Source organism: Megalobrama amblycephala, linkage group LG19, assembly GCF_018812025.1.
Source record: "Megalobrama amblycephala isolate DHTTF-2021 linkage group LG19, ASM1881202v1, whole genome shotgun sequence".
Lineage (NCBI taxonomy): Eukaryota > Metazoa > Chordata > Actinopteri > Cypriniformes > Xenocyprididae > Megalobrama > Megalobrama amblycephala.
Genome location: NC_063062.1, coordinates 17,265,067 through 17,386,962, shown reverse-complemented (window position 1 = coordinate 17,386,962; position 121,896 = coordinate 17,265,067). Strand labels below are relative to the sequence as shown.

At 37.3% G+C, this 121,896-nt stretch overlaps 3 protein-coding genes across 5 annotated transcripts in view; all 3 read left to right on the top strand.

Moving 5' to 3' along the window:
• Positions 1 to 2,120: 2,120 nt before the first annotated feature.
• On the top strand, positions 2,121 to 82,844 carry fam168a (family with sequence similarity 168 member A). 3 transcript variants are annotated; one of them, XM_048169662.1, is made up of 9 exons: positions 2,121 to 2,331; positions 38,130 to 38,252; positions 48,581 to 48,672; positions 65,607 to 65,687; positions 70,115 to 70,240; positions 74,167 to 74,309; positions 77,170 to 77,344; positions 78,112 to 78,242; positions 78,343 to 82,844. In XM_048169662.1, the coding sequence occupies exons 2-8, from the start codon at positions 38,182 to 38,184 to the stop codon at positions 78,222 to 78,224; spliced, it is 801 nt and encodes a 266-aa protein (XP_048025619.1). In that variant the 5' UTR covers positions 2,121 to 2,331; positions 38,130 to 38,181; the 3' UTR covers positions 78,225 to 78,242; positions 78,343 to 82,844. The 3 variants fall into 3 exon arrangements, with proteins under 3 accessions (XP_048025619.1, XP_048025621.1, XP_048025620.1); XM_048169664.1 differs by lacking the exon at positions 70,115 to 70,240; XM_048169663.1 differs by lacking the exon at positions 38,130 to 38,252 and having other exon boundaries at positions 2,123 to 2,331.
• An 18,506-nt stretch (positions 82,845 to 101,350) lies between these two features.
• On the top strand, positions 101,351 to 115,853 carry LOC125254652 (P2Y purinoceptor 3). Its single transcript, XM_048169365.1, has 2 exons — positions 101,351 to 101,499; positions 114,360 to 115,853. The coding sequence occupies exon 2, from the start codon at positions 114,381 to 114,383 to the stop codon at positions 115,356 to 115,358; it is 978 nt and encodes a 325-aa protein (XP_048025322.1). The 5' UTR covers positions 101,351 to 101,499; positions 114,360 to 114,380; the 3' UTR covers positions 115,359 to 115,853.
• Positions 115,854 to 121,197: 5,344 nt separating this feature from the next.
• Positions 121,198 to 121,896, top strand: part of LOC125254865 (rho guanine nucleotide exchange factor 17) — a 119,789-nt gene continuing 119,090 nt past the window's right edge. Inside the window, 1 exon segment of the mRNA XM_048169706.1 lies at positions 121,198 to 121,896. This exon segment is cut by the window's right edge and continues 364 nt beyond it. Within this exon segment, the coding sequence (XP_048025663.1) occupies positions 121,732 to 121,896 (165 nt within the window). The 5' untranslated portion in view covers positions 121,198 to 121,731.

Genomic DNA, 121,896 nt, shown 5'->3' with positions numbered 1-121,896 from the left:
GCCTCATTTCCCTCTTGTGGTGATTCAGTGTCATAGCAGGGAGGATTTTCTGTCATTGTGAGGTTTACAGAGGAGTCAAGTCATAAAGTTGATCTAATAAGATAAAGAATAAATAATTTAGAGTAATAGGCAGTAAGCCTACAAAAAGTGCCAACAATAGAACATTTATAGGCCTAAGTGTTGAGATTATGGGTTCCACTTAAAGATGATAAATAATGGATGGATTAAGTACATTTCAGAAACAAACAACTGTCTAAAAGATTAGAGACACTTTATATAATAGGAAAGACTTTATATAATAGAACATAAGATATATAAAGCTTACTTATATAAAACATACAAGTAAGTATCATTTGCAGAATTGTCATACACTTGTATTTCAGAAACAATCCACCTGAAATATCCTTAACCTTGAAAGATGCTAGTTTGTGTTCTTTAGTTTGAACCTTGCAGGTTTGATACACTGTTTTTGGTTACCTGTCCAGAGCTTTAACTACTTTGCCTATCCTGTATTATGGTATATAAATGTACCATGGTATTATGGACATGTTTTTTCTTTCTATTTTTTTTTTTTTTTTTCTTTCAATAGTAGTACCATGGTATTTTGGATGTATGCCTTGGAGTATCATATAAATAAGTAATTTATTAGACTGATTTATGTGCCATAGTATTTACACTACTTTCAAGAATAGCTTGGGAATTACCATGATATTTTAGGAAGTGTTATTTGTAGCCTGCCTCGATATGCTGAGAAAACGTTGTAAGTGGGAGACTCTAATCCAAATGTTCTGTATTTGTAATGTTCTCTTTCACTGTAAATTCATAAGACTGTCGGCCAGTCTGTTAATTATCAGAAGAGGGCGCTGTTGAGTTTCTCATCTCATAAGAACTGGAGCTCTGTTGACACTATTTGCTCTGACTATTCCGCTTAAAGCAACTGTCAAAAAATGTTAAACATAAAAACATATATATAAAAAATATATATAATGGAATTACATGCTGATATCATGAATATACCAAGATGGAAAATCCATTGTGCTCTTTGAAATACTGTGTAATAACGTGTAGCTGAATAATTAGCCTATCACGCCATACACAAACACAATGTCATATAAGTATACTATTATTCAAAATTTAAGTTCCTTTTTGTAAGGGCATTTGTGTAATGTGCATTGTATATGCCTATACATTTCAAATAATCTCTCAAGAACACAAAAGGAAAAGCGATACAGATTAAATGTAATCTTATATCATGTTCGAAACACAAGGTGGCATTGTTGTTCTTTCTCGAGCTGCCTTCTCTTTATCAGGTTCACAAGGAAATTGGCCATTCAGAATGATACTAAGATTTATTCATTGCCCCACTTGTTGAAATATGAGACTAGTTTACATATTTTTTGTTTCAATTGCTTTCAACCCGCTTTCATGTCTTTCCCTACCTCATGTATAGGTTCATTACAGACACTAGAGGGCGCGCAAACTAAAAAAATGCTGTTAGCCTATATTATATTATTTTTGTTTATTATTTATATATAGGCAAATTTAATAGTTATGTCTGATTTAAGGCAAAAAAATTATCGAATTGGTATTTATTCATTATTAATTTTGTAGGCTGCCTAAGAAAAAATAAATTTTCGTCACTATATCAACTTTTTTTTTTTTTTTTTTTTTTTTTTTTTTTTAGAAAATGATCACTAAAAGTATTATTATTGTTGTTGTTAGTTATAATATAAATATTTAAATAATATGGATGGTTGTGCAATAAAAGCCTTACATGTCCTGCTTAAAATACACCAACACTAAAAAAAAAAAGTGCGTACATGAAAAAAAGTGCGTACATGAACTGCCGCATTTTTCTGACTATCGCTTAGGCTGTTTTCACATAGACTACACATACATTGATGCTTATGCATATGGATTATTAGAGCAGAATTTGGTATGGTTTATTTTCGTGCACACGCATGCATTCCTATTTGGCCATATTGGATGATTTTTGCTCGTGCATATGGCGAATGGATGGTGCACTGAGTGACTGGTGCGTTCAGTCGTGCGTCAGACACAGAGGTCCTCCCCTTGTGTTTCCATGTTGCTGCCCCCCCACCCCCCACCCCCCTCTCTCGCTCTCTTTCTATCCCCCTCCCTTCCTCTCTTCTCTTCTGGCATCCCCCATCCCCCATCGCTTTATGTGCTTCCATACAGCCTGAAAAATCAACCGGAGGAGGAAACCTTCACACTCACGGAGAATAGACTGACCCTCAGCAACCCAGAAGATCGCTCTAAACCGGGATCACAGACTGGATCAGGGTGACCTATCTAAACCATCGCACACTGGTAAGTAACATTTTATGTAGTTTGATTTTCAAAGTAGTGTAGTGATTTGCAAAGTCCAGAAACACCATCCAACCACCATTAGAGCTTCACCACCATCAAACAGCAGCAATGCTTTTCTCCTGCCAGTGTGTGTTAGTGATGGTGAGGCTCTTTCTAATGCTGTCTAATGGTGATTTAAAAAAAAACTGATGCACTCGCTTCAGCTATTCGAGTTCAGAATATCGGTTAACGCCGTTTTCGGGACGGATACATGAATGAGATGGATTTTTCATGCTGACTTTGTTCATTCCCTTGTCATGCATTTGGACATTCCATAGAGCTGAGACACAGAGACACTCAAAATGGTGTCTGAGGAGTTTGAGGCCTTTAAACACACAAGAGATCAAATCATAAACGCTGTTATGAGGAAATACTAAGCGCGATCAAAAAATCGGACGCATCCATGTGTAACAATGTAACAGCGATTATGACGCAATAAAAGATCTTTTGTTGATCAGCGTTACGGTGTAACGCGCATTTGAGCGCCTGTGCTACTTTCTCTCTTTTTTTTTTTTTTTTTTTCTCGCATTGATTCACGATGCTTTCGGTTTTATGCCATTATAATTTTTAATTTACCATAATTTTTATCATTGCATCTTGATTTATACAAAGGAAAACAGCACATTAGTCGGTATGGAAGAGCAGTCAGTGTGTTTTTGACCATTTCTGTGCATGTAATTTCATTTTTACAGCCATTCATACCTTGTATGTGGGTACTTTGTGTTTTAGCAAGGGAATGCGAAACAAAATGATTTAACAATGGGTGACATTTTACATTGCATTGTCCATGTTACATATCGATAATTAATGTACATTTTATATATGTATGTATGTGTGTGTTGTGTTTTTAATGTGGTTGTCTAATAATCTATATATTATTGCGTCAAAATCCAGAAATAAAACATTATTGGACACTTAAATGAAGATAATCAGTATTGGCTGGTGTAATTATAATTGATTGGTTACACTAAAAATAATGGTACTGTTCTAGCTCTAACCAAAATCATGTAATGTGAAGTTACCCAACAAATAAAAAAGGCCAGAAAGCTGATGTTTATTAAAATCTGTGACGATGCTCTGAATCAGTGATGCTTGGATCCTTGCAGACGGCTTCCTCATCATGTGCTGTCCAATCTACCATTCCTGCAATAAAAGCGTCAATAGCTTTTCTGATAGATGGTCTTAACGTTACAGTGGCTGAACAGGCGCAGAAAACGCTTCGTTTGTTTTCATTGATAGTTTCATTATTAGCTTGAAATTCAATTTGTACAGAAAAGCTTGCCATCGCAGTATGACTGCAAGTTATTAAAGGTTTATGGATTGTGCTGCAAGTATGCTGAAGCATTTGGGGTTTTGTCATAATTAAAGGATTTCTTTTAGTCGTTTGTAGGAGTGACAGGTGCTGGAATGGAAGAGTGGGGGGAGGGGGTAATCATAAAGGTAATTTAATCATACAGTTACTATTGTTTTGCAGTAAGTGCAGTTACAAATAATGTTACATGCTTATTTCTTGAAAATGCACATTTGACAGTAAAGCATCGAGCTTGAGTTGAGATGCAGATAAAACTGAACTGTTATTAACAATAGTAACATGCAAAAGTGCTAATATTTTTAGGGGGGAAAATGTAAATATTCTTCTCTTATTAAATGTAGGCTACCATTGTTCTTCTATGGTATCGTGCTAAACTGACTGATAGCTTTAGTGATTATAAAAGGAGCACTCTTTAATTTCTGTGTAATTCATTCGCAATTTGAAGAAGTTTTTGTTTTTCATGACACTTTGTGTTTAAAATTTCATAATGTCTAAATATAAATTCAAAGGTATGCGAAAAACGTGTAAAAATATATATATTAGGGAGTGGAAAGTGCTCCTCTGCTGCCATCAACTGGTTATAGTAGTAATTTCATCTTTTTTATTTTTAAATAAAATTGTTTGTTTGCCACCAAGTGTTAGTTTTCCTGCATCTTGAAACTTTTAGTTTTACAATCTTTCCATCTTTAAAGGATGAACAAATAATGTTTTGGGTCATCACATTAAAAATAACATTTAAATTGGATAATATTTAGAGCTTTTAAGTGCTGGAAAAAAGTTGTATGAAGCACTTGAAAGTCCTTGAAAAGTGCTTAAATTTGACTCTCAAAAGGTTGAACAAAACCTGAAATGAATAATGTAAAAAACATTATTTCTGCCACAATACCATGGTTACAGTTATCATTACTATATGATATGTGGACTGAAAAGCCTTCTATAACTTGTTCGTTCATGGCGAAATCCTAACAGAGAATTCCGTGCTGAATTTGAATGCTTCTCACTAGATCTCGCCGCGATGTTATCATCCTGCAACGAATTTAAACGCTTTCTCACTGGCATCTCCCAGCTCTGTGTAGTAACGTTGTCGCGTGATCAAGATCGGCCCGCGAGTAAAGGCTGCATTCAAAAATTGAAAAATGTTGCAGTCGGAGGATACATTCTAAGGTAGGAAGGCATCAAGGCACGTCAGAATCCAATGTTAGCCTCACTTCCCACCTCCCGATAGCATAGAAGGCAGCATAGATGTATCTTTCACTGCCTTTGGTATCCCACAATCCTGTGCTTTCCATTCTGTGACAGTTGAGCTAAAAAAAATAAAAAATAAAGATGGCATCTGAAAGTTGAGGTTGGTAATCAGTTTGTGTGTAAATGTTTGTTTTTGACCAAAGTTTTCCACTTCTGATGTCATGTCTAGTGATGAATTTCTATTGTAGTAATTAAATTTTTGCTTAGTTATCACCAAAGCTTGATATATTTTGCTGTAATGTAGATCATTAAACCGTTACGCTGCCTCAGAAGTCTGTCTGAAATGAGTTTTGTGAGGTAACTTTGTGTGCAAATGCTGCCTTCAAAGTTTTATTTACAAAAAAGTTTTCAGACACAGCCAAAGCCTGGTTTATACTCGACGCGCCGGCACGAGCACGGCATAATTGACATCACCGCGGTATGGGTAGTTGTGCAAGTTGAGTGTAACTTTTCACGCAGCTTTGCTGCTGAAGATACACGGCTTTGAGGCGATTCAGGCCAAGTAGGAACGTCTGTACTGGCATCTCTTATCAGCACCCAGTTTGCGCTTGTCTAAATGAATTGCTTACATTTACAAAATAACCCTACAATAGCAGAAATAAGCCTTTTTAATAAAAATAAAGGGCCATGTTTAATGAAATTACAAAATATTTAAGAGATTGTTGTTTAATTTAGTTTTATGCGTATGTTCTCATATCCATATATTTGTTTTTAATGTCACATGTAATAATCTCCCAGGATTAGTGGGTTTTACACGATTCTTTGGTTCTTTTGTAGCATGGGTTTGGTGAAGTGTAATAAAAACAAACATTGTCATGTGTGTACCTTCTCACCACTGTTTCTTGATGGTTTAGAAGCTAATTACTCCAAGTCGCCTGCTGTCATTTCAAAGAATAGTACAACGGTGAGCATGTCAAGTAATGTATAAACGCGCGCAGCAAGCGAAGGCTCACGGTGCGGAGCCAGGCAAAAATATAAACAAGGCTTAAACCTGTGCTGCGCTGTCTATTATTCGTCTGAGCTGATAAATGGTCCACGCTGTGCAGCTCAAACGAGTGGTGATGTTTCATTCCACTTTCGTTTCATATGCAACAGAAATGGCAGCTCTTATCAGTTGGGCAACGTGGTGGTGGCACCAGTGCAACCTCAAACAAAATGCAGTCGCATTGGCCGGAAAAAAGGTTGCAAAATGCGACCATTTTGGTTGCAGTCTGGAGCCCTGTACTTTTTATAGGGATTTGGATTGAAACTAAATTGTATATGTAAGTAAAAACATTAACTGTCACGTGATTTATGTATAAGAAGTTGTTCCCTACATTATTGCAGCAAAACATCATGTGATTACTGTGCCAGTGCAGTGGAGAAGCTCTGAATATGCACTTTCCTATTAAATGAAAGATAAAATATGAAAATATTTTATTTATGTTCATATTTTATATTATAATGAACAATGAAAGTTACAGAAGCTTACATTTTAACAGGCATAATTAAGCTGAAATTAAGCCAACTAATAGGATTGATGTTCTTTTGGTTTCTCTACCCAATATTTTGAAAAATACTGAAAATACAGATATCGGCGAGTATTAAAAATGAAATTATCGGTATTGGACTGTATTGGATGTGCAATGTCAAGTATAGGGATCGTAGTTGATCCGTGATCCATACGGACCAGGCTTTACAGTTCGAAGCGCACATGATTCTCGGATTAATTGCAAAGTGTAACCATAGAGTGAATGTTTATCATTTGCATGTGTTTTAGGTCCTGTCAGTTGTTTTAAACATTTAAGCAATTTTTTAAACCATTCAAGCACAAGAAGATGTGAAAGAGAACTCAATTCAGATCTCACACTCTTTTTACTGTGCACACAGAACTGCACACCGAATTCCAGTCTTTTTCGCATCTATTCATGCTTGAACGTACACATGCATGAAAAATTGTTAAATTGGGCATCTTGGTTATGGCTTACGTTAACATAAACATTTGAGAAAGAAAACAGATGAGTATCATTATATTGGATCCGTGCATTAGGTCTATGCAGATTCACTCCCCTAAAAATCACACCAGTTATTCTAGAATGATTAATTCTTTCCAAATAGAGCTATTCAAGTCATCTTTTTTTCATATCGCAATATAAATTGAGGAAAAACAAAATATCTTGCTACGATTTTGACAAAACTCACAGCTACGTTTTCCTTGAACAACTTTCAGACTTTGCAAGAACCTCTTATTCATCTGTCAGTGCAGAGTAATTGGGCTGCTGATATTTCTCACGAGTGTTGAAAGCCTGCAGTTTGCCACAAACATGTTACAATGCGAGTCTGTGGCAGCGTGTTAATTGTGTCACAGATCGTGTCTGCGCACTTCTGCGTCAGTGCATCTTTTGTGAGAACTCTTTTTTTTTAATTGGAGGTGGTTTTATTTTTGAGTTGAAAAATTGATGGATGTTTTTTGATGAATTGTCTGTGTGTGAGCCAAATCCACAGTGAAATGCACCTCTCAGCTGTGTGTTAGCTTATACGTTCACTTTAATAGTGCTTATAGACCGCAGATTAACCATACACATGCACACCCTGAGGGGATGTTGGTTTCCCCTGATAAACAGGAGCAGAAAATGTTCAGAGATTCTGCCTTGTGGCTACAGGGAAATCCCATTAGATTTGCGATTCCGTTTCAAGGTATCAGTGTCTCCTCATGAGATCATCTAACAATAACATGTAAAATGTAACATCATATGTAATATACTTTTTGATGTACCATAATGATTTAAAAATACAAAGAGAAATTAAAAATATCCCATTCTTTGTTATCAACAACATAAAGTGCATTAAATATTACAAAATTGATGAAAATTGATTGATTTGATGAAAAGCTAATCATTAATTAAATGATAAAATGTAAAATTTAAAATACATATATATGTATATATACATATATATAAACAAATAAAAATTAAACACAAGTTTGGGAAATCCTGCATTACATTGAAATGCATTGCATTTTTATATGTTTCAAATACGTAGCAATATATGGTTAATTGACTTACTGGGTGATCATTCAAATAATAATTAACATGTTTGTCTGGAGTTGATTAGATATGCAGCGGAGAGAAAACATTCCTTGAAAGTGAAATGATTTCTGTGAATACAGAAAGGAAATGTCTATAAAGAAAATTTTAAAAGAATAAAAAAGAAGAGTTAGAATCAATAAATTATGAATGTACTGGTAGTTGTGTGAATATGTAATCATCATCATCAGTCAATGATAAAGGAACTTTAGTCTGAATATGAGTATTTTAAAATGTGATTTAATCCAATTACAAGTACCCAATTTGGAAGCTGATTACATAATCCAGATTTCATATAATCAGTTACCCACCAATGAATTATGATATGTAGAAATTAAAGTTTAAAAAAACTATTATGCTACATTTTTAAAAAGATTATGATTATTAATGACGTTATCTTTATTTTAGATCTTCTAAAAGCATAACATACACCAGAACACAAAATGTACTGTGGCAGTACCATGGTAAATCTTATGATTTGTATTTTTGGGACATATACCATGGTTTCTTGATTATTGAATGATTAAAATATTCATGTAGTGTTCATACAGTGTTTACATGATAAAAAAAGAGTAAATGTCCACACACTATTTTAATTGCACTTAATTATTTATTTTAATTTAAATTGCCTTATTTATTTCTTTAAATGTTGTATTTGTAGAATAAAATTTGTAGCAATAATAACAGGTTATTTATTTATTTATTTGCATTGTGTGCTACACTCAACATGGTTTTGATGTGCATATTTTTTCTATAATTAGAATTAGGGTTTACCATGGCATTCGGTCATTTAGTCATTCATAAAAGATTGGCTATTCATACAGTTTTTGGATTCATAATTAGTGTGTAAATTTTAGCGGCATCTAGCAGTGAGGTTGCGAACTGAAACCAATGGTACTCACCGCTCCCTTTCAAAGCAAAATAGAGAAGCTATGGTGGCCGTCTGGCCGACACAAGTCAAAGATGTCATCGTCGTCTGAGACAGAAGAGAGTAGCCAGTCAAGCAATGAGGTTTCTTCTTACTTCTAACAAAGAACGGTCTCTGCTTCTAATAAACCAGACGACTACTACTACTACTTCTTCTTCATGCGTATTCAATGTAGTGACGATGCAAGCTGCCTCTAAAACACGAATGATTTAGAAGAACAATAACATAGTGATGAAACGCGCTTTGTAGAGTGTTTGTCCGTTTAGGGCTGCTGTAGAAACATGCCGGCGCAAAATGACGACTTGACGTGGAGGGGGGACCCACGGTGCATGTAGATATAAATGGCTCATTCTTAGTTAATAAAAACATAACTATGTTTTTAGAGGACCTTACATAATGAACCTTTATGTATATTATATTGCATTTCTGTCAATAGATCCTCCCAAATTTTACACATTACATATACTCAAACACATTTAATGCACCTTTATCATTCATTTATGTTGTTTTTCTTACAGGAAAGATTTTGAAAAGTCTCTTCATGGAGAACCATATAGTGAACAATCAGAGATTCAGAGCAGAAGGTGTTTAAGAGGATAATAACCAGCTTGTGAAAGCAGGACTTTACTAGAGTTAGTGAGATTATCCTTACAAAGTCCAGATAATTCTACTTTGATGCTAATTTTTCATAATGAAACTCAAATGCTCTTTGGTTAAAGACTTAGAAGAGGTGGCTGAATATATCTTTGACTTTTAGAGATTTCAAAGCCTAATTAGTGTTCCTTTTTAGGAATTAGTGAGAAATTAGACCAAATTTTGATAACAAAATGGCATTAACAAATGCTGATGTTAGTGAGTGTGTGTTTGGAGTGATGCTGACGCTAATTGTTAGCAATGTGAAGAACAAACGTCTACTAAACATCATCCGAGCGGCGTGTAGGCTGAGACGGTTCTGGATGGGCGTATTTTTGGACTTTCTGTGGGCAGACACTGAAATCACAGCCTTGCTGAATTTCTCTGAGGGAAAAATGAAACTCCTACTGGTTTTGTCACACCAAGCATATTAAAATAAAAAAAGATTAGTCTCCTTTTCAAGGGAGTAAACAAAGGAGTCTCTCGCTGTGCGAGTGTCTCTGGCTCCTTTGAAAAGCTGCTGTAATTGAGCTACTATAAACTACAGATCATAAACACATCACATGCATACACATATGCTCGCAGCCACCCAAATACTCATTCACGTCTATTTCAAGACATCCCACAGCTGTGACATGTAACACGTGGTTTAGGAGCATTTTAAGTAAGTATAATGAAGGTTCTGTTGTGGTTCTTTGCAGCACCGTAGGTTGAGTAAAGAACCTTCGACTTATCTTTTGTCTATATAGGGTTTTTGAGCTGTTTTAATGTTCTTTTTTGGTAAAAAGGTTCTTAATGTTTCATAGTATTTCTTTATTGATACTTTAAAGGTGCTAAAGAGGATGTTTTGTTTTATACATTTTTGCAATATTACTTGAAACTGTCTTTACTTACTGATAAAAGACTATTTATTAGGTGCGCTGAAAGGAATAATATTAATATACATCATCTGTGCACGAGGTAGGACCTTAAAAACATCAGCCAATCGTTTACGCGATTGTGGCGAGGGGGGCGTGGTTTAGCGGGGTCTGCAACAGGAGGGAGCGTCTGGGGAAGCGCGGTGATTGAACGGGTTGAATGCAAATCACGAACACCTGTTTCTCGTTCCAGTAATTGGCGTCTTCTTGAATGAACTTACGAATCATGGATTTAAGCGTGCGATTAAAACGTTCGACCAAGCCGTCCGTTTGTGGGTGAAAGACGCTGGTTCGAATCGATTTAATGCCCAACAATTCGTACAGTTCGCGTAGCGTACGTGACATAAACGCCGTGCCTTGATCAGTGAGGATTTCTTTCGGAATCCCCACTCGGGAGATTAAACTGAAGAGGGCGTCCGCAACACTCTTAGCGGAAATGTTGCGGAGAGCCACTGCTTCTGGATATCGTGTTGCATAATCCACAATGACTAATGCAAAACGATGCCCTCTCGCTGATCGCTCTAATGGCCCGATGAGGTCCATGCCAATTCGTTCGAAGGGGACCTGCATTAATGGAAGGGGGCGCAAAGGCGCTTTTGGAGTGGCCGGAGGATTTACCAGCTGACATTCACGACAAGACGCGCACCACCTGCGCACGTTCTCGTGAATGCCCGGCCAAAAGAATCGGGTCATGAGGCGATTTAGTGTCGCTGTTTGTCCTAAGTGTCCAGCCATTGGGTTAGAGTGAGCCGCATGGAAAAGCATTTCCCTGCGGCTCTTTGGTACTAACAACTGGGTTGTATCTTCTTTTGATTGAGTGTCTTGGGTCACTCGATACAACCTATCTTTAATAATCGCAAAATAGGGATAAGTCAGTGGTCGTCCAGGCTGGAGAGGCTGACCGTCGATCGTGCTGACCCTCTCAAACGCATTTTTCAGCGTGTCATCGTGAGACTGCTCCAGGGGGAAATCATCACGGTCCGAGAGAATCAGTCTCCCGATTCCGCTCTGTTCCCCTGAGGCAGTCACCACTGGTCCCCGATCAGTCTCCCCCGCCTGCACTCGCACTTCCTTTCCTCGCGAACATCTACTCCAAGAGGCACCCGAACATAAATGTCCCAATAATTTATTAAATGCGGGCCAATTCGTCCCCAAAATTATCGGGTGCCGGAGGTGCGGATTAACTGCCACCTCCACACTATGCTTTTGTCCCCTAAATAGAATCCTGACTGACACCAACGGATAACTCGCGATATCCCCGTGCACACACCGTACCCTAACCATGCGCCTGTATCCAATGCCCCGGATGAAATCGGGCTTTGATGCACGGAGGTTTGGTTACAACCTGAGTCCACCAAAGCCTGATATGTACCCCCCTTGATACTCACTGTTATCTGGTACTGACCAGCTTGACCGGGGGCAACCTGCAGGTCGTCCGGGACCCGGATCAATGTCCCCACCTCCATCACTGGACACCGGTCTATGAAGTGATCCGGGTCCCCGCAACGCCAACAGGCCGGCCCAGACCTGCCCGCCAGTCCAGTAGCGGAGAACGGGCCGGATGATTGGCGTGGAGAGAGGGGAGAAGCAGGCGCGGGGTCCAGCCCGGCGGTGGCGAGTCCCGCCCCCCTGGGCGGGGCTCTCGGCGCCACGAACGGCCGATAATCCATTCCACCCCGCCCCCGGGGCGGAACACGAGGCAGGCCGGGCGGACGGGACCTAGGTAAAGGGATAGGTCTGGAGAGAGAGAGAGGGGGAAGAGAGGGAGAGAGAGAGACGGATGGCAGGGGTTCGCCGACCCCTGGGCACGCCACCAAGTGGTCCTCCGCCAATTGGATGGCCGAATCCAGCGACGTGGGCCGGTGGCACTGGACCCACTCGGCGGTCTTCTTCGGGAGCCGAGTGGTGAACTGTTCCAGCACCACGCGATCGATCATCTGCTCCACGTCGCCTCCGTCGGCCATCAGCCATTTGCGGCACGAGTCCCGGAGCTGTTGGGCCAACACGAAGGGCCGGCCCGCCTCCCCCAGCTCCAATGACCGGAACCGCTGACGATGCTGCTCGGGGGAGCGGCCGACCCGCTGTAGGATGGCCCTCTTGAGGTCGTTGAAGACCAGGAGGTTCTGGATGGGCAGCTGCTGTGCTGCCACCTGCGACTCGCCCGAAAGCAGCGGGACGAGCCGCATGGGCCACTGGTCCCGGGGCCAACCTGACACCTCAGCCGACTTCTTAAACAGGTCCAGGAAGGCCTCCGGGTCATCTTGCGGGCCCATCTTCTGCAGTGGCAGCTGGAAGGGGCCAGCAGCTGCCGCGCTGGTCTCCGCGGGAACCTCCCGGTCTATCCAGCTCCGGAACCTCTCGCGGTCCTCCTGCTGGCCCTGGATGATCGCCTCGAAGCGGCGCTCCTGGTCATTTCGGAGATCCAGCAGGGCCTGATGTTGTTCTTGATGAAGGACCGCGAGGGATGCGATGATGTCCGCAAACGGCTTTCCAGCGGCGGGGGATGCCTGCATGGCGGCGGCTTCCGTCTTCCCTCCCGGGTTTCGGCACCAGTGTGGTAAGGTTCTTGTGTAGTGGGAAGGAAGAGGACAGGGATCGGCTTTGGCTGCTGACAGTCTTTTTATTCTCACCAGAGAAAATATCAAACAAAACAAACAAAAGGACGGTGCAACGCACACTCAATAACTCCACATCCGAGGACGGGCTTCACTCCAAGCAACGAGCACGGCTCACACATCGACTGTCAGCAGACTCTCTCTCTCTCCCCCGCTCCTGCTTCTCCTGGCGTTTTATCCTGTCTCCACGCCAATTACTGGAACGAGAAACAGGTGTTCGTGATTTGCATTCAACCCGTTCAATCACCGCGCTTCCCCAGACGCTCCCTCCTGTTGCAGACCCAGCTAAACCACGCCCCCCTCGCCACAGCGATCATCGCATAAACGATTGGCCCTCTGGCTTGTCAATCACTGCCATGACGATCCATGTGAGAGGCTGCGCGCTCCAGTAACTTTCCACACTCCACAGGCGCCACATGCAATGTTTTTGTCAGGAGACAGGAGTAACAACTGCAGATTATGAGTTACCTGCGGTGAGTCCGACATAATGAATCCACTAAGTGTGTGCGCGGCTTTAAGTCGCACACACACTTAACAATTGTAAGGCCGATTATGAATGTAAATTGATACTTATGACTGATCGCGCTTATACGCGTCCAGTCAGAGCCAGTTGCTTTCAGTCGGCGATTACAGTCGGTGTTCAAATTCCATGTGAAAGTATATAAATCTGCTTCAGGAGCAGGAAACAATCGCTGTATGTTGAGCTAAGTCAGAATGTTTTAGCTAGTCGTTAAATGTGTGCCCAGCTTAATAACACAGCGAATGCCGGTGGTAAACACTCTCATGCACGAGTTTTGGGAGGCGTTCCCTCTAAATGAGCTGTGAAGGAGGGGGGTTGTTCTTACCCATGCGCTCATTTCAAAAACTCAGTCAACAAAAAGAACCTCTTTAGCACCTTTAAAGCGGCGGATGGTTTTCTTGAGACCCAGTGTAATTTTAATATTATTTACTATTTTCGTATGTATTCCTATTTTTAATTAGCTTTTATTTGTATATTTTCAGTAAACAATGACTTTCAAGTGATTCGTAACAAAAGTGCACATCAAATATGCTAAACAAGGATGCAAACTTGTGTGTGATGCACTAAAACAAACGTCATTGGTTCTTGTGCGTCATACACATTTGAACTTCATTTGAAGGTGCATATCGCCACCTACTGCATGACACCTGCATTGACAGCTGACGTAAAGTAAAGCCCAAAGTATACTTCACTTTTTACAAGCAAGGATCAGCGAATTTTGTAACCGCGTGTACTTTCTATGTACAGGTCGCACATGCTCATTTAATTTTTTTTGCAATTATTAGTTCATCCACAAGGTGGCAAACGTGCCCTGGGGGTATCGATTCACAGAAAAACTGCATTAAACAGAACAGACCGGAGCTCATGCAAGCTACAGCGACAATGGAGGCTAGGGCTGGACGATACGACCTAAAATCAAAATCTCGATTAATTGAACATTTTACCTCGATTACGATTAATTAACAATTCCCCCCCCCCCCCCATAGTTCTGTACTGTAAATATGCTTGACTATTAAAGGTGGGATCATTTTTCCTAATGAAAGAGTGCTCCGACATAACAGCTGACTTTCAGCAGTTATTTTATCTGTGGTTCATAACATTTCTTATAGATTTCTGCTTGTTGTAAATCAGATTTCATTTTCACCCAAAAATGAAAATAATGTAATTTATTACTCACCCTCATGCCGTTCCACACCCTTAAGACCTTCGTTAATCTTCGGAAAGCAAATTAAGATATTTTTGTTGAAATCCGATGGCTCTGTGAGGCCTGCATAGCCATTTCCTCTCTCAAGATCCATTAATGTACTAAACAAATTTAAATCAGTTCATGTGAGAGTACAGTGGTTAAATATTAATATTATAAAGCGACGAGAATATTTTTGGTGCGCCAAAAAAACAAAATAACACTTATATAGTGATGGCCGATTTCAAAACACTGCTTCATGAAGCTTCGGACCGTTATGCATCAGTGTATCGAATCTGCTGTTCGGAGCGTTAAAGTCACGTGATTTCAGCCGTTGGCAGTTTGACACGCGATCTGAATCATGATTCGATACACTGATTCATAACGCTCCGAATCTTCCTGAAGCAGTGTTTTGAAATCGGCCATCACTAAATAAGTCTTTATTTTGGGGGGTTTTTGCCACTCCAAAAATATTCTCGTCGCTTTATAATATTAATATTGAACCACTGTACTTGCATGAACCGATTTAAATACGTTTTTAGTAGGGATGTGCAACGATTAATCGCGATTAATCGTTTGCAAAATAAATGTCTGTGTTTACGTATTATATGTGTGTGTTCTGTGTATAATAATTATGTATATATATAAATACAGACACATACATGTATAAATTTACGAAATATATGCATGCTTAAATAAACATATATATTTATATATATTTTATATATAAATCTAACATTTTTTCTTAAATATATACATGTATGTGTCTGTATTTATATATACATAATTATTATACACAGAACACACACATATATTACGTAAACACCGACTTTTATTTTGCAAACGATTAATCGCAATTAATCGTTGCACATCCCTAGTTTTTAGTACCTTTATGGATCTTGAGAGAGGAAGTGTCATTGCTCCCTATGGAGGCCTCACGGAGCCATCGGATTTCAACTAAAATATCTTAATTTGTGTTCCGAAGATTAACAAAGGTCTTACGGGTGTGGAACGGCATGAGGGTGAGTAATAAATGACAGAATTTTCATTTTTGGGTGAACTAACCCTTTAATGAATGGCAGAAGGCAACATTTGTAAAAAATGTTTAGTGTTAGTTTAGTCAGTGTGTGATAGACAGTCCTGCAATAGTTAATGCGTAAATGCATGTATGATGCTGTGCGGCATTATAAATCTGTTTGCACACCACAATATTGCACCGAAATATTAATATTTAATTATAATATTATTAATAAAAATGTTACTAATTTACAAATAAAAGTATTTTATATCAAATAAAATTAAAATATTATAATATTAATAAATAAAAGTATTTTCTTTTGAAATAAATAGGTATTTTTAGTATTATAAATTTTGAGTTGTATCATGTACCACCTGCGAGTGGATGCTTGAGAACTATGTCAAGAAGCCTTTTGGTTGTAATTTGTAGCAGTATTTGGAAGTAATATTGGTTTATGTACAGTAAAACCTACATGCAGACTGTTGCTGTTTATAGATCAGATAATTGTATTCAGGAGAGTGATATATCTCTCATATCTGCTCACCGTCGCCCTCTCAGCATTACTGACCCTTGGGCAGTGCGCACACACACTTGCCTTCAGTTCTGACCAGCTGGCAGACAGAGTTTTCATGTACAATAGCTGCCCGTCAGATCATCTGAATGTGTGATTGTTTCTGATATCCATTGATAAGATGAAGGAAATGTCCTGGTAAACCCAACGTAAATGTCCCCACAAAGATAGTAAACCACTTATAAAACATAATGTTTTTTGAAAATGCAAAAATGCAGAAAGTTTTCTGTGATGGGTAGGTTTAGGTGTAAGGTTAGAGGATAGAATATAGCTTGTACAGTATAAAAATTATGATGTCTATGGACAGTCCCCATAAAATATGGAAATATGGTGTGTGTGTGTGTGTGTGTGTGTGTGTGTGTGTGTGTGTGTGTGTGTGTGTGTGTGTGTGTGTGTTGTATGGTATCTCCACCAGCTGCTGGCTCCTCTCCATTGTCATAATTTGCACAGAAATCCTGCTGAACCAACACATTTAGGTAAATGTGGACTTTGGGTAGAGAGTGACTCGGTTCTTGTGTGTGTGTTTGGATGCTGTACAGGCTGCAAAACATAATTTAATGTCACACAAGTACTGAGCATGTTCAGTGTGAACTCCCTCACACAAAGACTGTACGACAGAGAGGACAGAGAACGTGAATGAATGCATACGTTGGCAGAATATTAGCATACTATTCAGTATATACTGGGTTCTGTTTGTTGTATTTATAAACAATAATAGTGTGAAACAATATGCATTATGCAATGGTAAAAGTTTCAAACTAATATGACTATCTAATTCAGTGAGTGCCGTTAAAATATTTTGCATTTTGAATCCATTATTTTGTGATCTGAACTAATTGAGGCTGTTTGGAATGGAATACTACTACTAAATTTTGCCTATTATGTTGTAGAAAAATAGTATGTAAATCAATATGAACTATATTCAATGATAGTCAACAGTGGTATTGCACAAATTTTTTTCCTGAATCCTGAAAAGTAGTTGTTTATGTAAAAATGTATTAAAGCAGAACTAAGTAACTTTTTTACTTTCATAAATAGTTTTCTAAGTCCTTACGATGGTTGACTTGTAGTGGTGTGTTTGAGGCGAGCACTAACCCCCTCTGGCACATCTACGCCAAAAAACAGCACTTGCAAGTTGAGCTTCGCCGACCCGACACAATCTCGCCTCATGTTCACGTTCACGCAAGAGAGACACTAAAAATATCATGTTATCATGGATCATGTCAGTTATTATTGCTCCATCTGCCATTTTTCGCTGTTGTTCTTGCTTGCTTACCTAGTCTGATGATTCAGCTGTGCACATCCAGACGTTCTGCCCTTGTCTAATGGCTTGATCATGGGCTGGCATATGCAAATATTGGGGGCGTACACCCTGACTGTTACGTAACAGTCAGTGTTATGTTGAGATTCGCCTGTTCTTCGGAGGTCTTTTAAACAAATGAGATTTATATAAGAAGGAGGAAACAATGGAGTTTGAAACTCAGTGTATGTCTTTTCCATGTACTGAACTCTTGTTATTCAACTATGCCAATATAAATTCAATATTTAATTCTAGGGCACCTTTAAAATTTAGCAGTCCAGTTTGAATAATTTAGAACATCTCTATATTGTATGTAAATATGATTCTATTTCAAAGCCAATGAGTTGATACATTGCATTGTGGGAAGCAGCAAATGTAGTAGTAGTAGTAGTAGTAAAATATTCGATTTCAAATAAATGCCGTTCTTTTGAACTTTCTATTAATCAAAGAATCCTAAAAAAACATATCACGGTTTCCACAAAAATATTTTCATTGATAATGATAAGAAATGTTTCTTGATCAGCAAATTAGCATATTAAAATGATTTCCGAAGGATCATGTGACACTGAAGACTGGAGTAATGATGCTGAAAATTCAGCTTTGCATCACAGGAATAAATTATATTGTATAATATACTATAAAAACAGTATGATGTGAGAAGTAGTTCCAGTCAAGCCCTTTGATAAGAAAACCATTCCCTCCTTTTTTTCCATGGAGGAAGAAGGTGTCAAGGTGAAGAAAGGAAAGAAGCTGAAAAATGCACCTCTTGTGGTGCCGTCGTTTGTGGCACCGTGTGTGTATCTCGGGGGGGTAAATGGATGTAGAAAGAATCAACAGAAGAACCTGGGGTTTGAATACTGACGGGGCATCTCAGCACACCATGTTGGTTTTGAGGCAATTGTTTGTTGGATAATGTCCTATACAAAATGGAGGTTTTGCCTCAGTGAAAGGCAGGATTTGAGGCAGAATAGACCTTTTTAGAATCAGAGAGGACAAGCTCTTGCAGGGCAGTTAAAACAATGGCGTTTTTTGGGAGAGAGGCACTCCCCTCCATGCCCTGTTCTCATTCAGGTCCCGTTAGGGAGCCGCTGGGTGGGGAAGGGCCTATTGTGTGACTGTTGTTTTTGAATAGCTAATTAAGCTTCTTATAAGTGTTTTTATGAAGTCACTGTGAGATTAAGGCTCGAATAGCTTCCCTTGGGTTTCTGGATGGCTCAGGTGTAATCTTTCCTCAGCTCCTGCACCTGTAAGTCTGTAACAAATTACTAGCATTAACTGCAGCTGTGTTAGAAGTTTTCTCTTGTGCAAATCAAAAGTTAGTGCTTGACCCAGTTAGAGGAACATTCAGGGTTCAGTACCACTTAAAGGAATAGTTCACACCAGTTACTCCCCCTCATATTCCAAACTTGTATGGCTTATTTTGTACTCTGGAAAACAAAAGTACACTGAATTTTGGGGGTGATTAGGTTTATATATATATATATATGCTAAATAATGCATTAATTTGTTCGAAAGTGACAGTAAAGACCTTTATAATGTTACAAAAGATTTCCATTTCAAATTATATATATTGACACACACACAAATAATCGTGATTCTTCCTGGAGAAAATAACATATGACGGTTACAACAGAAATATTAGCAAATCAGCATATTAGAATGATTTCTGAGGGATCATGTGACATTGAAGACTGGAGTAGTGATGCTGAAAATTCAACTTTGCATCACAGGAATAAATTACATTTTACGATATATGCAAATAGTAATGAAATTGGTTAATTACTAATGCTATTAATAATTATATGTAAATAATACATTAGCATGTAGCTGTCAAATTTTGTAAACACTGATCAAAAATAAATAGATAGATCAACTGAAAAGTTAGTTAGTTATAAAATTAACCTGGTAAAATTTGATCCAGTATGCTCGGTACTACCAGTACTGCTGGTATTGTTACGTTTGGAGTTTAAGTAGGCCTATCCAACTTGGTACCAAAATACAGATACTTTTAACAAAACTGTTTTAAATTATAGTGTATTTTTGGATGAACGATCCCTTTTTACATACTTACATTAATTATCCAGGATAAAAAAAAATGAATTATGTTGTCTAAATCTTGCTTTTTGACTGTTTTCCGAAGTGAATGAACTTCTGGTTATACTTTACTGCTATGTATAGTATCTATGTATGCATTATGTGAAACTCGCCATGCTTTTGCTGGATTTAATTTCTGTGGTAATCTTAAAAAACGTATATATATAGCTTAAGTTGTATTTATAACCTAAATATTCTTTTTAATAGGGATACACTGAAATATCTACCGCACTGACTGTGTTCAGCATCTATTTTGTGCACACAACCTGGATAACCTACAACAGTTAAACATGTCAGCAAACAATATTAATTTCTCGAATTGATTTCTTAAATCTAAAATCTTTTAGTCCGTGCTGTTTTCTGTTGACGCGCAGCATGAATTGCCCATATAATCTTTAAGCTATTATGGTTAAACATATTTGGCTTGCTGTCCGCAGTAAAGGGGCAGCAAGATGCCTAAATGATGTTGGGAAGGTGGAGGGATGCCAAAACAGCTGGTGCCAGAGCAAGGTGAGCGGCTGCTTATATGCTCTGGCAGTTAATTGAAAGATTAGATGGGTTGACTCCTCCTGAAATTACGCTTAGGAACTTCACCTTGTAGCGTGCCTTCCATCCAATAATTGCAAAAGGCTTTGTGCTTTGTTTCTTTTAATTTGAAGTCTTAACTTTAAAATTCTGTCAATTTTATTATAAAAATCAAACAATAAATGTAGTTGTGGCGCTCTTTAATAAGGCACTCTTTAATATCTTAAAGGATTAGTCCACTTTTAAATAAAATTTTCCTGATAATTTACTCACCCCCATGTCATCCAAGATGTCTTTCTTTCGTCAGTCGAAAAGAAATTAAGGTTTTTGATGAAAACATTCCAGGATTATTCTCCTTATAGTGGACTTCAATGGCCTCCAAACGGTTGAATGTCAAAATTACAGTTTCAGTGCAGCTTCAAAGGGCTTTAAACGATACCAGACGAGGAATAAGGGTCTTATCTAGCAAAACGATTGGTCATTTTCGAAAGAAATACAACTATATATGCTTTATATAAACAGATTATCACCTTGCACATGCTTCCGCTTTGCGTATTCTTCAAAAAGCTTACACTGTATGTCCTACGCCTTCCCTATTCTACTTACGGAAAGAACGCGGCGCCAGTATCATTTTTTATCCGTAAGTAGAATAGGGAAGGCATAGGACATACAGCGTCTGGAGGCCATTGAAGTCCACTATAAGGAGAATAATCCTGGAATGTTTTCATCAAAAACGTAATTTCTTTTCGACTGACTAAAGAAAGACATGAACATCTTGGATGACATGGGGGTGAGTAAATTATCAGGAAAATTTTATTTGAAAGTGAACTAATCCTTTAACCTTAGTGATGTCTTCATTATTTAATGTATGTTTGAATAAATCTGTCATGAAAACAAGTTAATACAGTTTATTGTCTTTTAAATATGTCTTTTTATATTTCACCAACAAATTGGATTAGAAGCAATTAGCTATTTGGGAGGTGATTATAACTTTTGAAAAATTAATTTATTATTAATTTATTATTTATTTTTAGCTTCAGTTTTTGGCCAAGTGCATCCTAAAGTTTTGTTTTCGGCCCAAAATTTTCATCTCGGTACATCCCTGCCTTTTAATTATGCAACAAGGTGTTTTTGGAATAACAACACCAAAATTATATGAGTACAAAATCACTGAAATTGATATTGATACTGTTAAGTGACATACAGCATGTTCATACATTGAGTTAGTGGTCTGCTATACGAGAAACAGAAAAAAATCCGGTAACACTTTACAGTAAGGTTCATTAGTTAACATTACTTAACTACATTAGTTAACATGAGCTAATAATGAACTGCACTTATGCAGCATTTATTAAAGGTGCCTTAGAACGTCTTTTTAAAAGATGTAATATAAGTCTAAGGTGTCCCCTAAATGTGTCTGTGAAGTTTCAGCTCAAAATATCCCATAGATTTTTTTTTTATTCATTTTTTTTAACTGCCTATTTTGGGGCATCAATAAATATGCACCGATTCAGGCTGCGGCCCCTTTAAATTCTCCTGCTCTCCGCCCCCGAGCTCTCGACTGCCTTAAACAGCATAAACAAAGTTCACACAGCTAATATAACCCTCAAAATGGATCTTTACAAAGTGTTCGTCATGCAGCATGTCTAATCGCGTAAGTACAGTGTTTATTTGGATGTTTACATTTGATTCTGAATGAGTTTGATAGTGCTCCGTGGCTAAAGCTAACATTACACACTGTTGGAGAGATTTATAAAGAATGAAGTTGTGTTTATGAATTATATAGACTGCAAGTGTTTAAAAAACGAAAATAACGACAGTCTTGTCTCCGTGAATACAGTAGAAACGATGGTAACTTTAACTACATTTAACAGTACATTAGCAACATGCTAACAAAATATTTAGAAATACAATTTACAAATATCACTAAAAATATCATGATATCATGGATCATGTCAGTTATTATCGCTCCATCTGCCATTTTTCGCTATTGTCCTTGCTTGCTTACCTAGTCTGATGATTCAGCTGTGCACAGATCCAGACGTTAATACTGGCTGCCCTTGTCTAATGCCTTGAACATGGGCTGGCATATGCAAATATTGGGGGCGTGCATATTAATGTTCCCGACTGTTACGTAACAGTCGGTGTTATGTTGAGATTCGCCTGTTCTTCGGAGGTCTTTTAAACAAATCAAATTTACATAAGAAGGAGGAAACAATGGTGTTTGAGACTCACTGTATGTCATTTCCATGTACTGAACTCTTGTTATTCAACTATGCCAAGGTAAATTAAATTTTTAATTCTAGGGCACCTTTAATCTTTGTTTGTTCATTTCAACATTTATTAATACATTATTAAAATCTTGTTAACATTACTTAATGCACTGTGAACTAGCATGAACAAACAATGAACAACCGTATTTTCATGAATTAACGTTAACAAAGATTAGTAAATGTATTGCTCATGGTTAGTTCATGTAAGTTAATATATTAACTAATGTTTAACTAATGAACCTTATTGTAAAGTGTTACCAAAAATCCCACTCATAGTCTGTATCGGAGCTGACGTTTAGATGAATCGTAGTAAATCTTCTGAAAACAGAAAGCAGGTGTAGGAATGCAGTATTTATAGATTGTGTGTATGTGGATACGCATGTCTATGTATGAACGTTTTTGTGTGTGATCTCAGCTGTTGAAGTGCTTCTTCTACTACCAAATTATATGACAGAAGCTCACACGTGGTTTGTCACCAGCAGATGACTAGCTTTCTCTTTGTCTGTCCTACTGTTTCTCTCGTTATTACTGTTGGGAATTGAGAACCTGTTTTTTGTTCGAAACTTGGAATTGGAATCGGAATTATTAACGATTCCTGTCCCTCTTTGTCTATTTCTCACCATCCTGTCGTTTGAATCAGTAATGTTACTGTAAATCACCGTTATTCCTCTCACGTTGATATTATAGACCTTGGCAAGTGCAACAAAAAAAAAAAGGAAGAAAGGGTGAGCGAGATGACGTGAGGGGGATGGGGAGGAGAGATGGTCTGGGTTACTGCTGTGAATTTACGGTGGTTCAGCAGGCAGCTCGGGAAATGAGACGGGCTTTGTTAAACACAAGACTGTCTGGGAGGATTTTCATTCATTCAGGTCCTCGTTGAATGTCAGGTAGTTCATTCATTCATTCAATGCTGCATTCGACGAGAGTCCTTTAAAACAGTACATTTGTACCACAATTAAATGGTTTTCATTGATTAACGGCTGTAAACCCAGTCTAGGTATCTAGAGGGAATTATTTTGTTCACCCGAAAACATTTGAAAACATAATTTGTGATCTCTGTTATTTGACCAAGCAGTCAATTAGTGATAGACTCATACATTGGCCAGATTAATCAGGGCTGTTTTGAGATTATCTGACATATCCTGCCATATTATGCATGGTTATCACTAACAATGTCATGATATATAGAATTCAATACATTACAATATATAATTGGTTCATTTTTGAAATTTTAGAGAGAAGCCCAGTGTGAATCTATGGTTTCAATCTCTCATGACTGGTATCAGTCTGACTTTATATAAATAAATAATTATTAATTATAAATACAAGAATCTTAAGGACAGAAAGTATATGAGGACATAGTAGATATATGATGGTATTGGCACAGCCCTAATGCATGTCGGTTCCCAAATCTATTAAAGGATTAGTTGACTTCAGAATTAAAATTTCCTGACAATTTACTCACCCCCATGCCATCCAAGATGTTTATGTCTGTCTTTCTTCAGTCGAAAAGAAATTAAGGTTTTTGAGGAAAACATTCCAGGATTTTTCTCCATATAGTGGACTTCAATGGGTCCAAATTGCAGTTTCAATGCAGCTTCAAAGATCTCTACACGATCCCAGCCGAGGAATAAGGTATATACATAAAAATTTACTTTTTAACCACAAATGCTCATCTTGCACTAGTTCTGTGATTCGTAATCATGTCGGAAAGGCCACACTTGACGTAGGCGGAAGTACCACGGTAGGGCAAAAACCTCCATCTCATTTTCTCCTCCAAATTCAAAATCATCCTACGTTGTTTTACCTTTTTTTTGCAAAGGCCATTTGATTTAGTCTTTGCACATTCACTTTGTAGACACTGGATAGGTACTTCCGCCGATGTCACGCGTGACCTTTCCAACATGATTATGTGATTTGTGGTGCATCGCAGAGTTGAAAAATTAATTTGCAATGCAAAACAAGCATTTGTGGTTAAAAAGTATATAATTTATTTTTTTTTTCTTTAAAAATGACATGATTTCGCTAGATAAGACCCTTATTCTTCGGCTGGGATCGTGTAGAGCCCTTTGAAGCTGCATTGCAACTACAGTTTGGACCTTCAACCCATTGTACCCCACTGAAGTCCACTATATGGAGAAAAATTCTGGAATGTTTTCCTCAAAAACCGTAATTTCTTTTCGACTGAAGGACGAAAGACATAAACATCTGGGATGACATGGCATGGGGGTGAGTAAATTATCAGGAAATTTTAATTCTGAAATGAACTTGTTAGTGGATTTTGAACAATTTCTGTTTTTGTAATCATTTTGGAACAGATATGAGTACACTGGGCACAGTTAAAGGCTGATAAAAGGTCGAATATATCAGCCGATATGTTGTAAGCTGCATGATAACTCTGTTTGAGATGGCCCATGTCTTTGTGTGAATGTGTCTGTCTTTGACAGTAGCCCATGACACCAGGGTATGCATGTGTGTGTGCACTGCGGTACAGGTTAGCTTGTCTTTCTCCAACTGTTTGCACAGCTCACACAGCTGGACCTCACAGCAGAGACTGTTTTGTCCCCACAGCATGCCTACTGGCACACACACTCACACACAGAAACACAGCAGCTCTTTGAGCATTTATTATCTAAATAATTCAGACGCCCCTGTGCTTCATGGGTCCCTCTCACACCCTGTGTGTGTATGTGTTTATGTGTCTTTGTGCGCAGTGCCTGTCAGATCAGAGTGACGGAGACAGAAAACCTCTTTTCCGTCACCCTTCTCTCATCCCACACTGCAGGAATGAGGGACGGATTTTCTCTTTATTTCACTTTGTTTGTTTTGTTGGTCTACTTGCGCTCATGCCATCCATCAGATCATTTACATGGTGTCTGAACAGAGAATTATAGGAATTGAATAGATTTTGACATTTCATTTTTTTGAAGAAAATCTGAGGTCTGTTTGCACATACATCCATTGTGCGTGGTTGCTAGGGTGTTGTTAGGTGGTCACTAGGATGTTGTTGCTAGGTGGATATACAGACATTAGATACAGCCTACACATTAATATTGCAGGCTCTTATACTTAAAATTTATGACTGTATTTCTGAGTATTTGTGTGTCTTTTACTCTTGTATGGTGCTCCACACACACCACGCCACTTGATAAAAGTAAAACCGGTCAAAATCATTGTGTTATGTTCAGGAATCAATCAGGAATATTCCATCCCTCTGGTCGAGCCCTTGGGCTGTTCTGTGCTGCTTGCAGCGGCCATCATTAATTCAGTGTGTTTGTGCTGTTGAGCAGAAGAGAAGAGAGATGTGTTTGCCTCAGGACCAATCCACATAAATGGGAAAAAACGTTTTATCTTGACAGTAACTCAAAGGTTCAGACACTCGAGTTAGATATAAAATCTGTGTTAGTTTGACTAGTTCTGCATGCAGAGATCGGCTCATGTGTGTATGCAGTAGGAATGCAGCAATGTTGTCATTTTGGCAAGTGAAGATGAAAAAAATTGGCTCATGTTTTTATGATGGCCATTGTGTTATTCGGTATTTTTGAGAAGGATTTATCATGGAATTAAAGAAGCTCACTACAGGTATTGGATGTGTTCATATGTGCCTTGAGCAGTTTTGATCACCAAAAGACCAAAGAACCATGTGTTACTGTAATCCTTCTGCTGACTTAAATAATGGTGTTCAGTCTGAAATATCATTAATATTATTGGTAACACTTTACAATAAGGTTTCACTTGTTAACATTAGTTTACTACATTAGTTAACATAAACTAATAATAAACAAAACGCCTACAGCATTTATAAATCTTAAAGGTGCCATCAAACATTTTTTTACAAGATGTAATATAAGTCTAAGGTGTCCCCTGAATGTGTCTGTGAAGTTGCAGCTCAAAATACCCCATAGGTTTTTTTTTAATTAATTTTTTTAACTGCCAATTTTGAAATAATTAGAAATGCGCCGATTCAGGCTGCGGCCCCTTTAATTGCTCGCGCTCTCCGCCCCCTCCCGAGCTCTCGACTCTATCATTGCATAAACAAAGTTCAAACAGCTAATATAACCCTCAAAATGGATCTTTACAAAGTGTAGTATGGTATTTATTTGGATGTTTACATTTGATTCTGAATGAGTTTGATAGTGCTCTGTGGCTAATGGTAGCATCAAAGTGTCCGGGACCGACTTGGTCCACCGCTCAACCCCTCCCTTTCAAAGCACATAGAGAAGCTACGATGGCCGGCACAGGACAAAGATGTCGTCGTCTGAGACAGCAGAGAGTAGCCAGTCAAGCAAAAGCGCTCTGTAGAGCAGTTTGTCCGTTTAGGGCTACTGTAGAAACATGGCGGCGCAAAATGGCGACTTCCATGTAAGGAGACTATGTAGGGCTATGTAGATAGAAAATGGCTCATTCTAAGGTAATAAAAACATAATGGTTCATTATGTAAGGTCTTTATACACCACTGAAAACATAGTTATGTGTATTATAGAGCCCGACCGATATATCGGCCGGCCGATATTATCGGCCGATATGAGCTAATTGCATTTAAATCGGCATCGGCGTTTATAACGGCCGATGAAACATGAGAAACAGAGTCTCATGCTTCACTCATGTTATGAGTGTTGCATAGTTTGCCCACCAGAGGGAGCTCTGCAACTCCCCAGTTGACAACAGTGCCAGAAATCCACTACAGAAGAAAGTATTGTTGTACTCTTTTGACGGTGAGTCTGTCGTTCGTCATGTGAAATGATTGTAGATTTAGTTCATACACTGTATATAAAAACAGTGTGGTAGTTCTAGCTAACGGTCCTATCATTATCACTTCTAAATATTCTGTAACATCACTTACAGCCGCTAATGCATTGCTATATTAGATTACCCACAAAGCTAATACCATGTTTATCAGTGGAAGAGCGCGAACGTTAATAAGAGGTCAAACTATAACGTTAGCGTTTAACTTATTCTAAATATATCTGCAGTGTTTCCCATTTAACTTATTTTAATTTTATTTTCAATTCATTGACATGGTTTTGTGGAATATTGAATTTGTTTGGTATAGCTCTTTTATTTTAACTTTAGTATTATAATTTATTTACAGTACACACACAGACTGTTAAAACCAGCTTCAACTGGAAGTAAGTAAAACTGTTAAATGTTTAAAACCAGACTGTTTTTTGATCATTAAAAAATATATACTTTTGATGTGCAATTGTTTAGTCATTGAAACTGTAATCTAAGGCTTTTTTTTAACATAATCCCTTCTGGAAAATGGTTTATACAGCCCACATACATAGAACAGGCAGATATTTTGCTATTGAATGTTGTGTAAGTGTAGTTTATAGGAAATGGGTCTAATATCCAGTTTATTTTCAAAATCAAAATATCGGCTTATAAATCGGCTCTTTTCGAGTTAATATCGGCATCGGCATCGGCCCCCAAAAATCCATATCGGTCGGGCTCTAGTGTATTATATTGCATTTCTGTCAATAGATCCACCTAAATATCTTTTTCTAAATAAATTTTTTTTTAAATCTTACCGACCCCAAATTTAACATTAACTGACAAATTATGTGAACTTTTTTTTAGTGTATGAAAAACTAGGTTGTGGAAATTAGACGTGATGTAGGACCTTAATATAGTACAATCTATTGAATGGACAAATGAAATAGGGCATCTATTCTGAGGATTTTTGAATGAATGAAAGTCATGACTAAGCAGCAGAATACGGTCAGATTGCTTTTGTTTGAGCTTTGATCAGCAAAATTTTTGCTTCTTTGTTGTTGCAGTCGTACCGTTCAGTACAAAGAATTACAGATTGGATTGTGAATGAAGCAGCATTACTGAGACACAGTCACAGGAAATCACGTCCTGTGCTGCAGGAAGCTGGTTAGTGGTGTGTCCCAATGTCACTATGACATCATCGACATCGTAGGGTCACTGCAGGGTCAAAATGCTGAGTGTGTGAAGTATGCATGTGTCCTTAGATTTACCCCGACTGCCCAGTCAGCAGGGAAAACCTCCACCTGACTGAACTGCTGTCTAATGCGTTTTGAAAGACACAAGCACCCGAGTGAATCTCACAAATGTTCAGGTCGCATTTTACCCCAAAATCAAAAAGGGAATAATATAATAATTACATTTTGCATAAAGAAAATTAAGCCTAGTTTTAAGAGCGTTACAATTTATAAATTGTGACTTTATTTTCATGACTGTGACGTGCATTGAAGTTTTTCTTTCGAATTTGTTTATAATTCTCATTTCTTTTCATTATCTCAATGATTTTGTGATTTTATCGCAGTTATAAAACGCATACGTTTTATTTTTTACTAATTTAATTATTTTTATTTACTGATTTATTTGCATTACTAACTTTTTTTGCTTTACAAAAAAAGAAAATTTGATAGAATTTGATAGTAAAGATGTTCATGATCCTAAAAATAGACCTCATTTAAAATAGAAAAAATAGACCTATGAAAAATATAATATTCTATTATTATTATTATTATTATTATTGTTGTTGTTGTTGTTGTTTTTGTTATTAACAATTTGTAGTTAAAGGGTTATTTCACCCAAAAATGAAAATTCTGTCATTTATTACTCACCCTCATGCCGTTCCACACCTTTAAGACCTTCGTTCATCTTCGGAACACAAATTAAGATATTTTAGTTGAAATCCGATGGCTCCGTGAGGCCTGCAAAGGGAGCAATGACATTTCCTCTCTCAGGATCCATAAAGGTACTAAAAACACACCTAAATCAGTTCATGTGAGTACAGTGATTCAATATTAATATTATAAAGCGACGAGAATATTTTTGGTGCGCCAAAAAAACAAAATAACGACTTATTTAGTGATGGCCGATTTCAAAACAATGCTTCATGAAGCATCAGAGCACAAATGAATCAGCGTGTCGAATCATGATTCGGATCGCGTGTCAAACCATAGACATAAACTTCCAAAATGCTGAAATCACATGACTTTGGCACTCCGAACCGCTGATTCGACACGCTGATTCGACACGCTGATTCATTATGCTCCAATGCTTCCTGAAGCATTGTTTTGAAATCGGTCATCACTAAATAAGTTGTTATTTGTTTTGTTTTTTTGATGCACCAAAAATATTCTTGTTGCTTTATAATATTATTACTAAACCACCGTACTCACATGAACCGATTTATATATGTTTTTAGTACCTTTATGGATTTTGAGAGAGGAAATGTCATTGCGCCCTATGCAGACCTCACGGAGCCATCGGATTTCAATTAAAATATCTTAATTTGTGTTCCAAAGATTAACAAAGGTCTTACGGGTGTGGAACGGCATGAGGGTAAGTAATAATTGACAGAATTTTCATTTTTGGATGAACTAACCCTTTAAATATGATATGACCCAGACATTCTTCACAGGATTTGTTCAATTAAAAAAAATATATATAATAAATAAATAATAAATCACTCACCATTTGGAAAGATTTAGCAGCCATAAATATTTCTTACTGACCGTTAAACTGTATTCTGCATAATTGTTAATTTTTTGTTCTGAAATTATTTCCTAATGAATTACTTAGCTATTATTTAGCTTTATTGGGCCCTGCAATATACGATATAATGTATTTTAAAGATATGATTCACTTTCTATAAAATTAAGCTGTGCTCACAGTTTGTTTATGCGGAATTATCCAATCATATCCAGATTCACATCATCCTAAATATTGTATCAATAGCCAAATGAGGTGAATGTAATAGCGCTGAGCTTGATTTTGCATCTGGATTTCCCCTCATTTTGTTTCCCGTCTCCTGATGCTGCAGGGCAAATATAATGAGCACTATGCAATGCACCTTTCAACAACGTGTTATAAAGAGCAGCGTGTTACATAACTGCAACATAACTGCCAAACTCTGTGTTCTGCCTGAGAGAGAAGGAGAGGAGTGAGAGCTCAAGGGCACTGCAGTGTGTTCAGATTCACCCTGATAAAAAAAGGAGGGAGAAAAAAAGAGAGTTATTCATAGAGATTGAGGAAAGGGGGGGAGGGGAAGGAAAGGAGGAGGAAAGACGCTGGAATGGAGGAGGTATTGATTTGGTTAGAGAGAGGACGGAGGAGATCATGAAAATCAGTCGAAAGGAGAAAGCAAGCAAGGAGAGATGGCAATCATAAGGATTCTGATTTTGGGTCCACGTAACAATTCCGCTTTCTTAAAGGAACAGATCACGCAAAATATTATTATTTTTCTATGGAACAGAAAACATTCTGAAGATTCTTTGCACATCTTTCTATATAACAGTTCATAACATACATATGTCAGTGACCATGCCTGTCAAGCTCTGAAAAGGACAAAAAAATATATATATAAACTGTACAAAACTGTATTTTACATTATTTTTCATTATTTAAAACAATGAATTATTTTCCTACTATTTAGCTTTTTAGGACTCTGCAATATACCAATTTAGAGGTGAAATGTATTTTAAAAATACGATTACTTTCTATGGATTCAAGCTGAAAATTTTGTGAACTTGAATGTGTGTGTGTGTGCATTTTTGTGATTTGAGGACACAAATTTGTATAATGACATGGGTATTACACTGGTATTACGATGTAAACATGAAATATGAGGACATTTCATGAGTCCTCATATTTAAAATAGCTTTAAAAACATAATGTTTTATTAAAAATGTAAAAATGCAGAATGTTTTCTGTGATGGGTAGGTTTAGGAGTAGAATGTACAGTTTGTACAGTATAAAAACCATTACGCCTATGGAATGTCCTCACTTTGATAGCGAAACAAACCTCTGTCTGTGTGTGTGTGTGTGTGTGTGTGTGTGTGTGTGTGTGTGTGTGTGTGTACTTGTTTTGGCTATACTTGTGAGGACCAAATATCCTCCTTTATATTGTGAAATACTTTGACAACCCACTAGTGAGGACATTTGACTAATCGCGATTAATCGTTTGCAAAATAAAAGTCTGTGTTATGTAATATATGTGTGTGTTCTGTGTATAATAATTATGTATATATAAATACATGCACATACATGTATAGATTTAAGAAATATATACATGTATAAATAAATATAAATATTTATATATATTTTATATTACATATAAATATTTTATATATAAATATAATTTTTTTCTTAAATATATACATGTATGTGCATTTATTTATATATACATAATTATTATACACAGAACACCCACATATATTACGTAACAGACTTTTATTTTGCAAACGATTAATCGCGATTAATCGTTGTGCAGCCCTAGTCCTCACTAGTTAAAAAGGCATATAAAGCAGCCAAAAGATGTTTGTATTTAAATCTAGTGTTTTGCACGTTTCTGTGATGGGTAGGTTTAGGATTAGGGGTTGGGTTAGGTGACAGAAAATATCATTGACCTGATATAAAATCACTGGAAGTCTATACAATGTCCTCACTAAGATAGCAAAACTAACGTGTGTGTATAAATGAAAAAAATAAAAAATAGTAATTTTGAGGAAGAATGTTTATATAGGCTTTGTATTGTATTCCATTTGCATTACAAAACGAATTCAGACATTGTAGAACTGTTTTTCTCTCTCTCTCTCAATATTTATAACTAGTTGTCGATTCCTGACCCTAGAAGTAGCCTAAAGGTTGTGACACACCAAGCTGACATCAATGAACTAAAGCCGGCTGTGTTTTGCCTCACACCGGCTGCGTCTAGGCCAAAAAGCTTTACTTGAACACCCCACAAAGACTACAGCTGTCTGACAACTAACATGTGCGTTCTATGCCTGCATGTAAGGAGATAACTGTCTATATCAGCAGGTATCATTAGTCTATATTCGTCATTCAAAACAGAAAAAACAAAACTACAAGATCTACAAGCCGTAAACAAATCAGCGCTAGCTTACCATTTTGAATCATGCTGATCACTTTGTCCAATCCAGGAAGCTCGTCATGTTATTATGGCTATTGGAATGCTCTGGTAAGATGAGGTAAAATTAGAAAAGCCTTCTGTCTGTGCCGTCTTGACCTCCTAGCTCGCTTTCATCACTCTCGCTTTTATTCTCATGCACTGACTTGTTCGCTAAACTGAACAGCCAATCAGTGTGATGTCTCTCACTGACGGCCCAGACTCCGATTCAAAATGCTGAATCGGGCGAAACTCCCGCCATCATGAGGCTGACTAGAGGTGACGTGTGGAACACAAAAACTAGCACGACAGGCACTCACCAACGGCCTGACGTTAGCTAATGGCCGAACATCGCCTTGGTGTGTCACAGACCTCAGGAAGGAGAGGAAAGGAAAACCTTTACTAAGGCAAGGAGATAGTCTTGTGATAGTCCCTGTGTATTCTCCCTCTCTCTCTCTCTCTCTCTCTCTCTCTCATGTGCATTCATTAATATCAGTTAATGCAGTTTTTTTTTTATTGCCATCTCTGAGCTCTGGTATGCATTAAACCAGCCGTGTATTAGAAGTCTGCCATTTTCCTGCACATATCTTCCCTCATGAACGACTCTTCGGGGACGTAGGAAAGGCAGTCTGGTGCGTCTAATGCTGGTTAGTTACCCGAGTGCGCGTTCGGAACCCCATTCTCCACCCTTGATGAGCCACTGTGCGTGTTTGGCTTGTAGAAGAGCACATAAAGAAGTGAATAATACCTGCTCAGGATAACGAGTGCTCTTCACTGTGTTCTGCCTCGTATTTTGCTCTGCAGTTTGGTCATTGAACCATAAAAAGGTTCTTTTGTGTCTCCTGTGTTTTGCAGTTAATTATTTCAAATAGCATTGCTGCCATTGAAGGTTGTTTGTTGTGTATATATGTGGTCTATGAATATGATATATGGTTTTTCATGTTAGGGTGAAATATTAATATCATAAAAATAGAAAAACAAACATCCTTGAATATTTTTATATAATCATTTTATTTGGTTAAAAAGCATATCTGTATTTTATGAACGCATGCAAATGTTTATTGGCGTTAAAGAGCTGGAAATATCAGGAAATCTGAAAGTTTGTAATTTCAGTGTCATTATAGTATTTATTAATATTTTAAATTAGTTTTTATTTTATGTTGTCTATTGTCATTGTGATTTTAGTTTAAATTTTAGTAATTTAGTGTTTTTATTATAGTTTTTATTAGTTTTGTGTTCATTTTTATTTGTTTTTCTGTTCAGTTAACATTTATTTAAATTTAATTACTGTTATTTTTTAAATGTTGGAGATTTAGTTAAAGGGTTAGTTCACCCAAAAATGAAAATTCTGTCATTTATTACTCACCCTCATGCCGTTCTACACCCGTAAGACCTTCGTTAATCTTCGGAACGCAAATTGAGATATTTTTGTTGAAATCCGATGGCTCCGTGAGTCCTGCATAGCCAGCAATGACATTTCCTCTCTCAAGATCCATTAATGTACTAAAAACATATTTAAATCGGTTCATGTGAGTACAGTGATTCAATATTAATATTATAAAGGGACGAGAAAATTTTTGGTGCACCAAAAAAACAAAATAACAACTTATATAGTGTTGGCCGATTCCAAAACACTGCTTCAGGAAGCTTCGGAGCATAATGAATCAGCGTGTTGAATCATGATTCGGATCGCGTGCCAAACTGCTGAAATCACGTGACTTTGGCGGTCCGAACCGCTGATTCGACACGCTAATTCATTATGCTCCGAAGCTTCCTGAAGCAGTTTGACTTGATACAAATGGAAGTCTGCCGCAGAAATCTACATAAAATTATTTGTGAAAATCCTTATGTAAATCACAAGTGAAAAGATCATGCAAATTCATTGGTGAAAAATTGTAGCATTACTGATTTGTGCCTCTATGGCACAAGAATCATGGAAGATATGTTATCTGGTCTTTAATTTTCCATCAGTGTGATGATATTTGATAAGAATAAGAATCCCGAGGCAGCCAATTACGTCACATCTGACATGTTCTGAATACACATATACAATTTCAGTAGATTTCCCCGTTACATCTGTGTGCCAGTTTGATATCCTTCATTATGCCATCAATCATACCGTCCTACTGAGGAAGACATTAGTGCAGAGAGAGAGAGAGAGAGAAAGAGAGAGGTTCTGGTGTGAGGGTCACCTTCATCCACGAACAGCTCAAGGTGATCCTGTCATGGCCTGATTAATGACTCACGGTCTGCAGAACACAAGCAGCTCAGAGCCGCCTCTGCACATAAAAAAGAACATGCACATGTACAAAGAACAGCCAAACCTGCTTTACATCACTTTCAATTGTCTATTAAAGAGCAGTGATATTAACCTGAGGTGACTGCAAGCATGGATGCATAATACCTTCACTAGAGGGCACTATTGGATTGCTTAATGAAGACACAACATGGCGTTAAGAAAATGTGCATACATGATTGATGCACTTCATACTTACAGAAATTACAAGCATCTAAAATCTAGCGTATGTGAACGTGCATCAAATGTGCTATTTTAGCTGTTTATTGATATTTTATAGCTCTTTACACATCTCTTACTGATAAACACTCTAGGATGTGTGTGTTTACGTGGCAGGACTTCATGCATTAAAATTGGCAATCTGGCAGTTAATTAGGAAGCAAATAATGCATTTACTTTGCATGCATATGACAATGGGATGGGAGGTGATACTGTGTGCCTTCAGGTGCATTCAAGAAAAGTGTAGTTAGATTCTTTTTTGGTGTATTTTTTTATTGTATTTTATTTATTTATTTTTGTTTTCATGCAACCCACCAAATACAATTGTATTTGGGTGAGAAAATGCAAAGTGCTGCTACAATATGTGAAATGATAAAAAAAGTGAAAATTCTGTGCATTAATGGCAGCAGTTTGCTTTTCATAATGGTTTGTAAGCAATTTTTTATGCTCTTTTTTTTCCCCCCAAAGAAATCTACATTGTTCAGTTATCATTAAAATACTCATTGTTATTAACCTATTTTATCTTTTTTTTTTTCTGATCAATATCATTGTTTTTTTTTTCACATTGGAGTAAAATTATTTTTAAAAATCGTTACCCTGTAATTACATGAGAAAAGGTCATGCAAATTAATTGATGAAAAACTGTAGCATCCTCTGGCTTCCATTTCACATGAATCCTGGGTAATATTTTAACACATGTCTTTAATTTTCCATCAGTATGATGATATATTATACTTAAAGGGTTAGTTCACCCAAAAATGAAAATTCTGTCATAAATTACTCACCCTCATGTCGTTCCACACCCGTAAGACCTTCATTCATCTTCAGAATGGTCCAGAAAGGTACTAAAGATATTGTTAAAACAGTCGACGTGACTGCAGCGGTTCAACCTTAATTTTATGAAGCGACGAGAATACTTTTTGTGCACAAATACAAAACAAAAATAACAACTTTATTCAACAATCTCTTCTTTTCCCTGTCATTTTACTTACACAGGTGATGTAGTAAACACAGTGAAGGCTTCTGTATTTATGTCCGAATGCCGCCTCAGTATTGGCCAAAGCTGCACATGTGAGCAGCACGACGCATGCATGTGCTGTTGACGCAGGAGCCGGCCAATAACAAGTCGGCGTTCTGACGAAGAACCTGGAAGCGCTGAACGTAAACAACTTATGAGAATGACACATAAAAGAAGATAGTGTTGAATATAGTCATTATTTTAGTTTTTTTGCGCACAAAAATTATTCTCATCGCTTCATAAAATTAAGGTTGAACCACTGCAGTCACGTCGACTGTTTAAACGATGTCTTTCTGGACCTTGAAAATGTTGATTATATTGCTGTCTATGGAGGAGTCATATACCTCTTGGATTTCATCAAAATTATCTTAATTTGTGTTTCGAAGATGAACGAAGGTCTTACGGTTCAGAATTTTCATATTTGGGTGAAGTAACCCTTTAAGTACAAAATTACTCTAAATGCTCATCAGTACTTATTACATTTAAAGGGATAGTGGACCCCAAAATTAAAATGTAGAACATAAAAGAAGATATTTTGAGAAATGTTATTTTGTGTCCATAAAAAAATTCAATGGACTCCTATGTTTTTTAAAGGTGCCCTAGAACTTTTTTTTAAAAGATGTAATATAAGTCTAAGGTGTCTCCTGAATGTGTCTGTGAAGTTTCAGCTCAAAATACCCCATAGATTTTTTTTTATTCATTTTTTTAACTGCCTATTTTGGGGCATCATTATAAATGAGCCTATTCAGGGTGTGTGGCCCTTTAAATCTCGTGCTTCACGCCCCAAGAGCTCGCGCTTGCCTTAAACAACATAAAAAAAGTTCAAACAGCTAATATAACCCTCAAAATGGATCTTTACAAAGTGTTCGTCATGCAGCATGTCTAATCGCGTAAGTACAGTGTTTATTTGGATGTTTACATTTGATTCTGAATGAGTTTGAGGCTGTGCTCCGTGGCTAACGGCTAATGCTACATTGTTGGAGAGATTTATAAAGAATGAAGTTGTTTATGCGTTATCCAGACTGCAAAGGTTTAAAAATGAAAATGCGATGACTCTTGTCTCCGTGAATACAGTAATAAACGATGGTAACTTTAACCACATTTAACAGTACATTAGCAACATGCTAACGAAACATTTAGAAAGACAATTTACAAATATCACTAAAAATATAATGATATCATGGATCATGTCAGTTATTATTTCTCCATCTGCCATTTTTCGCTATTGTTCGTGCTTGTTTACCTAGTCTGTTGATTCACCTGTGCAGATCCAGACGTTACTGGTTACCCTTGTGTAATGCCTTTTATAATGTTGGGAACATGGGCTGGCATATGCAAATATTGGGGGCGTACACCCCGACTGTTACGTAACAGTCGGTATTATGTTGAGATTCGCCTGTTCTTCGGAGGCCTTTTAAACAAATGAGATTTATATAAGAAGGAGGAAACAATGGAGTTTGAGACTCACTGTATGTCTTTTCCATGTACTGAACTCTTGTTATTTAACTATGCCAAGGTAAATTAAATTTTTGAATCTAGGGCACCTTTAAAATATCTAATTTTGTTTTTCCGCAAAAGAAAAACATGCATGCAAGTTTGGAGGGTGAGTAAATGGTGAACTGTCCCTTTAAGCACATTTATTCGAAGCAAACATTCCTACTTAAGCAGTGAAAATGACCAAAGTGCTTGTCCTTAATATAGAATAATGTGAAATGGAGATGACATTCCTTGATTTTCCTGCACACTAACCCTTTTAAAGTGGGTGGGAATGAAAGAAGTGTCTCATTAAAAAAGTGATATTAAGTGGGTTTGACTGCAGTTTAACTCCCATCTACATGCACACAAGAACACAAAGCCAGCACTGTTTGTCCCTGACGCACCGTTATTCACCCCCATACTGATCTGTCCATCAGTGTGTGAAGGTGTGTGAGCTTTGATTTCTGCTGCTTGTCACCTTCTCTCTCTCTCTCTCTCTCTCTCTGTCCCTCTCTCTCTCTCTTTCGCTCAGGCCGCTGCTTTGCTTGCTTTATGTTGCTTTGCTGTGTTTTGCTTTGCTCTGCTGTGCTTGTGCTTGATGGTTTGCCTTTTAATCATATCCTGCTCTCGTTTTTGTTTGTTTCCTTCTTTTTTGTCATTTCCAGATTTGCATATCCATTCTTCCTACCTCCTTCATTTGCCTTTCCTTCACTGAGAATGGCAAGCGGGCATTCCACTGACAAATTCAGTTTTCTGTACCCAACAGACACCAGTCAGAACGTTAAGAGGTCAGTCTAGTGCTCAGCACCTTCCACCGTGTATGTGTGTGTATGTATGTATGTGTTTGGGGTTGGGTCAAAGTTGATGTTCTGTTCACCCTGATGTGTGTACGTTTCCACCTGTTTAGACCTACATATTGGCTAGGCTATATGTCATGTTTCTCTCCTCTAGGGTTTGTTTGACCTTGCTTTGTTTAGTCTCAGAGCAGCATACAGCTTTCACCTGCTCATTTCTATTTTTGTACCTCTGTTCAAGCTTATTGAAGTCAACATGAAATTTCATTCACAGCTCTTTTTACTTTTATAATGATGATGTGGTGGATTTCAGACACATCTTTTTGTTATTTGTTTGATTTAATTGATTAGCTTGTGAAAAATGGCCATTATTTATTCAGTGTCACATGATCCTTTAGAAATGATTCTAATATGCTGATTTGCGGCTCAAGAAACATTTCTTACTATCAATGTTAAAGGATTAGTCCACTTTCAAAAAAAAATTTCCTGATAATTTACTCACCTCCATGTCTTCCAAGATGTTCATGCCTTTCTTTCGTCAGTCAAAAAGAAGTGAAGGTTTTTGATGAAAACATTCCAGGATTCTTCTCCTTATAGTGGACTTCAATGGACTCCAGACGGTTGAAGGTCAAAATTTCAGTTTCAGTGCAGCTTCAAAGGGCTTTAAACTATGCCAGACGAGGAATAAGGGTCTTATCTAGCGAAACGATCTGCCATTTTCGAAAAACTACAACTGTATATGCTCCACATATACATATTTCCACAAAATATCGCCTTGAACGTACTTTCGCTTTCCGCATTCTTCAAAACGCATACGCAGTATGTCCTACGCCTTCCCTATTCTACTTACGGACCGAACGTGGCGCCGGTTTCGTTTTTTTCCATAAGTAGAATAGGACATACGGCTTTTTGAAGAACACGGAAAGCAGAAGCACGTGCAAGATGATAATTTGTAGAAAAGACCCTTATTCATCGTCTGGTATCATTTAAAGCCCTTTGAAGCTGCACTGAAACTGTCATTTTGACCTTCAACTGTTTGGAGGCCATTGAAGTCCTCTATATGGAGAAAAATCCTGGAATGTTTTCATCAAAAACCTTAATTTCTTTTCAACTGAAGAAAGAAAGACATGAACATCTCGGATGACATGGGGGTGAGTAAATTATCAGGAAAAATTTATTTAAGAGTGGACTAATCCTTTAAGAAATGTTTCTTAATGTTTTTGTGGAAACCGTGAAACATTTTTTTCAAGATTCTTTGATGAATAGAAGATTCAGTAGAACAGTGTTTATTTGAAATGCAAATCTTTTGTAACATTAAATGTCTTTACTGTCACTTAATGCATCAATTTAATGCATCTTTGAATCTCTGAATAAAAGTACCAATTTCTTAAAAAAAAAAACAAAAAAAAAAAACTCTCACGGATCCCGTGATAATGTAAATTTGTATGTTTATATCACAATAATAGGGCTGCCCCCTAATAGTCGATTCAGTGATAGTTGACGAGAAGAGGTTTAGTCAACTATATTTTAATTAGTCGCAGAAAACAAAAACTTTTTTTCTGTAAAGTCACACAGTCCATGACAGACAGATCGTTAACATGGCTGGTCCATGTGGTAATTGCAGTGTCTCGGGCAGGAAATCCAAATGTTCACCTGTCATTCACTGACCTCAAATATAGCTTATCATTTACACATAACACATAAGTAGTAGCCTAACGTTAGCAACATGGCCGCTATTATTTGGCTCAAATCCAAGTGTTCATATAGAGGTCACTTGCATTTTTTCCTGAAAACAGTGAAAAGAACTTAAAATACCCTGTCATTTTTGGTCATACAGATAAGAGTAATACATCATAAAGTTATTTTTATTTGTGTACACTCAAAACAACAACAAAAATGGTTCTTCTGAAAATAAAGAAAAAAAAACAGGATGTGCTTTCTGCCGCCTTGGTCTCCTTCTTCTGGAGCGCGTCACAAAAATGAACCAAACTCACTCAAGCATATCCCTCACATATTCTATATGCCTGAAGCTTGAAATGTCTACATTTAAATGAATGAACCAATTCAAATTCAAAAACAAATAATCTCTTGATTATTTAATCCGTATGATACATGAGATGGTGAGTCAGCATTGCCAACACTGACTCATAAAGCTCTTGTTTACCAATAAATGATTAAAATGTTAAGTAAGTCTTCTTGCTGTTTTTTTTTTTCAAACACATTCATAACCATTACTTTTCCTGGTGTGCTGTAGCAAGTGTTATGTATGCGCATGAGTGCTAATCTGCATTTAAAGGCTCAGTATTATAGTTTAATAGGCGCTTTCTCTGTGATGTAGTACAGTGTTAGCAATGTTACAATGTAGAACAATCTTTGCAATGTTACATATAATATTCTTTTCAGCCCTGATTAAATTAATATCATAAAAATCCGATTGGTCGACTAATGGCTTAAATTAACGACTACTAGTCAACTAGAAAAATCTTTAGTTGGGGGCAGCCCTACACAATAAATAGAGGTCTGATATCAGAGATCTTTACATCCTGCCGAGGTAAAACTGGAAACCCAATTCAGATGCTCCCTCCAGTGTACCAGAGTATGTCGCTTTACCCTTATTAGCTGATAATTCTGATTATGTTCAAGATTTACACATTTTTGATGTAAGGAGTAAAGTAATGCATCACAAGTTACATGCATAATGCAATCAGATTACTTTTTGATGCAAAGAGTAAAGTAACGCATTACAAGTAACGTGCATTATGTAATCAGATTACTTTTTTGATGTTACGAGTAAAGTAATGCATTAAAAGTAACGTGCATTACGTAATCAATTACTTTTTGATCTAACGAATAAAGTAACGTATTACAAGTAACATACATAATGAAATCAGATTACTTAACGCATTACATGTAACATGCATAATGCAATCAGATTACTTTTTGATGTAAGGAGTAAAGTAACGCATTACATGTAACATGCATAATGCAATCAGATTACTTTTTGATGTAAAGAGTAAAGTAATGCATTAAAAGTAATGTGCATTACGTAATCAGATTACTTTTTGATCTAACAAATATAGTAACGTATTACAAGTAACATGCATAATGCAATCAAATTACTTTTTGATGTAAGGAGTAAAGTAATGCATCACAAGTTACATGCATAATGCAATCAGATTACTTTTTGATGCAAGGAGTAAAGTAACGCATTACAAGTAACGTGCATTATGTAATCAGATTACTTTTTTGATGTTACGAGTAAAGTAATGCATTAAAAGTAACGTGCATTACGTAATCAATTACTTTTTGATCTAACGAATAAAGTAACGTATTACAAGTAACATACATAATGAAATCAGATTACTTAACGCATTACATGTAACATGCATAATGCAATCAGATTACTTTTTGATGTAAGGAGTAAAGTAACGCATTACATGTAACATGCATAATGCAATCAGATTACTTTTTGATGTAAAGAGTAAAGTAATGCATTAAAAGTAATGTGCATTACGTAATCAGATTACTTTTTGATCTAACAAATATAGTAACGTATTACAAGTAACATGCATAATGCAATCAAATTACTTTTTGATGTAAGGAGTAAAGTAATGCATCACAAGTTACATACATAATGCAATCAGATTACTTTTTGATGCAAGGAGTAAAGTAACGCATTACAAGTAACGTGCATTATGTAATCAGATTACTTTTTTGATGTTACGAGTAAAGTAATGCATTAAAAGTAACGTGCATTACGTAATCAATTACTTTTTGATCTAACGAATAAAGTAATGTATTACAAGTAACATACATAATGCAATCAGATTACTTAATGCATTACATGTAACATGCATAATGCAATCAGATTACTTTTTGATGTAAGGAGTAAAGTAATGCATCACAAGTTACATACATAATGCAATCAGATTACTTTTTGATGCAAGGAGTAAAGTAACGCATTACAAGTAACGTGCATTATGTAATCAGATTACTTTTTTGATGTTACGAGTAAAGTAATGCATTAAAAGTAATGTGCATTACGTAATCAGATTACTTTTTGATCTAACAAATATAGTAACGTATTACAAGTAACATGCATAATGCAATCAAATTACTTTTTGATGTAAGGAGTAAAGTAACGCATTACAAGTAACATGCATAATGCAATCAAATTACTTTTTAATGTAAGGAGTAAAGTAATGCATTACAAGTAACGTGCATTATGTAATCAGATTACTTTTTTGATGTTATGAGTAAAGTAATGCATTAAAAGTAACCTGCATTACGTAATCAGATTACTCTTTGATCTAACGAATAAAGTAATGCATTACAACTAACGTGCATTACGTAATCAAATTTCTTTTTTATCTAACTAGTAAAGTAATGCATTACAAGCAACATGCATTACGTAATCAGATTACTTTTTGATCTAACAAGTAATGCATTACAAGTAATCTGTATTACATAATGAAATTTCTTTTTGATCTAACAAGTAATTTATTACAAGTAACATGCATTACGTAATCAGATTACTTTTTGATGTTACGAGTAAAGTAATACATTACAAGCAACATCCATTACATGATCAAATTACTTTTTGATCTAACAAGTAATTTATTACAAGTAACATGCATTACGTAATCAGTTACTTTTTGATGTTACGAGTAAAGTAATGCATTAAAAGTCGCATACATTACATAATCACATTACTTTTTTGATGTTAATGCAAATTACATTATAACACAAATACATTTATTTACAGTCAAAAAAGTGACTGCAGATTAAGTATTTTCAAAACCAACAGTTCCAGTAATAGTATGAATTGTAGCTGAAATATAGCTATTGATGCATGATGTCGACTATAGTGGACAGATGATTAATCAGAGCTTTCTCCCAATCTAAAATCAATACTTGGAAAATTTAACTGTTATGACTCATTAGATATTGCTTGATGCTACAACATTTTTTGTACCTGCAAGAGTCTCCTAGGATAGAAGGAATGGGTGGATATTCCGGAGCAACTTGGCATTTCTGACTGGCCATCAGCCATCTTGGTTTGGAGGGGAAAAATTTTACATACAACGGCTTGCCTCTTGGTGGGAATGTATAGGATGATGCACTAGGGTCCACTGTAGTGGTTGATGTGCAACTATGCAAGAAAATGCTTTTTAAATAACTGTCCACTGTAGTGACCTCTATGCATTTGATGATTATTCAATCAAAATAACAAAATATGTATTGTGACAATAAAAAAGAAGTGAAATCGGATGCAATTGTTTTGGCGACAAACATACTGCTGTTTTATATTTACATTTTATATCTCCAATGAAGCTTAAAGCAATAAGTCACAAGAGGCCATGTTTTACAATGACTTTACAATAGTTAAGGGATCTTGTTAAGCACAACTGATCCCCATTAAACATGGTACAATCACTGTAATGTGTGACCTCTCATGACTTGTTGCTTTTATAAAAGACTCTTAGACTGTTTTCTGCTGTATGGCAAATTTTACATCTCTAAAGCGTTAAAATTAAATGTTTAGGAGAATTTAAAGGTGTGCATTTTATTCTCTTTTTCAATCTTTAATATGCATTTAATGCTGCATAAAGCTCCTTGTGACTATTTGAATGTCATGACCTTAATTTTTCATACATGTGTTTGTGAGTGTGTCATCCACTCGCTCTGACGGGAACATTACCCTCTGACATATCACCTCTCCCACACACAGCTCCATGCTCACACAGCCTTCTCCCGTTTCCGTCGTGTGTGGCCGGGGTGCAAGGGGAAAGTTCTAACACATAATCCTCCCCTATTCATGTGCTTTTCAAGGGAGATCAGATGCACACACATGCACAATGAGAGAGGGTAACACACTCACACACACCCCGTTTGCCGGATTAGATTAACCTTAGTCCCAGACAATCAATAACTAGTCCTAGACAACCACTAGTTTAGTCTCACAATGGAAACAGCCCTCTAGTGCTGTTTTTTTTTTTTTTCTGATTCTAGTTGAAGCCTTGGTGAATGTCCATCACTTTAGACTTTAAGGATGCAAAAAATTTTCAGACCCTTCAAGGAGCATGAGCAACAGGATATGGTGTCACACTCGAGGGCATCTGTCTTCAATAAATAATACATTGCATGACACATAATAAATAACAAATTTAAATGTACTATCCTGCTTTTCTTTTTAATTGAAGTTTGTTTTATTTTAAATGTGTTTTGAGGCAAAATGAGGGCTGTTGGCTAATTCACTAATAGGTTAACTAAACGTGAACTTTAGTGCACAGTGAAAGACAAAGTGTGGTGGGGGGGGGGGGGTCTTTTGTATCTAGTCTCCTGTATTTGTATGACTAGAAGTAAACAACACAAAGTGTAGTATGACCTCCACTTATTAGGTATTTAAAGGTAATATAATTTTTGGACACCATATAAGTATCCGCCGATAAATGTTCATTTTTTCAATGTGATTGTTATTGTCCTGATAAGAAGATTTGGGCAATTAAAGCAAATAATATATTGTTTCCTTCAGCTGTGACACTTCAGATGTGCACTGTTCACCATGATGGTTTTGAATTGGTTTTCACAACAAAACCCGCCCAGTTGCTACGCAAAACTAGCCCAAATCTATCCCAATCAAGTTTCTGGGGGATCCCCTGGTAAAAATCACATTCTAGGGGGAGTAAAATCCATTTTTGGTGGGGTTCCCCTGGTAAAATTCACATTCCAGGGGATAAATATCATGTTATTTGGGGTCGTTTCAACCCGCGGACATGAAAAACAATCCACAGCAACAGTGTTAAAGTAGCCCAATTCCACAGGAAAAACCGCTGACTTGGCAACACTGGAAATATCATTGGAATCACTTTGAAAAGGAAAATAAAGTTACGTTTAACATGCAGATCCACAACAGGATTTACACATTTTGACAAGAACATAACTTACTTGCATTCATGGTGTTCTGTACAACAGATATAAGTTAATGAGTAATATTATGTTTATTTTGTGTATATATAGGCTATATATCTGATTTATCTCATATAGGATGCGTTTGGTTAACACGTTAGTAAAGTGCTTCTGTTTACTGATGATCATCTTTAGCTTCAGCACACACAGCTCAAACAGCAATACACAATATTGATACTATGATTAGGACTGTCATATACATTACTGGTTGTCATTCAGCTCTTCAGTTTCAGCACATACAATTCAAACAAACATTGATATTATTAATAATAACTAGCACTTTTATTTTTCTCATATTATTTTAATCAACAATATGGTTGAATTAAAATCATTTCATTATTGTCTGTGCAGAGGCTATTCCATTTTATTTATCCATGGCACATGCATTTTGATTCGGTATATGTACGTAATGTTGTCCAATGACTTGTTTGCATTCAGGCATTAATTTATTTAATTGTGTGACAATAGAAGAAAAAAAAGAAAGTTGGCCATGGAGTGTAAAATTAATTTTAAAACTTACACTGGTTCAAACTAGGCTACTAACTGTTTTGGTAATCAGGCTCTCAAAAATTATATAAAAATTTCGATTTAGATTTAGATTCATTGGCCAATATATCGGTTATCTGCATTCAAATAAAAAGAGTTATCGGTATCGGCCAAAATGTTTATATCGATGCATCCCTAATAAACAACAACAGACAGAAAAATTGACATTACCTTTAATACCATTACAAAAATAATCAAATCATGTGAAAAGCCACAGCCGAACATGAGAATATTGTCTTCACTGAGACTTTACAGTATCATCTAAATAAAAAATTGTAGGGATTTTCACACTGCGCTTAACCCCGGGTTATCGTCATTCTAAACACCGCTTTTAACCCCGGGTAAAGGAACATTTCACACTTTATATTTACACAATTTAGAAGCGGGGTTAGCACTGGTAGTACTTTTTACCCAGGGTTATGAAACCCTGCTCCTTATATTCACATGCTTTGGGCAGTCATGGAAACACAATGTGTATATAAACAGTCATTTTTAGCATTTGATAAATGTCAAACAGTGATGGAAAACACGACAATTGGAATGAAGCAGAGACTGTTTCATTCTTGCCTTTATAGTTCAAAAAGTCCGTTCAGGAAAAAAAATACTTGATATTACAGTCTGCAATGTTTAATATGTAAACAGGTCCCATGCTGTGTTTGTCCAGTCAGTGACACTGGCACTACGAATATGTAAATATGTACGTTAAATGTCACCTTATGAATACCCAGGATTAATTGTTAACTCCGGGTAAATTATGAGCAGTGTGAAATGTGAAGCAAGATAACCCAGGATTTCATTTACCCAAGGTTTAGAATGACCCAGGGATAACCATTTCAAGTGTGAAAATCCCTTTTACATAATTCTTCAAAATAAAGTAAAAAAAGACCATTGAAAAATAGTGGTGTAATGATACCCTTAAGTCACGATTCGATACATATCACGATACTGAACTCACAATATGATATTATTGCTATACTCCAAGACATATGGTAAAAGGTTAACAAAAATGTACTGTTGATTCAAATGCTAAATTTGGCATTACATTGGGAGTGAAAATGAATAGGCTTGGTGCTGGTAACCCAATGCACAGGACAATGGTGCCCTAGAATCAAAAAAATTTTACCCCGGCATAGTTGAATAACAAGAGTTCAGTACGTGGAAAAGACATACGTTGAGTTTCAAACTCCATTGCTTCCTCCTTCTTATATAAATCTCATTTGTTTAAAAGACCTCTGAAAAACAGGCGAATCTCAACATAACACCGACTGTTACGTAACAGTCGGGATCATTAATATGTATGACCCCAATATTTGCATATGCCAGCCCATGATCGAGGCATTACACAAGGGCAGCCAGTATTAACGTCTGGATCTGTGCACAGCAGACAATAGCGAAAAATGGCAGATGGAGCAATAATAACTGACATGATCCATGATTACATGATATTTTTAGTGATATTTGTAAATTGTCTTTCTAAATGTTTTGTTAGCATGTTGCTAATGTACTGTTAAATGTGGTTAAAGTTACCATCGTTTATTACTGTATTCACGGAGACAAGAGCCGTCGTTATTTTCATTATTAAACACTTGCAGTCTGTATAATTCATAAACACAACTTCATTCTTTGTAAATCTCTCCAACAGTGTAGCATTAGCCCGTTAGCCACGGAGCACAGCCTCAAACTCATTCAGAATCAAATGTAAACATCCAAATAAATACTATACTCACAGGAATCGATGCATCCATGCAGCATGAATGACGAACAACTTGTAAAGATCCATTTGAGGGTTATATTAGCTGTGTGAACTTTGTTTATGCACTGTATAACTGCACTTATAGTCGAAAGCTTAGGAGGGCAGGGAGCGAGAGATTTAAAGGGGCCGCACAGCTGAATCGGTGCATTGTTAATGATGCCCCAAAATAGGCAGTTAAAAAAATTAATTAAAAAAAAAAATATATGGGGTATTTTGAGCTGAAACTTCACAGACACATTCAGGGGACACCTTAGACTTATATTACATCTTTTGAAACGATGTTCTACAGCACCTTTAAAATAATGTAGGCCACTTTTTACTGGTAACATAAGACATTTGGGTAACGCTTTATTTTACAGTGCTGTAGTTACACGTTACTACATGTACTTACTATAGTAATAACAGTAAATTATGCATAATTACAAGTAACTAATCCTAAAACCCTAACCCTAACTGTAACTCTATATAAGTACATGTAATTAATTAATATTACTCAGTACTTACTTGAGTAATTACAATGTAACTACGGCACTGTAATATAAAATGTAACTGACATTTGGCATTGTCAGGACCCACAAATATCCCCCCATTGCATTATTATACATTATATTCAACATTATATATAGTAGTTTAATGTAGTACTGATGCTAAAACTCTAAACTTGAATTTTTTTTCTCACAGTAATTTTCATTTTGGGTGAATTATACATAATAATACAGTGGATTTGAATAATATAGATTGTCATTATCCACAATATAGGCCTATTGTGATATATTGTAACACAATATATTGTTACACCCCTATTGAAAAATGTCTTGTGAGACTGTTGAGCTTAGGGATTTTAAGTGTGTGTGTGTGTGTGTGTGTGTGTGTGTGTGTGTGTGTGTGTGTGTGTGTGTGTGTGTGTGTGTGTCTCTGTTATATTTTGTCATTTTGGTTTGTTTAGGCAGATGATTGTGTTGCAAAAGTTCATACCTGTCAAAACAACACTGGTGTAACTCATATGGTCTCTCTCTCTCTCTTTCGTTCTGTTCTCTCTGTCTGTCTCTCTCAGTAAGAACAGGCTGTCTTCCACCATGAACCCGGTGTACAGTCCCGTGCAACCGGGAACCCCGTACGGAAACCCCAAGAATATGGCATACACAGGTAATGAGACGCTCACACATATTTAAAAGCAACATAACATGCTTTATTAATAAATGCCTGTGGTCTTACTTTATACAATTCATCAGTGCATGCTAAAAAAGGTTTGTTTACATAATCTTTCGTTAAAATGTAATGAACGGACAGTGAAAGGACTTTTCTGCTGATGCAACCCAGATCACAGATAATATTAGCCAATAATATCATCTACTAATGAGATTTTCCCGTTTCATTCTGAAATATATCAAAAGTTAAAGGTGCAGTAAGTGATTTCTGAGAAACGCTGTTGAATGTGGATTGGACAGAGCACCAAAACACACTTGTAGCCAATCAGCAGCAGGGGGCGTGTCCACTCATGATGGGGGAGGAGGAAAGACTGTAGAAAGAGAAATGGCTGAGAGACATTACAAAAGAGAAAAGGTCAGAGGAATGTCACTGGACCTGCGTCATTATTAGAAAAGCTTCCCAGCACTGGAGAGATGTCAGAAAGCAGGAAGGCCTGAAACCAGACGCTGAGGTTGTCGTTTCTGCTCCATACGTGAATGACGTTGGTTTTGCTAAGTTTCACAGAACCAATATATGCTGTTTGTTGTAATGTTAGCTGTAGTAACACATAGGCCTGGGCAATAAAACGGTATCGATATTTATCAACGGTACATCTTAATTGATAACGATAGAAAATATAGTGAAAATAATAGTTTCACTTAAATGCGTTAAAATGTAAACAGAAATGAAGTTCGGTTGCATGAACCGAACAGATGCGCTACAACGCAAACAAGTTGCTGTGGAGTTCAATTGCGCAATCGCCACGTGAAATCAGAACACACAAACACATGAAAATGAGTGCTGCACCTGCCGGCGACGAGGAGATTGTGAATAAAAAAGGACATATCAGCTAGTCAGTGTGGCAGTTTCATGGTTTCCTTTCATCTTACAGTTGATCTACTTCATAGTTCGTCTTGAGAGAGCTGTGGTCATGTCGGTATTAACAGCTGCACAGTGTTTTCAACCAAACAGTATATGTCTGTCTTACAAATATTCAAATTATCACAGAAGTACTGAGATAAAAGTTCAGATATAAACACTAATGTCTGTTATCTGTCAAAATTGAGCAAATCAGCTGAAAGAAGCTGAAAATGACGCACTTATCGATTATGTTGTTTCACCACCAGGTGGCGACAAGTGACTAAGTTAAAAAAATGTATTTGACGTTGAATCTTCATTCAACAGATTCTTTCAAATACACTGATTCATCCAGTAATGAAACAAGAGTATTTGTCATTGAATCATACATCCAAACTGATTTTTTTTTTAAATAATTCATTCAAATAAATTCAACATTTTAAAATAGACTGCAGCAATTCATATTTTGTCAGAACCTCTAGTAAATTACATGTTATTTCATTTAGTTGTCAGTCAGAATCGTGATCTAGTTTGACAAAACAAAAAAGTTTCTCAATTTATCCAGAATTCTGCAGCTTTAAGTTTTTTTTTAATGCTTATTTATTTAATCTTCATATAAAATACAAGAAAGATTTTTTTTATTATTATTATTATTTGTTGTTTGCCTTAATTAACAATCCATTGGTTAAACTGGTCTTTTTTTGAAAGAAAAGGTTATTAAAATATTTTCAATAATTATCAATACAGTATGAAACATTATATCGTGATTAAATTTTTTAGCTGTATCGCCCAGCCCTAGTAACAGAACAGTTTTACAGGATTAGTTCAGTTTCAAAAAACATTTTTCTGATAATTTACTCTTTAATCTGATAATTGTCTTTCTTTCTTCAGTCAAAAAGAAATTAAGGTTTTTGATGAAAACATTCCAGGATTCTTCTCCTTAAGGCTCCGGTATACTTCAAACGAACTTCTTTTTCGTTCTTCGTTTAGGGGTAAAACGAAGTTCTAAATGTGTGACCAGCGATATACTGTAAACGAACATCTGACGCCGCCCACACTGCTAAGAGCGACTTTTAGATGAATATGTAAATATGTGCCGTGCACTTTCTTCTCAGTAACAAAATAAACACAACAAAAATGAGAAAACAGTAAGCATTTATTATAGAAAGCATAAGAAAAGCGTCTGATCATAACAGCATGGGAATGTTAGCACGAGCTCTGCAAAGTAGCACTCCAGTCACGTCACGTCTTCATATAGCACTTTATTTAATGGATTACTTAAAATCAAGCAGCTTTACAGTATCAAACATGAAAAACAATGTTAGTGCCTCATTTTTTTACAAGCACAACTTCATTTTGTACTATAAAGCAGCTATCTAGTCTGTTCATGTTTTCACCCACGGAGCTCTTACCTCAACAAACTCTACAGATCAAATGAGTCAGAGACGTGGTCCACACGAGTGAAGGCGGAGCCTCGCCGCACACCTCCTGTTACGTTATCGTCACTGACCAATGGTAGTACGAAGGTGTTTTGGTGCTGGAACGAACTTTTCCTGAAAGTTCGCTTTGGCAAGCTGTTTCGAACTTCCAAAAAGAACACAAAACGAACTTAGTTTTGGCCTGATTTTGTTCGAAATGACGTTACATCAGGTCTTTCTTCGATTTCGTTTGAAGTTTACCGGGGCCTTTATAGTGGACTTCAATGGCCTCCAGACGGTTGAAGGTCAAAATGTCAGTTTCAGTGCTGCTTCAAAGGGCTTTAAACGATACCAGACAAGGAATAAGGGTCTTATCTAGCAAAACGATTGGTCATTTTCGAAAAACAAAAATGTAAATGTATATGCTTTATATTAAAAAATTCCGCTTTCTGTATTCTTCAAAAAGCTTACGCTGTATGTCCTACACCTTCTCTATTCTACTTAAGGAATGAACGCAGTGCCACTACTGTTTTTTCCATAAGTAGAATAGGGAAGGCGTAGGACATACAGCGTACGATTTTTGAAGAATACGGAAAGCGGAAGCACGTGCAAGGCGATCATCTGTTTATATAAAGCATATACAGTTGTATTTTTTCAAAAATGACAGATCGTTTCGCTATATAAGACCGTATTCCTCGTCTGGTATCGTTTAAAGCACTTTGAAGCTGCATTGAAACGTCTCGGTTACGTATGTAACCCTCGTTCCCTGAAGGAGGGAACGGAGACGTACGTCAGTAGTGACCGACGAATTGGGATATCGCTTAGAGAGCCCTATCAGCTTCATGTGAACTAAAACAAGCCAATGGAATTGGCGTGCGATATTTGCATAATGCGCACCGCCTCCGACAGGTGTATATAAATAGGAAGCAGATGCAATCGCACTCTGTTTTTCACTGAGGAGACAACTGGTGTCCGCACATCAGCGAGGGTACAGAAACTGTGGCGACGGGATGTACGTCTCCGTTCCCTCCTTCAGGGAACGAGGGTTACATACGTAACCGAGACGTTCCCTTTCAGTCGGTCACGTTCGACGTACGTCAGTAGTGACCGACGAATTGGGATCCCAACTAAAGCGCCACAGTTACGAAACCCCTTCCAGTGCTCAACGCGAGCTCTAGCCGCCCATAGCACCGGAGGAATGGAGAAGGGGCCGAGGAGTTTACTGCTGTTTTACATAATACCCACTAAGTAAACTAGACTACACTGGGGAAGCGAACCCGTAAGGGACGCTGCGGAGGCCACTACCTACCCAATGGGGGAGGAGTTTACGTGGAGAATACACATATGGACTGGCCCGGGGGGCAGTACGCATATGGAGTCCCTGGGATGGCTCCACCTGGGTAGGGGGAGACTCATCTGACAGGTGACAGCAGAGCTGGCTCTACTAAGGGAAAGACACGGACTCGCCGTAGGGAGTTTTAAACCGTGGGCAATTACACATATGGGACCGCTCACGTAGAGGAGTCACGACATATGGACCCCAGCCAACAGACAGCGTCAGCGACGGATGTAGGCCTGGCATCAGACACTCCGCAATGTCCAAGCCGAAGGGGGAGGCGGAGGAACTCGACAGGGTTCGCCAAGCGGGGAACGCGACTGGAGTCAAAATATGCACGCATCCGGCCCAGGGGGCAGGAATGGCATTGCAAGCCGACACTTAGAGCGGGTTCAACGCGTCTACCGGCTAGTGGAAGCGAGTACACGGGAAGATACCGGCTCTACACGAAGGCTATAGAATCTAGCGAACGTGTTAGGTGTTGCCCAGCCCGCAGCTCTACAGATATCTGTCAGCGAGGCGCCATGAGCCAGCGCCCAGGAAGAGGCCACCCCTCTGGTGGAGTGGGCTCTCAACCCGAGCGGGCAAGGCACGCCCTGGGATTCGTACGCCAAGGCGATGGCATCCACTATCCAGTGGGCCATCCTCTGCTTGGAGACAGCCTTTCCCTTCTGCTGGCCTCCGTAACAGACAAAGAGCTGGTCTGAGGTCCTGAAGCTTTGCGTTCTATCCACGTACACACGCAGAGCGCGGACGGGACAGAGCAAAGCTAGGGCTGGGTCTGCCTCCTCCAAAGGCAGCGCTTGCAGGTTCACTACCTGATCTCTGAAGGGAGTGGTAGGAACCTTGGGCACATATCCAGGCCGGGGTCTCAGGATGACGTGAGAATCACCGGGCCCGAATTCTAGGCACGATTCGTCGACCGAAAATGCGTGCAGATCCCCTACCCTCTTAAGGGAAGCCAATGCAACCAGAAGGACAGTTTTAAGAGACATTACTTTCAGGTCGACTGATTGCAAAGGCTCAAAGGGATGACCCCGGAGAGCTGTGAGAACCAGGGTCAGATCCCAAGAGGGTACGGAGGAAGGGCGAGGAGGATTCAGTCTCCTTGCCCCCCTCAGGAACCTGACGATCAGATCGTGTTTCCCCAGGGACTTACCGCCCACTGCATGGTGATGTGCGGCGATAGCTGCAACATACACCTTGAGGGTGGAGGGAGACAGCCTTCGCTCCAGGCCCTCTTGCAGGAAGGAAAGCACAGATCCGACCGAGCATGATCGGGGGTCCTCTCGGCGAGAGGAGCACCATTCAACGAACAGGTTCCACTTCAACGCATAGAGGCCCCTAGTGGAAGGAGCTCTAGCGGAAGTGATGGTGTCTACGACCGCTTGCGGGAGATCACTCAGAACCTCCGCATCCCGTCCAGGGACCACACGTGGAGGTTCCACAGGTCGGGACGCGGGTGCCACAGGGTGCCCCGTCTCTGAGTCAGGAGGTCCTTCCTCAGAGGAACCGGCCAAGGAGGGGCTGTCGCGAGAAGCATCAGGTCCGAAAACCAGGTCCGAGTGGGCCAGTACGGTGCCACTAACAGAACCTGCTCCTCGTCCTCCCTGACCTTGCACAGGAGCTGTGCGAGAAGGCTCACTGGGGGAAACGCATATTTGCGTAGGCCCCGGGGCCAGCTGTGTGCCAGGGCATCCGTGCCGAGCGTGCCGCCGGTCAGGGAATAAAACCACTGGCAGTGGGCAGTCTCTGGGGAGGCAAACAGGTCTACCTGGGCCTCGCCGAAGTGCTGCCAGATCAGCTGGACCGCCTGGGGATGGAGCCGCCACTCGCCCGCAAGTGGAGGCTGCCGTGAGAGCTCGTCGGCTGCACGGTTGAGCACACCTGGGACATGAATGGCACGAAGCGACCTCAGATGCTTCTGACTCCATAGCAAGAGATGGCGGGCGAGTTGCGACATGCGACGGGAGCGTAGACCACCTTGATGGTTGATGTACGCAACGGCCGCAGTGCTGTCCGAGCGGACCAGTACGTGCTTGTCTGACAGCAGCTCCTTGAAGCGGCCCAGTGCAAGACGTACTGCTAGCAACTCCAGGCAATTGATATGCCAATGCAGCTGAGGCCCCGTCCAAAGACCCGACACTGCATGCACGTTGTACGTGACCCGACTTGGACGGCATGGAAGCGGCCCGGAGTGTGGTCAGACTCTGCGAGGCAGCAGTGCGTATGGGAGACGGCGCACGGGACGCGGCCTGCACCATCACACTGCCACCTGCTGGCGAAGTGAGAGGGGGCTGCGAGCGGCAAGGCGGGGCCTCGCACACTGGCAGACGCGCCCTCTTGTGACCTGGAGTTTGAGGAAACTGCTCTCTTTGTGACAAAGTGGGTACCGCTGGACTCCGGAGAGCCAGCGGCGGTAGATGGACAGACAACACAAATTCCCCCCGGCCCTCCTCCGGGGGTGGGAGAGATGATGGAATACTCTCCCGAAGAGCAGGAACCTTCCCCTCCAGGTCGCCCATCTCAGGGCCGTGACTTCCTCGACCGCTTGCCACCTGGCTTGGCAGAGACGGGCTGGGCACCACGTCCGCGACCGGCACCCTGCTGTTTGGCTGGTGTAGGCTGCTGCTTCGCCGACTTAGCAGGGGCGGAGGACGACGCAGGCGGGCGCCCTCAGCGATGAGCAGGCTGAGGCTGAGCCACAGGCGGCTGGGTGGAGGCAGCAGCGGACCGCGGTGGCATGACGTGTTTGATAGCCTCAGCATGCTTCTGTGCAGCGGAGAACTGTTGGGCAAAGCGCTCCACTGCGTCGCCGAAAAGGCCGACCGGAGACACGGGGGAGTCCAGGAACCGATGTTTGTCGGTTTCCCTCATGTCCGCCAAGGTCAGCCAGAGGTGGCGTTGCTGGACTACCAAAGTAGACATCGCATGACCCACAGAGCGCGCTGTCACCTTCGTTGCCCGGAGGGCAAGGTCAGTGGCAGCGCGCAGCTCCCCAAGCAACTGTTGGTCAGGCCCTTCCTGGGGCATTTCCGGTAGCGCCTTTGCCTGGTAAACCTGCAAAAGGGCCATGGCATGCAGGGCGGAGGCAGCCTGCCCACAGGCTCTGTAAGCCTTCTCAGTCAGACCGGCTGAGAACTTACAGGCCCGGGACGGGAGGCGCGGCTCATCACGCCAGCCAGTGGCCATTGGACACAGCTGCATCACAACAGACCGCTCGACTGGTGGGATCCTCGCGTATCCCTTGGCTTCCCCGCTGTCCAGGGAGGTGAAGGCGGACGAGGGACCAGGCCTTGCACGAACACTATACGGTGCTTGCCAAGACCTGGTCACCTCATCGTGCACTTCCGGGAAGAAGGGCATTGGGGCGGGACGCTGGGTTTGACCAGCGCGACCCCCCCCCCAAGTACCAATCATCCAACCGAGATGGGCCGGGGCAGGGTGGAGGATTCCACACGAGCCCGACACACTCGGCGGCCCAGGAAAGCACAGCCGTCAACTCGGGATCTGACTCGGGCAACGCTACCATCCCGGAGGGCGGCAGCGCAGCCGGATCTTCCTCCCCCGAGGACTCTGGCTCACCTTCCGATGCAGAGATCGACATCTGCTCCGCTGCAGGCACACCAAAGGTAACGGCTGGACAGTCCGTAGAGGGCCCAGTGGAAACCAACGGCGGCACGATGGGTTGCGGTGCTGATGAGGCGGCAGGGGCCCGCGGAGCGACGCTCGGCGGGGAAGCCCTAACCGTGATCCTCAAGTCACCCTTCCTATACACCGCCGAACCGTCATTCCGACCGGGGCCGGAAAAAACGGTCAAACGGGGCATAGGGGAGGGGACCCCCGCTTCCTGAGACTTCAGGAAGGAGAGTCTAGACCTCAGCACCGCGATAGTCATATTCCCACAATGGGAACATGAACCATCCACAAAAGCTGCTTCAGCGTGCTGAATGCCCAAACACGAGATGCAGCGATTGTGCTCATCAGCAGGGACCAGGGAACGACCGCACCCAGTAACGCACAGACGAAATGACATACTGTCAGGGTTCGTCTGTGAAGCTCTTTTAGAAGGGGAACAGTCAGCTCACTCGTGCTGAAGCACACAGGGAGTGACGCGATGTGTTCAGGTACACCACTCCCTGAACACACCGGGGAACCGGCCCAAATCGCAACGCACACTATTCTTTTAGGTGGAAGATTTGAGAGTTGCTGTTAAAACAGCAGTTGAGATTCCATTGGCTTGTTTTAGTTCACATGAAGCTGATAGGGCTCTCTAAGCGATATCCCAATTCGTCGGTCACTACTGACGTACGTCGAACGTGACCGGCTGAAAGGGAACTGTCATTTTGACCTTCAACCGTTTGGAGGCCATTGAAGTCCACTATAAGGAGAAGAATCCTGGAATGTTTTCATCAAAAACCTTAATTTCTTTTCGACTGATGAAAGACATAAACATCTTGGATGACATGATGGTGAGTAAATTATCAGGAAAATTTTATTTGAAAGTAGACTAATCTTTTAAGTGTCATTGTTTGTCTGGAGCTGGTGTGAACAATGAATACTTGCTTGTGTACTGTATGTTTATTTTTGTTTTTCCTTGTTGTTTCTTTGTCATCTTCACTTTATTATTTGCAAAGCATTATTTTGCTTCTCTTCAGCTAAGATAAAGAGACATCCCACTGAAGGGAGGTATGTGTTTGTTTGGGTTGGTTTCAAATATCAACAGTGTTCCTCGAAAATCACTTACTACACCTTTAAAGGTGCAAATTCTGTTTCATGTTGTCTGTAAAGGGATAGATCACCCAAAAATTAAATTTCTGTCATCATTTAGCTGTCCTGACAGCAGCATTCATCTGTGATGTGCAGGAATGCGTGTGCATTAATGCAGACGTCACCTCTCACTTCTGTTCTTTGTTGGGGTGTGTGTGTTTATGCATGTAGAGCTGTGTGTGTTGTGTGCGTCTGTGTCTCTCATGGCAGGTGTTTGTCTGCTGCCATGACAACAGTGGGCTCATATTTGATGTGCTCTTATTGAAGGGATTCTCTGGGTCAATAGAGACTGTTTACACACCAACATCTACTCTCTCTCTCTCTCTCTCTCTCTCTCTCTCTCTCTCTCGCCTCGCTTTCAGTCTGTTTCATTATGTCTTTGTCTCTGCAGTTACCCAGAAGAAATGTTATTGCTTAGAGGTTTTCTCACTTTCTATGCAGGTGTCAGTTTTATTTTAGAAAATTCTTCAGGAGGAATTAAAGCAGTTTTTGTCAAGAGTATTGAGCTGTAATATATGAATGTAAAAAGCATATAGCAGATTATTTGATGATAAATGAGTTTGTATTGAGACCTCGGACCTTGGTATCTAGGCAAATTTGAGCAATTTTTTGTTTTGAGCAGATTTGTTGTTTTGGATCGTGGTAGCTGGCTGGTCTGAGCTGGTCATTAGCTGGTCAGGGTTGTCTTCTAGTCAGGAATGTATTTTCTGTAATTCAAACTTGAATTAATGAAGTAGAATCAAAGCATAATGAAATTCAGTATAATTCAAATAACTGCTGTAAGTGAAGTGTTTGCAGTAATACATGTCATTTCTATAACTAAACCTATACATGTATTCACTTAATATATGGGATAGATTCAATTAATAATATATCAGTTATATATCCGTTTTATTTATCTTTTGAATGTTAACATAATAATAATAATTATTATTGGATATATTATATTTATAAAAAATGCTTTAATATATTATTATTTAAATCGTATATTGGTTTATATCGTTAATACTGGCAAGCAGCCTTTTGAATATCATAATTAGCACCTTCCAAGCCACTCCCTAGAAACCAAACAGAGTACCCTAACAACCATTTAGCAAGACCTATATCAAAGACTATAGAATAACACAAGATGCGTCACTTGTATTGTTTTGAATGGGAGAAAGTGTAACGCGCAATATGACGGAATAAGTCCCGCCTACTAAATAAGAGCCAGTCGCCGACTGGTAAAGTCATCGCGTCACTTCAGCGGCCGTTAGAATCACCGGTTTCTATAGAAACAGTCAGACGCGCGCCTCTGAAGAGACGCGCATTTAGGTCTGCGCATGCGCATTAGCTTGATCCAGCCTGAAAAATACAGGGTTTTTTTGTCATGATTCGAGCATTTAGAAACTAAATTTATGAGCCGGTTGTTGTTAGATTTCATTGGTGATTTCAAATATGAAATTTAATCATAAGGTTGGCGAACAGTTTTGGAGAATTTGATGTTTCCCCATTCGAAGAGATTGCATGATGCCCAGGATGCCCGAGAGGCGTTTCAAAGATGGCCGCCGAGTGAAATGACTTGTCTTAAAGGGACTTTGCCTATATACACTATATTTCCAAAAGTTTTGGGACACCTGCCTTTACGTGCACATGAACTTTAATTCTTAATCCGTAAGGTTTAATATGGAGTTGGCCCACCATTGCTGCAATATCAGCTTCAATTCTTCTGGGAAGGCTTTCCACAAGGTTTAGGAGTGTGTTCGTGAGAATTTAGACCATTCTTCTAGAAGCGCATTTGTGAGGTCAGGCAGTGATGTTGGACGAAAAGGCCTGGCTCGCAGTCTCCGCTCTAATTCATTCCAAAGGTGTTCTATCAGGTTGAGGTCAGGACTCTGTGCAGGCCAGTCAAGTCCCTCCACACCAAACTCGCTCACTACTTCCTCTTTATGGACCTTGCTTTGTGCACTGGTGCGCAGTCATGTTGGAACAGAAAGGGGCCATCCCCAAACTGTTCCCACAAAGTTGGGAGCGTGAAATTGTCCAAAATGTCTTGGTAAGCTGAAGCATTAAGAGTTCCTTTCACTGGAACTAGGGGCCAAGCCCATCCCCTGAAAAACAACCCCCCACCATAATCCCCCCTCCACCAAACTTTACACTTGGCACAATGCAGTCAGGCAAGTACCGTTCTCCTGGTAACCGCCAAACCCAGACTCATCCATCGGATTGCCAGACATCGGATTGTACTGAAATCCTACTGATATGTCTCTTGCATAATAATTTGGAACACAGTGTATATATATAATTTCATTCACATTACCAAAAAGTACCAAATAATAAAGCGACTTCCAGTGAGAGAGATTCTCCATATAAGACAAGACACACAGCACACAGTTCATTGGACACATTCTTATAATGATTGTGTGACATTATTAAAGTACAAGCAGTTCTGCATGTCTCTTGTAAATGCAGGAATGAACTGAAGTGAATGAATGATGACATGAAATGTTAATGTCCCGTTTTAAAGAGAGCTGCGGGTCAGTGCAGATGTAAGTGGAGAGAGTGTTGTTTGTATCGGAAGCTGGAAACACTTGTAATCAAATTGTGTCTTTGTGAGCACTGCTTAACGGATGGATGGCTTTTCAGGTCATTTCAGTGGAGAGATGGAGGGAGAAAATGTATAGGACACTCTGTACTTAAAGACAAAGGCCCAGTTTCACATACATGGCTTAGATTAAGCCAGGATTAGTCTTTAGTTAAAGGTGCCCTCGAATCAAAAATTGAATTTTCCTTAGCATAGTTGAATAACAAGAGTTCAGTACATGGAAAAGACATGCACTGAGTTTCAAACCCCATTGTTTCCTCCTTCTTATATAAACCTCATTTGTTTAAAATACATCCGGAGAACAGGCGAATCTCAACATAACACCGACTGTTACGTAACAGTCGGGGACTCCGCCCCCAATATTTGCATATGCTCATGATCCAGGCCAGGCGGAACCGCCCAGCGGAATCATCAGAAGTTCTGCAAGCAGAGTGAAGAAACAAGCCAAGCGAGGATAACAGCGAAAATGTCACATCATGGAAATAAATGTTATGTTCCAGGCTGTGAAGGGGATGTGAAAACTTTTCATAGTCTTCCTCCAGAAAAAAACTGTCAAAAGGCATGGCTGATGTTTATCTATAACCGGATACCGGAACAATTTAACTCAAAGTTGTTAGTTTGCTCTGCCCATTTCACCACGGACAGCTTTTCTAACCTGGGACAATATCAAGCAGGCTTCGCTCAGCGTTTGACACTGAAGAAAGGGGTAATTCCAACTATATTCCCGCAAGCAGTAAGTAGTGCTTTTATCCACATCTTGGCTGTAGAAACTATTTCTGATTAAATGTAAAGTTTCTTAGTGAGCTAACAACATTAACGACCATGTACCCAGTGTTGTCTAGATCTAATGCAAGATGCTAGTACAGTAACAAATAGCAAAGTTTACGTAACTACTATTAACGGTGAGGTTAAAATTTATTACTGTCTTTGTTATATAAATCTATAACATAACCGTAGATACATATGCCAATTCTCTTTTGTCGGATATAATTATAATTTGACCTATATTTAACCAACAACACATTACACCGAAGCTAACTATGTTAGTTTATTTGCTTACAGATAGCTACAGATACTCGATCCTTCTAGCTAACTTTCTACACCGTTCAAACTGAAACGATAGTCATTTGACAAGACATTTAGTCACTTTTTTTCAAATATTTTTATTTTTGAGAACTTGTATGACTTGTATGCGTACACCTGTGGAAAAAGATATTTATAGACGATGTAAGTTTTTGTTACTAATAGCTAAATCGTAATCACACTACGGCAGCTGAGTAGTAAACATGACACTGCTTTTTTGGAATATCTTCTATGCTTTACTTTGGTTGGCTAAATAAATCAAATTTAAAATCATATCGGTAATGTCAATATATTAGAAACAAATTTTCGTTCGTTGTTTAGAGTTGTTATTGCAAAGTGAAGAAGCTATCATTGTAAAACCATACAGCGACACATTATTACAATTATTTTTTTTTACAATGCTAAAAACAAAGTTGCAAATACTGACGTTATGAGTTATAGTGTAAAGTTAACGCTATATGCTAGTTCCATTGACGTAACAGTTACGTTTTGCAGGTGCATACTGAAAATAAAGACTAACTTACCACTCAGAAACGTCTATGGCCAATCGCAACAAAATTGGTTGTTCCTCTACATCTGCATCTTCGTCAGAAACAGGCTCAAACATATAAGGTTGAATACCAAAACTCTCCATCGTTCACGCCTTACAGTACAGATTTGTTCGCTATCAGTGTGAGCTACTGGAAGGAGCCGAACAGTGAAACAGCCAATCAGAGCGGAGCACCATATTACTATTCATGAGCCTTCCAAATAAGGCAAAAACAGACCTTTTCATTCTAGGGGCTATTTGTGGGGTTATAAATGGAGCTGTAAAACCATATCTGGACAATTTTCGGCCATAAAAAAGCCACATACCCTCTATGTAGATATCAGGGAACAATTTAAAATGTTTTTTCAAATCACTCAAGGGCACCTTTAAATTAGGACATTTTGAGACAAAAAAAATGGCACTAACAATCTTTTAAGATATGTCAGTGCAAGTTACTTTCAGTTCAAACATGCATTTTAGTCTGGGACTAGGTGAAACTGGACAAAAGAGTTTGAACTTCTGGTGTCTTTAGATGAATATCACCACCATATCTTAAAGGGCATATTGCAGGTTAGAGCTTTAGTGAGTCAATGTATAAAAAAAATAATGTAGATTTTAAGATAAAATATACCTATAAATATGCTGCTTAGGCTTCTGGAGTCATTTTTGTGAGAATTTTTCTTCCGCATCAGAAAAATGCAAAACCGGAAGTGATGTAACGGGAGGGAGTGCAGTCAGTTTAAACAATAGGAAAACAATGGATCGCAATGACAGTTCAGAAACGCTGTGGAAATTGTAAATGTTTATTCGTACCTGTATGATGGACCACAGCCATACAATTAGCCAAGAGAGCAGGGACAGGCCAGAATTAGAAAGAACAGTGGTCAGAGGAGATGAATTAAGTTGTGGTGTGAGGAGAACCAGTGGAAAACAGGGCAGAAGATCAGTGTTAGCTTGTAGATATATAAATGTTAGCTAACGAAATGTAACACTGTGCTCAGATCACAATAGATTATTATCATGTATCAGATAACAGCAAAGCTAGGATTGGTCATCTAGGAGTAGTGATACTTATCAATAACAGAAAGTAATAAGCTTTGATACTGTTTGATGTTTGGAAGGCTTTAAAAAGTAAATAGTGTTATTTAAAATAATAAGACTTTCAGCTAGCTGAATGAGACCACCATATTTAAGCCATTTTGTACGTTGGTTTCCCTGAAAAGTGTGGCGCTTTCAAAATATTGTTTGGGAAACTTGTCTGAAAACAATCATTCTGTTTCTGTTTGCTGCAGCTAGAGATGCGTAAATTACACATTTCAGCTTTAAAGACAAAATAAAATCAATATTTCAGCATGTTTACTTTCTTAAAACACACTTTATTGTTAATGATTAGTCAGTGCACATTATTCCAAAGAAAATTATTTGGTGGTCTTTGTTTCAGTCATTGTTTTGGGTTAATTCCTTTCTAAAATCTTGATAATAGTCAAGTTAAGTCATATTTATTTATATAGTGCTTTATAAAAGTCTTGATGTCGCAAAATTATGAAACAACTACAACAGTGTCATTATTCATTTCAATTAGTGCAATATTGAGTTCAATTAATATTGTCAATGTTGCAGAGTTCATCAATTTGATACGTTACATTTTTGCTCATGTTTAACACAGTAATTTAATTGCAGCAGTAATAGCAAATAATGATATATGTAAGCAATAAGGTATGAAAGGCTGTGTTGTATCGTGAATAAGTCACGGCTGAAGGGTGTTGTTAGGCACGATACGAAGCAGAGTGCCTGCAACCCCTTTAGCCATGACTTATTCACGATGCAGCACTAGCCTCAAGTACCTTATTGCTTTTATAAAATGGTTACCACACAATACAAATATTAAAGCCAAAAATATGTATCAATGCATCTTTCATGTAGTAAACTTTCTTGAAGTAAGCCTTCCTTCCACCGGAAAAAATAGTCCCTGACCGTGAACAGCAACAGAAGTTACATTTTTACGCCATTAGATGGTGGCAAAGACTGTGCAGACTTGAGGTGTGTCAGTCAGTAGCGAATCATTGAACATGGAACAAGACGCAACTGACAAATGCTTTGACTTGCGCTGTCAGTCACAGAAAATCCCTTAAATGTTAAAAGGACAAGATAATGCATCGGACATTCAAACTGATTTTTTATTATTAACATAGGACTGACCTGACGAAAAATGCTAAAACTGAATGCAGTTAATAAACTCGTGCACTCGATCTCTTTCTCACAACACTCTTCTACTTTGAGCTTCTTGCTTATGTACATGCCAGGTTTGAACAGAGAAAAAAATAGCCTGTGCATTCTTCTAAATATCTCCTTTTATGTACAAATAGACATGTATAAGGGTGAGTAGATGATGGCAGAATTGTCATTTGTGGGTGAACACGATCAAGCAGGTCCTCACAGGCCCACTCTTATGAGTGTAACAAATTGAACGGCAGTATTTCTCCTGCTTCCTCCAGTGTTGATATAATGCATTCCTTGCAGCGAGCTGTTCAGACCTGGATACGCCCGTCCCATGATGCCTTGTACGTCTGACAGCCCGTGTTGTTCAGTATGGAGCGATGCACTGGGTTTCACACTCATCCGACTGTGTCTTATTGAGACAGACGTGTCGTAATGGAGGCCATCTGTGCTCATCCTGTTCAATAAAGAGCTCGCCTGGCTCTCCTTTCCTATGTTTTCACAGGTTACAGAGACTGATTTGAATCAGTATATTTGGAAAAATGAATAGCCTTTTACAGAAATGAATCTGCATTTGCTTTCATTCATTTATGTTCTGGTGACTCTCTGAAAAAAGAAAGTTACTTTTCTAATTTATTGTATTGCTGAGTGAAACAGGATATTCAGCTTGAAAAATGTTGGACAGGACTGGATTTTATCCAATTGGGAATGGATTGATTTGTGAAAAGTGGGCATTCAATGTGAGAATGGAGCCAAATTATGTCCTAAAGCCTATATAGATATTTAGCTATTGATTTATTTTATAATCTTATCCAAAGCTCAACAAGAAGAGGAGTTCGCACACATAATAGTAAAAGATTTCTTACAAACAAATACTTTATTTAGAGGCCAAATGCAAAGACAAAACCTTTTTGATTCACATCATCAGTGTCGTATTGTCTTTGCATCTGGTCTCTAAATAAAGTATTTGTAAGAAATATTTTCTTATTATGTGTGTGTGAACTCCTCTTCTTGTATGTTGATTTGGTGCTCAAGAAACATTTCTTACTATTATCAATGTTAAAAACAGTTCTGCTGTTTAAAGGATTAGTTCACTTTCAAATGAAAATTTCCTGATAATTTACTCACCACCATGTCATCCAAGATGTTCATGTCTTTCTTTCTTCAGTCGAAAAGAAATTAAGGTTTTTGATGAAAACATTCCAGGATTTTTCTCCATATAGTGGACTTCAATGGAGCCCAAACGTTTGAAGGTCAAAATTACAGTTTACAGCAATCCCAGATGAGAAATAAGGGTCTTATCTAGAGAAACCATCGCTCATTTTCTAATTTTTTTTAAAATTGTATACGTTTAACCATAAATGCTCATCATGAACTAGCTATCTTCTTCTTCTCTATTTGAATTCCAGCAGTGTAGACGCTGCTAAGTGTATTACTGCCCTCCACAGGTCAAAGTTTGAACTAAATTCTTATATATAATATGCTAGTACAATTAAATAACATTTAGTTCAAACTATAACCAGTGAAGCGCAGTAATAATGAAACTGTAATTTTGACCTTCAACCATTGAACCATTTCTTTTCGACTGAAGAAAGAAAGACATGAACATCTTGGATGACATGGGGGTGAGTAAATTATCAGGAAATTTTAATTTGAAAGTGAACTAATCCTTTAAGCAGCAGAACTGTTTTTAACATCGATAATAGTAAGAAATGTTTCTTGAGCACCAAATCAACATATTAGAATGATTTCTGAAGGATCATGTGACACTGAAGACTGGAGTGATGATGCTGAAAATTCAGCTTTGCTACTTTAAATTGTAATAATATTTCAGAATATTACTGTTTTTACTGTATTTTTGATCAAATAAATGCAGCTTTGGTGACCAAAAGAGACTAAAAAATGTTTTCTTCTATAATTAAAGTAAAATTGTTTATCTTATTTATTAGAAATTGTTTAAATGTTGGCAATTCTGACACAGATCAGTAATATGTGCTATTGACCAGTGCAGATTCAATTCAATTAATTGCTAATGTTGATTATGAGCATTTTTAGTGTATTTTTTTTTTAAACTCTTGTCTCTTTGCATGTGTACAGGTTATCCCGGAGGTTATCCTACGACTGCCCCGACTTACACAGCCAACCTTTATCAGACAGGTAGCCCAGGATACCCACCAGGTGTGTACACGTACTCACACACACCCTCCATACTTTCCAGTGAATATGCCGTAATACACATTTACATTAGCAAAAATATATGAGACCAAACATTCATTAACACTAATGAAACACATGCAGTATTCACAAACACATACACATCCTAATGCATTATACTGTCTAGCCTCATTTTGATGATGCTGGCCTGGAATTGAACAATTAAACAGCATATTACGGTTATATAGTGCTGGTTCCAACTAGTGACATAATGCTCTGACTCATTATATACAATAAATCTTCATAATGATTAGAAAATTGGCTTTATTTGTATTGATATAACTGTGCTACTTGAAAGTGACTGATGTATGAGGCAACTAATTGTGTTTTGTTCATTAATGAGCAGTTCCCCGAAATGATTTTGGTCAATAAATCTGTTTGCGTCTCGATCCGGCAAGTTATATGCGAATAATGATATTTTAGTAGCTGTTTTCAGTAGTGCATCTGCATAATTTGAGTGTGAAATTCAGTCTCGAGAGAAACCAGATGCAGTGAGGAGGAGTTATGTGAAGAAGGTTGACTTTAAGTGCAGATAATTTCCCACTAGTCTTGTGTTAACAGGCTTGTTTGAGTCAGCTATGTGTGACTCAACTTGAAGCATGGTGTTTAACACTGTTTTGTTAAAAAAAAAAAAAAAAACTGGATTTGTGCTGTAAGCAGACATTTTTGGATCTCATTTTGGATCAGGATGTAAATGGTGCACTAGTGGAGTTGGTTTGTGAGGTCTGTGATATGATCAATATGATCAGTGCCGCCGTGAACAGATTTGATTTTTCTGTATAATTTCCTCTGTAATGTTAGGATATGACATTCCACCTGCCAATCTTACATGCTTATACAGGCTGTTTCTTAGATCAGACATTATTGCTTGGATATTATCTTAGATACCAGTAAATGGTAGTTTTGGTTGACTAGCACTATTTTCACACAATGTTACGCTTTCTCCACAAGTTCCTGTGCTTTTCGCCCAATATCTTCATGAAAAGCATGTTGACCTCAAAAATTTTTCTTTTTATTAAAAATACTATTATAAATACATGCTACAAAAATAGTCTGTGTGATAAGACATGCATTTAGACCATGGGTTATCAAATGTTAAATACAAAGAATAAAAACATAACTAAATGATAATTGAGCATAGTTGAGATAGCAAATTATCTGCTTTTAAACGGGAATTCCTGTCAATTTTGTTGTTGACATCAAATATCCAACTATAATGTCTTGGTGCAAATTCATCATTTGGTAAAAGGTAGTCAAATTAGGCAGATGCTAAATGGGCAGATCAAAAATGAGGACAAGGTTTACGCAGACTACAGTGTGTTTTATGCAATGAATAACTGGCTACCATCAGACTTTGTGTTGATAACAGTTTTGGCCCGGTGTTGGGTCGGCACTTGATGTCCAATCTAAAATCTGGGTCCTGAAGCAAAACCAGTTGAGAACCACTGATTTAGACAACTACAGCTGATGTCTTTCAGTTTAAAATGCTCCAAACAGTGAAAAAATATCTCTTGATTGGAAAAATGTTGGCTGTTGTACTTTGTTTGTAGTTCATACCTTATTATTTACATACGATGATATTTGAAAAATACATTTAAAAAGACATTGATTTTATTTCTGACCCTTTTTTCTCTCTCCATTTCTTAAACTTTATTTTTGATATATTCCATATGATATTAAGGAAAAATAATGTCAGTGTGTCAGTAGTCATGACTAGTTTAGCAATATTTTATGTATTTTAATTTATTTTAATAATTACAAAATATTCTCATGGCCAAGTCGTTAAATATCTAATAAAGGTTAGCACTATTTTACATTAATTGGAAAGTTTTCATTTATATTATTGATTTTAGTTATCATCGATCTTTTACCGGCCATTTTTTCCAGTTTTATTTAACAGTATCGACAAAATTGATCGACCTATAAACAATGGCATTTGAAATTGCATTTAAAAAAACATTCATTTGATTTCTTTCTCAATTTCCTGTACATTATCTATATGTTTCATATAATAAAATTAAAAGAATAATAAAAGTCTTGGTAGTGATAAAGCTTGGCTATATGTCTATTTTAATAGCTATAAGTTTCAAGTCATTGTTAATTTTCTAGTGGAACATTTTCATTCATATTATTGATTTTAAACTATTTACTATCTTACTATTTTAAACGATTTACTATCTGCGACTAATAGGTTTTCAGCCATATTTTCGTTATCAATATCACCTTATTCCATTATCTGTAAACCTCTACATATAGGCTATATTCCATGTATGGATATTGTAGACTACTGTATCATAATTTCATCATTATAAGTATTATAGTTATCATAATAATTATCTGAATCACATAAAGTGCATAAAGCGCAGCACTGAACCGCTGCAGTGATGTCATGTGTGAGGTGTCTATGCGGCACTGATGCCATTGTGTGATTCCAGCAGTCTCTCTTTCTCTTTGTCCCTCTGTGCTCTCTTGTGATTGGTAACATCTCATGAGTTTGCACCATCGCCCCCTTGTGGCTCTGAAAGGATTGCTTCATTAGGAAGACTTGCAATTAAATACTATTAAATCATTTCACTGATCTGTTTATCTGACGTCATTTACGTCTTATTACAGGGACAGTCCTCCTGGAGAAATCCAGGGTTAGGTGGCGTTCTTAAGGGCAGTAGTGCACGTTTAGATATTTAACCTCTATGCCAACACGTACATTAGTCATTATGGATTAGCATCTTGCTATATTACTAATGATATTTTTTTGCATTATATATAGCGTGAACAGTATGCAGTTTTTTGTATGCATTGAATCCACATATGACCTACTACATTCACCAAAATGTGCAGCATAGAGTACGTTTGTAGCACACTGCATTGAGTAGCTGACAATGCAATGCACTTAATCTTCCATTTCTAGTCTAATGAATGACAAGTTACCAACCATGATTTTATTTTAACATGTCCCTCTTCATTCATTTTTAACTGCCAAAATTAAGACATTTTACACAAAACTGGATGAAGTGCAAAATAACCGTTCTGACATAACTGCAATATATGAGAGTTTTCCAGTCTCTTCTATTGTAATCCATAATTCCAATCGCGATATGTCACTTAAAAGGGATAGTTCATCCGAAAATGAAAATTCTGTCATCATTTACTCCCCCTCAAGTTGTTCCAAACCTGTTTAAATTTCTTTGTTCTGCTGTACACAAAGGAAGAATGCTTTTAACCAAGCAGATCTTGCCCCCCATTGACTACCATTGTAGGGGGAAAAATACTATGGTAGTCAATGGGGGGCGAGATCTGCTTGATTACAAACATTCTTTCAAATATCTTTCTTTGTGTTCAGCAGAACAAAGAAATTTAAACAGGTTTGGAACAATTTGAGAGGGAGTAAATGATGACTGAATTTTCATTTTTAGTTGAACTATACCTTTAAGATTTTACTGCCAAATACACAAAATGGAGGTAATTATAGAAAATAATCATTTTAATATCCAAGATGAAAATGACACCACTCATATGTTATGTAACAACACGTCTATCAATGAATAATGCATATTGTTTTATGTACTATTTTCATCAAATATTAGGTAGTATACAGTGCATACTCTGTAGTGTTCAGTATGCAGTAACCTAGTATTTTAATTTTGAACATAGCTATTGAGTGGGATGTATTGATATTCACTGTTGTTCAGTTTAATGGGAATTGAACCATCCAATTGCAAACCCAGAGTTTTTGTTTACAATACATTTACATTTTACATTTATTTTAGGCTTTTATCCAAAATGACTTTCAAATGAGGAACTATGCAAGCAGTTTCACAGCCAACTTTCTCCGTAAAGACATTTTAGTAGCTAATAGTTTTCTAGTTTAATTTTGTTGAATAGAGAAATATATAGAAATTTTTTTTTGTTGTTTCTGTTTTGATTTTTATTCTACTTAGAGGTGCATGTGTTACTGCTTGAACTGCATTTATTACTGTTAGAGAAGCATTTCAATGCCAAATAGAGCGCATTTAGTGTCTTTTATGCAACCATATTAGGTAACTAGATACCTAGGTTGGTAATATTAGCTTCTTTGACCAGAAAAACTGACCACTGTGAAGATTTCCATGATAAATTCAGCAACTTCTTGCTTCATAATTTTGGGAAGTGTAGGCAATTAAATAATTTTGAAATCAATGGTTTCTATGGTAGATCTATCTCTTTTTTTTGTTTTTTTGTTTTTGAGAAGTATTTTTACTTCTGGAAGCCCACTTTTGCGGTCTGTTAATACAAGGATCCAGAGGGACAACGAGAGGAGGAGAGGATAGTCAGGGCACCGTTTTGGAGATTAAGATGTGGCGACAGTCCTGACGCATATGTAACCCTTCTTGTGTTGTGTTTGTTTGGGACAGTGCTGCTGGTGAAGCAGGCCTGGCCCCAGACGGCATCTGCTCCGGGGCCCGGAGAAGGCTCCTATGACCTGGCCGTGGACGCTGGCTCAGAGAGCAGGCAGTACCAGGCCTCATCTACAGCATTCAGTAAATATGATTACTATACTCTACTGTAACTGCTGTGTGTTCCCCTGTTACTCTATAACACACAAACACACACCCTTTTACCGCGTTCAGACAGTCAGTCCAAATCTGTTTTTTGTATATATCCAATTGGAATCTGATTATATTTAGGACGTGTGAAACAGCAACAAATCACATGAAATGCTATTTTTACAAATCCGTTTTCAGCTACAGTCATACGTGGTTTGAAATTCTGTTCAAATCGCATTTCTGGAAATACGTTTCAGTCCGCTCAAATCGGATTTTGTGTGGTTTATGTCACTTTATCACGCCACGAAAAACGTAAACATGTCGGACGTTGTTATATCAAACATGCTGAAAGTCGCTGCTGAAACAAGGTTGTGTTGTTGCAAAGTGCCGGTCGAGTGGAAAATTACTACACAATGGTGACATGTTGAAGACTGGCAGAGATGACAGCACGGAATAAGGCCACGCATGCCAGCCTCCTGTGTTTCTGCACAGCTACACATTGTCAGTTTCATATAAATAAGACAACATCTGTATTGCAAACCCCTCCACATTGCTGTTTTTGGCGTATATCGGGCAACGTAACACCATAGAAACTAATGCAGATATTCTGGAAAACATAAGAGCATCAGACAAATCAGATCTGAATAGTTGAGATGCACAGTGTGGACAGTCAATAATTTAGATCTCATTCCAGCTGGATACACATATAATCGGATTTGGACTGACAGTGTGAACATAGCTATAGAGTCCAGCCCTTATTCTCATTGTTCCGTTTCCCCAGAGCGCGTATATACACACACACACACACACACACACACACAGTTTTGGTCCTGCAGGATTCGATCACATAATGACTTCCACTCATGCTGTGTAAACAAACTTTACAATAAGCTCTGTTCTAAAACCTAGTGAGCTGCACTTCTGCCTACTGCATACATAGGTAGCTACCTTATAAGGCAGCATCCTAAGTGAAAATGGAACCTTTTTATTTTATTTTTAAATATTTTTATTTGATCAAAGATCTGATTTTCCCATATATAGTAAGATCTATGTGAATTCTGTAAATCCAAGGAAACATTGCTGCATTTATTATTTTGAATTTTGATTATTTTGATTATTATTATAATAAAAAAATAATTATTTTAATTTTTTACAGTACAATGGTATTATTGCAATAGTAATATATTTCTTTGACTGAATACATTTTAATAATTTAAATAATAATGAAACAGGTTTTCTTTTTTTTTTGTCCTTAGTTGATCACATGACAATTTTATTTTGATTTAGATTTATAACACTCTACATGGGCAGCAACTGACATAAAGCGCTCTGGAGACTCGATTCATTACTTTTTCTTTTCAGTAAAATTTGACATTAGCACATAAAATGATTTTAATTAGATTTATATTATTTTTATATAAATAGATTGACAGAAATTGACATTTCTCTCGCTTTGTGCAACATCATGCAATATCAGTCCTTCCAGGATTTCACGGGACTTTTTTCTGATTTTTGCAGCCGAAAATGACTGAATTTGCGGTGGCTTTTCTCAAAATTTGTGGCAATATTTACAGAATGTTTTCATGGTTTCACAGAGATCATCGCCGTCAGTGGTGAAACATTGAAATTTCGAAAAGTTTAGAAACACTTATGACGTAACGAAGCCTCATTTACTGAAATCACGTGACTTTGGCAGTTTGATACATGCTCCGAACTACTGATTTGAAACAAAAGATTCGGAAAGCTGCGAAGCTTCATGAAGCAGTGTTTTGGAATCGCTCATCACTAGATATTGTTTAATAAAGTCGTTATTTTGTTTTCACATGAACTGTTTTAAATATGTCTGGGCTTTCTGGGCACTGAAAAGTGTTAATTAACTTGCTGTCAATGGACGCCTCACTGAGCCATCAGTTTTTATCAAAAATATCCTAATTTTTGTTCTGAAGATGAACGAAGGTCTTACAGGTGTTGAACGGCATGAGGGTGAGTAATTAATGACAGAATTTTCAATTTTGGGTGAACTAACCCTTTAAGTTGTAAGGTGGCACCAGCCCCTTATTTGGCAGTGCTGTGAGGACTGACAGAAAAGCACTGAGCTTGAGTTGAGATGCAGATAATACTTAAAAAACTAATTAACTTTTATTTTATTATTAATAAATATTAAAAATATATACTAGGGTGTGGAAATGGCTTATAAACCAATAAGTGCTCCTCTGCAGCATCTAGTACAGTGGTAATTTATTCTTTTTTATTTCTAAATAAGTGTTTGCTTTCCTACATCGTGAAACCTTTAGTTTTACAAATGGGGACAAACTATGAAGTATGAACAAATAATGTTTTGGACATCACATTAAAATAACACTCAAACTGGGCAATATTGAAAGCTTTGAAGTGCTGGGAAAGGTTGTGTGAAGCACTTAAAAGCAGTCGAAAACATTAGACCATTTCTGCCACAAGTTATTTCTGTTAGCGTCTCAATGTTTCTCATGGTTTCCAGATTACAAGTGCGCTGAGAAGAAACCGCTTGAATTCACCGCAGAATTGATAACATCGCTGTGAAATCTTGTGAGAAGCATTTAGGTTAAATTCTTCGCAGAATTCTCTGTTAAACCACAGATATCAGATCAAATATCAGATATCATATCAGATCATATCACCGTTTGATCTGATATCTGTAGTTTAACAGAGAATACTGCGACAAATGCGAACGCTTCTCGCAAGATTTCACAGCGATGAAACTAATTCTATTCATTTCTATAATTCTATAAATTCTAATTAATTCAAGCGGTTGTTGTGTGATCGAGATAGGCCCGCTGCCCTGAACTCCAGTCGTGACGCAGTTGTCTATTATTGGTCCGTGCTGCGAAGCTCAAACGAGTTGACTAAATGCATGTTGCGATGACATCACGGGACGTGTCTAAGCCCAAAATCTGCTGCAATTAAGAAAAAATGCAAGATCCTCAGATTACTGCGGAGTTTACTTGATTTTGCGATAAACTCAGCGATCGCAGAATCGCGAAATCCTGGATGGACTGCACTGCTATATATATATATATATATATATATATATATATATATATATATATATAGCTTATGTCAGTTAGCATTTCAAGTAATGAATGTGTGTTTTTATGGTTTTAACAATAATAACCCTGAAATGCAACATTTTCTTTTGTACGCCTTTGTGTCAGAGTGTGCCTTAAAATACTGTCTAGGTAAGCAGCTCACTAGGGTTTGTGACAGGTAAAATCTCACATTGCTCGAGATCTAAGGTTTCATTCTCACCGTAGACAGCAGAGCTTTTGGAATTGAGATTGCATAAAATTGTGTTGTGGGATTGAATTAGACAGGAGTGGCTAAGCTAGACTAAAGACAGTTGAATCTGGTTTGTTGCATCAGTGGTTTGTCAAATGTGAAGTAATGACTGATAGCATGTCTTTGGTATGTAGGTAATCTATTGGTGTGTTGTGTAACTAATAACGCCTCAAGCAATGTATTCTTGACTTCCGTTTGTGCAGCTGAATTCACTTTCTTGTGCTTTTTGCTACTACTTTGTTGTCAACAGTCCTCCAATAAATTGCTGGCAAATAAAAAGCCTGACAGATGGTGTGTGTGGAAAAAAGAGAAGGTGTCGGTGTGTGTGCTTGGTTGTTTAATGTGTAAAATCTCTGCCTTGAAAGGGTGTGTGAGTGTTTGCACTTCATGTGTGCTTTAGTTTAGTTTGGCGCACTCCCTCCTTACACTTCTTGTGTGCTTTACTGTTGCTCACCAGAAGGTGGCGACATGGGGGTTTTGGAAATCCAGCCAGAGCACATGGACGTGTGTGAAGGAATATCTTATAGAATTAATATGTATTATATTCGATTGTTGTGTGCCAGATGCCTATCAGACCTAACAATCTCTTTCCGTCTCTGTTTCAGGATACACTGCAGGAACGCCTTATAAAGTCCCCCCTACTCAGACCAATGGAGCCCCTCCTCCCTATTCCCCGTCCCCTAACCCCTACCAGACGGCCATGTACCCTATTAGAAGTGCCTATCCCCAGCAGAACCTCTATGCTCAGGTAAGACCTTGTTCTGTACTGTGAATATTGAGAAGTTGCTTTGAAACAATATCTATTGAGCAAGGCACTATAAATATAAAAGTGAGGACTAACACGCAGCAAGCTGGAAAACCACCATCATCCATGATAAGCATAATGTTTTGTGGTGTTTTTAATAATTAGTTTCAAGAGAGAAATCAAACTTGACCCTTCTCATCTTATCTGCAATATTTATCAGGAAAAAAATGGTTTTATAATCTAATACAACTTTGCTTGTCCTGAAATGACTTTTTAGCTTGTCAGCCCATAGCTGTTCAAGTATTGTTATAAATTACTTATGTCAGTAATGCTGCAATTTTAACATTTTTTTCTAAAAGTTAAAGGATTAGTTCACTTTAAAATTAAAATTACCCCAAGCTTTACTCACCCTCAAGCCATCCTAGGTGTATATAACTTTCTTCCTGATGAACACAATCGGAGTTATATTAATAAATATCCTGATGCATCCAAGCTTAATAATGGCAGTGAACGGGTTCACAAGCTCAAGAAAGTGCATCCATCCATCATAAATGTATTCCACATGGCTCAGGGGGGTTAATAAAGGCCTTCTGAAGTGAAGTGATGCATTTGTGTAAGAAAAATATTCATATTTAACAAGTTATAAAGTAGAATATCTAGCTTTTGCCAAACCGTCTTCCGTATTCAACTTATGAAGAAAGTAAGCCAACGTCCTACAGCTTCCATAGTCAACTTAAAGGTGCCCTTGATTCAAAAATTGAATTTGCCTTGGCATAGTTAAATAACAAGAGTTCAGTACATGGAAATGACATACAGTGAGTCTCAAACCCCATTGTTTCCTCCTCCTTATATAAATCTCATTTGTTTAAACGACCTCCGAAGAACAGGCGAATCTCAACATAACACCAACTGTTACGTAACAGTCGGGGTGTACACCCCAATATTTGCATAATGCCAGCCCATGATGTTCCCAACATTATAAAAGGCATTAGACAAGGTCAGCCAGTTAACGTCTGGAGCTGCACACAGCCGAATCATCAGACTAGGCAAGCAAGCAAGAACAATAGCGAAAAATGGCAGATGGAGCAATAATAACTGACATAATCCATGATAGCATTATATTTTTACTGATATTTGTAAATTGTCTTTCTAAAAGTTTCGTTAGCATGTTGCTAATGTACTGTTAAATGAGGTTAAAGTTACCATCGTTTCTTACTGTATTCACGGAGACAAGAGCCGTCGCTATTTTCATTTTTTAAACACTTGCAGTCTGTATAATTCATAAACACAACTTCATTCTTTATAAATCTCTCCAACAGTGTAGCATTAGCCGTTAGCCATGGAGGACAGCCTCAAATTCACTCAGAATAAAACTTTAACATCCAAAAAAATACTTTACTCACATAATTCGAAGCATGCATGCAGCATGCATGACGAACATCTTGTAAAGATCAATTTGAGGGTTATATTAGCTGTGTGAACTTTGTAAATGCGCTGTAATATAGTCGACAGCTGGTGTGGCAGGGAGCACGCGATTTAAGGGGGCGGCGCCTTGTGTAAATCAGTGCATTGTTAATGATGCCCCAAAATAGGCAGTTAAAAAAATTTATTTAAAAAAATATATGGGGTATTTTGAGCTGAAACTTCACAGACACATTCAGGAGACACCTTAGACTTATATTACATCTTGTGAAAGAACGTTCTTGGGCACCTTTAAGAAAAAAGCATAACTGGCTTGTCGTAAAAGTAACTATTCCTTCTGTGTTGTTCAGAGTCTGTAGTGCTCATAAAAGTAATGAAAATATCCTTAGACCTTTTAAATGTTTTTCTGCGTTTCTCCCTCGTTTTTGGGAGTTTGTCATATAGGGTTATATTTTTAAAATGCATCAAGGTGCCCTCAACTTTTTTCTCCATGGTCATATTTTAATATTCATGTGTCTGTATAATGAGTGTTACAGATCTGTGTTTTATTGGTTGTTTTCTCCTCTTTCCCCTCCTTCTACTCTCCCACTTTTCCACAGCTTTACATGCCCATTTCTAGAGACTTTTTCTACTCTGAGGTGTGAACAACCAGGCTAAAACAGGGGGGATTTCATGACACATTAATGTTCATCTAACAACAAAAGACAAAAAGAAAATCACCCACTGCTCTTGACTGAACAACTTTTGTAACTTTGATAAGGATTAATCTATATTTAATTTATACAGTGAAGACTATGCAGTGTTTTATTTTGATTTCTTTATTCAATTTCTGTGCCTGAAAATTGTGATGTTTTACTGTCTGGTATCTAAAAATTGGAACCACTATCACAACCAGGCCAGTAGAAAAAAAATCCTTGGCGTTGAGCCCTGTGAAAGATAAAATATGATAAAGCAATATGATGAACAGTGAAAGTAACAAAAGCTCCTACAATACATTTAACAGGCAAAAGGAACATAACATATCTGTTTGCTGAACAAATTAAGCCAATTAATTTGATTCATATTTTTTTGGTTTCTCTACCCAATATTTTTAAAAAATTGCAAATGCAATGAATATACAGGGATCAGTATCGGGAAGTACCAAAACTGAAAGTATCAGTATCGGAAAAAGTGGTATTGGTGCATCCCTATGGTAAATATTATAGTGATGTGGTATTAGGATCTGATACATCGCTATACCACTGCACCACCACAGTACTTTTTGTTTGTTTGATGTATTTTATCCAGCTTAGAGCTTTTATCCTTTATTTGCAACCAAGACTATTGGGATCCCATAACACCCACTATGCAATACAATGGATCACACCTTACTGGTTTTGAAATACAACCTTTTAGCTACTTGTAACAATTGCATTATAATTTGAGTTTATCTTCTTCTCAGGGTGCTTATTACACACAGCCAGTGTACGCCGCCCAGCCCCATGTAATCCACCACACCACCGTGGTCCAGCCCAACAGCATCCCCTCCGCCATCTACCCCGCTCCTGTACCCGCGCCCCGCTCCAACGGTGTGGCCATGGGCATGGTGGCCGGAACAACGATGGCCATGTCTGCCGGTGAGAAGCTCAAAAGTGATAATATTGTTGAAGCTAAGAAATGATATAAACAATATATATATATATAATAGTAATCTTTTGACAGCCCTAATATAGATTATTTATTCAAAATCCCGATGTATGTTGCTCAGAGACGCACAATAGTTCTGCTCTGGCTTTACAGGCAATATTTTTGTTGGCAAAATTGAAACAATAATAAAATATACAATATTGTGTCTAAAATATAACACAATATTAATTTCTATTTATTGAACTGTTGTATATAATAATTTTTCACATTTGCACTTGTGCTGTATCAAACAACACTGATATTATGCTCATTACTTGTGTGATATTGCATAACTATAGCCTATCATATGATATAAATATGAGACAAAAATCATACAGAGGCATTTTTGCCCTGATATCTTGAATTTTAGGGGCATTCTAACTGATTTCTCTAGGGTACATCACGCATTGAGTTGTTGCCCTGCTTCATGTTCATCACCAATCAACTGTTTGAAATGTAAGATGAACGCATTAAATTGACAGTCCTAAAATATATATATAGAGAGAGAGAGAGTGTGATAGTGAGAAAGAGAGAGAGTATTAATTATTATAATTTAAATAATTATGTATTTTATTTTTTTAAATAAAATTAATTAAATGTATAATAAAAATACATTAAATTAATATTTATTTAATAATTTATTATTTACATTAATTACAGATACAATATATGCACACCCTTTAGTTTATATATATAAATATTATATGTTATATTACAGGAACCTTGCTGACCACCCCTCAGCACACTCCGATCGGAGCACACCCCGTCACCGTGCCAACATACCGACCCCAAGGAACACCTGGGTACAGCTACGTGCCACCTCACTGGTAGAGCCCACCTGCCAATCATGTGAGTTCCTGCCTACCCACACGACACATTGATCCTGGCTCCACCCAGCCAGTGAAGAGCAGTCGCTGACTTCTTCTCATTTTCTCTCCCTCCATTGCAGATCTGGAGTCAAACATTGTATGCAACTACTCAAGTCTTACATCGGCGCTCTGTGCTCAACAAGGAGGTGCCACGTCTGTTTGCAAGAACAAAAGAGAAAAAAGTGCAAGGGTCACTTTATGCATTCTTACGTGTTTTTGTAAAAGCTGCTTTTTTATCTTTTTTATTTAATTTGAATTTTTTTTTCTTCTCATTTTTTTGGGATGATGTTCTTGCATTAGGTTATTTTAATTCTTCATTGTTCCATAGTTAATTCTGTAAGAACTCCAGAATGATTTCGACCAATCACGCCTCTTCAAACGATTTGTCTTTGTGTTCAGTATAAACGCTGGTGTGTAGGAATGTACCGACGCAATATCAGCACCTCTTCGGATCATAATCATCCAATTATGCTGCCAAATTTTATAACCTTTAGATATTAGCACAGGGTTCATGTTTTTTTTGTTTTTTTTTTACTATTATTATTTATTTACAGCGGCGTTTCATTTCAGCTTTCCCCATTCTCCCACAGAACTCTCTGGAATCGTTAATTTTTTTTTAAGGAAATTTGATTTGATCTGATTCAATTCTCCCTCATTTCATTCTATCATCGATAACAAGGGTGTCTTCCAGCTTGTAGCTGTTCATGTAGATTTGTAAGGAATATATCATTAGTAGGGCAGTGCAAACGTGGTTTAACCTTCATTAGGATAAAGAGTACATACAGTAAACTTAGTTATTCACTAAATAGAGAACGTTTGAGTGAGCTGGTTACTTTATTAGCTTATGTGTCAGGATAGCGTAAGCTTCTAAACTATAACGTGTATATTCGATTTATATAAACGTGCGCGCATGGGTGCTCTCGCAAGGAACACGGCGGCACGCGAGCATGCGTTCACGGCGAATCCGCGCGCGGAGAATATTGAGGGGGGAAAAAAAAACTATCAGTGGCACTTAGCTGGAGCCTCTGGCTGCGATGTCATCCCGGTGGCATTGAACCTGATCAAAACATGTGCCAACTTTGAGGCCAGACAGGACGGACGCTACTCTGACGGAACGATTAGGATCGCATCCAGAATTCAAAGGGACTTTATCGCATCGAAAATAGCACTGAAAGCAAAAAAAATGTAAAAAAAAAAATAAATAAATAAAAAAAGGAAGGGAAGGCGTTCCAGCATTAATTTCCAATCAGCTCCGGGTTTAGAGTGGGTCTAACCCCTGGTCCTCTGTGAATTCTTGGGCCTTTAGGCCTGTAGTTGCACAGATTTTAGGCGTAGGAACGGAGTTGTTCAATGCAATAATAAGAACGGCCTGCTTGAATGGCTTTTAATTGTAATTTACAGCATTTTTAGAGAGAGATGAGAGAATTTTGATTTCCTATCCCAAGGCCTCGCCTGTATCCATGAATAGTGTACTCAGAAGTGACATATCAAGTATTCTATGAAATGTTATCATACTGAAGCATTGCACATTGACAAATAGACATAACTTAATAACCAATTATACGGTACACTCTCATATTTAATGATGTAATTAAGAAAATCAAGCATTTACTCTGCAAACCATTAGTCTTGGTAATGTCTCTGGAAGTAATATTATTGTCAGTACATAACAGTATCACTCTCTTTTTGTTATTTGTTTGGCTGATCAACCACTATTTCGATATATAGTACACTCAAAAGTGGGAAGAACTGATTCTCTGATCTTATGTGAAAGTAATAACGTCTAGTAATGCATGTGTCATGCGGGTGAATGCAGTATAGTGTAATCGGATGGAAACTATGCCTTTGCAAAGCATGGTTGCATCATGTTGAATCACAGCTTATGGATTGCTTTGAATAATACATTTACTTTACAGTACATTCCCTTCGACGTTTTAAGTAAAGGGAGAGAGAGTGAGGGCGCAGAGTGTCTGAATCCCACAAAAAAAAAAAAACCATAGGAAAAAAAAAGAAATGTTTCACATGAGTAAAGTGAAGCCTTTTTTTGTTTGTTTTTGCTTTATTTTCAGAACAATTGTCCTGTAGTTTTTATTATTATTATTGTTTAATTCACATTATTCTCAATAGTGATTCTCATTAGAATCTCTGCAATATTGTAATTTTTACTTTTTAAAGATATTTTTCAGTTAAAAATCAACAAAGACAGCAAAATATCATGATTCATAAATAATATAAAGGAAATTGTAATGAAAATAATATAAAAAAATTCATAAAAAATGTAAAAATAGGCTTCATTTTCTTTACGCAAAATACCTAGACATGTACTTGACGGATTACGTGAGAATCATCTGAAAATTACTGTAACTTCGTTGCATTATATACTACAGTATAATAATTTGCCTTTAGTCAGAGCGAATCTCTTGACAAAAGCAAGTAAAGTGAGTCAAGAGGCCTTTGGTATATGTAATATTTGTGTAATGATGCATTTTTTTATCGGCATGATGTCCTCATCAGTAAGTAATGCAAATTAGTCAAACCAGGCTCATTGGTTGATTATTGGATGAATTCACAGCACATTCTGTTTATCTGTAGCTGTTTTGATGACATATGATGTCATTTCCATGCCCTCTCTGCCCTACTCTTTCGTTTTTCCAGCTGGTCTTATACAGTATTATATCAAGCAGTGAACTATATTTTCTTTGTCTTTTCATAAGTTTGCATCACAAGACTTGATTGATGCAACTAATCGCTGTAGTCGACATATTAAACATTGATCCGTCAGACCTCTGAACTCTAGGACTAGAGTGACCTTTTACACTGCAAACGAATAAAGGGTCGATTCAGAATGAGAGGACGTTACCATCCACTCTGACATGTAATTTAGGCGCTTTTTACGTAAGTGTTATTTAAAGTTTTAATTAATGATTGATGTTCATTTTTCTTAAATAGAAGATCTTTATAGTTGATCTGGAGTGGAGTGATGCAGTCCATGTGGTTGAGAGGCATTTCAGAGCACAAGTCTTCAAAGGGTTTCCTCTTCGTCTACATGCATTTCCCCAATCTGGCTTTCTCTTCTTCTTTTTTATGTTGCAATGATAGGAGGGACAGAATTCAGCAATCTGTAGCTACACTCTTAAAATAAAGGATTTTTATAGTTTCACGAAGAACAGCCATGGAATCTTTCCATTGTACAAATGGTTCTTTACAAGTGAAAATCATGGTGACAAATTCTTACTGAACTATTTGTGAAATTGGATAAGAGCAAAGCTGTTGCATTTTCTGGAATGTAACACAGGGTCATGGTGAATTTAAAGGGGTAGATCGTCCATTTTGATCTTTTATGTTCCGCTGAAGAAGAAAAAAAGGTCAAAATGATAACAGAACTTTTATTTTTGGGTGAATTATTCCTTTAATCCTGAACAGTTGTATCAGAAAGTTTTTTTCAGTACACTGTAAAAAAAATATTTTCCTGATTTATCACATTTTTTCTTTTGTCAAATCAACTTAGATAATTAATGTGGTTCAGATAACATAATATTTTGAGTTTCTGTTGATTAAATCAGTCACCTTCATTGTATTAACTCAAATTTTTAATTTCAATGAACTCAATATTTTAAGGCAACCAGGTAACTTACTTTTTTAAGTTAAACCAACAATTCTTTTTTACAGTGTACTCCGATAATTTCCCGCTCACCACACATTATACATTTTGATGTATTTCTCTCATTTTAAAATGGATTGATCCGTTTTCTGTGTGAAATCAGGTGGTTTTTTTGGGAATCATTCGTAAACTGAGTCATTTTCACTCGGCGTGATGTGGACGAGGCTTCGATTTCCTGTTGTTTTTTTTTCTGTTTCTAACGTATTGAGAACATGTGATGTCGATATTGCAAACCCATGCACTGTTCTGTTCTTTTGTTTCAGGGCATCGATCAAAGGATTGTTTACTAGCGCCCGTGATGCATGCAACGGGTTATTAGCTCTAGTGAAGTCAGTGTCACGTCACCAGTATGTAAAGGTATTTCTAAAGTAATTGTGGCACTGGTTTCACACTCTTGCTGAAAACCTGTGATATGTACCATTGGCTTTGACGCAAACATACGAGAGGTTGCTATTTCACGCTACTGTTTAGGAAAACGGCTATTTATGTTTGACCCATATGGTGAATAGGACTTTGTTGTTTGCATTCTAAATGTAAAGCAAAAAGGGGAAAGTCTTCCAGAATTGATCTCCCTTCAGTGAGTGTTAAAGAGTCCTTGCCCCATAGTATGCATTACGCACTACAGCACGGTTCTGGCACCATCGAGATCTCATTCCTTCGAGGTTCCGGCAGGTCCGAACGTGTTTTCGCGAGTGCCGTCCAGACCGTGCTGTACTACCATTTGAGCAAGGAGACCCGCATCAGGCTTGTGAAATGAAGTGTAAAACTGTTTTTATTATTTTGGGTTTTTTTATTGTTTTGTTTTTGTTTTTGAAGATCAGTTAGTGATCTCTGTGACATAATTAAGCCAAGTTTGTAATTGTATAATATTTACTGTAAGATGTAGAACATTCAATAACTATTAAAATCTTTCCAAAAATCTTTCCGTATTTTTTTTTCCGACACACACATAACATCATGATGATGATTGATAGGTTCTTTTTTGGTTCGGTCAATACATTTTATTAAATTGTCAATTGGTTGAATTATTATTAAAAGATGGTTTACCCCTAAATAAATGTTTAGTAGGAGGAAACTTCAAGGTGAGTAACAAGTTTTGATGTGACTAAAAACTGTATATTTGACATTTAAATATAGCAATGATTATTATTATTAAATGTATATAGTAGAAAAAAGATTAAATAGGGTTCTTTATAGAACCCTATGGTTCTTAAAGGGATAATTCACCCAAAAAATAAAAATTCTGTCATCATTTACTCCCCCTCAAGTTCCAAACCTGTCTGAATTTCTTTATTTTGCTGAACACAAAAGAAGATATTTGGAAGAATGTCAGTATCATTAACCAAACAGATCTCGCCCTCCATTGATTACCATAGTAGGAAAAATAAATGCTATAGACATTTTTGGGTGAACTATCCCTTTAACTCAATTTTACGAACCATTTATGCCAAAAGGCTTCTATGCAAGGAAAGTTTCTTAAATGATTACATAATACTTTTTGTGTGTGTGTGCTAGTGATAAAGTATGCCAATGCTGTTTAATTCATAAAATTTCATCAAAATAAAACATTTATTGAAAAAAAAGATACAATTAAATTAAAACTAAATTAAAGAACCTTTAAACACCTAACCAGACGTGATAAGATTCTAGCGACGAGCAATTGGTCTGTCCACACTAGATGGGACGCGACAATTAGAAGCGATAAAATCAATCAAAAACTTTAGCCAATCAGAAGAGAGTGTGGGCGGGCTCTCTCGGGCTCATTAACATTTATTAAAGGGGTCATGAACTGCGTTGGTTTATTGTTTTATAATGTTTTCTGGGGTGCACTTACAGGTGCTGGTCATATAATTAGAATATCATCAAAAAGTTGATTTATTTCACTAATTCCATTCAAAAAGTGAAACTTGTATATTATATTCATTCATTACACACAGACTGATATATTTCAAATGTTTATTTCTTTTAATTTTGATGATTATAACTGACAACTAAGGAAAATCCCAAATTCACTATCTCAGAAAATTAGAATATTGTGAACAGGGTTGGGAAGGTTACTTTTAGAATGTATTTCGTTACATTACTCAAGTTTAGTAACTTAATCTAAATACTTTGAAATACTTAACACAAAGGACCATATTAACTTGATGTTCTGTTTTAAGTTTACAACCTGTAAATAAAAATGACCTCTACCCACCAGGATTTGGTTTTCCACTAAATTGTATTTTTAACATCAGTTACAAAATATATATCTGCAATTTATTAGACATAACCAATGTGTTGGTAAAGAATTTCAATATCTTGATAAATTATGAAAATATTTGTTTCTTTTAACATCACATCCATATATAATTACTACTGATATATCATTCCTAAATTATATTTTTATATTTGTAAAGATGTGCATCAGAGGGATAATAAAATATTAAATAACAACAATAAAATATTGTTAATAATATAGGTTGTTTTATAGGTGTATAGAGTCGAATTGACACAGTGGTTTAAATTGTTTTATTAACAAAGTTTGTTTGTAACATTTAGAATGTATATAAAAAAATGAAATGAAATGAAATGATCTACCCAATAATCTTGAGAGAAGGCCTATATTCAAAGCTGACTCACCTACAGTTTTACAGGTTTGGGAAAAAACATCACTTTGTGTGAACTATCCCTAGCATAAATATGTTTATACTAATATTTAACCTTAGTGCACTGAGAGCTGCATTAATATTAACCATATGAACAACAAACAGCAAAGAAAAAAAAATATTAGATTTTTTAAATAATCCTTTATTTATTTTTTAAATTATTATTAGTGATGCACCTATTTTGATTTTTCATGGCCAATAGAAGCAAACTGGCCGATTCTGATACTGGTTGCAAATTTATTTGTTGTTTATTTGTTCAAAAAATATGTGTAGCTCTTTGATATTAGAGGCAAACACTGGATTGTTATCACAGTTCCAACAAAGATGTTATGAACATGAGCATGATCAGTTGTTTTTCATTTAAGTGATTGTATAATTTCAAGATCAACAGAAAAAACAGCATGGTCTGACTTTAGCTTTGTGAAATTATGCTACATAAGACACCTGCACAAAACAGACAGACTGAATGAAATGTAAATTCACTCTCTGACAGTAGGTGGCGCTTATGGAACAGCAGTGATATAGCGTTTCCATGGTTACAGCTATACACAATGCAGCGCTGCGCTGGAAAAGCCATCAAAACTTGTCTGAAGACAGTTCCCTTCAGAGATACATTCATATCAACCCCAATTTAATATTTATATTATTCTTCCTATGTTTTGCGAGCAGTGAGCTTGTGCATGGTGCAGTATTTTCTCTGCTGGCGCCTCTGTTCTCCTCTTTGTGTCCGTTTCAGCGTGTGCCTGTGTTAACGTCCTGTTGACAGGCTTAAGGTGTGTCTCAATCAGTTCCCTAGCTCCCGAGCTCGTGAATCAGTATATCGTGTACACGAATTCGGGCACTGGTAAGGACAGTAAAAGATGCTGGTTCACTACACATTGGTACACTTATGACTCTATTTCCGGCGACGTGACAACGTCCACATTGTACAACATCACTACTGGTATTTATGAACAACAACAGAGCTGACATTTTCTGACATTACTTGTAATGTTGTTTAAAGTACATTATGATTAATTATTTGCTTGTTACATATAAGTGCAACATTTCAGCCGTGAATAAATTATAAATGTTAGCTAAGATTATGTTCATTACCTGTCTAGCAATGTATGTTTATGCTGAAATGTAATAAAATAACGGTTTGTATTTTTAAAAACATCTATCGCGTATCGTTATGTGTAGTGAGTTGGCTCACGTGATTCAAGTTTCGCGCTTCAGAACTTCCGTTAAGGGAGCATACGGTGCGTTCCAAACGGGATACATCACCCTCCGAAGGGCACTTCGGAGTGAAAATAATCATGGCCGCCATGTTGAAGGGTCGTTCCAAACCGAAGTGCTCAAAACTGGCCACTTCAAAGGGCCCTTCGGAATGAAGGATTTTGAAGGGTACAACTGATGGACACTTTGGGCCCCCATGATCCTTTGCACAGGGAAGTTCTTTGACGTCACAGAATGGGTACAGGAGGTTATAGGAGTTCGATTTTTACCTATAAATGTATATATATTATTTTTCTATACTACTGTAATATTTATACGAGTTAGATTTGGTACATTATTATGGTCAAAACGACATTGTACTTCAACAAAAATACTTTACAGCTCCCTTTATCAGTCCATTCAAATGTTTAAAATACATAGACACAATATAGCCTACATGCCATAAACCTAAAATAAATAAATAAATAAACTAACGCTAAACAAATGGCGCAGCTTGCACAATTTACTCCTCTTTGATCGTCTCGTTAAGATGACGCTGAAGTGCGTTCCAAAAGAAGAGTTTTTTTGACCCCTACAGGCCTTCATCCCTTCGAAGCTCTCACTCCGGAGGGTAAACCCTTTGAAGGGATTAGGGCATAGGGATGAGCCCTTCCGAATGGAACGCAGGGTTAGTGAGCATCAATGCTCCCTGGTTTTCACGGTGCATTGTGGGACTTTTCAGGGAGCGAACGTTTCAGTGCCCTGGAAGGATTCTGCAATTGAGACAGCCCTTAAAATGGCCGACTCCCTGGTTAGACGTCATCAAGCTTAGTTTGAGTCTGCGCGTCAGAAACGGAAGTGCTAAAAATCGCTAAAAATGGGCTTCACTTCTCTCCAATGGGGTCGCTGTGTCCATTTCTTTTACTGTCTATGGTTAGTGCCCTGACTACTGAACTAGGGAGCTGATTGAGACACAGGGTGAGTAAATATTTCCTGAAATTTTGGGAAATTATTACAAAGCAGTTTGTTTGCAAGCCCGGAATAAAGATAGACCAAAATAAAACCCAAAAAAAAACCTTTGGATTTATGACCAGTGGACTACTGCATCTCTATTTTTGATCATGAACTCAAGAATGCGCCATTTAAGTTACCAAACATTTGGAATGAATGATTAAGATTTAGTTTGTCTGTAAAGTACACCAAGAAATTGGCTTTATAAAACATTTAACGCATGTGGATGTTAATTCTATGAGGATTGTGTTATTTTTCAAAGACCTAATAAATTCTTAAATATTAAACGTAGGCTAATGATAACCATATAACGTACGAGTAAATGGGAAAATAAGGAGTAAATAAGGAAAATAACATTTTCAAAGACCAAGGACAGCTTAGGCCTACCTCAAGATGTTTTTTTTTTTTTTTTTTTTTTTTTTCAGATTAGATGGTGAATCCGTTGAATCCTTTGAAGCCGATGGAAGTTTTGTTGCAGGTAGTCATAGCTTGCATTGCACTATGATGTTATGTACATCCTTTTTCACGTTTATAAGTAAAACTGTCTTTCAATTTCCACTAGAGAAATGCATGATGCCCTGTTTTCCCGTCCATTTTTTGTGTACGATCTCATGTCTGCACTCTGCAGGTTGCTGATATCTGAACAGGCCGCGCGCTCGGTTTTTTAAAAGACAGAGTCAGAGAATCATCAACATTGGCTCGTTGGTTAAAAATCCTCAAACAGCAATTACGTTAATAGTCTATTAAATGAAATAAATTACATAAAAATTCAAAGTAATCTCTTTGGTAATCTAAAATACTTTTTGAAAGTAACTGTAATTTGATTACCATCTATTTAAAATGTAACTGTAACGAAATACAGTTACTCAAATTTTGTATTTTAAATGCGTAACGTCGTTACATGTATTTCGTTACTCCCCAACCCTGATTGTGAAAAGGTTCAATATTGAAGACACCTGGTGCAACACTCTAATCAGCTAATTAACTCAAAACACCTGCAAAGGCCTTTAAATGGTCTCTCAGTCTAGTTCTGCAGGTTACACAATCATGGGGAAGACTGCTGACTTGACAGTTGTCCAAAAGACGACCATTGACACCTTGCACAAGGAGGGCAAGACACAAAAGGTAATTGCAAAAGAGGCTGGCTGTTCACAGAGCTCTGTGTCCAAGCACATTAATAGAGAGGCGAAGGGAAGGAAAAGATGTGCTAGAAAAAAAGTGTACAAGCAATAGGGATGCACCCTGGAGAGGTTTGTGAAACAAAACCCATTCAAAAATGTGGGGGATATTCACAAAGAGTGGACTGCAGCTGGAGTCAGTGCTTCAAGAACCACTATGCACAGACGTATGCAAGACATGGGTTTCAGATGTCGCATTCCTTGTGTCAAGCCACTCTTGAACAACAGACAGCGTCAGAAGCGTCTAAAGACTAAAAGGACTGGACTGCTGCTGAGTGGTCCAAAGTTATGTTCTCTGATGAAAGTAAATTTTGCATTTCCTTTGGAAATCAGGGTCCTAGAGTCTGGAGGAAGAGAGGAAAGGCACACAATCCATGTTGCTTGAGGTCCAGTGTAAAGTTTCCACAGTCAGTGATGGTTTGGGGTGCCATGTCATCTGCTGGTGTTGGTCCACTGTGTTTTCTGATGTCCAAGGTCAACGCAGCTGTATACCAGGAAGTTTTAGAGCTCTTCATGCTTCCTGCTGCTGATCAACTTCATGGAGATGCAGATTTCATTTTCCAACAGGACTTGGCACCTACACACAGTGCCAAAGCTACCAGTACCTGGTTTAAGGACCATGGTATCCGTGTTCTTAAATTGGCCAGCAAACTTGCCTGACCTTAACTCCTTAGAAAATCTATGGGGTATTGTGAAGAGGATGATGTGATATGCCAGACCCAACAATGCAGAAAAGCTAAAGGCCACTATCAGAGCAACCTGGGCTCTCATAACACCTGAGTAGTGCCACAGATTGATCGACTCCATGCCACACCGCATTGCTGCAGTAATTCAGGCAAAAGGAGCCCCAACTAAGTATTGAGTGCTGTACATGCTCATACTTCTCATATTCATATTTTTCAGTTGGCCAAGATTTCTAAAAATCCTTTCTTTGTATTGGTCTTAAGTAATATTCTAATTTTCTGAGATACTGAATTTGGGATTTTCCTTAGTTGTCAGTTATAATAATCAAAATTAAAAGAAATAAACATTTGAAATATATCAGTCTGTGTGTAATGAATTAATATAATATACAAGTTTCACTTTTTGAATGGAATTAGTGAAATAAATCAACTTTTTGATGATATTCTAATTATATGACCAGCACCTGTATAATGTTAGTATGCATTTTATATCCAAAATTGTCATAATTCATGAATAAAAGGCATTTTTCCTACCCTGATTTTAGCCTCTGATTTGAATGCTCAGTTTTAAGGGGCATGTCTGCTGTGAGACTTCAGTGTAAACACCCACTGCTGTGATTGGCGAACATCTTTGCATATGAAAATATCCAAGTATTACTCTCTCTTTTAGCGCGTTTTTACTATTACAGCTCTAAGGTAAACTAATTGTGAAAAGTGTTGCATTATATTTAGATTGTGGGATGAAAGATTGCAGAGATGAACATTGTAGCCGATCACAGACGGTGTTGAGCGCATGAAAGCAGTGATCTCGTCATTGCAACTCAATTTCTGTACACTAACAAATGCTTTCATTTTCACTAACAGTGCAAACGCAATATAACTAAAAGATTAGTTGAATAAAACAGGAGTTTTGTACGTCAGTCACTGATAAACTCGCACTGTTTGATTGACAGCTTCAGCGCACGCTGCTCCAACGATTACAAAGGGGGCTTTCTTTGAGCTTTCTTTATATAATTTAAATAACTGATTATTTTCATCCTATTAAGAGAAACAACGCAAGTTGACATTTAGTCACGGGTTTGATTTACTGACACATAGACAAAGATCATCTGACTGTACATGAATCATTAATATCAGATCAGGCATTAGAATGAACACAGTTACTTACATGTTGTTGCATTACTGTCGAGTCCAGGCACTGCACAATACTTTGTAACCCTCAATGGCATGTTTATTGCTTGGTAGCTCGATCTGGTTTAGCACCACATTGGCCTATGTTACTATTGCATGTCATGCGCGAATCGGTGGGTGGGGCTAATCAGGCAGTGATGAAGTAGGCGTTGATCTTCTTCTGCGGAGGCGCTGCTTGCTGCCCTTTGACGTCATAGATCCCTATTTTGTAAATCCTGTCGTTTGCTGGGTCTGGTGTCAATTAAAGCTTTTATTGGACTAAGAAGGAAGTTTTCAGCTCTAAAACTTACAGGATATTCATATAGTATGATGACCCCTTATATGTCAAAAGCTCAAGGAAAATTTGATTTCTCATGTCATGACCCCTTTAAAGCACTCAGTATGAAATTATCATGACTTGGAGAAATAGAAACCGTTTCTAAAACAGAGTCGTCAGGCCTTGTTAGGACAAAAACTCAGATTAACATGGAAAAGATACCTTTTATCGCGTGTTGCGGCATCGCGTCTGGTTAGGACAGGGTGTTAAAAGGTTCTATATTGAACCTTTTTTTCTAAAATTGTCATTAACATTTTATTTATTTTAGTCTGATTTGATTTTCTGTTGGCTGGTTTTAGAGGGGTTTTGAGATCATCCTAAACCAACTAAGACCAGAAAACCCGGTTAGTTGAGTTACTTGATTGGATGGAATTTTTTGTCTAAACAGCTGCTGCCAACAAAAAATTCCTTAAATCTCTCTTAAAATCAACAAATTGTATCTTTTGTAACAAACCCTCTTTAGAAATGTGGATGGCAAGTGTCAGCAGGCTGTTTTTTCTTCTTCTGCATTTGGAGAGAGTGGATGTAGCCTACGCGTTGCAACATGAATGAATCGTTTCCATCCCAAAGACTTTCAGTGGCTGCAGAGAACATGAGCAGATGTAAAATTTTTCATAGGAAGGAAGCATTTATATTGTGCTTTATGTACTATTTCCCAAAGCGCTTTACAATCATATCTGGGGTCTCTCCTCACCCACCACCAGTGTGACGCATCCACCTGAATGATGTGACACAGCCACAGTATAACGGCGCCAGTGTGCTCACCACACACCAGACGAGATGAGAGAGAGTGATAGAGCCAATTCAGTGGAGGAGGATTATTAGAAGGCCATGACTGATAAAGGCTAATGGAGGGAAATTGGCCAGGACACCCCTACTCTTTACGAGAAGTGCCATGTGATTTTTAATGATCACTGAGAGTCAGGACCTCGGTTTAACGTCTCATCTGAAGGATGGGGCCAATTTACTGTATAGTGTCCCCATCACTATATTGGGGCACACAGATCATAGCATGAGCACCCCCTGCTGGCCTCACTAAAACCTCTTCTCACAGCAGCCGGTTTTTGCCAGGAGGTCTCCCATCCAGGTATACTGACCTGGCTTAAAGGTGATAGAGAGGATTTTTTCGTCGACTGAGAATCCAAAGACTGTTACTGAGTTTTTGAAATGAGCGCATGCATAAGAACAGCCCCCCTCCTTCACAGCTCACTTCAAAGGAACGCCTCCCAAAACGCGTGCACGAGTATTTGAACACGAGTGTTTACCACCGGCATTCGCTGTGTCGTGTTTTTTGGATTCATTATGTCGGACTCACCGCAGGTAACTCATAATCTGCAGTTGTTACTCCTGTCTCCTGACAAAAACATTGCATGCGGTGCCTGTAGAGTGTAGAAAGTTACTGGAGCTCGCAGCCGCGCTCGTCTCTCACAAGGAACGTCACGGCAGTGATTGACAAGCCAGAGGGCCAATCGTTTACGCAATGATCGCGTAAACGATTGGCTGATGTTTTTAAGGCCCTACCTCGTGCACAGATGATGTATATTAATATTATTACTTTCAGTGCACCTAATAAATAGTCTTTTATCAGTTAGTAAAGACAGTTTCAAGTAATATTGCAAAAATGTATAAAACAAAACATCCTCTTTAGCACCTTTAAATGGTTAGTTCACCCAAAAATGAAAATTCTGTCATTCATTACTCACCCATAAGACTTTTGTTCATCTTTGGAACACAAATTAAGATATTTTTTATTAAATCGGAGAGGTATATGACTTGTCCATTTAATCAACACTTTCAAGGTCTAGAAAGGTATTAAAGACATTGTTAAAACAGTCGACGTGACTGCAGTGGTTCAACCTTAATTTTATGAAGCGAAGAGAATACTTTTTGTGCACAAAAACAAAACAAAACAATGACTTTATTCAACAATCTCTTTTCTTCCCCGTAATTATCCATATGCAGGTGACACAGTAAGCACAGTGAAGGCTTCTGTGTTTACGTCCGAATGCCGGTTGAGTATTGGTCAAAGCTGATCACGTGATGTATGCGTGTGATGCTGACGCAGGAGCCGGCCAAGAGTCGGCGTTCTGACGTAGAACCTGGAAGCGCTGGACATTAACAACATTTGAGATTGACACAGAAGAGAAGAGATTGTTGAATAAAGTTATATTTGTTTTGTTTTTGCGCACAAAAAGTATTCTCGTTGCTTCATAAAATTAAGGTTGAACCACTGCAGTCACATCGATTTTTTTTTTTTTTTTTAAATGTCTTTAGTAGGCCTACTTTTCTTTCATCAAAAATATCCTAATTTGTGTTATGAAAATGAACGAAGGTCTTACAGGTGTGGAACGACAGGGTGAGTAATTAATGACAGAATATTCATTTTTGGGTTAACTAAGCCTCTTAACTTTTCTCTCATTGTTCACTGTGTTAAAAGTCAGTGATCATCTTCGGAAAACACAAATGAAGATCTAATCCATATGAATTTAACAATTAAGTCCACATTTTCTGAAGAGACATCCCTTTAAATGCATATGATGATGAACAGACTTTTAGGCTTTTAGACATTTAGGCTTTTAGCTACTTACCCATAAACACTAATCAGCGCACATAAACAAAAGCTCAATCGAATCTGAATGACGCACGAGAACAAACCTCTTCAGGGAGCTCAAACATGCTGCGTAACACACGAGAATGAACCTCATTGGTTATACACCACTAGATTGTGCTCGTGCCCGTCTTTCCGCGCTCACGGCTAAATGGGTATCCTTTGAAAGGCTCGCACACAGTTTCTCTGGGCGTTAGTACGGTTTTGTTTGTTTGTTTCACTTTTATAAAAAGGCTAATTTTCAAAAAGAATATTAGGCTACTTGTAGCTGTCAGGAATAGATACTGACTTTACTTTAATGAAAGAATCTCCATTACATATTTTAAGGACTCAAAAACCACACTGGTGTCTCAGTTGATCTCAACTTTACAGCCATGATGAAATAATAGTAGCCTATATTTGTTTAATAGCTACCAGAGATGTGTAACATAACAGCTGTCATTCTTGTTAACTTAAAGGGTTAGTTCACCCAAAAATGAAAATTCTGTTATTTATTACTTACCAGTGATGCGCGGGTCAATGTATAAACAACCCGCACCCGACCGACGTTTTCAACTAACCCGCCCGCAACTCGGATCGCAAAAAAAAAGGAAAATATTGTACCCGACCCGCTTCCTGACCCGCATTTTTTAAAAGTAGTAAATGCTCATTGTAGCGTCATTGGGCCATAGACGTAAGAACTAGGGGTGCGGTGGGTGTGGCCGCCCCCCTCCCATACGCCCCCCATCAGTTAATTCAAAAGGTAGCCTAAATAAGGATTTTTCACATGTATTAGTAGGCTTAGGCTATTTCGCCACGTGAATGCCCAATTGAAGCTCTCACAAGCACAAAATGCAGGGATAGAATATGTTAATAAAGTATTTATTAACGCATTTTAGACGAACAAAAACAGGTAGGCTAAGCCAAAGACTGAGGCTACAATATCCATAAATAAATATTCACAAATAGGCTACCCATGAAAGTAAAACTGAAACCTTTAGTAAGTAAAACTGAAAATTACAAAGGTTTAATTGGCATCTTTATTTCAAACGATCCGACCGGCCGCGACCCGAATATCATTAAAAATATTTTTGGATGACTCGTAACCGCGGGTGCACCGCGGGTGACCGCAGGCACCCGCTCATTTTGGATCAACCCGCGCATCACTGTTACTTACCCTCATGCCGTTCCACACCCGTAAGACCTTCGTTAATCTTCAGAACACAAATTAAGATATTTTAATTGAAATCCGATGGCTCCGTGAGGCCATAGGGAGCAATGGTACTTCCTTCTCTCAAGATCCATAAAGGTACTAAAAACATATTTAAATCAGTTCATGTGAGTACAGTGGTTCAATATTAATATTATAAAGTGACGAGAATATTTTTGGAGCACCAAAAAAACAAAATAATGACTTATTTAGTGATGGCCGATTTCAAAACAATGCTTCATGAAGATTCGGAGCACAAATGAATCAGTGTATCGAATCATGATTCAGATCGCGTGTCAAACCGCCAATGGCTGAAATCACGTGACTTTGGCGCTCCGAACAGCAGATTCGATACGCTGATTCATTATGCTCCGATGCTTCCTGAAGCATTGTTTTGTTGCTATTTTGTCGTTATTTTGTTTTATTGGTGCTCCAAAAATATTCTCATCACTTTATAATATTAATATTGAACCACTGTACTCACATGAACTGATTTAAATATGTTTTTAGTACCTTTATGGATCTTGAGAGAGGAAGTGTCATTGCTCCCTATGCAGGCCTCACGGAGCCATCGGATTTCAACAAAAATATCTTAATATTTGTTACGAAGATTAACGAAGGTCTTACGGGTGTGCGGCATGAGGGTGAGTAATAAATGACAGAATTTTAATTTTTGGGTGAACTAACCCTTTAAAGTTTGACAAGTTTAAAGCATAAGGTAAATATGAGAAGATTTCTTTGGAAATTTCTAGTAAAGATGTTTTGCTCAGGCAGAAAGATAATTTTATTAAGAATACTAAATCGTCACTATAATTTGTTTTTTGTTTCCAAAATAATTGCTCTGTTACAGTTGACCCGTTCTCCCCATATCTAAATCAAGCTATGATTCTAGAGAAGAGTAATTCATTAAAAATTGTTGTTTCTTTTCCAGTTAAGTTTTCGTTGGTTCTATTGAATCTGTCCCAAAAACATCATTAGAGGTCATTTCTGGGTAAATTTAGAAAGGAAGTAATGTTTTATTTGTGTTGTGTGTGTCCATTTCCTGCCCTAATCTTCCCAGTGCTGCCAGCTGCATGTTCCCCCCAATCCAATTTACTACATTAATTAGTATTAGTACATGTGTGCAGAATCCAACAGGAGTTCTGCTGGGGTCTTTGTCATCAGCGGGGGATTATAAAGTCAAACCTGACACCGGACATTAGATACAGATGGGGAGATGAACAAGGATGGTTTCAACATTCATAATTATGTGCAAGCTTCCATTGGCAGTCTCGGGCCATACAGCTTGAGCTTTCAGAGGCTCCTGGCAGTTCAAGACCCAGAGGCACTGGTCCGGTCTGTAATCCAACACTGGATGAAAATGTCTGTTATATTTTAACTGGCACTTACCTGGTCTGATGCCATGAAGAACCTGAACTTCTGCATCCCACTCAACATGAGCCGTTAATGCACATGCTCCAACAAGTTCCGCAGTGAGCATGTAGGCGATGTGATGCATTTCCCAGTTCACATTCATTTCTTGTCCTTTCTCACTTCTAAGACCAAAGTACAGAAAAAAAGAAAAGAAAATGAGCCCAGATGTGGATTCAGCTACACGAAATAAAGGAAATTAATGTCTGTGATGCAAAGCTGACAGCATCATTACTCCAGTTTCAGGGTCAAATGATCCTTCAGAAATCATTCTAATATGCTGATTTGATACTCAGTTATTATCAATGTTGAAAACAGTTGTGTTGCTTAATATTTTTTTGGAACCTGTGATACTTTTTTCAGGATTCATTGATGAATAAAAGGTTAAAAAGAACAGCATTTATTCAAAATATAAATCTTTTCTAACAATATAAATCTTTACTATCACTTTTTATCAAATTAACACATCTGTGCTGAATAAAAGTATTAATTTCTTAAAAAAAAAAAAGAAAGAAACCCAAACTTGACCCCAAACTTTTGAACGGTAGTGTATATTGTTACAAAAGATTTGTATTTTAAATAAATGCTGATAAATTTATATATATATATATATATATATATATATATATATATATATATATATATATATATATATATACACAAAACCGATTCCAAAAAAGTTGGGACACTGTACAAATTGTGAATAAAAAAGGAATGCAATAATTTACAAATCTCATAAACAATAGAATATAGATAACATATCAAAGGTTGAAAGTGAGACATTTTGAAATGTCATGCCAAATATTGTGTCATTTTGGATTTCATGAGAGCTACACATTCCAAAAAAGTTGGGACAGGTAGCAATAAGAGGCCGGAAAAGTTAAATGTACATATAAGGAATAGCTGGAGGACCAATTTGCAACTTATTAGGTCAATTGGCAACATGATTGGGTATAAAAAGAGCCTCTCAGAGTGGCAGTGTCTCTCAGAAGTCAAGATGGGCAGAGGATCACCAATTCCCCCAATGCTGCGGTGAAAAATAGTGGAGCAATATCAGAAAGGAGTTTCTCAGAGAAAAATTGCAAAGAGTTTGAAGTTATCATCATCTACAGTGCATAATATCATCCAAAGATTCAGAGAATCTGGAACAATCTCTGTGCGTAAGGGTCAAGGCCGGAAAACCATACTGGATGCCCGTGATCACATACAGGAATGCTACTGTAATGGAAATCACAACATGGGCTCAGGAATACTTCCAGAAAACATTGTCGGTGAACACAATCCACCGTGCCATTTGTCGTTGCCGGCTAAAACTATATAGATCAAAAAAGAAGCCATATCTAAACATGATCCAGAAGCACAGGCGTTTTCTCTGGGCCAAGGCTCATTTAAAATGGACTGTGGCAAAGTGGAAAACTGTTCTGTGGTCAGACGAATCAAAATTTGAAGCTCTTTTTGGAAAACTGGGACGCCATGTCATCCGGACTAAAGAGGACAAGGACAACCCAAGTTGTCATCAGCGCTCAGTTCAGAAGCCTGCATCTCTGATGGTATGGGGTTGCATGAGTGCGTGTGGCATGGGCAGCTTACACATCTGGAAAGGCACCATCAATGCTGAAAGGTATATCCAAGTTCTAGAACAACATATGCTCCCATCCAGACGTCGTCTCTTTCAGGGAAGACCTTGCATTTTCCAACATGACAATGCCAGACCACATACTGCATAGGGGTGTGACGAGATCTCGTGTCACGAGATCTTGCGAGACTAAAGTGTGACGAGATTTCTCGTCGAGGCGAAAAGTAGTCTCGTGATGTTGCCATGACAGAGTGTTAGGTTGATTAGGAAAGAATATGCCACCGCACATTTACATTACGCCTCCACTGTCCTTTTGCTTTGTGTTTAAATAAAAAACATTTAATTCAGTTGGATAACAGTTGCCGCCGCTCCATATTTACAGAGTTACGCGCGATCGCATTCAAACGCGATCTCAATACCCCGCATTTTGAAAGCGGCTCCCTGATGAATGCAAATATCTCTCAATATGAAAACTATTTTAGGCTGGGCAGTGTAGTTGTAACCATCTCTTAGCTCTGTATCAAAGAAAAAGTTGGTCTTATTTGCACTTTGAATATTGAGAGAGTGCGATTATGGTTTCAACTTGTAAAGTGTTACTATAAAAATGAATAACAGTTTTCTCTTAATCTTATTAAGCACAAACAGTAAGGTTTCATGTGTTAACATTAGTTAATGCACTGTGAACTATCATGAACTAACAATGAATGACTATTTTTATTAACTAACATAAACAAAGATTAATAAATACTGTAGCAAATATATTGCTCATTGTTAGTTGATGTTGGTTAATATGTTAATGTTAATAAATGAGACCTTATTGTAAAGTGTTACCATTTTTATTTATACTGTTTTTATTTCTATGATCAGTTTGTGGAAAGGAGTTCAGTTAGGAGGTCAAAAGTTGTAGAATCTCATAAATCATGTACAGTAAGATCTGAAGAGACTGAAATCATACAGGAGAGAAGTCAGTCAGTTGAGTTAGTGGCAAAACCTTTTACAGTGCTTGAGTATTGTTGTCTTTTACTGCATATGATAATTCATACTCAGAAAGTAGAACTGAATGACATTCATTATAAGATGATTAGTTAAAACATTTCAAATACACCTGCAGAATATTTTTTCTAGTCATGTATTTCGCCATTGAGGATTTCTTAAAAATAGTGTGTAAAAATCTTGTCTCGTCTCGTCTCGTGAACTCAATCTCGAGTCTCGTCTCGTCTCGTCTCGTGAGATACCCGTCTCGTCACACCCCTAATACTGCATCAATTACAACATCATGGCTGCGTAGAAGAAGGATCTGGGTACTGAAATGGCCAGCCTGCAGTCCAGATCTTTCACCCATAGAAAACATTTGGCGCATCATAAAGAGGAAGATGCGACAAAGAAGACCTAAGACAGTTGAGCAACTAGAAGCCTGTATTAGACAAGAATGGGACAACATTCCTTTTCCTAAACTTGAGCAACTTGTCTCCTCAGTCCCCAGACGTTTGCAGACTGTTATAAAAAGAAGAGGGGATGCCACACAGTGATAAACATGGCCTTGTCCCAACTTTTTTGAGATGTGTTGATGCCATGAAATTTAAAATCAACTTATTTTTCCCTTAAAATGATACATTTTCTCAGTTTAAACATTTGATATGTCATCTATGTTGTATTCTGAATAATATATTGAAATTTGAAACTTCCACATCATTGCATTCTGTTTTTATTCACAATTTGTACAGTGTCCCAACTTTTTTGGAATCGGGTTTGTGTATATATATATATATACTTCATATATATATATCATTACTAATTAAACATTTTAATAGGTTCATTTGAATTTGCATGTATCGAAAACATCTTCCAGTTAAACTGAGCATTTGCTTAAAATACATTTGATACTATATGACCCAGCTTCTGTTGAAATATTTGTTCCAGCTTACTGAAAATGATGGGAGAATGTTTTCATAAACAATAGAACCTCTTGCAGTCTAACGTTTGCCAAGTTTTGAGAGATTTGTCTACAGTTGCCAAGTTTTTATTTTCATACTTTTGGAGCAACATCATTTGTGTGAAAGGAAATTATCAGATTGATCAGTTTGTTATGTTTACATGTAATCATTTAGCAGATGCTATTATACAAATCGACTTAAAAATGAGAACAATCGAAGGTATGTAAGAGGGCAACAGTATGTAAGTGTTGTTTCAAGTCCCAGTTATTCTAGCACAGTGCAAGAAGCAAGTTATTTCTTTTTAAAGAATAAGAGAAAAGCAGAATAGAAAAAGAACAAGGAAGTGTTGTTACAGTGTAATTGTTCGCATTTAGTGAATCTAGAGTTGGTTTAACCCTTTGGTGCTGTTCGAGGTCGGTTGACCCCAATGAAGAAATGTTCTCTTCGTACAAATGGCATGAGACTTTGTAAAGTTGTCCACACTTTCTATATCTACAAATAAAAAAAATAAATTGGAATGATATCTGTTTTTATGTTAGGTCTCTGGAGACCCCAGTTAGAAAATTGACAAAATTCAAAATCGAAAACAATGTAGAACACACATAGACAGAAATGAAGTGGCACACTTTAAAATATCCACAATGCAAAATGATCATGCTCTCACACACACACACACACACACACACACACACACACACACACACACACACACACACACACACACACACACACACACACACACACACACACACACACACACACACAGAATCCATGTGCTTTATTTGCTCATTTGTTATTGCTGTTCAGTTCATTGCATTTTGATGTGCATGTTGTGTATTTGTACTCAATATGTAATATAACTGTTTATTTCTGTTCATTTTTGTTCTGTTTATTTAGTAACTGACATGTAGATTAAATATGTAGAATTATATGAAAAACAGATGTTTGAAATAAATGATAAAATCTAAGAAACTTTTCTCTTTGTAACATCTTGTTCAGGGCAGCGTTTCCCAAAAGCATCGTAAGCTTAAGTTGATCAATGGAGCTACGATCAACTTAGGCTTACGATGCTTTTGGGAAACGTTGCCCTGGTTTGATTCTAATCATAATGTAACATTATTGAAAAATGTATTTTTATTTATTTTTTTTCAGTACAAAAATGCTAAACCTTGACAAAAAGTAGTTTTTATTGTTATAATTGTGGTTTCATAATATGTAGATATGAATCCAACTTGAAAAAGTTGTGAAAAGATGTCAGTTAGTCAAACAGCAAATAGTGGAGCTCTGCAGCCATCTACTGGTTAAAATGATAAGTTTTTACTTTTAAAACTGCATTTTCCAAAAGATGGGCAAAAATCTTACACTAAACCATGTCAAATTATCCATGTTATCCCCATGAATGGAAGTTAGAAATGTGGGTCTTTTATAAAGTGAATTTTACATAAAAAGCTGTTTTTGTATAAAAACTTATTTTTTTTAAATATTTTATCATTTCTTTATATAAATTTAAAAATTATAAATCCTCCAAAAACGTCACAAATGTGGAGTAAAAACATTAATAAACTTAATAATTAATAACTTAACTTAATAAACATTTGTTAATATATATAATTAATATAATATAAACATTTGTTAATATATATATATATATATATATATATATATATATATAGTTGCCTGGGGTCTCTGGGGACCCCAAATAGCAGGAGTGTACACCCCAAATGAACAGAGCACAAGGGTTAAGGACATCTCTGAGTTTCTGAGTTTTCATCTAGTGTTGGTTTAAGGACATATCTAAGTATTTTAAGTATTACATTTCACTCAGGTATTCTCATGGGGTTATGCTTTAACTTGTTCTTCGCCTTTCCAAATAAGTAAAAACATCAGCAAGTTTGTATGGATCACATAAAACCAGTTACCTGTACTGCTTTTTAAAATTAGTCAGCTGCAGAACAGCTGTGAAACTTTGGTTAACCCTTCTTTTTTTTCTTTTTTCTTTTTTTTGGTGGTGTAAACAGAAACCACCTGCCTGCGGGGCAAAATCATGTAGGCTGATATCCTACATATCCTTGTTGATATCAATGGCAGATTATGCTAACCAAACGGTGACGAAGCAGTCGTTTTAACTTGGGGGCAATTTGAGTTATTATAACATTTCTATGTTTATCCCCAAGCTTTCTGTGAGATAATCATTATGTGCCATAGGCTCTATATAGTAGCCTATAGATACATTTAACAACAAACATTTTCAGATAGGCTATTCTTCCAAATTCCATTTTCACTTTCCAAAGTGTTTTATTGGCTGTTTACACACAAAATTACCAAAGTAAAAACAATTACCGAAAAGTACATTACCAGGAATTAATGACTCAATTCATTCTTGCCTACGTCTTTCAGCCAATCAGATAAGCCTACTGGGCAGGACGTAACATTACGTAATAAATATAAATGAGACGGGGGCGTGTTACTGCGAGCATGGTGTCGATGACCCGCACGTCTAAAAAGAAGAAGAGAGCAGTGCTGAATTATTCGCTGCTTCTCTTTTCTTGGTCTGTCTGAGGAGATTCACGTTTACTTCGCAGAGTTTTTATTTACCAGTGATCAAGGGGGAAAAAACTAAAGAGTGGATGCAAAGGTAAGTTTAGGAAGCAATTTAAACACTTTTACACTTTGTTTACGATAATCCTGTGGCAATCAAAAATGAGCATTTTGATTACATGCATCAGCCGCTTATTCTGGGCAATTCATGGTGATGTTTAGCTACTTATGAATGCAGATACTAATGAATGCTAATTCCTAATCCAGGTTTTGTTATTAAAGATATATAATCTTTTTTTTTTTTTAATCTTTTTTATTTTGCCTGTCCTAGTGTTACAAAATTAATATAGAACTGCACTATGGCCACAAATAAATATAAAACAGTGAAGCATAAAAGAAACCAGTTTTAATTGCAATAACAAATAAATGCAATAGACCTACCCATAACTAATTATAATTACCAACATCTGTTCAGATTTTATATTGATAATTAGGATTTTATATAGTGTTAAAATGAAAAACTAATATAACGTAAATAATAATAATAATAATAATAATAATGCTCTTAATAAAAATGTTTGGCTTTTTTTATCATATATATATAGGGTGAATTCAGGTTGACTGGTACATTTTTTCCAATTCATCTCATTGGCAAAAAGTGTCCCAATAACCCTGAATTCACCCTAGAAAATCTTTTTACATTCAAAATATAACTATTTGTGGAGAAATCCATTTATTTCTTGATTGATTTAGTAAATAATTGATTTGATTGCATGTTATCATATATTTGGTTCTTCTTTACGTAAAGCACTTTGAATTACGATTGTGTATGAAATGTGCTATACAAATAAAATTGCCTTGCCTTGCCATGTACAGTTTACGCTCCACACCATCTGTCATGTTCATTAATTTTTGTCCAGTTAGTACAGTAATGCAGTGATGGAATCCATGTGAAAAATATCATTCTGACCTGAATGACATTAACATCTGTATAAACAGCTCTTTGGAAGTGATGCAGGATTCCACTGTAAGTCATTGTTTGCAGTGTGGATTCCAGTGGGTTAGTGATGCTTCAGTGAATGGCTTCTGTGTTTCTTTTATGTGCTTGGACAGACACTGATGTCTCATTAGGTTAAATAACATCATGGTGTGGGTAGAAATGTGTGTGTAGAAAAGAAAACATTGCAAGAGATTGTTGATCCAGACCATAATCTTCAATAGCTTCCTTTTTATATATACTTTGACCTTCTTAAATTCATAACAATGGCAGCCAGTGGTGCCAAGGGCAGATTGTATCCTCAACGTAGAGGAAAAACCCAAGCCAATCTCTAAGAAAAGATAAAAGAGAACAATGTCCCACTCAGAAACATGACTTTCTTTATCAAAAATAATCCACTGTTATCTGGTTGTTGCAGTTTTGCTGTGGGGAAATGTCACCACATAATGTTGCTTGGAAGCAAACACTTGCTTTAGTGTGCTATTTTTGCACCTGACTAAGTATGATAAATGCGTGCAAGGTGAACAACCCTCTTACCACCAGTATCTGCTTCCATTTTAATGGCCACAAACTGTCACTTGTTTATTTTGTATAACCTGGGTTCACAGTGTTTGAGATGATTTGTTATTGTCATTGCAAGGATTTGCAAAATTAATGAGTCAAATAAACGTTCAAGACCTGACAGGATATTTTTCCATTTTTCATTTCAACAGTTGTTTTGTTTGTATAGCTAATAAAGACAGCTTCAAGTTTCCCAGAAAAAAAGGTGTGGAAGAGGATGATACATGCCTTCAACATGAAAATAAAACCATACTGCTGTCTTTCTTTAATACTATCAATCAGAAATATGTCTGAAATTTGCGTAAGAGCTTTTAATGTGGAGTAACAGCTAAATTAAGACTCTTGCGGTCTCAGGTTGCTGCTCTCTGGTCCTCAAATGTTCGGTTACCACCCCTGGCGACATTTGCATAAGTGTATATATAGAACATATATTGCATATATGTTCTCACAGTTAAACAGAACCTCATATACAGCGTTCTCAGAACAAATGAGTCCAGATTGGGGTCTCTCACAGGTGGAAAACATGGATCTAGCCACCAGACAGCTGACGGCTATCCGTGTTTGCTTAAATCAACGGACATAACCACCACTCCCTCTTCGTTACGCTCCTTGAAGCTGCATCGTCTCAAGTCAACATTGTAACTTTAATGCAGTTAAGATTCATTTCACAATCTATCATAATTATGACAATCTCCAGCTGCATTCTATTTTTGACCATGACTCTTACTTCATGCAGGGACTCAAATGACCCTGGGAACAGTAGAAGAATGACACTTTTCACTTTATGTAAACACTTATTTTAATTGCTAATGAAAATGCAACCATCACTGTTATCTTTGGCTTAGATATTTGCTAAACTTTGATCTTTGAATCTACAATTTTTGCCTAGAAGACAAAAAAATCCATACAGACTCAGTATAGGTGCTTTTGACTTATGTCACTTTCGTGACTTATCAGTGTGTTGTGTAGTGGACTGACTCAGTCGTTAGGTTTGTGCTCCTCTCTGACTGTCAAAGACTAGAATCTGATTTCCAGTTGATGGAAACAGTCTTTATGTGTGTTGAGTTCAGTGTAAGTCAGAGGGTATGTTTACACAACAACGATGTACTAAAACCTGTATTATGCATGCCAGGCCAATAGTTGGCGATGTCACTTTGTAGAAAAATACTATGCACCTATAGACTGACATCACCATTTTCACAAATTTGCTTTTTGTACACAGAGACGATAATGGTATCTTTAAAACCCGTTTTCAAAAGTTTGAGTTTTCAGGCCCCCAAAACGCTGTTGTCATGTAAATGATCGACCAAACAAAAAAAGTTATCAGTTTTTAGTTGAAAAAGGTGTTAAAAACGACCACTTAGAATGTTTCATCTGGTTATTAACCCTTTCGCACGTAAGTTTTAAATATTCTGGCTGACCCCCCAGCGTGAGTTTTTTGAAGCGACCGTTATTTAGAACGTATCACTTTATGGTTTCCATGGTGACGCGTCATTGCTTGTTATGTGACACACCGCAGCACTGTATGAATGATAATCTGCTTTCATTTAATTTTTCCTTTGTTATTCAAAATATTCACAAATTTGTTGACTATAGCATGAAATATCTAATATTCCGATTGACAAATATGTGCAAGTGGATGTGTTTTGCAGTTTAAACACCTTTATAACGATCATGTTAGTTGAGCCATATGCGCGATGGGCGCCGCCATGTTAGTTTGCGCCGCACAGAGAATCGGATCTGTTGGATTTACAACCCGTGAATTTATCCACTTCTCCCGAAATACATGAAAGTAAGTGAGTCGGTGAACTGGGGAAGAATAGAGTAAGCTTTAAAGTTACTTTCACAATGTGTATCTGATATGAATAAAACGTGTAGTCTAATTATAATGGAAAGGGTTGTTATTTCCGCTTCTATAGACACCATTGTGTATTTTACAAACTCTAAATATATTGTTTTGTTAGTACTCGTGTGTATTTAAATGTCTGAAATCTACAATAAACATTATTTGGTTGAAAACACTGCATATATGTAATATATGAAAAGCGCTGCGCGAGTCCGTCTCTGGTTTAGCGCCAGCCACAGCGCGCACACACATTTGAATTTGGCAGTTGATCACGCGATGCACTGAACGTTCTAATCACACCGGTGTGATCGTACGCTCCTGGGGCCAGACAAGACTGATCACACCGGTGTGATCGTACGTGTTAAAGGGTTAAGGGTGTTCCCAGCTTTAGCTACAATCTGGCAACATCCTGGCAACCACGAACACTCTGGCAACGGCCTGCAACAACCCATAACACCTCTGGCAATCACATAGCAACACCATAGCAACCACCTAGAACACTCTTTAACTGCATAGCAACGCCCTGGAAACTACCCACACCACTCTAGAATCTACATAGAAACACTCTAGCAACACCCACAACACACTGGAAACCATATAGACGCCCTAGCAACCACCTAGAACACTGACAGCCACAAAGCAATGCCCTGGCAACCACCCACAGCACTCTAGCAATTTCATAGCAAAACCATGGCAACACCTTGGCAACTGCATAAAGACACCTAAACAACCACCTAGAACACTCTGGCAGCCGCATAGCAGTGCCCTGGCAACTACTCGCAACATCCTGGCAACCGCATAGCAACACTCTAGCAACCACCTAAAACACTCTGGCAACTGCATAGCAACACCATGGCAACCACCCACTCACATTTTCCAAATTTTTTTCTGATTATTATTGGAATCATTATTGGAGAAACTGCAGTATTTATTAATCTAAAAAAAAATTTAGTGTCCATGGATAAAAGATATAATATATAACAATTATAATATAACGATTATAATAAATATAATACATAATGTGAAACATATATTATAAAAGTAAACTAAAACGTGACAGAAACCAATGTGATTGTATTGAAACATTTCTCTTTTCCAGAACTCAGCGTTTTAGTTCAATCCCACCTGAGGCTGGTTTTCTGCATGGTCAGATGTGTGTTCCTAAACCTGTCTAGACAAATCCAGCATGCTGCTTTCATTCCATCTGTCTATGAGATGAATGAATAAGACCTGGGGCACAAAATCTTCACGCAAATCTTCTTAAGAATGAATTTTAGAAAATTCTTAAGATGAATTCTAAGAAGTTCATATGAATATTTCTAAGCGCATTTAATGAAAAACTTCTTAAGAAGTTCTCAAATGTTTTCTTAAGAACATCTTAATTATCTTTTCTTAAGAAGAACAGGCGTTTCGACTGGTTTGACGGGGGTTAATTACTCATTGTCATGCAAATGCATGTTTAAACCAAGCTATCAGGCTAATCGGGTGTCTGTAGAACATGCTATGCTAGGACATAAGGTAACTAATAATACGGAAATTAATGGTCATTATAATAGTTCAAAAAGCATTGATTATAACATGATTTTGTAGGAATTGTAATCATAGATATCAGTTTTTTTTTAAGTGCTTTGGTGCAGATTTCACAAGCAATTGGTAAATTTTCAAAACTCTCAGTACTAATGTCACAACAGATCATCAAAAGTGCACTTTTTTATTTTTTTAAATGTTTCATTCACAGTAACTGCAGTAATCTCCTTTCATTCAGTTTAAGTCTGTTTAATCCAACTGATCTTAATGGTTAATCAATGAATCATTCGGTACATATATAGATATTTCTATAGATACAGATTCTATACATTGTTTGCAATTAAGCCAAATGTTCTCATTACATATCACAACGATCTCTGTGCCTAAAACAGTGCAAATTAATGATATCAGTAATGTTTCGATTAATTAATATTTTAAGCTTTTTATTTTTATATCACATTAAAACAGAAAAAGAAAAAAAGTATTCACACAAGAAGAATTTACACAAAATTTACTATACACTATAAGAAATAAAACAATCTAAAAATGACTGAAGACTGAAAGACAAAATACATTAAACTGGCAAGTAAAATTGTATCCAAATTTTGTTTGTTTGCTAAATAAATGCTTTTTGAAAAACTAAATCTGTTCATCCCTTAAAAGCAATGCCCTGGTAACCACCCACAGCACTCTAGCAGTTTCATAGCAAAACCATGGCAACACCTTGGCAACTGCATAAAGACACCTGAACAACCACCTAGAACACTCTTGTAACTGCGTAGCAACGCCCTGGCAACTACCCACACCACTCTAGAATCTGCATAGAAACACTCTAGCAACACCCACAACACACTGGAAACCATATAGACGCCCTAGCAACCACCTAGAACACTGACAGCCACAAAGCAATGCCCTGGCAACCACCCACAGCACTAGCAATTTCATAGCAAAACCATGGCAACACCTTGGCGACTGCATAAAGACACCTGAACAACCACCTAGAACACTCTTGTAACTGCGTAGCAACGCCCTGGAAACTACCCACACCACTCTAGAATTTGCATAGAAACACTCTAGCAACACCCACAACACACTAGAAACCATATAGACGCCCTAGCAACCACCTAGAACACTGACAGCCACAAAGCAATGCCCTGGCAACCACCCACAGCACTAGCAATTTCATAGCAAAACCATGGCAACACCTTGGCGACTGCATAAAGACACCTGAACAACCACCTAGAACACTCTTGTAACTGCGTAGCAACGCCCTGGAAACTACCCACACCACTCTAGAATTTGCATAGAAACACTCTAGCAACACCCACAACACACTGGAAACCATATAGACGCCCTAGCAATCACCTAGAACACTGACAGCCACAAAGCAATGCCCTGGCAACCACCCACAGCACTAGCAATTTCATAGCAAAACCATGGCAACACCTTGGCGACTGCATAAAGACACCTGAACAACCACCTAGAACACTCTTGTAACTGCGTAGCAACGCCCTGGCAACTACCCACACCACTCTAGAATCTGCATAGAAACACTCTAGCAACACCCACAACACACTGGAAACCATATAGACGCCCTAGCAACCACCTAGAACACTGACAGCCACAAAGCAATGCCCTGGCAACCACCCACAGCACTCTAGCAATTTCATAGCAAAACCATGGCAACACCTTGGCGACTGCATAAAGACACCTGAACAACCACCTAGAACACTCTGGCAGCTGCATAGCAGTGCCCTGGCAACTACTCACAACATCCTGGCATCCTGAAACATATATATTATAAAAGTAAACTAAAATGTGACAGAAACTAATGTGATTGTATTTGAAACATTTCTCTTTTCCAGAAGAGAAAAGAGAAATGTTTGACTGCTAAATAAATGCTTTTTGAAAAGCTAAATCTGTTCATCCCTTAAAACAAAAATGTCTCTTCAGAAATTTGGACTAAATTTATGCACTTAATTTATGAACTTTTTGAAGCGTCAAAGTGGTAGTTGTGTAACTGTCAATGGAGGGACAGAAAGCGCTCAGATTTCATCTAAAATATCTTAATTTGTGTTCCAAAGATGAACAAAAGCCTAACGGGTTTGAAACAACATTTTTGGGTGAACTAACCCTTTAAGAAGGTATTTACAAAGATTTTTTTACGAACATTCTTTTTGGGAATATGCATACATCTTAAATTTTATCTAAAGAACAATAAAAAAAAAAAAAAAAAAAAGAAGATAAAAACATGTTTTTGGGAATACAAAATATTTTTTATATTTTTTCACAACTTGGAAAATAAGAAGAAACTGGCAAGAATTGAATACTTAGGAATGTTTTGATGTGTATCAGTGAGATGACCTGGGGTGGGCTAGACTAATGATTTAGGAATCAGAGGAATCAGGCACTTTAACAACAGTTACTCAAGACTATCTATGCAATCACACTATTGCAAAGATCTCTGGATTAAAGGCATCTGCTAAATACCTTGCAGGTATTACTACTGTGCAGACGCAAACATACACAGACTTAGACAAAGAGAAGGTCTTGTGAAACAGAATGTCTCATGTCTGTTGCACAACACTTCTTCATAATTACGTCAGACTCAGAGATGAAAGACAAGAACTAACAAAGTAGAGAAAGTCTTGTCCACTGCAGCAAAGCTTTCACTGATCATAGTTTAGATTAGCTTGTAAAAACTAGGTATTTCGCAATAAACCCACAATTACTGATACCATTTCTGCATTTCCTGCAGTAATGTGTATTTTTGGTATAACCGGAAATGAGAGCGTTTACTTGAATGTCAGTGAAGGCAGCAAGATTTTGTGAAAGTTTCTGTTTTGCATGTTTACACAGACCTACTGTTAAAAAATAGTGCAGTTGAATTATAAGAACATGTTCTGTAACCCCTAAAACTATGTTAGATAGGTTGATAAACTTATGTGTGAATGAAAATATAACTTCTTGACTTCTAAAGTCACTTCCCCTTTCATTGCGTTTATCTGACTTAATTTGGGGACTTTTCTCAGGAAACATTGATAATGATTCATTTAAAAATTCATTTAATATTAAATCAACGTAGCATCTAATGCAATTGAAATGTGTAATTGATTGAAGTGTAACATATTCATAATCTCTGTTTATTTTTTATATTTACTTTTTTTTTAATTTAGATTAGAATCTGATGAGAGAACTTTGTTAGGATCAAATTAAATCAAAGTTTTAAAAAACTACATCACAGATTTCAGTAGTTTCAGAAGCTTCTGTGAATGGCTTTTCAGCATTTGTTTAATAGACATGGACAAGTTTCTCTTTAAATTAAAAATAATCATTTGGACATAAAAGCTCACAACACATTGTGAATGGAGACTTTGAGGAGTCTTTGTCGCCACCCTTTATCACCGTTCTAGTAAATTCTTTGCTTTCTTTGATAGGCACTTCATTTGAATATGAATCAACTCATTCAAAATGGGAACTGAAAGGAGTAAAAGAGGAATGTAAACTCTTTCTTTTCCTGTGTCTTTAACAGACATGTCTCACATGATCAGCAGGCCTCTACTATCTAATAGTAAAAACAAACTTTAAAATTAGACATTAAGTTTATGTAATAATACTTATTCTGTTTTTGCCATAATTGACACAAAAACACAATATGCTCTTGTCGTGTCGTGTCGACATCATGTGGTCAACATGTGAACGTGACGTCTGATTGCCTGGAACTCACTGAGGTCTGAAGTGGGACATTTAATTTAGGATATTCCCATGTCCAACCTTGTCTGGAACGCAGCATAAGAACTATGTATAGACAAAATGGCCGCCTACAGCCACTGAATCAACCAATAGTGAGTCTAATAGGGAATGACGTAATAGCGGCATTTGACACCATTCATTTGTTCATGATTTATTACAACACATAAAATGGTATTTTAGTAACAGGTTACTTAAATGTTGAATAATTATTTAATGAATGAAATGAGAAAAGCCAATTTTAATTCCCTGTATTTATTAATATTCTTGACAAATTTTGTCAAAGTGCTACAAAGTAATTGGTTCAGCTCTTTGCAGATGCTTCTCTATATTATTTGAAATGTCTTTTTCTAAAGAACTTTATAAAATGGTTAGTTCCTATCCTTGATTCTGATTGGTCAATAGCTGTTTTATTCACCCAACGGCTCTGTGTATCACTACACAACAACCTTAGCAACCACTCTTAGCAACGTAAACTGTATGTTCTCAATTGATATTGTTCATTGAAGCTTACTGTATTATGTAGAAGAGTATGAGAAAAAGCTTGAGTGCGCGAGTTTATTACCTGCATTCAGATTTAGCATTTTCCTTCAGGTCAGTCCTATGTTCATAATAAAAAATCAGTTTAAATGTCTGATGTATTATCTTGTCCTTTTAACAGTTAAGGGGTTTTCCCATGACTGACAGCACTAGTCAAAGCATTTGTCAGTTGCGTCTTGTTCTGTGTTCAGAACAATTCAATCTTTTCAATGTAAAAGTCTTCACTACTGACTGACACGCTCATAAAGACAGTCTTTGCCGCCATCTAATGGCGTAATAATGTAACTTCTGTTGCTGTTCACGGTCAGGGACCATTTTTTCTGGCGGAAGGAAGGCTTTCAGTAAGAGTTTACTTCATGAAACTTGCATTGTTACATATTCTTGGCTTTAATATTTGTGTTGTGTGGTAACAATTTCATAACCGTTTCATGAAGGCCCTTCAGCCGTGACTTATTCATGATACAGCACAGCCTCTCGTACCTTATTGCTTGTTTATTACAAACCTTTATGAAATGCTTGAATCTGATTGGTTAGTAGCAACATTCCAAGGTCTGTTATTGCCTGCTAATTGCCTGAAGTGCTATTGACACATATTCAACTAATGTGAATGAAATTCTTTGTTATCTTCATCATTGATTTTTATTAATAAGTTGTTGCCACCCTGTGATTAAGTGACGGCCATGTACCATCTGACTTGTGTTATCATGCTATTCCTAACTAGGTTAGCATACCTCTCCAGCACTCTTTAATCATGTAGGAGTTGAGACCTAATCCGAACACTTATGTACTTTTATGAATCACACTTATTCTTAAGTGTAGAAATAAGAGAAAACATCATTCTTAGAATTTTGACACACTTAAGCCAAAAATTTTACTCTGAGAAGTTTTTTGCATACAGCCCCAGAATTTTAAACCCAAATGTTTATACACTCTAAAAAATGCTGGGTTAAAAAAAAACAAGTTGGGTTAAATATGGACAAACCCAGTGTTTGGGTTGTTTTGAACCAATGGTTGGGATAAATGTTTGGCAGTTTTGTTTAACTCAACTGTTGTTTAAAATTTACTATATGGCTGGCTTAAAATGAAGCCAAAATAGGTTAGAAATTGAAAATCAGACACAAATTTACTACAGGCAATAGTAATAATCAAAAGGTTTATTATTTAATTATTATGTATTAAACTTATTAATAAATGTTAATTTCCAACATATTTTGGGATCATTTTAAGCGAGCAATACAGTAATTTTTAAACTATAGTTAAGTTAAAAAAAAAAACTACCAATTGCTGGGTTATTTTTAACCCATCATTTTTTAGGGTGTAGGATGTCCTCCACATCCCAACATTTGTTCTCACATCTGTCTGTTAAACATCTTTACACACAAACACAAAACACACTCCACTGCTGGTCAAGTGATGCTTTCCTGCCCTAAATTTTCTGAACTGCATCTTGCATTTTTATTAGTGACATCAAGTATAAATATCTTCTCGTGTGAAATCACAACTAGGCAAGTCATATGGGGAAATGTTTTCTGTAAATCCAGTCATGTTTGTATATATATACCATCTGACTTGTGTCTTAACATTCAGTGTTATCCAACACCAGAGAATATAGAGTAAAATATAGCAGTATAGATGGCCTGAGTGCTTGTAGTCGGCAGTATGATTAATGAACTTGCCCAGTGGCTCCTGAGAGTCTGACAAACACAGTTAGCTCCCTTACAGCCTGCATGAATCCTGCAACTTTATTGAATGTATTTACTTTAATTGGGTTTGAACGAGCTATATTTTCACTCTAATTTGGTTTTTACTTACTATATTTGGGCTATATAAATGCATTTTGTATGCACACACAGAATGGATGTGTGGTTTGCAACTCAAAACTTCCAGAGTGCTGTAAGAAAAGAAAAATCACAGTTGAGTGATTTTATAATAGTCCTTTATGATTGTTGCTTGTCAGACTGTATGGACATGATCCTCATGTCACACTGTGGGACCTCAGCTGTTATTGATGTCAGACTGTATGACAGTCAAGACGTGTTAAAAATGGACACGCATACACATTCGGGGACTGTGAGCTGCATTACACGCAGGACTGAAATAGTGGCTAACAAAGAAATCTCTAGTGTTCATTTTGATAATGGCTTGTCTTAGAAAAAAAAGTCAATTTGATGGTCGTCGTAGGAGGTCGCACTGCAGGACTGTGCGCCAGATCTTCTTCAGAATTTTTCAGAGGTGAAATCTGATCTCAAAGATCATTAATCGGCTGTCGGTGAACATGTCAAACTAACAACCAAAGGCTACAGATTTTAGCCTAGAATCAGAGGGTATTTTAGGGTTTGTATGTAAATGTTGTCTCAGATGACCAAATCATGGCCAAAATTGTACAGTGTGCACCCGGCTTTAAATATCAGTGTTTCTCCTACACAGCAATGAGATTAATTTAAGAACTTTGCTCAAGTCATCTGTTTTTCTCCTGAGAAAGACTCCAAAAAGTCTCCTAGGAAGAAATCAGTAATACCTCAAACTGTGCCAATGTCAGACATTTTAATATGAAATATGATTTCTACATTTGCGTCTCATTTGTGTCTATTTTAATTAATTCCAACTGAAACTTTAGGAGAAGCATACTGAGACAATTAAAGTTGATACTCAATGATAACTCAGTCTCCAGTGCTGTGATAAAACATCCACTGAGCAATGAAATTTTCTTCTGGAGTAGCATAATTCAGAGTGCTTTTGAGCTGTTATTGAAAGGATAGTGGACAGGTAATGATGGGGAAGGATCAAAGTATGAATTTATTGATTTTTATGTTTGGCTCCATTTTCAACAATTTGGGATAAATTGCAGTATTGTAGGAATAAAGTGTTTGTTTACCATTCTTAGTGAAACATAAAATAAAATAAAATGTAATTTATATACAATGTAATATAATATAATATAAATTATTTATTCATATTTTGAATTAGGGTTTTTTTTATCATTTTTTTTATTTTCATAATTTTAGTTTAAGAATTTTTTTTATGTGATTGTGATTTATTATTATTATTATTATTATTATTTAAATATTTACATATAGCTTTAATGTATATTTATTTTAGTTTCAGTAATTTTAGTACTTCAAATTAAACTTGTTTTATTTCAGTTAGGGCAACATTTCTAATTTTGTTTAAGGTTTTGTAGTTTAGGTTTTTATTTCATCCAATATTTATAATAATAATAATAATAATAATAATATATGTATGTGTATATATATAAATATATATAATATTTATATTAATGAAAATTATACTCCAAAGTATTTTGTTTTCTGAGGTCATATTCACTGAAATTGCTAACTTTTGTTGTTTTTTTGGCTTTTTTTTTTTTTTTTTTTTTTTTTTTTTAGTTATTTTAGTACATCAAGTTAAACCAAATGAAAATGAGAACTATAAAATATAAAATAAGTTTACTTTTTATATATATATATATATATATATATATATATATATATATATATATATATATATATATATATATATATATATATATATATATATATTTTTTTTTATTTCAGTTAACATTTATTTTAACAAAAATGTTTTTTTGTAGTTTTAGTATTAGTTAACTATAATAACCCTGGCATACAGTCAAGCACCACTCACATTTTCTTTATTATTATCTATTATATTATTAATGATAATCCATGCATCTGTTTATGTACAACTCGACTGATGCGTAAACATTTCTATTTTTCAGAATGTGAGAATATCCATTAAGATGGCATCTCTTAACCATTCCAGCTCCATTTTGCCTTCCTGCACCTACAAGGAGGACTTCAAGCGCTACCTCCTCCCGTCCGTCTACAGCCTAGTCTTCATCTTTGGGCTGCCGCTCAATTTCATCATCATCCTGCGGATCTGGGGCTCACGGCGCGCACTGACGCGGACTAAGATCTACATGCTGAATCTAGCTGTGGCGGACTTTCTGTACGTCTGTTCCCTTCCGCTTCTCATATACAACTACGCCAGTAAAGACTACTGGCCGTTCGGCGACTTCACCTGCCGTTTGGTTCGCTTTCAGTTCTACAGCAACCTGCACGGAAGCATCTTCTTCCTCACCTGCATCAGCTTTCAGCGTTACATGGGCATCTGCCATCCGCTGACGCTGTGGCCTAAACAGGGTGGACGCAGGCTGGCCTGGTTGGTCTGCGCTGGCGTTTGGGTGACTGTAGCCCTGCTCTGCGCCCCCACGTTCGAGTTTGCCGCCACCGGCATCCAGCGCAACCGCACGGTGTGCTACGACCTGAGCGTTCCCCGTCGTGCACCACAATACTTCCCGTATGGCATCATCTTGACCTGCCTGGGCTTCATCGTGCCCTTTCTGGTGATCGTGGTGCTGTACTGCAAAATGGCACGGGTTCTCTGCCAGGTCGGCGAAGCTCGAGAAGTCTCGGCCATGGAGAAGAAAACTAAAGCCATTAGGATGATCATCATTGTAACGCTGGTGTTCGTCATCAGCTTTTTGCCATTCCACGTGACGAAGACGCTCTATCTGCTGGTGAGGACCCTTCCTACAGCACCCTGCGAACTGAGGAACCTGCTGTCTGTGGTGTACAAAAGCACGAGACCCTTTGCCAGCATGAACAGTGTTCTAGACCCCATTCTGTTCTACTTCACCCAGCCGCAGTTCAGGCGCAGCACCAGAAGCCTGCTGCTTAAAATCACCTCGCTAAAAGACAAGACTGCCAAAATCTGACTAGAAAACGCCTGGTTTTGTCTAAAATTACTCTATATTAAAAGGTTAGTTCACCCAAAAATGAAAATTCTGTCATTAATTACTCACCCTCATGTCGTTCCACACCCGTAAGACTTTTGTTCATCTTTGGAACACAAATTAAGATCTTTTTAGTGAAATCTGAGAGCTTTCTTTCCCTCCATTGACAGCCTACGCAACTACCAATTTCAATCCACAGAAAGGTATTAAAGACATCATAAAAATAATCCATGTGACACCAATGGTTCAGCTCAGTTTTATGAAGTGACACGAGTGCTTTGTTTGTGCAACAAAAAAAAACATAATTTACAACTTTATTTACAAAATATGAACTTCTACACATGCGTGTTCCTTTTAAAGGATTAGTCCACTTTTAAATAAACTTTTCCTGATAATTTACTCACCCCCATGTCATCCAAGATGTCCATGTCTTTCTTTCTTCAGTCGAAAAGAAATTAAAGTTTTTGATGAAAACATTCCAGGATTTTTCTCCTTATAGTAGACTTCAATGGGCACCAAACAGTTGAAGGTCAAAATTAGTTTAAACCACTGGTGTCACGTGGATTACTTTAATGATGTCTTTACTACCTTTCTGGGGCTTGAAAGTGGCACAGTAGTTGCGTAGGCTGTCAATGGAGGGACAGAAAGCTTTCAGACTTCATTAAATAGATCTTCATTTGTGTTCTGAAGATAAACAAATGTCTTACGGGTTTGGAATGACATGAGGGCGAGTAATTAATGACAGAGATTTCATTTTTGGGTGAAGTAACCCTTTAATGCAAGACATTACAGTCAAATACATTGTTTTTTCATACATTGGACCATTTTGAGATTTTAGGCTATTTTGCTTCCATAACTTTTCTTCTTTCAGACTAGTCAAAAGAGCATCCAAAATACACATTTAAGTGTTTATTTTAATACTATTTACATTAGTAGATTTACAAATACATATCTTTAAAATATGTATTTACAAATCTTTTTTTTTTTTTTTTTAAGTTTTTTTTTCTCCTGCACTGAATCAGAAATCTCCACTTCAACAGCTTTACATACACCAAACTTTACAGTTTTGTAGGAGTTTGTTCATATAATTTGCCTGATTTATATAACATTTTATTCTTAATAACATTTCTTTTTTCTTATTTCTGATTTATGGAGAGGAGACATCCAAAATCTCCTTTGTCATCAAAATGAATCAAGAACTTTAAATCTGGCTTTATCAAATGTACAGATTTCTGGAGATGTATACAAAAGGGTGCATTTTTAAAAAGATAAGGCATCATTAGCATATTTACACAACATTTCAGGAAACTTGACATACAAAATTTCATGTCTTTATGTACTGTGATTTAATTACCTGGAGGGGTATGGTGATATCTATCAGTTAAACAATTATTTACCTGTGGTGTCTTGCATTAAGATAGAATAAGTAGGTTTTGTGGTGTCGAAACGAAAAAAAAAAAAAAATGTCGATATTTATATACAAAATGTACAAAGCATTTAGAATCTGTACTGTGAAAGTGTTGCATGATGGTTGAAGGAAGTGACACTTTTGATTGATTCAGTGTTGCGAAAAATCATTTATGATGATTGGAACATCATACATCACCCAATGGACATTTGCATTTGCTTTGAGTTAGAGAACAACCCACCAAAGCATGTGCCGGTCATGGCAGATTACTAGTGGAGCTGTGAGCTCGTATCTGAGGGGTTTGAACCCTGTGAATGGCAGCTGAATGAGAGGATTAGTTTGACTGAAAAGCTGGTGCATTTTATGAACATTTTATGAGGGCGATAGGAAATGAGAAAAGATGTAACTGCTGATATAAGAATTATAGAGCTGAGAAATCAGAAATGTTTTTAAGCTAAGAGGATTTTGAGTGCAACTTAACAAAATAATTGTTAATAATGAAGTTGCATTAGTGGAGAAAGAAAAAAAAGCATTTTGATTTTTTTTTTTCTATATAATATATGATTCCGTTTTGTTTGTGTGTGTGTGTGTGTGTGTGTGTGTGTGTGTGTGTGTGTGTGTGTGTGTGTGTGTGTGTATGGTACCGTTCAAAAGTTTGGGGTCATTTTTTTTTTTTAAACAAATTAATGCTTTAATTCAGCATGGATGCATTCTGAAAATAATGTATCACTGTTAACACAAGAATATCAAGAATCACAACTGTTTTCAACACTGATAATAATAATAATGTTTCTTGAGCAGCAAATCGGCATATTAGAATGATTTCTGAAGGATCACGTGACACTGAAGACTGGAGTAATGATGCTGAAAATTCAGTTTTTCATCACAGGAATAAATTACATTTTAAAATATATTCAAGTAGAAAAAAAAAAACGGTATTTTGCAATATTACTGTTTTTACTGTATTTTTGATCAAATAAATGAGCCTTGATGAGTATAACAGACTTCTTTCCAAAATATTTAAACAACCCCAAACTTCTGAATGGTACTGTATATGCGTGATATATAGGTGTGTGACACCCCCTTTGAAACAGTGATGTGTGGAATTATGGATGAGAAATGGAGCATTTGGAATGGAAAGAATAACACCATCTGTTTAACATACTACATCTGCTGCACATTATCTGAAGGACGGTCATTATCAGATGTTTGATGGTTTAATAACACGCTGTACAGATCAACATCCTTATGAAGGGACGTCTTGTCCTACAAGAGAAGGATCTTGTGTTAACAACAACACATGTACAGTGCTGTGCTACTTTCCTGTCATTGTGTGTTGTGTTTTCATTAACAGGGCTGTTTAATCGCACCTCAAATGAGTTGTAGTCTTTAAATCGAAGCTTCAACGTGACCAAAATATATAAAACCTTATCAGTACCATCAAGAAAAAAGCTAGAGAGCATCAACACAGTATATTTGAATGTGTTTCAGTCATTTGGCCAGTATTATGTTTGTAATTTTTTTTTTTTTTTTTAATTATTGATGAATTTTGTCTTGTATATAATCTAAATATCTGAAGGGCAAAGAAGAAAATTTTCCTTCAATGTACATGAACATGAAGCAAAATAAAATTAATTTGTTGCGCTCAGTGTTCGAAATGGAATACTAACATACTGCATACTACTCTGCAATCACTGTATACTACATCTTATGTTTTTGTTTAATTTGTTTGTGAAACCACATTCATTATGCAGTGATAAACATTTCAAACAGAATTATCCTACACATTGAATATTTGATTCATCAAGTGACATTCAGTTATCATTATATTAAAAATAAAACAAAAAAAATATTTTGCATTTTTGTGTGTTAAATGCATACAAACAATTTGCATACAGTATACTAATAGTGCAGAAATAGTAGTATAGTATGCTATTTTAAACATAGGCTACACAGTTAACTAATGAGCAACTTCAACCTGCTTTGAAGCAACAAGCGTTTCTGTCTCAGGCAATTTGAACGGCCAGTAGGTGGTATATTATTAAACATAGTTCTGGCCCTTGATTCTGATTGGTTGAGGTCCGCTCGAAGTCGTTGTAAACATACAGCTGACCGCATTACATAAGTATCGCTGCGCCACTGAATGTGTATGTTGCTGCATCTGTCTTAGCAACCACTCTTAGAAATGTAAACATATGTTTGTTATTGATTTTGTTCATTGAAGCTAACTGCATTATATAGAAGAGTATTGTGAGAGAGATATCGAGTGACAAGTGTATTACCTGCATTCAAATGTAGCATTTTCCTTCAGGTCAGTCTTATGTTCATAATAAAAAATCCATTTGAATGTCCGCTGCGATCTTGTCCTTTTAACATTTAATGGGATTTCCCGTGCCCTGCTGACACTGACAGTTAATCAAATCATTTGTCATTTGCGTCCTGTTCCGTGTTGACAACAATTTTAAATATAAAAGTCTTTGTGACTGAGTGACTCGCTCATAAAGACAGTCTTTGTCGCCATCTAATGGCATAATAATGTAACTTCTGTTGCTGTTCACTGTCAGGGACTATTTTTTTCTAGCAGAAGGAAGCCTTTTAATGATTTTACTTCATGAAAGTTGCATTGATACATTTTTTGTCTTTAATGTTTGTATTGTGTGGTACTGTTTTATAACAGCAATAAGCCCTGTGAAGCTCAACGTCGTGCCTAACTCCCCTTAGCTGTTATAAATTCACTGTAAACCATGGCTTCTTGGGAATTATTGTTTTATTTTACCAAGGTAAAATTTTGTTGTTTAAGCAGGTGTGATGTTTGCACATTAAACTGGTCCTTTGCTTTCTGCTTTTAAAGGGTCAAGCATTATTTGAACATTTACAGAGAGAAAGAATTTAAAGTAATTAAATAATTTATGAATATACAACTTTGGGCCAAAATTTATCACTTTGCCCATATAATGATGAAAACGTCACTGTTATTCAGTTAAAGTCATTCCATGGTGTCTATATTGTACATGCATACAAGATATTTTTCAACACTTGTATTGTCAATGTTTTGCAAATGACAGTTAACATTATCTGACAAATTAATGTTTGCTTTTGATATTGATTTATACATATCAAACACTATTTGTGTAAATAATTTGTAGAATTCTAGATGTATGAAATAAGTATATTAAATGGAAATATTCAAATGTCTAAATGTAATTTATGATCATTTATGAAGTGTTTATGAAATGTTTTTTGTTGTTGTTTAAATGTTTTATGTGTAATTTGGATTTGTCAAATTTAATTAATTGCTCATTATGTTCTTAACCTGATATGTTGTTTGTCAAAGGCAGTAAAGGCAAATCAATAAACTTCCTGTGTGTCATAATACTGCAACATTCAGATTCAAGAAAGACCTATCCAAAAAGTACTTAAGTTGCACTGTAATATTTGTAAACTGTAACTATATGTTGCACTGAATTATGTATAAATGTGATTGCATTACATATGAAAAAACAGAACCATACCTGTGCAGTTCATCACATTATATCACATCATACAAGTATAAAACACACACAAAAGTAAGCTGTTGTTTTAATTATCATTTTAAAGCTAATAAACATTTATCTGTGAAAATGTGTTTTTCCTAAAAAGTTTGTTTTCTTCAAAATAAAAGACACTTGGTTTTATGTTTTATTATTTTAAAGGGATAGTTCACTTAAAAATGAAGATTCTGTCATAATTTACTCACCCTCAAGTTGTTCCAAACCTGTATGAATTTATTTCTTCTGCTGAACACAAAATAATATATTTTGAAGAATGTCAGTAACCAAACAGTTGATGGGTGACTTCCATAGTATCCCCCCCCCCCCATACTATGGAAGTCTATTAATTGTTTGGTTACCCATATTCTTCAAAATATCTTATTTTGTGTTCTGCAGAAGAAAGAAATTCATACAGGTTTGGAACAACTTGAGGGTGAGTAAATGATGAGAGAATTTTCATTTTTTGGGTGAACTATCCCTTTAAGCAATGACATTTTTATAGGCAATTGTATATGAGTAAACAAGAATATGACCACTAGAGTGCACTGTAGTCGTGCAAATAAAAGGCAAGATAGACGAAAAAGAAAAGAGAGAGAAAAAAAAACCCTTCGAAACAAAGGACTGCAAAAGTTTTTACTGTAAAGCTAGTTCATGGACGCTCTGCAGACAAAAAGCCTTGGTTTAAGAGGCAATAATTAGATTTATCAGTCTGAGTCTTCCTAAAGATCAGCAAAAAAACTGAAGATGATAATTTGTTCAACGGTTTCCTATTGTGCATTTATAGACTGACGCATAATGTCAGCATTATCTTTTTTCTCACATCAGAAAGAGGAAAAGCTGGATCCCCCCTCATATTCCCCAGGGGTCTCTCTCTCTAACCCCGACCCCATGTTTTAGTCCCGCCCTCAATCCAAGGAACTATCTGTATGTAAAAAGCCACAAGTCACGGAAACCCTTAATTGTGCCTAAAAAAGGCTGAGCGCACTTATTCAAGCTGGAAGTAAAGGATGCGTTTGAAGAAAGACAGTCGGCCAAGGAAATGGGATTTACTTTGGAAAAAGTACATTATTCAAACGTTTCTCTAGTGTTTGTTGGGGTGAAACACTTGGGAGTTTTTTGCTCAAACTTTGAGCTCTTTATAAATGCATGTATGGACACTAAGGGAGGCAAACATGCGCAAAGGTCTGGGGATATAACTCTGTTTTCGTAAACAATCTCATCTGTTGTTCCTGAAGTTTTTTTGTCCTCCTCTCCGGAAAACACTGCCAAGCAACTTTTGTGGTTAAATGGGGGCATTGTAAGTTGTTTTCAGGGGGGTAAAGGCAACCACGGATAAAGAAGGGAAAGAAAAGTGCGGACTATTTATCAATGAACTGAGAGAAAAGCAAGAAAGACAAGTGGGAGGACAGGCATCGCAATGGCTGAAAGGGAGATTGAGAGAAAAGCGTCTGTATATAGAAGCGTCTCTTTCAAAAAGTTGGAGAGCTGGAGCGCAAAGAAGCGCAGATCATTTGGAGAGGATTTGGATAGGTGCGGTGCCCTTCCCCCAGACGCCGTAGAGCACAGCGCGCAGCCATCACAA

Bases quoted from the DNA above. Each gene is read 5' to 3' on its own strand.
- fam168a (XM_048169662.1), top strand. From the start codon at position 38,182: ATGGCAAGCGGGCATTCCACTGACAAATTCAGTTTTCTGTACCCAACA. The intron at 74,310-77,169 runs GTAAGACCTTGT...TCTTCTTCTCAG, and splicing joins AGCAGAACCTCTATGCTCAG to GGTGCTTATTACACACAGCC. The intron at 77,345-78,111 runs GTGAGAAGCTCA...GTTATATTACAG, and splicing joins AACGATGGCCATGTCTGCCG to GAACCTTGCTGACCACCCCT.
- LOC125254652 (XM_048169365.1), top strand. From the start codon at position 114,381: ATGGCATCTCTTAACCATTCCAGCTCCATTTTGCCTTCCTGCACCTAC.